The sequence below is a fragment of the Medicago truncatula genome, chromosome 8, assembly GCF_003473485.1.
Source record: "Medicago truncatula cultivar Jemalong A17 chromosome 8, MtrunA17r5.0-ANR, whole genome shotgun sequence".
In the NCBI taxonomy this organism is placed as follows: domain Eukaryota; kingdom Viridiplantae; phylum Streptophyta; class Magnoliopsida; order Fabales; family Fabaceae; genus Medicago; species Medicago truncatula.
In genome coordinates this window covers 37,334,616-37,475,405 of record NC_053049.1, presented here as the reverse complement: position 1 = coordinate 37,475,405, position 140,790 = coordinate 37,334,616, and the positions used below count along the sequence as shown (strand labels likewise).

The 140,790-nt window shown below is 32.2% G+C and overlaps 19 protein-coding genes, 1 long non-coding RNA gene and 1 pseudogene across 27 annotated transcripts; 16 read left to right on the top strand and 5 right to left on the bottom strand.

Moving 5' to 3' along the window:
* Positions 1-1,080: 1,080 nt before the first annotated feature.
* On the bottom strand, positions 1,081-8,112 carry LOC120577755 (purple acid phosphatase 8). Its single transcript, XM_039829685.1, has 8 exons — positions 7,674-8,112; positions 6,671-6,827; positions 6,456-6,563; positions 6,036-6,163; positions 5,577-5,705; positions 5,310-5,340; positions 2,404-2,440; positions 1,081-2,313 (listed from the first exon to the last, which is right to left on the bottom strand). Exons 1-8 carry the CDS (start codon positions 7,881-7,883, stop codon positions 2,103-2,105), a joined length of 1,011 nt encoding a protein of 336 aa, XP_039685619.1. The 5' UTR covers positions 7,884-8,112; the 3' UTR covers positions 1,081-2,102.
* A 1,426-nt stretch (positions 8,113-9,538) lies between these two features.
* On the bottom strand, positions 9,539-15,472 carry LOC120577317 (purple acid phosphatase 3). Of its 3 annotated transcripts, none has more exons than XM_039828484.1 (7): positions 15,117-15,472; positions 11,519-11,675; positions 11,159-11,266; positions 10,707-10,834; positions 10,232-10,360; positions 10,057-10,124; positions 9,539-9,966 (listed from the first exon to the last, which is right to left on the bottom strand). In XM_039828484.1, the coding sequence occupies exons 1-7, from the start codon at positions 15,324-15,326 to the stop codon at positions 9,753-9,755; spliced, it is 1,014 nt and encodes a 337-aa protein (XP_039684418.1). In that variant the 5' UTR covers positions 15,327-15,472; the 3' UTR covers positions 9,539-9,752. The 3 variants fall into 3 exon arrangements, with proteins under 3 accessions (XP_039684418.1, XP_039684419.1, XP_039684420.1); XM_039828485.1 differs by lacking the exon at positions 15,117-15,472 and adding an exon at positions 12,279-14,163; XM_039828486.1 differs by lacking the exon at positions 10,057-10,124 and having other exon boundaries at positions 9,869-10,007.
* Positions 15,473-16,306: 834 nt separating this feature from the next.
* Positions 16,307-18,929, bottom strand: LOC120577316 (heterodimeric geranylgeranyl pyrophosphate synthase small subunit, chloroplastic). 3 transcript variants are annotated; one of them, XM_039828482.1, is made up of 3 exons: positions 18,796-18,929; positions 17,942-18,311; positions 16,307-17,435 (listed from the first exon to the last, which is right to left on the bottom strand). In XM_039828482.1, the coding sequence occupies exons 2-3, from the start codon at positions 18,302-18,304 to the stop codon at positions 16,770-16,772; spliced, it is 1,029 nt and encodes a 342-aa protein (XP_039684416.1). In that variant the 5' UTR covers positions 18,305-18,311; positions 18,796-18,929; the 3' UTR covers positions 16,307-16,769. The 3 variants fall into 3 exon arrangements, with proteins under 3 accessions (XP_039684416.1, XP_039684415.1, XP_039684417.1); XM_039828481.1 differs by having other exon boundaries at positions 18,731-18,918; XM_039828483.1 differs by lacking the exon at positions 18,796-18,929 and adding an exon at positions 18,654-18,793.
* Positions 18,930-20,937: 2,008 nt separating this feature from the next.
* LOC120577290 (purple acid phosphatase 8) lies at positions 20,938-25,675 on the top strand. The gene is made up of 7 exons (XM_039828408.1): positions 20,938-21,259; positions 23,519-23,675; positions 24,295-24,402; positions 24,495-24,622; positions 24,771-24,899; positions 25,011-25,078; positions 25,245-25,675. The coding sequence occupies exons 1-7, from the start codon at positions 21,083-21,085 to the stop codon at positions 25,456-25,458; spliced, it is 981 nt and encodes a 326-aa protein (XP_039684342.1). The 5' UTR covers positions 20,938-21,082; the 3' UTR covers positions 25,459-25,675.
* A 2,667-nt stretch (positions 25,676-28,342) lies between these two features.
* On the top strand, positions 28,343-32,002 carry LOC120577318 (type IV inositol polyphosphate 5-phosphatase 9). The gene is made up of 7 exons (XM_039828490.1): positions 28,343-28,799; positions 28,897-29,004; positions 29,114-29,393; positions 30,072-30,256; positions 30,797-30,905; positions 30,997-31,151; positions 31,537-32,002. Exons 1-7 carry the CDS (start codon positions 28,618-28,620, stop codon positions 31,778-31,780), a joined length of 1,263 nt encoding a protein of 420 aa, XP_039684424.1. The 5' UTR covers positions 28,343-28,617; the 3' UTR covers positions 31,781-32,002.
* A 2,014-nt stretch (positions 32,003-34,016) lies between these two features.
* Positions 34,017-35,062, top strand: LOC120577319 (polcalcin Cyn d 7). The gene has a single exon (XM_039828491.1). The coding sequence runs from the start codon at positions 34,587-34,589 to the stop codon at positions 34,827-34,829; it is 243 nt and encodes an 80-aa protein (XP_039684425.1). The 5' UTR covers positions 34,017-34,586; the 3' UTR covers positions 34,830-35,062.
* Positions 35,063-37,119: 2,057 nt separating this feature from the next.
* On the top strand, positions 37,120-39,000 carry LOC120577571 (putative pentatricopeptide repeat-containing protein At5g52630). The gene has a single exon (XM_039829167.1). The coding sequence runs from the start codon at positions 37,120-37,122 to the stop codon at positions 38,998-39,000; it is 1,881 nt and encodes a 626-aa protein (XP_039685101.1).
* Positions 39,001-39,103: 103 nt separating this feature from the next.
* Positions 39,104-42,924, top strand: LOC120577600 (uncharacterized). The gene is made up of 3 exons (XR_005643559.1): positions 39,104-41,531; positions 41,747-42,560; positions 42,657-42,924. It is a non-coding gene; the product is annotated as an uncharacterized lncRNA (long non-coding RNA).
* Positions 42,925-55,258: 12,334 nt separating this feature from the next.
* On the top strand, positions 55,259-57,484 carry LOC120577598 (codeine O-demethylase). The gene is made up of 4 exons (XM_039829210.1): positions 55,259-55,545; positions 55,799-56,043; positions 56,226-56,550; positions 57,042-57,484. The coding sequence occupies exons 1-4, from the start codon at positions 55,291-55,293 to the stop codon at positions 57,282-57,284; spliced, it is 1,068 nt and encodes a 355-aa protein (XP_039685144.1). The 5' UTR covers positions 55,259-55,290; the 3' UTR covers positions 57,285-57,484.
* A 5,017-nt stretch (positions 57,485-62,501) lies between these two features.
* Positions 62,502-65,104, top strand: LOC120577599 (protein SRG1). Its single transcript, XM_039829211.1, has 4 exons — positions 62,502-62,685; positions 62,975-63,222; positions 63,981-64,305; positions 64,614-65,104. The coding sequence occupies exons 1-4, from the start codon at positions 62,644-62,646 to the stop codon at positions 64,878-64,880; spliced, it is 882 nt and encodes a 293-aa protein (XP_039685145.1). The 5' UTR covers positions 62,502-62,643; the 3' UTR covers positions 64,881-65,104.
* A 4,821-nt stretch (positions 65,105-69,925) lies between these two features.
* LOC120577597 (probable 2-oxoglutarate/Fe(II)-dependent dioxygenase) lies at positions 69,926-72,661 on the top strand. The gene is made up of 4 exons (XM_039829209.1): positions 69,926-70,254; positions 70,347-70,594; positions 71,473-71,797; positions 72,234-72,661. Exons 1-4 carry the CDS (start codon positions 69,997-69,999, stop codon positions 72,498-72,500), a joined length of 1,098 nt encoding a protein of 365 aa, XP_039685143.1. The 5' UTR covers positions 69,926-69,996; the 3' UTR covers positions 72,501-72,661.
* Positions 72,662-73,816: 1,155 nt separating this feature from the next.
* LOC120577650 (probable 2-oxoglutarate/Fe(II)-dependent dioxygenase) lies at positions 73,817-74,910 on the top strand. The gene is made up of 2 exons (XM_039829402.1): positions 73,817-74,125; positions 74,408-74,910. The coding sequence occupies exons 1-2, from the start codon at positions 73,868-73,870 to the stop codon at positions 74,660-74,662; spliced, it is 513 nt and encodes a 170-aa protein (XP_039685336.1). The 5' UTR covers positions 73,817-73,867; the 3' UTR covers positions 74,663-74,910.
* Positions 74,911-81,252: 6,342 nt separating this feature from the next.
* Positions 81,253-84,327, top strand: LOC120577649 (probable 2-oxoglutarate/Fe(II)-dependent dioxygenase). Its single transcript, XM_039829401.1, has 3 exons — positions 81,253-81,569; positions 81,662-81,909; positions 83,906-84,327. Exons 1-3 carry the CDS (start codon positions 81,312-81,314, stop codon positions 83,934-83,936), a joined length of 537 nt encoding a protein of 178 aa, XP_039685335.1. The 5' UTR covers positions 81,253-81,311; the 3' UTR covers positions 83,937-84,327.
* Positions 84,328-85,882: 1,555 nt separating this feature from the next.
* LOC120577648 (probable 2-oxoglutarate/Fe(II)-dependent dioxygenase) lies at positions 85,883-91,307 on the top strand. Its single transcript, XM_039829399.1, has 4 exons — positions 85,883-86,197; positions 86,464-86,711; positions 90,233-90,557; positions 90,844-91,307. Exons 1-4 carry the CDS (start codon positions 85,955-85,957, stop codon positions 91,141-91,143), a joined length of 1,116 nt encoding a protein of 371 aa, XP_039685333.1. The 5' UTR covers positions 85,883-85,954; the 3' UTR covers positions 91,144-91,307.
* Positions 91,308-91,452: 145 nt separating this feature from the next.
* Positions 91,453-94,388, top strand: LOC120577651 (protein SRG1-like; annotated as a pseudogene).
* Positions 94,389-97,911: 3,523 nt separating this feature from the next.
* On the top strand, positions 97,912-100,459 carry LOC120577628 (protein SRG1). The gene is made up of 4 exons (XM_039829341.1): positions 97,912-98,311; positions 98,455-98,702; positions 99,365-99,689; positions 100,004-100,459. Exons 1-4 carry the CDS (start codon positions 98,075-98,077, stop codon positions 100,259-100,261), a joined length of 1,068 nt encoding a protein of 355 aa, XP_039685275.1. The 5' UTR covers positions 97,912-98,074; the 3' UTR covers positions 100,262-100,459.
* Positions 100,460-102,224: 1,765 nt separating this feature from the next.
* LOC120577605 (IAA-alanine resistance protein 1) lies at positions 102,225-109,053 on the top strand. Its single transcript, XM_039829224.1, has 11 exons — positions 102,225-102,689; positions 103,493-103,576; positions 103,686-103,735; positions 103,989-104,040; positions 104,871-104,987; positions 105,459-105,733; positions 106,105-106,257; positions 106,338-106,445; positions 107,558-107,659; positions 108,379-108,423; positions 108,500-109,053. The coding sequence occupies exons 1-11, from the start codon at positions 102,371-102,373 to the stop codon at positions 108,653-108,655; spliced, it is 1,461 nt and encodes a 486-aa protein (XP_039685158.1). The 5' UTR covers positions 102,225-102,370; the 3' UTR covers positions 108,656-109,053.
* A 900-nt stretch (positions 109,054-109,953) lies between these two features.
* LOC120577327 (uncharacterized) lies at positions 109,954-111,802 on the bottom strand. 2 transcript variants are annotated; one of them, XM_039828503.1, is made up of 3 exons: positions 111,592-111,802; positions 111,197-111,397; positions 109,954-110,448 (listed from the first exon to the last, which is right to left on the bottom strand). In XM_039828503.1, exons 1-3 carry the CDS (start codon positions 111,622-111,624, stop codon positions 110,188-110,190), a joined length of 495 nt encoding a protein of 164 aa, XP_039684437.1. In that variant the 5' UTR covers positions 111,625-111,802; the 3' UTR covers positions 109,954-110,187. The 2 variants fall into 2 exon arrangements, with proteins under 2 accessions (XP_039684437.1, XP_039684438.1); XM_039828504.1 differs by having other exon boundaries at positions 111,197-111,388; positions 111,592-111,801.
* Positions 111,803-115,996: 4,194 nt separating this feature from the next.
* LOC120577669 (putative clathrin assembly protein At1g25240) lies at positions 115,997-117,700 on the top strand. Its single transcript, XM_039829432.1, has one exon. It carries the CDS (start codon positions 116,327-116,329, stop codon positions 117,530-117,532), a length of 1,206 nt encoding a protein of 401 aa, XP_039685366.1. The 5' UTR covers positions 115,997-116,326; the 3' UTR covers positions 117,533-117,700.
* A 1,542-nt stretch (positions 117,701-119,242) lies between these two features.
* Positions 119,243-121,192, bottom strand: LOC120577634 (protein BASIC PENTACYSTEINE2). 2 transcript variants are annotated; one of them, XM_039829358.1, is made up of 2 exons: positions 121,035-121,192; positions 119,243-120,380 (listed from the first exon to the last, which is right to left on the bottom strand). In XM_039829358.1, the coding sequence occupies exon 2, from the start codon at positions 120,373-120,375 to the stop codon at positions 119,533-119,535; it is 843 nt and encodes a 280-aa protein (XP_039685292.1). In that variant the 5' UTR covers positions 120,376-120,380; positions 121,035-121,192; the 3' UTR covers positions 119,243-119,532. The 2 variants fall into 2 exon arrangements, with proteins under 2 accessions (XP_039685292.1, XP_039685293.1); XM_039829359.1 differs by lacking the exon at positions 121,035-121,192 and adding an exon at positions 120,717-120,977.
* Positions 121,193-136,846: 15,654 nt separating this feature from the next.
* On the top strand, positions 136,847-140,153 carry LOC120577731 (zinc finger protein SHOOT GRAVITROPISM 5). Of its 2 annotated transcripts, XM_039829579.1 has the most exons (4): positions 137,022-137,142; positions 137,260-137,310; positions 137,389-137,791; positions 139,052-140,153. In XM_039829579.1, the coding sequence occupies exons 3-4, from the start codon at positions 137,496-137,498 to the stop codon at positions 139,803-139,805; spliced, it is 1,050 nt and encodes a 349-aa protein (XP_039685513.1). In that variant the 5' UTR covers positions 137,022-137,142; positions 137,260-137,310; positions 137,389-137,495; the 3' UTR covers positions 139,806-140,153. The 2 variants fall into 2 exon arrangements, with proteins under 2 accessions (XP_039685512.1, XP_039685513.1); XM_039829578.1 differs by having other exon boundaries at positions 136,847-137,310.
* The last annotated feature ends 637 nt before the right edge of the window (positions 140,154-140,790 follow it).

Genomic DNA, 140,790 nt, shown 5'->3' with positions numbered 1-140,790 from the left:
AAGAGGATATAAGCTAATTTGTGTGATTAAAATTTTGTTTAACGTTCACAAATTCTCAACCAGCAATAGACGCGTCTGGGTTATTACCTTACTAGCAACGTCGTTGCCCCAAATGCAAAGATAAACATTCACAAATTTTAACTCACATGATGTAATGTCAAAATTATTAGACCGAACAATATGAATGAGAATTAAATTTGACGGTGTTTATATATAACTTTAAATGATTATTTATCATTTTATTAGTGTAAACAAAAAATTGTTCTAAATAAAAAAATATATTTCAACTGTCTCAACCAAAAGTCAAAACAAAACAAAAATTGCTATTCTTTCTTTCTTTCTGCCACAAGAAAAAGAAAAGAATTACGTACACGATTGGTTAGCGATTAGCGTAGAAGCTTTTGACAAGATTCTTTCATGCCAACTGTACAACCCAAATCCTACGTAAATTTAGTGGTTAAAATTAAAAGTTAAAACAACATTTTATCATATATAATTTTTTGAACCAGTAGACTTTAATTTTCTCTCTTTAGATTCACTCTTTCGTTTATTTTATTGGGATGATTTTAGACAAAATTTTTATCTTTATTTTAATCTAAATAAGTGATTTTTGCATAGATTTTGATATTTTTTTCTTTGTGATTTCGTCCTCCGGATGCGGCGATGTGTTATTTCTTATTTTATTACGGTGTTCGTTTGATTCTATTGAAAGATTGACTATTCAATCAATGAGTTGTGCGTCAACATTACAGATTTGGAGACATGAGTAATCCAGTCACTTTGAATTTTACGATTGTATTGTTATTAACTTGGATGTTTGAGTTTGTTCGCAAATTTATCATTTACGTTTTTAACAATGAGCAATGTTGAGATACATTTTGTCAATTTGAATAATTGAATGTCATTTTGTTTCTGTATTTTCTTCACGCAAGGTGGGTTCTCCCTCCCAACCGAATTTTTTCCATAAGTATGACCCAAAAATCAAACTTTCTCACCACATGCTTAATAGACTCAAGTCCTTTACCACTTAGATCTAGTGGACATATATCCTTGGGATTAAAATATGGTTAGCCCCAAAATAAAATAAAATATATTATAATCAACCTTCAACTCTAACCAAAAAAATAAAAAATCAACCTTCAACATATTAACATCATAATTATCGAATGTGTCTCTTCTTTCGAAATGGAAGTGACTTTCAAGAAATAATGGAAAAGCCACTTGGAAAAATGTGTTGGAAGCATAGTATGGGAGAGATTGTGTGATCTTGATAGGAGGAGAATTATTGGTTTTTTGATTTTGCAAAGGAAATAACGGGAAATGGTGAATCAAACATGGGGTTTTGGCACGATGTCTGGATTTTGAATATAGTTACAAAAGTCTTGTTTTGTTAGTGACATGAGGTTTTGGGAGTATGGAAAATGGCATTGGAATTTACTTTGGTGGCGGAATTTCTTTGAATGAGAATACAGATAGCGAGACAAATTGATGGGGGACATCGGTGGAAGTATTGTTAGTCATAACGAGGATAGATGGAATCGGGTGCCTGAAAAGTCCGGCCTTTTTTCGATTAAGTCTCTTTATTTGCATTGTTTCTAATGCAGTAGGATTACCAGACAATATTGATGAAGACGAGGACACGACTGCTTGATCCTTCTATCTTACGGATAATCGAGTTAATCCCTCAAATACAATAAGGAAGATGGTGGCCTGAATCACACAGACTATAACAGTAGAATTTTTTTTTGAAAACTGCTACTTTGGATTATGGCAGGGCATGATACTATGCAAGACCTGCAGAATTTTCACTTTATTTCAAGCACTTGGGTGCCGTGTGCAAGTCTCAAGAAGCCCAAGGCTTTGGCAAATGATCTAAGGGAGAAAACAATTGTTTGATGAGAAATAGTTTTAATTCAAAACGAATAGATTAATTTCCCTTGAATTGAATGGCAAGGGAAATCTATAATGACTATAACAACAAGTGCAAGACTGCACCATTTGTGCACACAAATTTATAGTTCCTTTTTGGGACTAATGAAACATTTGTGGGAACATATCCTCCACAAAATTAAAATTATGTGCATAATTTTAGCTTATTGTATCTATGTTGCTGCTTTAAGTTCTTTCGATATGCTCCATCTATGCAAAACCTTGCCCAAAACGTCATAGAATACAACATCTACATTCATTTCTGTGATCTGCACAGACATGAATCCTTGTCTGTCATGGTAAAACTTCACTTCCGGGTTCCATGACTTGATATCGCCTCGCCATGCCTTCGATCCACCTCCACTTGTGAAAAAATGAATTCCACTACAATGTTTAAGCAAACGAAGGAAGCTTCAATTTTAGAGGTGTGGCGATGTTGATGTTAACCATTTACAAGTAATAAAACATGCTTACCTCTCGTTGTCAATTATGTGCTGCAAACAATGGTCATGTCTGTGCTCGCGATTTTCGGATATCAAACCATTAATTGATTTGAATCGTCAATCTTTGAACTCTCGATTTTTATTCTTGGGAAGGGAAAAAATGAGTAAAAACCCTTATCGAGACTTTGGATTCGGGGGTTGGTTTCGAATAGGGAAGGTGTTAAGCACCCTAAACGACTTCGGTACTCCGAAGGAACCGCTTACCTAGATTATCTTGTGCTAAATTCATTTGCTTACTTGAAAAATTATTACCTAAAAATCTAAGTGAAAGAATGGAGGGAGAAGAAGTATGTTTTTGGTTATTTTTATTTGATTTGGAAGGACGAGTCCTCTGCCTACGTACCCTTTTTGAGAAAGGGATCAAAACCGACGTAGTTCCACTCAAGAATTTCTTTGGTGGGTTAGGTTGATTTTAAGATTTTTTCGAAAATGGGTTTTAAGAAGAGAAAGAGGCCTCAAGGCATGAGATAAAGAAAACAAGTGAGGTTGATTGATTTTAAATTTTGAAAATGATTGAAGTTGAATTAAAATTGATTGAGAATTTGATTAAGAAAATAAAGGAAAAAAGTTATTAAGAAAAAGATTTTTGAAGTTTTGCATATTTGACTTTTTGAGAAAATGATTTTTCTAAACTAACGGTGAAAACTAACGTAACGTCGTAAAAACTAACGGAAAGCGGTAAATAAAATGTGGTAGTGTCGGTGCATGTGTCGGTGCTTGTGTTACCTACATTATTACATCAATTCCTAAATACAACCCTAAGGCCTTTATGCCAAAATAAAATGCAAGAAATAAAATTACATCAATTCCCTATTTATACATACTAAGTCAATGACAAAATAAAATGATGAGAAAATTAAATATGCATGCTATGATTTAAGACAAAAATTAAATGGTTAGTAATCACAAGGAATATTATGATGAATGAGACATAAGAAATAATAAGCAAGAATTAAGATAATAAAAAAATTTAAGATCATCATATAAGAAATAATAAAAAAACAAATTAAAAGGAAAAAAAAAAAAAGGATGAATTTTTAACAATGATAGAAAATTAAAAATAGTGAGAAAAACATTTTTTGGAATTTTTTTCTAAACATAAAAATGTCAAAAGAATAAAAAACAGCATTTAAAAAGTAAAAACAATAACAAATAAAAATAATAAACAAATGGCTCAGCAGGATTAATTCTGGACCATTGGATTAAATCAATGGTCCAGATTCATTCACTGGATTCATCACAGCCATTGGATCAAAGATCCAACGGTCACAAAAACAACATAGAAACAAAGGGATTATACTGAAAACACAGTGACCGTCAGATCAACGATCTGATGGTCCAAACAGAAACCACACCATACTCATGCAGAAAGAAAATCCACTTGATCCAAAATCAAGATACACAGGAGCCCTCAGATCAAGGAATGATCCAGATCCAAGGGCTGTAACGCAATGGAGCACTGAATTGCAGTATGCGCATGTGCACAAGATCAAACCAAAAAAGAAGCACTATAAAAAGGTTTTAACAAAAAAAAAACAACACAAATCACACAAATCCTCTCTCTAAAAAAAAACTAGAGAGAGAAGCTCCCCCTTCTCTCTACAAAGCTCGCCGGAGAAGAAGGTGGGGGAGGGGCGGCCGGAGCTGCTCCGGCGTGGTGGCCGGCCGGAGCGCCGCCGCGCCGGAGTTTTTTTTTTTGCTTTTTTTTCGAAAATTTTTACACCAAAAGATTCTCCTCCTTCTTCTCCATGCAAATCCGGTATTAGTTTTAAAAAGGGTAGAGAGATTTGAGCTAGATCTACAAATGAATATGTGAAAATTTTTACCTCTTTTTCCGGTCTCCGTCTCTCCTTCCGGTCCGGTTTTGCCTTTTGTTCCGATCTGGTCCGTTTCCCCCTTGTTCCGGTTCGGCCTCCTTCTCTCCTTTCCGGTTCGGCCTCCTTCTCTCCTTTCCGGTTCGCCTCTTTTCTCCGGTCCGGTCCGGTTCCGTTTGGTTGGGATGATGATGATTTGTGGTTGTATGAATGGTTTGAGGTTGTTGTTTAAGTTTTGTGTTGCTGGATTTTGATGAATATATGAATGTTCTTCATGTGTTCATGTTATTTCTTTGTAATTTTTAGTGTTTGATCTGAAAAAGGGTTGGAAAAGTAGAAAATGAGTGTTTGTGAATTGCTGCTGATTTTCTGACGTGAACAGTGACTTCTGGCCCATTTCCCAATGATTGACAGTGTTTTTATAGTGACAAACTAGGGTTGGCTCTGGTACAAACAAATGACCAAAATGCCCCTGCAGCTGAGACTTGGAGAAAAAGATTTGACAAAAAAAGATAAATAAATAAATAAAAAAAACAAAATGAGTAAAATAAGTAAAAAAAATAAATAATAAAAAAAGAAAAGAAAAGGGAAAGAAGAAAGTCACGTGAGTGACTTTTGTTTTTTTCTTTTTTTTTCTAAAAAAATAAAAATAAAAAAATAATAATAATAATAAACAAACTAGCCTAAAAAAGAAAATAAAAAAAAAGTCCCTTCGAAATCTGACATGAGGTACTTCAAAGTATCCTCTCTGCCGAAATTTTGTTTGAAATGATTAATAAAAAAACGCCTTTTAAAATGCGATCAGGCCTTCTCTTTTTTTTGACGTGATCGTTACGACTAAAAGACTATATAACAAAAATGCGTCATAAAAATGAAAGTGAGACGGTTTTAATTGTTGTGAAATGCAAACGTTGATTTAAATGTAAAAATAAAAACTTTTTGAATGACTAAAGACAAGAAACCCGAATTTTAAATGGTAAAAAAAACGAGTAAAAAGGGAACGTGAACCATTTTAAAATACGGACAAGAGATTTTAAACGGTCCAAAATTGGGGTATGACAATGTCCATTGATGTATGCATCAATATTGTTTGACTGGAAAGATAGTGTAGAAAGTGGTTAAAAATTGTAAAATTTCCATGCATTGACTTCAAGAATAATAAGAGTGACATGTTTGCTATGGTTTGGTACCTTTGATGTTAACTACCATGTATGCGACACTAAGCCATGTGTCCTCGGAATCATTTTCCATGTGAAGTAAAAAACATGAGGAATATTGAATTTTGTCTAAAGCATCAATATGAGAATGACAATGTGGCTGATTCATTTACCTTTAAGATGGGAAGAAGCTGCTGCTCAAGCTCCTGTGTATTACCATGATGCCCAACACTTTTGATGGTATGATGACCCACCACTATCTTCCATTTTGCCTTGGATTTCACCAAAGCTAAATCAACATTCTACAAAAATTCCAGAATGTCAGATAGAATCAACAATCTCTCTAGTTAAAAAGTTCTGGTTTGTTGTGAAATGAAATATGTGTAGATGCTAATTTAGAGTGTTCACTATACAGAAGCTAAAATGTTAGATATTGAAAAAATGCCAGAAGTTTGAATTTGCATATCTTATTTGCATTTGAATGATTTGTTCAATTCTGTGACACATTATTTATTCTCTACCTTGGCAACTTCGTGACACATTTGATAGCTTTTACAAAATCACAGTTACTCACAATTCGACGAATTCACTGTGATGTCAAATATACGTTGAATTTGTTTGTTAAACCTAACCTTCAAGAGTTCTGCACGATAAGATTCACGAGGAAGGACACCATTCCAATCATAGGTGTGCTCTTTTGGATCTGTAAAATACTTTTCTATAAAAGGAGTTGTGTCCACAAAGAAAAATTCTACAATTCCTGTACAAAAAGGAAGAAAGCACACAAGATGATATAACTTTTAATTTAATAATTTGTTATTTTTTTTTTAAATGTTTGTTATTTATTTGTAACAAATTGCTGCAACATCAATTATATTAATTCATACATAGTATGATTTCCAAGAAATATAAACGTGTGTTTGAATCAGCTTATTTTGTATCCAGATTTTTTGGAATCAAATTATATTAAAAGGACCTTAAAAACAAACATTTTTTTAGGAAATGTTCAAAACTCTACATGCATTAAATATTTTTTTTAAAAGGATCAATACCTCCATCAAGAATAAAAGATCTCAAGCAGACCCATCTGCTATCTTTTTGTCTTAGAATTGAGCTTAGTTGTGCATCAACATCACCTCTGTAGTCATGGTTTCCCAAAACTGGTAAAAAAAATGAAAATAAATATTTTTATTGGGAAATTAATTTAAAGCAACTATTAATAAATATCAATTGTTTTTATAGAACAATGAATCTTTTATCAACTTACCACTATACCAAATCTTTTGCAGGCTCGGGGCAGTGTAGATATTGACAAATGACTCATAGAATGTAGGATCATCAACTCCTTCTAGACCATCTTTGTAAAAATTGTCACCAGTTGAGATCACAAAATCTATATTTAGATTATCTCCTACAATTCCCATCTAAAAATCAAACAAAAATCACAAACAACTAGGAAATTACAATACCGCAATAAAGATATTAAATAATATGAAATTATAAGTTTTGTACTCATGTGATGGTTATACACTTAATCCATCGTCTACAGCTTACAATCGGTTTGTAAAATAATCTTATACAAGGAAACAATCCTCTTTCTTTCTGATGCATCTCTCTTTTGTTTTTTTTTTGGTGTACGAGATTTGAACTTCAGATCTTATATATATTATGCATTATCCCTACTACCTGAGCTAAGCTCACAAGGACTCTTATAAATCTCTCTAATCACAGGGCAAGATGGGTAAAGTGTAAAGTGAGAAAATGAAGGGTTGTGATTGTAATAAACTTAAGATTTGTTATGATGTAACTATAATATTTATCTTTAATTTGTTAATTAACAGTTAATAATGCTCACTTTCCATTTTAAAATGACTTAGTTACTTTAGAGGTGCCAAATCCCTAACCATTTTATATATGTATAGACAAATATAATGTGAAAACAAATAGAATTATGGTTTGTGCATACATTGAACTATATTATCTATGAGTACTACAAATAGGGTTTGATAATTTTCTAATGACAACAAATAGAATATGAACCAAATTGCTCGGTTCTAGTGGTAAGGAGCCCCTTCTAAGGACGTACCCGGGGAATACCGGATTCGATTCCTACGGGGAACAACGCTTGACCAGTGTGGATGTCTCCACGTACAAGTCGGATTAGTCGTTAACCTTTGTTGGATCGGAAACCGGTGCGAAAGCCAAAAAAAAAAAAATAGAATATGAAAAATACATAATTAAAAAGGATGGAGTTTGGGGTAAATAATTACCTGATGGGCCACCAAAGATTGATTGTAGTTTCCCTTTCTTCCCCAATCTCCAACAACCAAAAAGTTAAGAGATTGTTGTTGTGGTTTAAGATGGTGTTCAAACCTTGGAAGCTTCTCAGCAATGGAAGAATGATTCGACAATAAGCGTAATAGAACACTAGCAGGGAAGATAACAGGAGATAGCATGCGTTGTTTTAAGCACCAAGCCATGGCTTTCAGAACCAGAAAGTTCTCACACACTACTCATTTCTGATTTCAACATTTCTTGTACCTAATTTATGAGAAATTAAAGAAAACGAAGTGAACAAATAAAAATTGAGCTTTCTCATTAGATTTTCCTCTTCAAAAAATAGATTGGTGAAATCAGAAATGAGTAGCGTACTTTGTTATGGGAGTAACAGAATGCATAGGTAGAAAATTGAAAGAGAAAAATGAGGAGCATACCGTACACGAATTCTTGAACGTGTTACATGTCACAATTATTATGTTTTTTTTTTTTTTCATTCACCCCAAAATTTCAATTTTCTTACTAATACAATTTTTTACTGCATTTTATGAGGCAATGTGGGAATTTACAGTTTTTTACATCCCTTTATCTACAACTATAATTTTTTTTTTAAAGAAGAATCTACAATAATAATTAATAATAGATTACCACCAAAATCCCTTAATTGCCCTCACTTAATGTTTATATGTTATTATATATATATATTTTTATAAGTATGTGTTCGAAATTCATTAAAAAAAAGTAGACTTAAAATAGAGAGGGTGTTAGTTGCATATAGACACACCTCAGGAGAGATCGTTATAATTTTCTCATATCATTATCCATTTTTGTTGTATTCAGTGTTCTTATTTTATGATCTACATTTGTTTTCATGACATGAGACTAAGTTGCATTGCATGTAGCTTATGTGATTGTTATTACTCTCTCCGTCCCTTACTATAATTATATAAACACTTCATAAATCTCATTTTGCTTCCAAATACCAAACAGACATATTCAGAGAAACAGTTGAGATATTGCTGCAATCATTCTTAACCGATCATCTAATGGTCAATGTAGGTACTATTTTAAGCAGATACAACTTGCTAAAAGATAAAACTCAAAACAGTTACATGCATGAGCAACACAACATTGTATGCAGCTATTGTTATTATTCTATTAAATAAAAAATGAAAAAGAAAATGATTTCCAAAGATAAAAAAGCTCATCCCTCATGGTACACTTTGATAGATAAATGTAAAATTTTAGCAGGTTAGCAACATAATAAGACGCGACAATGATAGACCGATCTCTCTTTTGAGCGTCTTAACAACAAAAAAAAAATAAAGAAAAATACTGCATAATCAGCATGAAATGGAAAGAAGATTCCCATTTCAAGTGTGCAGGCAGCCAGGTGACTGCTCACAAAGAGTTTACAGGCAGAGATAGACATAGCCAGGTGATCGTTTGGCACCTTCGGCAAAGGAAGAATACCTCATAGCTTCATATATCTATTGAGGGAATTGAACTGGAATAGCTTTATCTATCTTCGGATTTAACTGCACCAATAGGGAAATCGATATGTCTTCAAATCAAAGTGAACAATCTTTGATCGGATGGAAATCGAGGAAGGATAAGGAACAGCCGTGGAGCAGCAAATTGGAAGGGTAAGAATAGGAGGCTTCCGGTTACAGTCAATGTTTAAAGAGGGCATGGTCGCAATTGTAAAAGGAGCCATGATTAATTATATAAGTAAAAATAGAAATAAAAAAGGACAAACAATCTCAAATTGCAGGGCAAATCAGTTTTAACCAATCTCTTATGTATAATTGCAGCTGAGCCACACACAACGGTAAGCTCAGTAGGTAACACCCAAAAGGAAAAACAAAGTATAGTTGGTCATTTCAGACTAGGAAACAACAGGATATTATTTGTAACTTCAATATTCATTCAGACCAAAGATATGCATTTCATCAAAAAATTAGTAAGCTTATTAGTACGAAAGAATAGTTCTTTTTGGGACGACAGAAATATTTGTGGTAATATAACCTGAAGAAAATAAACAGTATACGCATATTTTGAGCTTATTCCAACTATGCAGCTTCTTTAAGTTTCTTTGACATGCTCCACGTATGCAAAACTTTGCCAAAAACATCGTAGAATACAATACTAGCATTGGTTTTTGATATCTGCATAGACACGAATCCTTGCCCATCATGATACAATTTCAATTCTTTCGGATCCCATGGCTTGATGTCACCCCCCCATGCCTTTGATCCGCCTCCACTTGTGAAAAAATGAATTCCACTACAATGTGTACGCCAACAGCGGAAGCATGAATTTCACAGCTGTGATGAAGTTGATGTTAACTATTTACAAGTAATAAAACATGCTTACCTCTCTTTGTCAATTATGTGTTCCAAGCAATGGTCATGTCCATTGATGTATGCATCAACATTGTTTGACTACACAAATAGTGCAGAAATTGGTTACAAATTGTAATAGGCACAAGGAACACATAACTTCATCTAATGTATCAAGGTGAGAATGACAATAGGGTTGATTCATTTACCTTTAAGATGGGAAGAAGCTGCTCCTCAAGCTCTTGGGTATTACCATGAGGCCCAGCAGATTTGATAGGATGATGAGCAACCACTATCTTCCATTTTGCCGTGGATTGCACCAAAGCTGAATCAACTTCCTACAATAATTCCAAATGTCAGAGATAGTCGACAATTCCTCTCCTTAAGTACTAATGTGCATGAATTGAAATATGTATTGATACTAATTTAGAGTCTTTAATATCAAAAAACCAAAAAAGGTCGGTGGTAAGAGCTTAGCATTGTAACCTCAAGGTACTAAGTTCAAATCCCCCTAGGAGACGGTTGTAAAATGACCTATTACTTGATTAGTAAAAAAATTTAGAGTCTTCAATATCCAGAACATAAAAAAGTTCTTATTTAAAAAATGTCACAAGTTTCTAAATGATGTGATAATTTTCAATTGTGAAATTATTCTTTAAAAAAATTGTATGAAAAATGACTAACCTTCAAGAGTTCTGCACGGTAAGATTCAAGAGGAAGCACACCTTTCCAATCATAGGTGTGCTTTCCTGGATCCGTAAAGTACTCTTCTACGAATGGAGTTGTGTCCACAAAGAAAAATTCCACATTATCTGTACCAAAAAAATAGAAGAATACTCACAAGATTATATATAAAATTAAGTTTCTTTTATAAAAGATGATATAAGTTTTAGTTTAATCTATAAATTCTTTTGTTATTTAATTGTATAAAAAAAAAAAATGTTTCAACATCAACTATATTAATTCATACATATTATGATTTCCAAAAAATATAAATTTGTGTTTGATTCAACTTGTTTTGTATCCAGATAGCTTTGAAACCAAATTTTGTTTAGAAGACCTTAGAAATAAACAAGTTTTTCTGTAGGAAATATTCAAAACCCAACTTGCATTAAATTTGTTAAAAGGATTAATACCTGTATCAAGAATAAAAGATCTCAAGCAGACCCATCTGTTATCTTTTTGTCTTAGAATTGGGCTTAATTGTGCTTCAACATCACCTCTGTAGTCATGGTTTCCCAAAACTGGCACAGTAAAATGAAAAATGAAAATAAATATTTTCATTGGCAAGTTAATTTATAAAATAGAAACACCTGCGGCTAAAGTTTTAAAGCAACTATTTAAAAAAAAAAGGAATAAAGCATTAGTATCATTGATTGTTTGTAAACGAAGGAGGTTAGAGCTAGCAGAAAGAGTTAGACATGTCTCAAATAAAATTACTTCAACCGGAGGGAATGTATGAAGAGAAAAAACACAATGAAACTTTTTCAACTTACCATTGTACCATATTTGTTGCAGACTTGGGGCAGTGTAGATGTCAACAAATGACTCGTAGAATGCTGGATCATCAACTCCTTTTAGGCCATCATCGTAAAAATTGTCACCAGTTGAAACCACAAATTCTATATTCAGATTCTTTCCTACAATTCCCATCTGAAAATCAAACAAAAATGAGGAGGGAGTTACTACTTGGTACTAATAAAAACTAAAAAGGATAACAAAAATCACATAAACAGCTTGAAAATTTTAATATTGTAATGAAGATACCAAGTAATCTAAATTATAGACTTGATTTTTAAATTGAGTATGGCCTTTTGAAAGCCTGATATGACTTGTTAGTCAGTTTAAAAGCATATTTCATATGAATGTATTTTTTTTAATCGGCAAATATATTATAAAACACTCAGTTCAGCTCACAAGAAACGGTCTGAAGCAAGAAAGACATATACAACCACTGCTTAGCAGGAACAACCAAACTAACAAAGAAATACCACTAATCACCAACTTAAATACACCAAAGTAAGAAAGCACAAAACAGAAGACTACCAAAAGAAGCCTAAACACACCATAACCAGACCTGGAAAGGACAAAAACATCAAATAAAAAAAACAGTAAAATACACTGCAACACAAAAATAAACATCACTAAACCAGCCCCAAAAGAATCTGCAGCAAACAATAAACAATCCCCTACTAGACACCAACCAAACCAATAAAACTGCCATCCAAACCAGCTACATGAGCTCAAGCTACCCACCTGCTAAATCAAGGCAGAGCTACCAGGAACCGAATACAATCAACAAAATTAAAATCTTGTCAAACAATTACAAGGATCCCAACACCACTCGTAATACAAACAATACAACAGTTTTCAGCAACCCAACCCCCCCCATCTCCATGAAAACACTTTAATATCATCCACCACCTCTTTTGGTTCCTTCTTCCCATTTTCAAAAATTACCCAATTACGTTCCTAGCCTTCCAAATAGCCCAAATGATTGTATGCCAAATCATCCAAAAACCCTTCAAAATTTTCTTATAACTCGCAGCCCCACTTAGATAGTCGAACAAAATAAATAAATTCGGGGGAATAACCAAAACCAAACCAAGCCACTGGAACACTTCATACCGCACTTGCGAGGCAAAATTACAAAACAAAAAGAGGTGAATTAGCGTTTCCAGAAACAGTCTATTATGAAGGAATAACCCCACGCTGAGCTAAATCACTTCTCGTGGGAATCCTATTATGAAGGAGCTTTCAAGAGAAAGCAATAGTCTTTGTCGGTGCTGAACTTTTTCAAACATGACGAAACACACAACTATTCAACACATCAAGGTTTACCTCATTCATAAACACCTTAGCAATCACAGAATAAGCAGATTTATCTGTAAAAGAGTCACCATCATCAGGACCCCAAACCCACTTGTCCTCCTCCAAAGACAGAAAAGACTTAGACAATAGAGCTACTAGGTGAACTAGTAAATCTACTCAAACAACCTCCTCCGTCAATTGAAAACCCATCTCCAAACTCCACCTTCCATAACCCCCATATCCCTCACCTTAGCATATTTTTGCTCTGAAATACCAACAAGCCACGCAAAGCTCTCACAAAGAGGGCCGTTGCTGATCCACCGGTCTAACCAAAAACACGTCTGACCAATTGTTGCCATCTGGAACATCTAGAGCCGAAATATCTTTCCACCGTCTAGACAAAAATACGGAGATGAGTCGGTTCCCCAATCCACCCTATTCAAAATCTGATCCCCATACTTCACAATTAAGCCACCCTTCCAAAGCGAACCTCGTTTTGAAGGATCCTCCATCTCCACTTAGGCAGAAGGCTTAAATTAACCGCTCTCACATCTCTCACCCCTTGCCCCCCATTTCTTTTAGATTGACACACCACCTCCCACTTTACCAAATTTATTTTCTTACCGCCTCTGACACCTCCTTATAAAAACTCCCTCTGAATCCGCATCATCTTCTTCCAAACATGAACCAACATCAAAAAAGACATGTAGAAAATAGAAATTACGTTCAGAACTGAGTTGAAAAGAACTATCCGACCACCGAGACTAATGCGCTTGTACCCCCAAGTCTCCGCCGGAGTTGTTCTAACATAGGCTTCCACGTGGTGGGAATCCTAGAATATGCACAAACAGGGAGATCAAGGTACTTAAAGGGAACTGCTCCTTCCATACAATTAAGAAAAGTACAAGCCATCTGCAAGAACAAAGGTGATACATTGACTCCAACTAAACAACTTTTTCAGTAATTGACCTTCAACTCAAAAACCATATCAGAACCTCTCAGAATTACCTTCAAAGTCCACAGGTTATCACTAGAAGCCTTGTCGGCTCAAAGCGTATTATCTGCATATTGCAGATGCGAACCCCCCCAATCCATTGAGTCTTACGCCTTTTCAAAATTGACTTTAAAGACCATACATTCTCGACTTATTTTCTTCACCAAATTATCACCTCATTTACCACCATCACCCCATCCACCTAGTTCCTACCTCTTACAAATGTCGATTGGGTACTAGCCACAAACGGATTCACAACTCGAGTTAGTCTCGCCGCCAACACCATTGAAATAAGTAATCTGATCTATGTTTGAATAGACTAATAAACCAATGAAATTAAGCTCTTTTTTGATATTTAACATGATATTTTAGAGAATTTGACTATATATGATATCATACTTCAATTCGAATTACATTTAAATATGTGAAAAATTAATGTGGAATACGTTTAAATTACTGAAAAAAAGTTAAAAAGCTTATAATTTAATCCTAACAACAAAATTTGATATAATAATATTAATAAAAAAAATATTATTCATAATTACTTAAGTAAGTCGGCTTAATAGGTCTAAAATATTTTTTTATAGCTCGTAGTCTGATCTTTTTAGCTAAACATACATCTAAAAATTATTTTTCATAAGTATTTAAATAGGAATAAGTCTAAAAGGTTTTTTTTATAACTCCTGGTCTTTTTAGCTAAATGAAATTCTAAAAAAGTGATAGCCTTATCTATTTAAAAACGTTTGACCTCACATCTGTCTGGAGTAGGCTAGGTCGTAGACTCCCTTCTAAGTCGGTCTGGCTTATTCTATTAATACCCTAGCTGTATGCTGCAGTCTCTAAGGATACATATGCCTTATGCTAAACCAAAATTAATATGCCTCATGCTAAATTTACAATTTGAATTGAAATGAAAATAAGTGCTTTCAAATTTTCTCTAATATACAACCCTTCTATTTGAACACTCATTCAACATTTCATTTTCTCTTTATCTATCTCTATCTCTATCTCTATCTCTCATGGTGTTGAATAGGTGTATTCTTGTATGGTGTATGCAAATAATTTTCTATTTCATCCACAAATTCGACCACAGTACATTAGCGACAAGCCAACATTATTATGTTCGACAAAAAGATAAAGTGGAGTTGATGATAAGGTTAGTTGGCCATGTGGCACACATGTGGGTGAGGTTTAGAAAGAACAATGTGCATGAAGGGACCGTAATTTCAATGGAAAATTACACAAGTAGTAATAAATTACTCAAATTGAAGTTTGTGGTAAATAATTACCTGATGGGCCACCAAAGATTGATTGTAGTTTCCCTTTCTTCCCCAATCTCCAACAACCAAAAAGTTAAGAGATTGTTGTTGTGGTTTTAGATGGTGTTCAAACCTTGGAAGCTTCTCAGCAATGGAAGAATGATTCGACAATAAGCATAACAAGACACTAACGGCGATGATAACAGAAGATAACATGTGTTGGTTTAAACACCAAGCCATGGCTTTCAGCGCTTGAAAGTTCTTTCTCACGGTTTTTGTAACTTTTTTGAGTTTTTCTTTTTGCAATGGCTCCTCGCTAATTGAAATTCGAATTATTATTTTTTATCTCAATCACTGGTTTATATACAGGGAAAGTTTAACATATACTTTCTTCATCCCTAAGTATAAGCAACTAAAAATTTGTTTCTAAATATAAGTCGTTTTTAAATTACTAAAATATTTATTGTTTCTTTTTTGAATAAACCTCTAATTAATATCACTTAAACACTTTAAATTGGAAAAATTAAAATTTATTACACATATACCGAAGACATTTTAGGCGTATTCATTCATAAAATAAACACATTAATTACACTATTAATTTTATTAATTTTTTCTTAAGTGAAAAAAGAATTGTGTTTGTATTAACAGACAGAGGGAGTAGTATTTATTTCCTGATTTAGTTCATTATCTAGTTCATATATTGTTTTTTTTTTTTTTTTTATATTGACGAAATGACAATCAAAACTCACACATAAGGGATGAAAATGGTGTTCGAACCTCAACCACGATATCTGACCTTACAATTTCGACAATTTTTCCTATTGAGTTAGAACATGTGAATCAACTTATATATTGTTTAATTCCAACATTTTTTTTTAATTAATTTAAGTTGTCTATATTTAAAATAATGTATTAATTATCAAAACTTGAGAATTAACTCTTCAAAACAGATTTATGTAGTGAGAAATGTCTTTCATTTATAAACTTATTTTTAGTCGTACCTCATTAACATCTATCACAGATCCGAATAAAATAATTATATCGAAATATGTATCTACCATCCAATTATTTATTATCATATTACTTTTATATTTAATATTTAAAATAATTTAAACTTAGAATTAGTTTTACCTACATAGTAGAAGTGCATGATGTTCTGTATAGTTTTGAGACAAAAACTCATCCGATCAAAATATTAAAATACTTGCGGTTCAAAATTAGTCTTTTTAAAAGACAGATAAAAACTTAAAAAAAAGGAGAAAAAAAAAAAGCAGCAATAGCTTACTCTTTTTATAAGACAGATAAAAACTTATCTTCTCGTAAAGACTAGAGCATAGGACGAGTCCTCTTTGGTATCCATTACTGTCCCACCTCTAAATACTGTTTGAATCGGACCGCTTTAGATTGATTCACAGTCTAAAACAGTTCAGACCTTACTCTCTTAATTAACCCCAATTATATTTTTTATAGCTCTAAATTTCTAAAATGCAATAATCGTTTCATAAGGACTCAAATAAGTGCATGTTTGTATTTGCGCAGAAATTGTCATAATCAGAGTGGGACGCCGCGATTTTGACAAAAACTACACTTTGAAGCATCAACAAAATCACGACGCCACCATGATTTCGCCAAACTCACTGCTCGACCAAGAACTATAAGTGGTTGACTTTCAAGAACCCATCATCTACTGGCCTCGTCAACATTGAAACTTCTATCAATAGCATAATTCACAAAACTGTAGAGGGGCAACACTTGATCTCCATACTTCTCAAATCCATCCAATTCCTCCAAAGCCTTTGCTCTAAGTTCTTCAGCTACCTCTGCTGCTTTTTCAACCCCATAAACCTCTACATAACTCTTCCCGCTGTTTTCCCTGTCTTTATCTCCCTCAGGTTTCAGTCTCTCTTCCAAAATATCATCTACAATAGCATACAATACTCCAACAGCTCTACCATACCTCCTCAGTCTCTCTATCTCATCATCTTCGGCACCGGCCAACAACCCTCCACACACTGCAGAACACTCCGCCATTTCACCAAACTTTTTATCTTGTATCAATCCAACTGCATTTGGGCCCCCTTTAAGGTCCAAGAACTGCCCTGCAGCCATTCCAGTGGAACCCACACAGCGGGCTATCTCAGCAATGACACGAAGTACACGGGGCTCAGGTACAAGGTCAGAGGGAGTATGTGAAACAATGTGTTGAAATCCAAGGGGAAAGAGTGCATCACCCGCCAGAATTGCCATGTCAACACCATAGATGGTGTGGTTTGAGGGCTGGCCACGGCGTGACAAGGAGTCATCCATGCAGGGAAGATCATCATGTATCAATGAAGCGGCATGAACCTGCTTGCAACTAAAATATAAGTTCCAAAATCCATACAGTTTATCATCATCATTATTTATTTATCTGAAGTGTATATAATTATATAAACACTTAATAAATCTCACTTTGTGTCCAATAAGAAATACAAAACAGAAATATTCAGAGAAACCGTTAAGGTATTGCTATAATCATTCTTAACAGACCATCTAAAGGTCAATGCATGTACTATTTTAAGCAGATACAACTAGCTAAAAATGGAATGCAAAACTGTTACTTATATGAGCAACACAGTATTACTGCAACTAAACATGCAGTTGGAAAGAGAAAGTAAGTCCAAAGAAAAATAAAGCTCATCCTCTCACTGCAGTTAGAAACAAATTTATTTGATAGATAAAAGTACAACTCTAGTAGGTCAACAACATAACTGATAGACCAATCTCTGGCGAGTGTCTTAGCATAAAAAACAAACTAAAAACGTAATACAATAGAATGAATATGAAGTGGCAGATTATAGAAAGAAGATTACCATTTCAAGGGCACATGCAGTGGGGAAGGCAGCAAGGCGACTGCCCCCGAAGAGTTCGCAAGCAGATATACACATAACAGGGGGGGATCGCTTAGCACCTTTAGCAAGGGCAGAATACCTCATAGCTTCATATATCTGTTGAGGGAACTGAACTTCAATGGCTTCATCAAGCTTCTGATTGATCTGCGTCATTAGAGAAGTCCAATATGTCTTCAAATCAAAGTGAACAGCTTTTGATCGGATGGAAACCGAAGAAGGAGAAGGAGCAGCCATGGAGCAGCGAATTGGAAGGATACGATTCGGAGACTTTTGGAAACGCCCGATGTTTAAAGAGGGCATTGTCGCAATTGTAAAAGGAGCCATTCTAACTCTATAAGAAGGGAAAAAAAAAAAGTTATCAAATGCATTCAGATTGCATAGTAAATCATTTAAACAATATCTAATGCAATCCCTACTAATAATTGATCATTTCAAAGTAGTAAATCACATAATGCAATTTGTAACTTCAGTATTCATTCAAATTAAAGACATGCATTTCATCAAACAATTAGTGGGCATGAAAAAACAAATCATATCTAACAAAAGGGATTTGGTGTTTCTAAATTCAGACACAAACAAACACCAATTCACTAAGAACTGCAACATTTCAGCAACATAGAATCATGTTAAAGAGAAACCATTTTCAACTAGATTCAAATAATTAAACACCCACCACCCCAAAATTGGAAATTGCACAAATTAGTGATGAGAATTAAATGGGGAAAACAATGATTGAATTATATAAAACACCGTGAGAAGAAAATACAATGAAGTAGAGAGAAAGAGAGAGTTGAGTTGAATGAGAGATTGATTACCGATATGAAAATGGAGTTGTGGTGATAAGGTGGCAGTGTGAAATGGCGTGACTGTACTGGGTTTGGCATTGGTGCTTTTCGTTTTCTAGGTGATAACAACGGATAAAGTTAAAATTATATTTTAGATACGTAGATCCTTTACTCAAGCAAACATTTACTTTCCATATAGTGGGGCTACTTTTTATGCTATTTTTGTTGAAGGGAAGATGTTCAACTCTATTAAATTCATAGTTAAATATGTTTTTTATTCCTATAAAAATATAAATTTTTCGTTTTAATCTCTCTAAAATTTTTCTTCTATTTTTAATCGCTATAAGATTTTCAGTCACCATTTTTTATCTTTATTTTTAAGTCAAATCATGTGTAGCATTTGCATTTTTCAATAAAATTGTGCATAATATTGTAAAAATTTATCCAAAAATAATTAGTATTTTTTAACAAAACAATTCCATCTAATTTTTTTGGGAAATGTTATTGTAGTATTATAAACTTTTATGGAAAATTTTATTCAAAAATATGAATTTTACATATGAGTTTACTTGTAAAGAAGGACCAAATATGAAAATGGAAAGCTTCTAGAGGACTAAAAGTTGAAGAAATTTTTTAGATGGACTAAAACGAAAAGATGATATTTTTTTCCAGAGATAAAATACATATTTATCCCTAAATTCAAATACAAATTCAATGTCATTTTAAAAACTGAATCGGCAAAAAAATTACAATATCAAGTTTTTTTTTTTTTGGTCAGGAAAAAAAAGTCATAATTTGATTAATTTTTTTTTAATAATATAAAATGATTAAATATCTAAAAGTAATGTGATAAGATAAGAGTGATAGAAATAGTCATTTCTCCATATCAACAACGTTGAAGATCTAATAATTTGATTATATATGTAACATATTGAAGTTGATTTGTTTGAACCGAACAAACATTGTACAAGACAAAAATTAAACAGTCGCACCAAAATGACGAATAAAACAACACCACATCGAGACAACAAAATTATGAAAAACACAAGAAAAATCAAGATCTATTTGAAAACCACTTATTTAAATTGAAAGATGGAGGAAGATGAAGAGTGTCGACTCCAGGTAAAAAACTAACTCAAAATCACCACTAATAACAAAAAATAAAAGTGAGAACTTACAAAGATAAATTAGAACCGACTATGTTTGAGACATCAATTACTTTATATGCTACTAACCCTTGTTTCTCGAGCAAAAATCATAATAATTTGGAGTTCGTAAAGTAGAGTTTGATTATTTTTTAACATTAAAAATAGAGTTTGATTAAGAATTATTTTTATTTGAATTAGGATTATCTCGATATGTTTTTGATTGAATCTCATTAACCAATCAAATTTAATCACATTTTATATAGGGTAATGCTCGTAAACACCCAACCAAAAATTAAAAGGTGCGGGTTATCGTCTAATATTCATAACGAACAATTTGTCATGAGGAGAAGCTAATATGTTTTAGTTGGAACGTGTATTCTGCAGAGCAACAATAAGCTTTCGTCAGAATTATTTCGCATGATATAACGCAGGGTTATTTCACCTTTGAAATTTGAGATCCGTGAATAATATTTTGTTGCTCCAAAATTAAGTGTTTGTGGAATCCGAATTAAAGGGGTATGTTAATTAGTTTTAATTCAGATTTAGTAGTTCCGTGAGCTTAACTCAGTTAGTAAAGACAATATTAATATATGTAAGGTTCGGGTTCGAATCTCAAACACCGTCGAAAAAATTCAGATTTAGTAGAGTTGATCAATTAATTTGGGTTAGTTAAGTGTATGATTTGTATTCATATATCATAACCATCAATAATACAAAGTTTATTCCAAGTGTTCTCTCAATGAGTGGTTATGCAAGTGTTGCGTCATCATCAATTAAAGTTGCAACAATAATATAGTAAGATGTGGATTTTGAAAGATGATTTCATATTATAATATTATTTGTTGAAGGATACTTCTTCATATTCAAATATAATAATCATGCATGATATACATTTTTATAATAATTAAATCTACCCTGAATTGACTATTTATTTATACAACATCAAAATTAAACTGTTCTTATGGACCCCATGCATCGAGTAATTTCTCTTTTCCAGTTGTACAAATGTGGATAATGGATGATTGGCCCTATCGACACTCCATGTTGATTGTTTGAATCCTACACAATCATCTTAATTCCACTTCAAGTAACATATATAAAAGGCCATTAGAGTGTCTTATCAAAATCACCCCAAAGTCCCAAACCTTTCTTCTGACTCCGAAATCACCATGTCCCTTCTAGTTCTAGTTGTATTCATAGCGACCATAACCCAATGTTTGGTTTATTCCTCTGCAGAGCTTCAGTCGTTTGAACATGCACCTAAACCAGATGGGTCTCTAAGCTTCTTGGTGATTGGAGATTGGGGAAGAAGAGGTGGTTACAACCAATCTCAAGTTGCATTGCAGGTAATGTATATGGATTAACTTGGTGAGCTTAATGTAGTGTGTGTGAGTTAAAAAATAATATTTTTCCTAAAAAAACAACTTATTTAACTATTAATTTAAAGAGTGGGTGTATCGGTACACTCAAATATATTGGATGTACACTCAAATATATTGGATGTACCATAGAATTTGATATATATATATAGGGTTTTGCTAGAAGACATCTTTTATGAAGGTGTCTTTTAACAAGTTATTCTATGAGCATTTGCTAAAAGACACCAACTAATTTTTATGAAAGTGTCTTTTAGCAAAGTTATAACTAAAAAGTAAAAATCACACCGAGATGTAAGTTGTTAAAAGACACCTTCATAGGTGGCTTCTAGCAAAACCCATATATATATATATATATATATATATATATATATATATATATATATATATATATATATATATATATATATATAGGATCTCCAAACTTCACAAAAAATTATTAAAGCAAATATAACGAAGTTTCCCTTAACATGTTTTTCCTTGTTATTCAAAGTGGGTGCTTAATTAATTTTAGTACAACTTATTTATTTTGATTCTTAAAAAAAAGGCTGATCACGAACAAATTTTGTCCACAAATTTATAATAATATTCAAAAGCAACAAAAATATATACCAAAATTTCCCATAATCATAATTTTGTTTATCAGGTGCACTAAAAAAATGAATTGTAATTTTTTTATGAATAAAAATGTTTTAACACTAAGCACAAACTTCCTCCAATCCAGTGCCTCACAAAAATGTGATAATTAGATCCTATAAATAATTATATATTTCAACAATTTTTATTAATTTTTCAAAAAATATATTAAGTAGGGTGCACAAAAAAGAAAGAGTGTTCTTCTATAAACACTCATCTCTATAAACACACAAAGTTTAACTATGTAAAGAAGGTGAATATTTAGTTCGGTTCTAAATAGACCAATAATCCACATTTTGTATGCTTTAAAATAAAGTTGTTTGGATGATAAAAGGTAATAGAATAAAAAATTGCATATAAGTTACAAGCAAAAGATAAACAATTAAAGGTGCTGTAGTGTATATCTCTATAATGCTGTTTGTCAAAAAAAAAAAATCTCTATAATGCTGTCTTTAAGTGGTTCAGTTCTTATTTGGACCGAAACATCTAAGGTCATCATCATGAATAATTATTTTACTGTGAATTGAAAAGGCATGAGTTATGAAGCTATATAAATTATTCTGCTTAAACTTATCTAGAAGATATTGTTTCCGTAAATACAACTCAAATTCAAATAATAAAAATATTGTGGGACATTTAATATGATGTAGGTTTTGTTTTGAAAGAATGCATAGTAAGGATGTAGGTTGAATATGCAATTCTTCACTTATAAATATTGATTCCGTGGACGAGACTATTTGATAGGAGTCTATGGCTTGACGTATTTAAAGTTTGATTCGATTTGATAAGAGTCTATGACTTGACGTACTTAAAGTTTGACTTAACCTGAATCATTTAGTAAAATGACTAGATTTAGACTTTTTAAAATGATTTGTTTATTTTTTGTAATTTTTTTTTGGTTATTTAAATAGATCAGGGTCAAACTCTTTAAAAATCTGACAAAAATAGTTACAATAAGAAATTGTTTACAATTTGTTATTTAGTGGAACATACTAACCACCTAAACTTAATTATTTGTTCATGTGATCAAATATTCTTGATATTCTAAATTTGATTATACATAATACATCTGCTTGATAAAGTATTATACACTTAGTTCCATTGCAACAAAACAAAATTACTATGCATAAATTTGTTTAACAAGCAAAATATATTAACAAAAACAAATTTAAAGGGTATCCCAATAGAAGTACATAAGATAGTACAATTTTAAAAAGTTATTATAATATATTTTTTTATTTTTTTTGATCAAGTAACTTAAGCGTTAGAATTCTTCAAAAAATCAATGTGATGTTTGGAGTTCGAACCCCGACCTCTGCGTATATTATACAATGTCTTATCAATTGAGTTAAGTTCATAAACATGTATTTTTCTTCCATATGACCATCCTATTGTAACTCATTTTTATATGTGTTGTATTCGTTGTATTTTTACATTTTGTGCGTTAAGAACACAAAATCCACTCTTTTTTGTCGCATTGGGGTATATCACTGATGAGGAATCTGAAGCCCATCTCTAGAAATAATGTTTTGAGTTTTCCATGTGTTCTATTCTTGTCTTGACTCTAATTAATTCATCTTGTTTTACTACTAGATGGGTTATATTGGAGAACAATTGGACATCGATTTTGTGATTTCCACAGGCGACAATTTTTATGACAATGGCTTGAAAGGCATAGATGATACATCCTTTCACCATTCATTCACCAAAATCTACACTGCTCCAAGCTTGCAGAAGCAATGGTACAATGGTAAGACTTTAAATTCATAACTAAAATTTCCATCTCTTGCATAAAACAAAGCATGTCCCACTTATAAAAACATTTTTAATTCTTATCTTATTAAATGTGAAACTTCTATCACTCTCAGTCTCTCACACATACTCACTCATCTAAGACAGAACATCTAGAGTGTGATTCGAGTGATCCGATGATGAGATTTGATAACATATAGATTTTAAATAAACTCATACTATTTATAATTTGAATTGAGTTTAACACAACCTAACAAAATAGGGTTGTAAGGTGAAAAATATCCATACTAATAAAACATTTACCAACGATCTCATCTCATCAAATGTGAGACTAATAACATGACAAGACACCTTGGTGTCTAAAATTTAGAAGAATTGATCTACATAATAAAAAAAAAAACCTTAATTTCAATTATTGGAGCCACTTTTTTATAAATCAAATGAAAAAAAAATTAAAAGCAGACAAAGATACACTTAAGCAGAAGTTTTGCTAAGCATAGCATATGACACTTCAACAGATGGATTTGATTAATTTTACATGTTTTAAAAAAAAAAAACACTATTGAAGATGTAATTATAACATAGTTGGTGTCTACACAACCTTATTGGTTCTGCAGTTTTAGGAAACCATGACTATAGAGGCAACGTTGAGGCACAGCTGAGCCCTGTTCTTACAAATCTTGACAATAGATGGTTTTGCTCAAGATCCTATGTGGTCAATACAGGTGAAAAGAATTTTTATTTTTTCCCTCATATTAATTTTGATCTATGTATACATGACATGCAATTGCTAATGAAATCATATTTTGTGTTTCAGAATTTGTAGAGTTTTTCTTTGTAGATACTACGCCGTTTGTGGACAAATATTTTACAGAACCTGAGGACCATGTTTATGATTGGAGAGGCACATGGCCTAGAAAACAATACATTTCCAACCTCCTCAAGGTTCAAACCAATTATCACTGATCTCATATGAATAATAATATAAAACTATTAGAAAAATCATATTAAAAAACAGACCATATATATATGTTAGGCTTTATGTTTTTATGTTATTAATTTACTATTTATATATTATGGGCATCTTCAATAGGATTTGGATTTGGCTTTAAAACAATCAAATGCAAAGTGGAAGATTGTGGTAGGTCACCATACAATTAGAAGTGCTGGTCATCACGGTGATACTGAAGAGCTTGTAAACCAACTCCTCCCAATTCTTGAGGTAATTAAGATGCATTCTCATATTACATTTACAAAAAGAGAGATCCCAAAAAAAAATTCCTATATTTATTATGCTTTGCATTCTGATATTAATTTTATGATTGAATTTCAGGCAAACGACGTTGATCTTTTCATGAATGGACACGATCACTGCCTACAACACATAAGCAGTCTTAACAGGTTCGTTGATACTCAAGTGATATGCATATGATAACAAAAACAAATTAATCACACAATATTAAATGTATGTAGCTGGTAATTAATTCATTGAAGTCTAGCAGAATTTGAATAATGAACATTGAGATTAACCCTAATTAAATCTATGTTATATTATGTTTCATTTCAGTCCAATTCAATTTTTGACTAGTGGTGGAGGGTCAAAGGCATGGGGAGGTGATGTGAGCTGGTTGAATCAAGAAGAGATGAAATTCTATTACGATGGTCAAGGATTCATGTCTGTGCATGTTATTCAAACTGAACTGAATATAGCATTCTATGATGTCTTTGGCAATGTTTTACACAAATGGAACACCTCTAAGCAGCTTCATTCAACCTTGTGAACTAGCACCAAAACAAAGCAGGGGCATAAAAACAAGAATGAACAATTATTGTAAATTGCCTTTAATTGGATCATTTGGTTTGGTTTTGATTTGATACTTTGCAATATTAATTTATTAAAATGATGCAAGTATTTGTATGCTAGTCGTTTAACTTATTAATTGAAATAAAGAACATTATTAATAATCGGAATGTTGAAAAGGAGTTCATTGGACCACAGCATGAGTCTCCAAAGTGTTACACCTGTTCTGTTATGTTCTTTTTAACGAATCTATCAAAAGGTTGAAATGCATTCACCGTTGAAAGTGCATTTTGCAGAAATGCAACATAACTCATGTGTATAGTATTATAATTAAGTGCCAGTGTATGTGATTTGACCAATATGTTGGAAGTATAGAAATCATATTTGATTCAACAACACATTGATTGGTTTACCTAGTACAATTAGTACTATCAAATGCTCTATAACATGCTTAGCTTCTCAATCTAAAGGACATATATTTTCATCAATTTTTAGAGCTGAAGTTTTTTTTTTTTTTTATATGTTAAATGTCACCCCTTTGCTCTAATCATCAAATAATCAATTGGATTAAACATCATTCTCCTTGAATTAAATACAACAGTGGCTGGTTGCACTTCGCATGGCTCTCCTGACTCGTTCGTTTGCCTGTGAAAGTTTATATGGAGATTATATTGGTAATTACGAGGTTTTGCTCATAATTTGAGTTTTTTTTTTATTGCTTAAGCTAACTTACTGCAACCATGCTTGCTATTGAAATTGTTCGCCATAGAGGTTGGATCTCCCTAGACTTGGGCGTGATTCTATCATGGTTGTCAAAGACTTTAACAGCATCTCTCCATTGTCTCTTGGCAACTATAAATAAATGGATGAATTGTTTGTCCATTATTAGAGGTTTTAGATTCATAATTTCCCATATCTACATTGAGGGTAGTACTTGACCTGACTGGTTGCAAATGTTTGCTTTAAATATGATTTTATGCACAATAGGTTTAATCTTCATCAAAGATTGCTTTAAATATGTTTTGGGATTGTTTTTATTTAGTTTGCTTGATGTAGTCTATTATTAGGGTACTGCAAATGAAAGATTAATAACTCATATGGCTTAAACTAGCTAGTAGTATGGATATAGAATATGCTTTCCTATTTAAGAGAACAATACTTCTTTTGGTGATAACTTATTTTTTTTAATAAAAAGTATGTAGTATATAAACAAAGGAATAGGAAAGTGTAGTGTAGTTTCTTTCTTTCTTTTTATTTATTTGATGCAAAGTGTAATTTCTTAAATATATGAAACAAATTAAGTAATATATATCAAAGACTACCACTTCTAGTATACACGAAAGGACAATTGCTTCTCTGTAGTCCATTTTCCAGGTATTGCAATTGCACCATATTTCAAGCACAAACAATTTAATCTTATCGTCCCATCATTCTGGATTGCGCCTTAAATAAATTATCTCAGGAAAAAGTCATTCTTCAAAAGTTGTTTTTAATAACAGAGCCAGTTTTTTAAAAAATAAAAAATACTAAGACAGAGCCAGTGGTGGCAGTATTATAAATACAAAATCCAAAAAGAGTGGAAGTCCAGCCAGAGAGACGCCGGCACAAAATTGAGATTGGTTCTTACTTGTATTATTTATTTTAAAGGTGTCCTGTATATAACAATGCATGTCCCTATCAACTACGGTACCTTGTATTATTTATATTACCATTATTTTTGTATTGGCAATATATTACATTATTTTTCTAATTAAAAACTTTTAAGTCGAGTAAAAACAAAGTTGAATTCAATGAAAGAGGTTAGACTCACACAATATAGTGAATCATTGTTTGAATCTCGACTAGAAGAGATAATCACAGTATTTAAGATAATTGGACTATGAGAAAACTCTAATGCACATATCTACTTATCATCAACAAAGTTCTCATATTGTATGTAGATTCCTCAGATCTTTGCTAGGTTTGAGTTGAGATCAACTTACATTAACGGTTTTATGTTGACATAAATCGTAGATCAAAAACTAAAAGCGTAGATCATTTTGTCAAAAGAAAAAAAAAAGCGTAGGTGAAAGAATAAGTTAAAATTTAAAACTGTACGGATAAATGGCGCCAGGTAGATAATATTAAAAACAAACATTGTGACCTAGAAATAGTATCTAACTATGCATCCATTGTGTCTGCATATTATTGGTGTTCGTTTTTATTTTTAATAATTCAATTCTAAGTTCACACTTTGATATTTAGTCTTTTGTCAAGTTTATTTATCATGTACTCGTCTTCATTATTTGGATGAAGGGACATAATTCAAAAACATAACTAAAACTTATGAAAAATTTATAGAATGACTCTAAATTGACTCCTAGGCAATGTTAAAACATTATATGACTGATTATCATCAATATCAATATTATTTGTGAAAGTGATTGCTTGGAAGTCATTGAATTTGATTGACCGTCTTTAGTGGATCTCTCCTTCCAACTGTATTTTTTCATCCGCAATGCTAAAGTCTGAGATATTGATTTAGAATCAAAGTCCATTTTACTCTGAACAATATTACTTTTGTCATAGTGCAACCTATCGAATTTCAACAAATAAAAGAAAATGAGCTAAGTTGTAGTAGTGAGTTTCTTTTTTTGTTGTTGTTGTTAATCTCATCTTTTAGATAATACTCACATATGTCAATTATATCACTTTTCCTATATTTAATCCAAAAATATATATCACTTTCCAATATACTTGCCTAGCTATAGTTTGTCATGGACCACACTATATAGCTAGCTTAACTCCCACTTGCATCCATGCATCTTCAACGATATAAATTAATATGTGATATATCCTTTAATTATCAACTAAACAAACAGAAAAATTCAAATCAGCAAGAAAAGTGTAGACCCATGTTGTGTTATTGATCAAACTCTCTTCCACTAGCTAGGACAAAAGTTCATATATTGAAATATAATTAATGTGCATCATCTTTTACGTCACATGAAAAGCCTTCCTCTCCTCTTCAAGTCTCTCTCTTCCCTGTAATGATCTCTTCCATTTCTTCTATATAATCCTTTCTGTTGCAAAGCATGCAGAAGTGAGCACTAATTCTAGTCTCTCACCTTAACTTTTATCGACATCAATTATTATATATATGCCATTTCTGTATAACATGTGGCCTACATTAGTGGCTAATAAGATACTCAAGAAGCGACTAGGAAGCACCAACTTCATAGCAGATTATCCTAGTTATGATGAACCTTTGTTGAATTTTGCAGACATTGATCATAGTTCTGAAACAGTTCCTAATCATCCTAAGGACAAACACAAATACAAGTAAATATCCTCTGATCACTAGTACTTGGATGTTTTGTTTCTATTTTTTTTTCCTCTTAACATTTCTAATACTGTTTTTGCTTATTTTCATGTAAAGGATTTTTGTTAGTACATGGAACATAGGTGGGATTGCACCGGATGAAGATTTAAGTGTAGATGATTTGTTGGAGGCAAAAAACAACTCCTGTGACATCTATGTACTTGGGTAATGTACCACTAATCCATGTTTTGTATAGGTACCATAGAAAAAACATGTTTAGAATTGGACCTTTTTTAAGACAAATTATTTATTGTCCTGTTTAATTACAATTCAGGTTTCAAGAAATAGTGCCTCTAAAAGCTTCAAATGTATTGGGATCAGAAAACAATGAGATTTCCAATAAATGGAATTCCATAATCAGAAAAGCTTTGAATAAGGATCATAGAGACAACGTTCATAGTGAATCCACACATGATGATTTCCAATGTATAATTAGCAAACAAATGGTTGGAATATTCATATCTGTATGGACAAGGAGAGATATTCGTCCATTCATTCAACATCCAAGTGTGTCATGCATAGGTTGTGGCATAATGAGATGTTTAGGAAACAAGGTGAGACCTATAAAGCTATAAGCCTATAACTATAACCAACTCCATATGAAATTAATATTATTAATTAATTATGCACCTGAACTTTCATAAGAACTATTCCCTCCGGTCTCAAATGTAAACAACTTTTCACTTTTTAGATTCATCTAATAAATGATGTATGTGGTGATGGACCACATACATCATTTATTAGATGAATCTAAAAAGTGAAAAGTTGCTTACATTTGAGACCGGAGGGAGTATTATTTTGCACCATAACCTCATCACATATGTCATATATCACTGTCAACATTCAATTTGGATTGCCCGTAGGAACAATCCCACACATTCACATAGTTACCACATTAGTAGTTGTTGCATTGATGTCAGACGATCCAGATTTCAATACATATTTTGATATTTCTTTTATTTAAAATATAAAGCTTGAAATTTGGATCATCACGACCATTGATGTGTTTACTGCATGGGTGCGTGAGATTATTGACTTACAATCCAAATCCGTCAACATCGACCTTTTAAAAGAAGCCAATAGTCTAATATCTTGCCTCTAATTGGTTATCTAAAAATCTTATTTGTACACCAATTAATTTGCAGGGTTCTGCAGCCAATAGTCTGAAGACTAAAATCATGCATCTCATTGGTTAACTAAAAATCTTATTTTCTACACCAATTAATTTGCAGGGTTCTGTATCAGTGAGATTTCAATTACATGAAGCAAGCTTCTGCTTTGTGTGTAGCCATCTAGCTTCAGGGGGCAAAGAAGGGGATGAAAAGTGTAGGAATTCAAATGTTGCTGAAATTTTTTCTAGGACTAGCTTTCCTAGAGGTCCTTTGTTTGAATTGCCAAGAAATATTCTAGACCATGAGTAAGTAACAATAGTTTGAAACCGTCCAATTTGATTTCTAATACAACTAGTAATTCAATAATAATTATGTTCCTTTCACAATAAATCATGAAAACAAGGTCCAAATATTTTTTTGGCTGAAATAATTAATTTTTCTTGTAAACAAAGAACCGTCACTAATGATCAATATTCTCCAACTTTGGTCCCCATAGAAAAAATGCTCCAAAATATTAATATGTTAGTCTTTTCAAAAGTTTGAAAAGTTGTCATTAAACAAAGTGTCATGTCTGTTTTCTGGTAGTATAAAATATAGTGGGCCGGTGAGTAAACAGAAAGTTACCAAAGAAAAACGTTGTAAATATATTTTTGCACTTACATTGCATGCACTTATAAAAATATATCCAATGTTACAGTTAACCACATAATCTCTCTAGCTCTCTCAACTTGTACTTAATTATATATATATATATATATATATATATATATATATATATATATATATATATATTCTTGTAGTATTATATTTTAGCCAAATAATTAATCACATAATGTTTTGTGCAGTCATGTAATATTGCTTGGAGATTTAAATTATAGGATTTCTCTTCCAGAGGAAACGACACGCTTACTTGTAGAGAAAAAAGAGTGGGATTCCTTATTAGAAAATGATCAGGTTTGTTGAAAAAGTCATCAACAATTCCCTTAAAAAAATTTCTCTTTAAACAAACTTATCTCTAATTTAATTGCATCCAATGGGAATGAAGCTAATGATGGAGCTAATGAATGGCAACAATTTAAGAGGATGGCATGAAGGACCAATCAAATTTGCACCTACCTACAAATATTGTCCAAATTCGGATATATATTATGGTTGCTGTTGTCCTGGAAAAAAGATAGAAAAGAGGCGAGCACCAGCTTGGTAAGAAATTAACAATACTATAAAATTCATTATTATATATGTTCACATGTACCATGAGAGACCAACACAAACATACACGACATTAATACTAATACGTCGACGTTGATAATAGTTTAAGAAAATGATATTTTTGTAAGTAATTGTATGAATCAGTGTCATGTCAGAGTACTCCGATACATATAGGATACCGAACAACAACCATCCAACACGTATCTGATGTGAAGTGTAAGAGCTACATAAAAAATATAGAATTTTGTCCTGAAATCTGGTTGGCCACTTTATACTACACATTTTTAACATGGTTAAAAAAATTTCTATTTGAGAAGTAACATTTAAAATTGTATATTTATTTAATTTAATTTTTGTTTGTTAATCTTAATTTTAGGTGTGATAGAATAGTATGGTATGGAAAAGATTTGAAGCAACTTGAGTACACAAGGAGTGAATCAAAACTATCAGATCATAGGCCTGTTAAGGCAATTTTTACTGCAGAAGTAAGGGTTTCATCTGAGGTCAAAACCTTACAGAATTTGTCTCTATCAGAAAGATTTGAGCAAATTAAAACTCCTTTTGAAGTTTCTACCACAGATGAACTTGTATGTAGAAAACAATCAAGTTTCCGGTTGTAAATTAACCATCAGTGTGATTGTGGACATAAATTAATGTGTATAAACAAGAAAATAGAATTAGAATTTGAGTGGAAAGAAAGTGGGAAAGTTGTTGTAGGGGACATAAAGTTTTTGTTGCTGAGGAGTATACAGTAAATTTGGTTGTCGTTGAATTGGATTGTATTCTTGTTATAATGTGAAAAATGATGCACAATGAAACGCAATACTCGATTAAATAACATACATGATATTTGTACAACTATTTTAAAACAATTTTTAAAACAGATATCATTCATTGAAGAATGTTTGAGAATTTTGAATGTCTTAATATTAGAGTCGTAAATAATCTCATGTATCTTGAAGCTTAAAATTAAATTAGCATCTAGTGCCCACTCCAAATAACTAATCAAATTTTTCTTGTCGAATATGCAACATGAGAATCAAATAGGGGACTTAAACTTATTTATTAATCATGGTATTAGAAAAAGTAAAACTACTCTCCAAAAAGACTGAAATATAATTTATAAGCCAATTATTGAGCTAGTTGGAAGGACATTAATTATTTTTTTAAGGGTGTTAGAAGGACATTAATTTGGTTTGAACCGGCATAAGGTATGTATTGTTATCCTCTTTCCTTTTCTCTTTTTGATGGGATTTTTTTTTTTGGTAAATCAAATGTATTTCTTCACGTAGTGGCGGAGTTAGGATTATTATAAAGCCTGCACAAAATAAATTTGCAACATATTTCTAGGGGTTTATATAAGAAATTGCAAGCAAATAATAAAAAAAATCTAAAGAAATTGTCCAATTTATAGGGGTTTATATAAGAAATTCAGAGGAATTTACATAAAAAATTGCAAAAGTTTTTTGGGTCAGAGTCCGGACAACTGCCTAGACTCGTCGAACCTTGAAACCGCCCATGTCTTCACGTGCAACCGTAAAGACTAATTTTTTAAGGTATTAAAATTTATTTAAGAGGTTAACATCTTTCATCAAATACTTTTTTTCTTACGAATGTATTGTTATATTTGTTGTATAGGAAGAGGGAATGTTACAAAATATAATTTTGGAACTAGTAATGAAATGTTTACTAAAATGGGATAAGCCTAGAGAGTTAATTATTGTAGGATGAGATAAAGTGTGGTGAAACTTTCAATATTATTGAAATTACATCTTAAAAGACTTGAATATAATTGTTTCTATAGGTGTCTTTTTATAGATACTTGAAAATTAAGATTGTTCCTAGAAGTATATTAATGCTTCTCTAAGATTGTTTCCATAATAGTTGTTATTAGACTATTTGAATTTTCTCTAATATATATGGTGATTTATAATATTCTAAAACTCGCATTAATTTCAAGAGGGAACTTACATCACCATATCCGTGCATGAAACTTGCACAGTTAGCTTTTTGTTTTCAAGGATGAACAGACCTATTGTTAAATATATATGTATAGATGATATTATTTTTTATGAATGCAACTTGAGAGAAGGAAATAAGCTAATGTGTGTTTTTCTGGCTAGTGGTATATGACTTGTGGCGTGTACTCCTCGAGGGAAAAATAAAATAAAAATTTCTTAATTAGAATTGTGTGATCTAACTCTCTATCTAATAGGGACCCTGAATCCTGTGATCCAATTCATCATCAATTGCAACTTGCTCATCTTATTGGAATTCCACAGTTTTTTCCTATATGATGGAGCAATTTGAATTTATGGTTCCCCTTCATGTTCAACTAAACATGAAGTTGTTCATGAGTAGTTAGCTTGGCCGTAAAAGTTTAATTGTGTAATTTCAAAGGACACCACAAGAGATAGAGTTTCAAATATGATTCAACACGAATGATCATTAGTTTCCCTTTAGTTAATAATAAATTAAAACTCATTTGAGTTGGTCTGGTGGTATTAACTTGGGATTTGAGAGTGTGCTTCTCCTCAAAGTCTTAGATTCGGTGCCAATTTGAGTGGGCTAATTTAACTTCATCAAGAAAAAGTTAATAATAAATTAAAAATGAAATTCTAATTTGTAATTTCAAACTATTTTTGGCCAAAAATTGAAATTCTAACTTAATTGCATCAGTAATTTTGTTCAAAGGTTGGTGAAGGACTAGTCCACAAAAATTAGGATCTCTACATTTCTAAAAATAAATGGAGGATTTAATTTAGAGAGATTAAAAAAAAGTTATACTATCGAGTGCGTCTCGCTATATAATTTTTTTTTCTTTCAAACTTCTTGCGTCTTTCTCTATTTAAATAGAAAGAATGAACATGATCTATAGAGGAATTTTTTTTTTTTTTTGAGGGGAAGATCTAAATAGAGGATCTTAACCCAACTTGCCCACTTTCTTTCTACTATGGGCTCCATTTAGTGTGTATGAGTTAATTTACTATTTGAGGGATCCGATTTAGTTATTTTAATATTGGTATATTTGATTATAGTTATTGTAAGTTATTAGGACTCTTGCCCATAAAAAAATGCCCATCCTTAATTTTTTTTTTCTTTTTAAAATATTTCCATTCTCATAAAAAGTGGCAGCCAGTCCACACATATCGGATGATAATTGGCTGTAGAAAATTTGAGACAAGAAATTAACGCAAGCATAGAAACTTCTGCTAATAATATCAAATTGACTAAATTTTATGTTACATTTTTACATGCACTAAAATTCCATAGGTGATCCGATGATTAAGCACACCCTTGTTTTCCACTTTTTAAACAGCTCACTCAAGTTCAATATTCATTGCATCTTTAACAATTCACATCCTATTCCTCTCAATATCATACATTCATCACAAAAGTTAGTTAAAGTTACGTAATTTTAATAACATGGCTGACAGAGCTGAGGTTGAACGTGTTTTCAAGCGCTTTGATGTGAACGGCGACGGCAAGATCTCATTGACAGAGTTTGCTGATGCTCTCAAAGTGTTGGGATTAACTTCCCAGGAAGAAGTTCAGCGTAGAATGTCCGAGATTGATAAAGATGGTGATGGCTTTATTACACTTGAAGAGTTGGTTGAGTTTCAAAGTACACATCCTAACTTGATGGTCGATATCATGAAGAAACTCTAAGCAAATTTCACTCTTATTATATTATTATCATTATTATAAATAAACCATCCTTGTTAAATTTCTTGTTAATCATGGTTTGTGATTAACTTCGGAATTGTTAAGGAGTATTTTTGTACGGGGCTTCCTTTGGTTGTTGTATAGGATCTGCCTCTTCCATCATTGGACAATAGATGACACTTGTTTGTCCATATGGTTACTGGCAAATAATATGTACAACTCCTATTTAATTTTTTATAGACAACTATTATTATGTTAGCATATTTGTGGTTTTTAGTTAGTTTTCAAGTTTATAATTATATTCTAAACATCTTGTCAAAAAACAGTTTAAATTCTAGACATCATGCTGAGTACTCATAATCATAAATTAATAATTTGGTCAGAAAAACCAAAAATTAATAATTAGATGATTAAAAGAAAGTTTACCGTAATTTTTATATATTGTTAAAAGTTTTACATTGAATGATATAAAACTTGAAGATATGTTTTTTTTTTTTTTTTTTTTTACTTTTTTCTTTCTTTTCACAAGACTTATCCTTCTTGGTACATTTTTTTGTTACCAGATACTTCTATACTTCTATATTTCCTTTTTTTTTTAGGTTTTATATCTCTTCTTTCATGTTGCAATGGTTTTCTGGTTTTGTACAAAACAATGAATCTTCTTATCCTGTATTCAAAATTCTCCCAACTCAAAAGGTATTTTGTCCCAGTTAACCATTCAAGCCCATAATATGACCAAGAAAAATAATTAACGATACCATAATATGACCTAGAAAAATAATTAATGATACCTTCAGCTAAACAATATTGGATGAAAATTACTTGATAGGTCAATTCGTATGCTCAAAGATCCCTTGAATTTTTCAAATTCTTTCATCAAAAGTTACAATATGATCTTATCGAAACTTAACTTTCGTTTGCTGTATATGAGAAATTACATTCCCATACATCTCGTATATATTTCTAAGTGCCACCTTTTGTACTACAATTCTTCTTCCACACTAAACCTTTCTCATACCTCAAAAGCTCAAAACTTTTTTATTACAAAATTTGAGTCTCAAATCACAATTCTTTCATCAATAAAGATATTCTACACTTATTTGGCATCATTTGTTTTAAATTTGATGAAAATGATGAACGTTGTCGGAGAAAATAAAGAACGTGATGTTTTATTAGATATTTTGACTTTTAATAAAAAATGTTTGAACAATATAAATGGTTAATTGGAGATTGTCATCTTTAACATCAAAAGGGTCCATCAAACTGGGGCGGATCTCCTTGGAGATCCGCAAGTGCCACTACACCTCCAGCATTTATATAAATATCATATTAGGCAGGTGTTACAACGATTGTACAGTCTCTCAATCTCAACAATTAAACAAAAAAGAAGGTCCAAGTGAGATTTGAACCTCCATGTTACAATCAAACAATTGTATCACCACACCAATTTACAATATTGTATATTTTTTAAACCTTTTTAATATATAATCTACAAATATTTGGCACCCCGTAGAAATAAACACAAGATCCGCCACTGCCACCAAACCCTTTTTACTAGAGTTAAATGGAAAAAGATAACAATGTTCACATTTGATAGTTTGAAGGATTAACAAACTAAAAGATTTCCTTCTCTCTTTTCTCATTCTCAAACTCTAGTCGTCACACTTTTCTTCTTCTTGGTCTACAGAAGAAGGGTGGGTCAATTTTACTCAGACTCACCTCCAATATATATATCTCAAATAAATAATAAATGATTTTCACATATATTCAGTTTAATTTCTTTCGTTTGTTTTGTGATTTCATCGTCTGAGCACAACTTTGTTAGTTTTGATTTATTGTTTTTAAGCATTATGTTATTTATTTTATGTCTTATGAGATGTTTATTTGACCCAGATTGAAAGATTGACTTTGGTAAACTACAAGTCCATTCTATGAGCCTGACGTCATCAATGTTACAGATCGGACGCATGAGTGTTTTAAAGACTTCAAATATAGACATATTTGTATCATATGTACACTACAATTTTTAGTGATTTTCAATTTGTATTGTATGAATAAATATCATACAAAAAAGTGTTTGGTTCCACATTTAGGGTTTAAGGTTTATGGTTGAGGGTTTAGGGAGTTGATTCTGCCAAGCTATAAACCCTAACTTTTGGTGGACGTGCTCTGCATCTGTTTCGTGCTTATCGTACCGACAAGCTTAAAGCTGCTGCTTCTTCTTCTTCTTCTGATTTCAACTTCATCTCTCACTCTCAAAATTTTCAAAATAAACAGCTAACACCCGTTAGCAATGCTGAAGAACCAAACTCAAAATTTCATCTCGCGTATTTACACTCGACCTAGCTACTTCTTATATACTACACCACCATGGAAACGAATCAATCATTATTCATCTCCTTCAACTCATTGGTTAAGCCATTGGAAACCAATCATCGTTCCCCCTGATAACCAAGAACCAACACATTCGTCTTCCAAATTCAAAAACAACAAGAAAATTTCCGATCCTCGAGCAACACACGCACGCGTTATAAAATCTCTCACCACAGACATCGCATTATTCAACAATCTCTTAACACAATACTTCAACTCAAAACTCCCTCGCTACGCTCTCTCATTATTCATCCAAATTCCTTCTCCTAACGTAGTTACATGGACATCACTTATCACTGCACATTGCTACACTATTCACTCCCTCCATCATTTTCTCTCTATGCTTCGTAATTCCATTCTTCCTGTTCATCGCACTGTCGCCATGCTTTTCACCACCTGCGGCTCTCTCCAAACCCTCTCCTTTGGTCTCTCCCTTCATTCTCTCTCCCTTAAACTCTCACTCTGTAACCATCCTTTTACTGTTTCATCTCTTGTTAGTTTTTACTCTAAATGTAAACTTCCTAATGATGCATTCAAGGTGTTTGATGAATCTCCCGACAGAGATAATGTTTCTTATTCCGCTATAGTCAATGCTTTTGCTCATAATTTTTGTTTTTCGGATGCTCTTTTGATGTTCGGTAAGATGAGATGCGATGGTTTTGATTCTACTGTTCATAGTGTTTCTGGGTCACTACGGGCTGCTGCGAAGCTTGCTGCGTTGGAGCAGTGTAGGATTATTCATGCACATGCTGTTGTTATTGGGATGGATTCTAATGTCGTGGTTAGTACTGCTCTTGTTGATGGGTATGGTAAAACGGGTGTTGTTGACGATGCAAGACGGGTTTTTGAGGATAATTTGGATTGGATGAATCTTGTGGGTTGGAATGCTATGATGGCTGGTTATGCACAACAAGGGGATTTTCAGTCTGTTTTAAAATTGTTTGATTCTATGGAAGGTCGTGGATTTGTGCCTGATGAGTATAGTTTTTTGGCGATTCTGACATCATTGTATAATGCTGGGATGTTTATGCATATTGATGTGTGGATGAATAGGATGAAAGTGAATTATGGTTTGAAACCGACTCTTGAGCATTATACATGTTTGGTGAGTGGAATGGCCCGTGATGGAAAATTGGAGAGTGCAGAGAGGATAGCTTTGACGATGCCTTTTCAGCCAGATGCAGCGGTTTGGCGAGCTTTGCTATCTGCTTGTGCGTACCATGGTGCGGTTGATAAAGCTCAGGTTATGGCTAGGAGGGTATTGGAACTAGAACCTAATGATGATTCTGCTTTTGTTATTGTTGCTAATATGTTATCAGCTGCTGGAAGGTGGAATGATGTTGCGGAGTTGAGGAAGATGATGAAAGATAAGAAGGTGAAGAAGAAAGGAGGGAGGAGTTGGATTGAAGTGCAGGGGAAAGTTCATGTTTTTATGGCAGGGGATTGGAGGCATGAGAGGTCAGTCGATATTTATCAGAAGTTGGCAGAGCTGATGGAGGATATTGAGAAGTTAGGATACGTTCCTATTTGGGACGAGTCGTTGCACAATGTTGGGGAAGAAAAGAGAAAGGAAGCTCTTTGGTATCATAGTGAGAAGTTGGCAGTTGCATTTGGATTGTTGTGTGGATCTGTACCACCGGGTAAGCCATTAAGGGTTGTCAAGAATTTGAGGATATGTAAAGATTGTCACGAGGTTTTTAAGTATATGACTAGAGTTTTAGAAAGGGAAATTATTGTGAGGGACGCCAACAGATACCATAGATTTCTGAATGGTGTTTGTACTTGTAGAGACATATGGTAATAGCAAATTCTATTGACAGTAAACATGATCTTTGAGGCTCTTTTCCCATACAAATGATGCTGGAGAAACAGCACTATTTTTACCTCATAACTGTAAGTCTTATTGGTGTTGCATTTTCTAGCATATACTCTCTGTTTAGTTTGCCCTTTGACCATTTTTTTAGTTAAAAACAAATTTAAGAGCCTGTTAAAGTTTTTAGTTAAAAAATCACTTTTTTTTAAACAAAATAATCATTTACAAGTTGTCATCTGCACATAATTTTAAAAAGATGAGAATCTGAAGGACTTTTTTTAACTGTTTCAAAAGAGAAGGTGTTTTGTGTATTCTCTATAAAATCATTTTGATAACTTATTAACGAAGTGATTTTTATTACAGTGAACGAAAACAAAATAACTTCTGTTTTTAGAAAAAGGCTAAATTGCATGTTTGATCCCATACGCTTTTTTTTTTATGTATCAAGTTGGTCCACTACGTTTAAAAAATTTCTTGTTAGTCCCTTATGTTACCAACGTTGCAATAAGTTAGTCCTTTTAATCAAATTACGTTTAAAACATCCATGTGGCTAACCGAGATGCACACATGGATAACTTTGGAGGGTGCCATGTGGACGTTTTAGTTAACTCAAAATTTGACCTAAAGGACGACTTATGCTGACATCAGTAACATAAGCCATAAGGGACCAACTTAAAACTTTTTAAACATAGGGGACCAACTTGAAACCAAAAAAAATGTAAGGAACCAAATATGCAATTTTGCCTTGAAAATACTTCTAAGAATTAATCTCTAATGGTCTGTTTGTTGTGGATTATAAAAAAGTGATTTTGATACTCAATCATTTAGAAATTAATTTTTAGATAATTAAAAAAAAAAACAGAAGTTGTTTTGTGTTTGTCAGCTGATATATATTTGTCAAGTGTATAAAACATTATGTAATTAATAAAAAGTTCGTATCGGGATTGTAATTAATTTAGATCAAAGCAAAATTGTTCTACTTAGGCATTAACTGATAAGTTGATGTTGAATTTGGATTCAAATTGAGAAATAAGATCGCGATTGATTGATTATGATTAAAACGACTAGAACTTCAAATTCCCTCCTTTTCATTATGGAGAATGTATAAGTAAGTTTTCATAAAACAATAGTGTAATTATTACTTGTTCAAACGTAACAACTTATATTTCGAAGACAAAATTTCTGTTTATGGATTTCTTAACCAATGCCCTGGGGCCGGGGGCACTGGCTGTTCAATTCTCTATCTGTAGCAATTGAGTTTCTTCTGAAAATAATTAGCAAAAGATTAACTCCAATTCTTTGGTTCATAATCTCATTTGTCTAACAGTGAGGCCTAATTCCTTATGTGAACTAATGTTATCTAAAGCATGAGCGGACAGTAATTTTTCTGAACACATACTAGAAATTCTATATTCTTTTAGAAATTATCTAACATGAACAATACTCCTAGTTCCGGTTCATGCTACCTATTTTCCAAGCAAAGTGTTCCTAAATTCGATTCAGAATTGATCAAATAATGAAAAGCAATAAACACAAGAATGATTGAATAAACATAAAAACTTCGATTGAGTAGATAATACTAAGAATCAAACATTCAAATGAATCCATGGTGGTTGATCTATGTCCTAATTAAAAGTAAATTATTTACTCATATTCAGAAGATTCATAACAATAAGAGTATAGAAATTATACATGAACGAAAGAATTGAATCCTCTAAGAGTTGATTCTTCAGTTTTTCTCATCCACATTGACCTAGTTATATTTCTTATTTCACCGAAAGTGAGAACTCTTAAAAATTCTGAAGTTTTCCTTTAAATAGGTATCAAAAACATGTGCCAGCGCATTGCGCAGAGGTCTTGCACTTTGCCCCCTGCAGAACAATCGTAAATATTAAATGTTTTGAGCCGTTAGTCTTGTAGTTATTAGTTAGTAACTTCTGTTATTATACTTTATAATTATGTTGTGTTTCCTTTTCTGCTATTCAATTCCTTAGCAGCCTACTTTACCAATTATAAAAGCCAATTGGCTTTGTATTTCCTGCTCTATTATTCAATTCCTTATCATCTTATTATACTTGTTATAGAAGGCAGTTGATATGAATATAAAAGCCCGATAGTCATTTCTATCTTTAACACGGTGTATCGGAGAGCATTTCTATCTTTAAAAGCTAACTCATCCTAACAATTAACACATTTTTATTGCTTTGTCTTGCTATCTCTTTCTGGGTTTATAATAGCATTATTTATATTTTCTCGAGTTAAAATGTTAATTGCAGCTTTGACAACTTCTAATTTGAAGATACAAAAAATTGTTTAGTTTTCATCTTCTTTGAATATGGTCTCATCCATTTTCTTAGTGAGTATATTTCTCATTTCCAGTTTTATTACATATTTGCTCCCCTCCGCTTTGATTGCATGGCTGTGTTTTCACTCAACTCTTAACTATTCTGTTAAATGCAAATTTGGCAATTCGACTGGTGAATAACCACATGTCACTGTAGCAAACAACTTGCAGTAAGGTAAATAATGATGAAATATTTATTATTGTATATATAGTTTGATTGTGAAATTTGTACAATTGCACGATATCAAATATTGATCACAGCAATTCATATCTAATATTAGTTATCAACTAAAACAATAAATCCATCCTATTTCTTGCATTTGTTTTTGTTGTTTTTCTATTTTCTTTTTAAAATAACGCCATATTTCTTTCTTCCTTTCTTGTTTTCAGTTTCATCACTTGAAATACTGTATTATGCATGCATCAAATAAGGAAGAATATTGGGGAGAGTGCAGTGGGTAAAGATTGCATGTTGTTGTTGGTTCCAAACAGGAATTACTTAGAATTTTGCAGGTGCAAAGGTTGATAAGACTGCCAAAGTGAAATCATGCCTTCATCTGTCTGTTAGCTTACATTATGTGGAGATTTCAACGCTTGCCTCATAAGTGGCAGCAGGAAGGGAAATCCTTCTCTCATCTACGATACAATTATTCTTTCTTAAGAGACTTCATCTTCGCCTCTATTCCCAAGATCAATAAAAGCACTCTCATCCAATTCGACTGCCAGTACTCCATCTTTTATTAAACCATTACCACTTTGGCACCACAACATAGAAACTTCAGAATGAGAAGAATAAACCAACTTGGCCCTAATCTTATTATAGATTGCTGTAATCAAAATTTGGTCATCATTTTCTACAATCAAGTTTGAAATACCACAATCCAGAGCAAAAAGAAAAATTCCACCCCAAATGCCCATACTTTCTGCAACCCTAGCATTTTCTTGTTGCAGTGGCTATGACAGATTCTTCATAATCTCTTATAATGAAACCAAAATCCTGTGGAAGCATTCATTCGAGATCGCTGCACCTGTGCTGTGCTTTGAAATTGACAGAGGACGGAGCTTCTAGCACGAAGGAGAAGATGAGTTATTGAGTTTACATTAGAAGAGCTGCTTGAAAGAAAATTTGAATAAGAAGAAAAGCTACAATCATGGTAGAATTACTGAAGAACCTGAATAGCCTGCTTCATAGTCTTCTCAACTGGTAGGACAATGTTTTCAAAGGTGCTTTTATTTCTGGCAAGCCATAAACCCATAACTCGTATGTAATAGTAGCTGAAACTTTTGTCTTCAATTTCAGAGAGTCTAAGCTGTAAAGGGGATGATAACCAAATTTGTTCGATTGAAATGCAATTTCTGAATGTGTGTTTGATGGAGTCCATTACAAACTTACATATGGAACAAAGGAGCGAATAGGGAATGCCGCTTCATCGAAGGTTGATCTTAACTGAAATTGTCTTAATTTTTTTCCAAAGAAGCATTTTCTGTTTTAGGGGTGTTCAATTTCTAAAGATACTTCTAGAGATCATATTTGGAAGTGCTACTTCGGATTGTTATCCTCAATTTTTCCCCCAATTTCAAATCATATGGTACCCCGATTCGACTAATTAGATGTAGGGCCATGCTAACCGGTGCCTCCGGGGCACCTGTTAAGGTAACAAAAAAAAAAGGTTTAAGTTAAAAATACCACTTTTTAGACTTTTGAGAAGGTGATTGTACAAGTTCCAATGCCAGATTACTATATTAGCTTCCTTAACCAGTGGCCCGAGGGCACCGGTTAACATTTCCCTTAAAGGTATTAGCAATTGGGATATGCAGAATTTGGTCAAGTTCAAAGGGAAAGAAAACAGATTGGATAATATCAGAATTCCAACAATGGGAGGTGTTCTAAGTCAGCTCGTTAACAATACAAATGTCCATGTCCTTACACTTAGAGGTCCCTATTCTTAAACAATTTTGATTAGGCAGTGTTCTAAATCAGCTCATTAACAGTACAAATATCCTTACACTTGGGGTCCCTATTCTTAAACCGTTTTGACTAGCGGCCAATTTTCCTCTGGAATCTTGATGTCATTTCCATTTCCAATACTCCAAGAGGGTGCCTTTTTTCATAACCTATTCCGGACCGGGCCAAGGCCCAATTGTCTCGGCCATGAGTCCACTATTGCAGCAAACGCCCAATAAGGTGTTCACCGGTGAAGACCAGTGAAGAGCGGCGTCGCACCGGATTCTATGTTTAGGACACCTCTAAGCCGTCCATTTGACTTAATGATCGCCATCCATTTGATCCAATGATCCCTTAGTCATCGCACCATAAGGGAAAATTTGACATATCCACGTCAAGGGTCTATAAATACGGTGTGGCGCACTTAAAGTAGATACATTCTCCCATTGCAAGGAATCACCTCAAAGCACATTGAAACCTCATTGACTTGAGTGTTGGAGTGTAGAATAGTTGGCTTGGAGAATAGAATAGTTGGAAAAATTATTTGGCCTTTAGACATTTAGATTGCAAAGAGTCTCGACGAGGATTATTATTATTGTGCGCTTGGCACGATAGAGATCTTGGCCTGCTTTGTAGAGGGACGATCGGCTTATAACACTTGAACTCTATGTGAAGTTAGGAGGCGTCACTCTTGGTAAATGGGAGGACGTTTGTGGCTCAAGGTTACCAATAATCCTCGCAACTTGCTTAGATATAAGAGCCTCGTTAAAGGCTTTAAAACTTCAAAACCCCATTCCTCAATCTTTTTTGCAGTCACAGAGTATCACAATCAAACGTTGATATCATATTACAATTCTTGATAGAACTCATAGATCAGAGAAAAATATAGAGAAACGTATTGATTAAAATGAGATGGTTTTTTTTTTTTGGTTACAATGAGAGGGTTGTTACACCAAGATAGTACATTAAAACTTATATTGAAAATTAGACCAGCTGACATCTAATTGATCTAACTAACTTGCAACTAGCTTTTATATCTTTAATAATGAATCTCAAATTTTGATCTGACAAGCAAAAACAAGCTCATTTTCAACGTTAGTTTAAGATTTTAGGACTCTCACAGGAATATTGACATCCAAAAGTTTTTTTCTTTATTTTTCTTAATATAGTTTAGCTTATAAAGATGTAGTTGCTACAAGAGATGACTTACTAAACAAACAAACATACCCTAAAATGTTCATATTTATTTCTCCATCCGTGTCTCAGTCGAAAATATATGCATACAAAAAGCTTCTCGATTTTCATTTTTTCTATAAAGGAAAGAAAGAGCATGTGGGAAAACGTGGCAAGATTCTCTCAACTATTTTTCGTCATTTGGAACAAGCCTTTATTTTAGAGTTTAGACGAAAGAATAAAAATCAAAGTAAAAAATGACGTTAATAGTCAATGAACATCCCTATAGAGAGAATAATAATCTTTTAAAAAAATTAGTACACGTCAAAATTTGACTAGAACTCAACTACTTTTTTGTAGGGGACTAGAACTCAATTTATATAGTGTTAATGGAAGAAAAAAATCAATACATGCATCCAATTGTAACAATTGATACCCAATGGTAAAAATGACAGACGGCTGAACAAAACTAGTAGAAATTGTTTTTTCCACTTAAGAATTTGCTATGAAACATCTGAAAATTACATATTTATCGTCAACGACAATTAATTGCCGTTCGCTCAAAAAGAAAATTAAATACCAAACGGTAGTTAGCTGTCGTTGGAGGTTAATGCATAATTTTCAGGTGTTTTATAACAATTTATGAAGTGGGAAAAACAATTTTCAAACTAGTAACCTAATTTCATAATGCAAGAGCTAGCAAAACATGTCACCCACCCAATTGGGTTAATAGTGTTTTACCTCTGTAATATATATCATTTCCGGTCTATCCCTGTATTTATTTTTTTATTTTTAAATTTTATCCTTGTAAAATAAATATTCTTTGGTTTTGAGCCTTTTATTGAATTAACCATCTTAAAATGCATATCATTTTTACACAAATATTAAAAATGTCACGGTGCATTCATTTTACACCAATTGTTTATATTTTATTTTTTTTGAAGAAGCTAAAATGAGATATATTAATCAGAGACTTAGTCTCTCAAGCTCGCTTGAGAAGAGTTAAGAAAAGTATGTGTCACATGAAGTTATCAAAAAGAAAATTAAGTGTTATAGCCACAAAGTTGCACACTAAGAAACACACACACGCACACAAAAAAGACTAGAACTAATTATGAACTCCCAAACAAAAAAAAAGGATTAAGCCACCACATGTGGTAAGTAAAAGTAAAATTATGATGATTTGCCTTCAGCCACAAGAAGGATTGTAGCTTAATTTATCTACATGCTAATTAATGGAAAGTCCCTTTTGTTAGAAAACTCTAGCATTCATGTCACACCGGGTAATCCAAACAAAAGAAAACCAGATCAAATATAACCGATTTAAAATGGGTATATTTTGAACTCGATTTCGCACTAGATTAAATGTACGTGCGTGAAATATATTTTTTTTCCTTGAGAGATGAAATGATCTTATTTGTAAAAAAGAAAAGAAGAAATATATAGTGTTAAAGAGAAAAAAAAAAATGTACATGAAAAGATGATAATTTTTATGTTACTGCCGTAAAAAAGTAAAATTTTTCAATTCTACAATGATACAAATTTTGTTCTCCTAAAAAATCATATAAAGCACATCCATGGATGTTATATTCTTTCTGATAACTAAACGACTTACTATAAAATACTGATTATACCATTGATATAAAATAAAGAAGGATAAAACATAAATGCATTTGTTTATTTTAGATTTTAACTTAAACTAATTTTGTTTTTCTGTAGTTATAACAAACTTAAAATAGATTAAAGATTTTTAAAAAATATGCTAGTTGCAAATAATTTAAATCAAGAACAACACAGAAAACATCAAAGAGAATAAATATAAATTTGTGGCCTCATAATAGGTGACTGCCGGAGGTGCTCCTTTACAATTTTCAACAAATAAATAAAGCACTTACTATATTTATAGGAAAGACACTACGTAACAAATAAACTAAGATATTGTAGCTACAAGAGATGACTTTTACTAAACAAACGAATTAAGGAATCTCTACATATCAAAGAAAATGTACAATGATTGATAGCATTTCAAAAAAAAAAAAAAAAAAAAGTCCACCGACTCATACACAAATTTGCTGTTACATTCAACTCTTAAGTAATGTGTTTGTTATCATTCATCTAAAAAAGATGTATCTTTGAAAACAAACTTTATAATAGTCAAGTATATTCTTTCAAAAAAATAAAGAATAGTGAAGTATATTTTCAAATGATAAAATGATTATAAACGAAAGACTTCTTTAAAATTCCCTAAAAAAAAAAAGAAGAAGACTTCTTTAAAAAATTGGAGAAAGATAAATTATTATTACTAATAGAGTAACATTTATCTAAGCAAATGATTGAGTTAAAATGATTAATAGTTCATCAAACAATAAATAATTTGGAAGAGGTTATTTGAGCTCCATTCTCTTATAAATTAGAAAGTTCACACAAAATTCTACACTTATCATATAATCGTACAAATAAAATTTGCAAGGCTTGCTACATCACGAACATGTTCAGTAACGTTTCTTTAACATCGATTATACTCTCTCTAGAATGAAATATAAGAAAGAAAGAAAAAAAGTTGAAAAATGGATGTATGTAGATTAAAATTTTAACCACATACATTGATGTTTCTTCCATTAAAATATAAAAGTGCAATACTATAGTGCACGACATTATGCATGCACGACAAACTATCAACACATGTAGCAGCCATTGAACCAAAACCACACGGAAGAGAGAGAAATAAAAGTGCTACAATCCAAGGGTCACGATTCATTCGTTGCATGTCGTGCTTGGTTGGTCTCGTGCCAATAAGCATTTTCCAATTAAAAAAAGAAAAATGCTAAATGACACGATAACATTTTTCATGCTAAACACACGAATGTGGTATCTTATACTGGTCGACCCTATCAAACATGCTTTCATCTTTATATCATCTACTTTTCAATTTGCAATCGGTTTTGAGACCTGCTATTAATTCTCTTCCATAATAATTAGATTGTTTGATCATCATATATACCTACTTTTTTTTCCCATTAACACAACAGTGTCATGCTTCCTTACCATACCTACCTCTCTCATCCTCTCACCTTTTTTGTATTTCATTGATCTTTCTATCTCTCCTGCTTAGATGAAACAATTTTTCTATATGATAATTCTAGTATTTCATTATTTATAAGCCGTGGCAGTGGGATGCAACATGACAATGGCAGTGTCAAGGATGACAACAAATATGGAGGTGATATTCGGTGGTACTAGAAATTAGAATCATTAGTTGTGGCGGTTGTTTTTCTTTTTTTTTTTTGAACAAGCGGTTGTGAAGCCTTTTAATATTAAAATAAAATAATTGAAACAAGTCCAAAAATTGATTATATGTCTTGTTTGACATGTTTTTTTTGTTATTTGTCTATTGTTTGACACGGTTTTCACCCGTCTAAAAACAATTTTTTTGTAGTGCACGTAGTATGCTATAACACATTATTGGGTGTATATAACATAGTTTTACACAAACAATATATACAAATTCATTGAATATAACACAATATATACATTAATTTCTTACTTGTAAAACTTCTATATGTAAAAAAGTATTGTTTGTAATATGAAAAAATGAATAGTCAGTAAAATAAATTCTAAGAACTAAAATGAAAAAACGCCCTCTATAATTGATTTGACAAAAGAAACAATACAAAATTTCATGTTAGATCTCTCTCTCGATGCCTGCATTTTGCCAACAGCTGACCGTCCAGCACCATAGCCAGGCATCGCCGGCTCTATATCTCCATTTAGTGGATGCATTGCAGACCACTCACTTCATGGCAGCCATGCCAGCACAAATTTTTGACTTTATTAGAGCCACATGGTCAACATCAAATCCTCGTTAAGGATTATTTAATCCAATAAAAAGTCAAATTTATTAGGAGTTTCATTTGTTGGATAAGTGAAAAGATGTTGTTACCGGGTGAAGATATTTGTACAACTTCTACGGACAAAATAATGATTTAATAGAATATATAATAGTAATATATTCCCTCCTCTCAAAAAAAAAAAAATAGTAATATATTTCCGTGAAATTAGTTCAATTGGCAGTGATATTGCATATTATATATTGAGATCGTTGTTCGAACCCCAGATATTCTACTTCTGCACAATTAAATTGTGTGAGCTCTAGCCACTAGTATACACAACATATAAGTTAGTCAATTAAAATGCTTATAAGTGCAATTGATTGATAAGCTCAATCAACATTTATATGTTGAGGTCTAAATCCCAAATTCTTAACTTTTTTACTATTATAGGGTGAATCTAAGCACTATGTTATTTGAAAAAAAAATGTCTTGCCAAATTTAGAATAAGTCAAATTGATTGATTTATCATTCTATATTCATATCATTGACAATTCAATCTTATGATTCAAATGATTGAAGAATATGACCAAAATTATATGAACACAAATTGATAGATTGGAAATAAGAAGAAAAATGGAAAAAATCAGAAACGGAGGGTTACTTTTTTTTTTTTTTTTTTTTTTTTTTTAAAAAAAAGATAGATTTTTATGATACTAAACAAACAAAAATAGTTTCAATTTTTTTAAAAAAGTCTTTGAAAAAAAATTATATATTCTTTTAACCCAAAATCTCTATTTTTTTAAGCTGAAACAAACGCATGAAATACTTATATTGTGAACTCTATTATGCTATTATGACTAAACTATGTTGTACTAATATTTTGACCGTTGATAACAAAAATAAAAAATTGATCGAGCTCCGTTGTGATAATCAGATTAAACGTTCTTGTGATATTTTGACTGAACTCTATTATGATACTCTGATTAGTTGTGATATTTTGAATGAACTTCTAATTGAAAGGTGTTACATGAATTATGTAAAATCATCCATACGTGAATGTCATACTTCGAATACTGCGACGAGATCATTTGTTGTGAAACCTTTTGATGTCATATATGAGTGAAGTGTTAATTAGTTTGATCCCTAGGGAGCCAAGTATCATACATTCTAGGGTTCACATCGACGGAAAATCCTAAAACTTAGAGGGGATCGAGGAAAGGAAAATGTTGCTTGCATGAACCTATCATCCAGATTTATCCCATAAAGCTTACTCTTAAAGAGGAATACGCAATTCGGATACTAATTCAAAATCTCTCATTAAAATGGTATCACTAGTAAACTAAAGAATATGGAAATCATCTCGTCCGTAACCTCTTTATTCCACTATTTGAGTTTGTCTATGATGGGTTATTTAATTTGAAAAATATATTTCTCATTTTTGTTTTTTAATTTTCATCTAGAAGCTATATTAAAAATACATCTCATTAATTTCTTCTAAGTTTATTTATACGATTCATTATTTTCAAACATTTCTTCTATAGCACAACATATATAATGTGATTTTCACCGATTATCATGTAAACCTTTTAATAAAGCAATAGAGTTTGTTTTGACTCAATAAAGGAAGTAGGTTAAAAAGTATATTTCATCAAGCAATTTACCTTAATTTTTCACGTGCGTGTTTTTGCTTGAGTTTGAAGGCAACGTTTTTCTTTTGATAATAACCAATGATAACGAAGGCAGCATTTTTTTTTTGGGTATTATATGAAGGCAACATTTGAACCAAAGATGAACCAAATTTAACAATTTAAATAATCCAGTCAACGAACTGCTAGAAGGAGATATGTGTATGTAATTAAGATTGAAAATGTATTTTTAATATTTAATAAACAATTAAGTCAACGAACTGCTAGAAGGAGATATGTGTATATAGTTAAGATTAAAAATGAAGTTTTAGCCCTCTATTTTGAATATCAAGTTTCAATGCTCATCTTACTTTTAGGTCTTTTTTAAGATAACATGGATGTTTAGTGGGCATACAAGTCATGTCATGTCATTAATGAAAAATTGAGTTCGGCTCAAACATTAGTGGGTCTTGCGGTTCTATGGGTCAGTCCGACCCGTATTTCAATACTATTTTAAAAATAAAATTGAAATGTACATCAAATATTCAAAGTTATTATTCTTTCTTTACTCACACAACAAAAAAGAAAAATGACAAACTCAAAATATTTGCCAAATAAAAGGTCCTTTTAATCAGCAACCATATAAAATATTTATCATGTAAACATGCATAAAAGTAACATTCATACAAATATCTACCGCATAAACATCCATGCAAAATAAGTATTTGTTACAAATTATAACTTACAAAGTGCAACCTTGAAAATAATTACCGGCTTACCAGTTTAAAATAGATAACACAATATACAAACCTCTTGGCCTAACTTTTTTGAACATCTAGTTATGCATACAATTGTTTCTCTTTTAATTAGGTTTACATATTTAAATATAATTTTAAAAGTTTTTATTAATGCAAATTTTCAAAAATATGAAAATATTGATACTGCATCGGTGCAAAGCTTGATGAACTGGCCTTGTCTGACACAATTTCTATAAGGGATAAATGAGTTGGGGTTAAAAGTGTAACACCCTATTTTATTATTTATTTATTTTATTGAGTTTAGATGTCTTTTTATAATTTATTCGATTTATTTTGATGAGTGATATTTTGTTATGTTATATGTTGGTATTTATTAATATAATATATATGTTATTTAGTGTAGAAATATATATGTTATTTGGTGTAGAAATATATATGTTATTTGGTGTAAAAATATATATGTTATCTGGTGTAGAAATATATTATTTATTTGGTGTATAAGTATATATGCTATAGAAATATATTTGTTATAGAGATATATTTGTTATTTGTTATAGAAATATTTTATATTATGTATATATATATATTAGAATAGAATATTGAGACTTGGAGGACAGATTTGGAAATAAGAGAAAATAAGTAGGTTAAAGATTTATATAAAATGGGAGAGTTAGAATTAGAAAATAAGGATTACGTGAAACCTGTTTTTGGAGAAAATGGGAGAAAGTGAGAAGTCAGAGAAGAGAAGAATCTTGTGAGAAGATGAGCAATCTTGTAGAGTCCGATCAATCTAAGGTAAGAGTGGGACTAACTTTCTATAATTCTAAGTTGTTTAATTCTGAAATTGAGTTTAGCATGTTGTAGGTTGTAGTTATGAGAATTTGGGAATTAGGTTTTGAAGTTGTAATTGGTTGTTAATAGAGTAGAAAATCCGTTGAATTTATGTAGAATTGATGTTCAGATCATGGGTTATTCTTAGTGCATTGTTTTATATGGTTTTGAGTGCCTTAACATGTATAGAAATGGTTAGACAAGTTTTTGGATCAAATTTGGGCATAGGGAAGTTAAAATTGGAATTTTGGGGTGAAAAGTGGGTTTTTCCCGAGTTGCTCTCTGACATCACGTTCTGTTTCATGTTCTTGCGTCTTTTTCACACGTTTCTGTTTTGAATTGGCCTTTGGTGTAAACATGAAAGTTGTAGATAATTGTGTTAGCTTTCTCTTGGCTTTGGTTTGACTTGAAAATGATTATTGGTTTCTGAGTTATGATGAAAATACACCAAGGAGGTCTTTGTGAAATTTTATGAAAATTCCGCATAACTATTTCTAGGTCAACCCAAAACTTATGGATTGTCTCCAAACTTCAAAGTTTGTATACTATGAGTTCAATTAAGGTGTTTAAGAGTATTTAACCTATGTTATATGATGTTGTTCATGATTGATGAATTATTATATGAATGTATACGTTAATGAATATGATGTCATATGATGTTGTTCATGATTGATGAATTATTATATGTTGATGAATATGATGTTACATGATGTTGTTCATAATTGATGAATTATGATATTATGATGTGAAGTCGTTGTTGTTGTTGTTGTCGTTGTCGTTGTTGTCGTCAATGTCGCTAAGTTGTAAGTTGTTGTTCTAAGTTGTTGAAGTTGTCTAAGTTGTCGAAGCTGTCTAAATTGTTGAAGTTGTTGGTTGCTGAGTTCATGCATACTCATTAAAGTTGAGGGCTTGATGCTCTGGAATGTATAATCATTCATTTAAAGTTGGGGGCTTGATGCCCTGTGAGCCTTATTCGCTCTTAAAGTTGGGGGCTTGATGCCCTGATTGGTACCACATGCATATTGCATTTATTGAGTCGTTGTTGTTGCATTGTCGTTGTTGTTAAGTTGTTATTTATCAATGAGTTGTTAATGAAGAACTATGTAAAGTATTAATGTTATTAATTGTTGTTGTTGATGTTGTTCATTATTGATGAATTATTATATGAATGTATATGTTGAAGAATATGATGTTATATGAAGTTGAATTCTTATATGAATGTACCTGTTGATAATTATAATGTTATATGATGTTGTTAATGATGATTTGAAGTTAATTGATGATGTATAGTTGGAATTATGTGAAGCATTAACATTGTTTAATTGATTGTTGTTTATGTTGATAAGTTCTCTTACTTAAATTATTGTTTATTGTTTTCCATGTGTTGCGTATTTATTATGAAATTATGTTGAAGATTTGTCTAGACTGGATTTTAAATAAGTTGTTTAAGTTGAGGCCGTAGTGCCATTTTGTTAAATAATGAAATGTTTTTCCGCTGCGATGTAATTGGAATTATTGATGAAAGATGTTTAAATAAATAGTAATTATATTCTATTTATCTTTTAAAGTAGTGTGACATCCTGTTTAAGTTGATTACTCTGATTATTATGTAAAAAATTTCAAGTTGGGAAACGGGGAGTTACAAAAAGACCCGATTGTTTTTTGACTTTATTTTTTACGGCCCAATCCATAAAAATGTAGACTATTACTTTTCCCACCATGTTGCCTCCTCGCGCGCCTTGCAAAATTTACTAAAATGATTGTTAGTTATTTCCGGAAACATAAATCCGGACCAGATGTTATGTAATTTTCCGTGTCTTTCTTTGATGTCAAGGGTCTCTGTTGACCGTTATATGAACATCACACAAGCTGCAATGCATTGCAATTGCAAGGTTCCTATGAACGGTCAACAATGACCATGACACCATCGACACCCCTAAAAAACTAAAAAGCATTTGAATAAAATATAAGAAAAGAGGTGAAGTGAAGAATGAAGGTATTTGTTGAACATGGAAGCCTATTTATAGCCTAAAATAAGTCCTAGGTCATTAATACAGTCAATGAAAACATATTAGTGGTTGTAACCGTCTAAACCCACAATAATGGCTCTGAATCTTTCCGGAGTTTACATTCCGGAATGTCATTAGCCCTACAGGAGTGCCAACTTTTCTCTTGTTCACCACCATTATCGCATTAATTTGGAAAACAGGTGTGGATTCCGGATTTTATATTCTGGAATGCATCAGTCATGGCCGGTGATCTGCATCACAAGTTTTTGTGGATGGTCAAGTAAAAAAAACGTGGTAAAACGCGTTTTTTGACTGCATTTATGGCCTCCAAACCGTTTTTGACCCACCCCTCCCTATAAATAGCCTTCCAAACCCCACCATCCTCTCCCACCCTATCATCCTCTTCTTCCTTCTACAACCATGGTTTTCCATCGTTGGCCTTTCATGATAAGGGTCTCGTTGAAAACTTTCAGGGTTTGTATGAATGGTCAATGAGGATGGAACCGCGCTGCAACGAAGTGCGGTTCATTTGAGGGTCATGTGGGTCAGTGTGGTTCTTAGCTTGGCATGTCTGGGCGTAAGTTTGACCACCCCCATCTCCCTCATGGACATTGTTTTCTTCTTCCCCCCTCCTCCGATTTTCCTCCAATAGGCAAACTACTGGTATGTCTCATCACATACCAGTGGTTAGGCTCTTAGGAGATTAGAATTAGGCTCATAGGAGATTAGAAATAGATTTAGGATCTTATGTAATAAGCTTAAAAAGCTTGAAAATTATTGTAATGTATTGTTAATATATTAATAAAATGAGTTATTTTTATGTTTGTGTCTTTTTATTTCTGTTTTTTATTTTACGAATTTTGAAGATTAAAATTGCAAAAGTTCTGGTAAAACATTATTCCGGATTTTCAAATTCGGAAACATCTGCAAAATTCTAACGATGCAATCTGAAAAACGAAATCCGGACCAGGTATAAAATTAGAAGAAAAAAAAAATAGAGCGTGCGAGAAAAAGCATAGGATAGAAAAAATAATAGTAAAAAATGTATGGACTTATGGGATGGCCCACAAACCCGGCCCAAAATAATAATAATTTTTTTGTCAACACTTCTATCTGTTTCAAAATAATAATAATTTTACAATATAAAAAAATATTTAAAAATAAGCGTTATTTTGTTTTTTAATGTGACATTAATTAATTATTATTTTCAGTTTATACGCCTAATTTTTTTTTGAAAGGTTATACGCCTAAATTATTATTTTCACTACTTTCAATTCATTATATTCTAATTATTTGCACATCCAATTAATTATTCTAATTAATTATTATTTTCAATTAATTATTTTGAAAGGTTATACGCCTAATTTTTTCTTCCTATGCAAACCAAACAGTTTTTTTTTTTTTTTTTTTCATGTAATCTAGCGGTTAGAGAAATTCACTTTCGAGATGAATAAGTGAAATGTATGGGATTTTCACTCCAAACTTTATTATGGCTATAAATGCATCATGGTTGCAAGGATGTATAAATTGTTTGTGTATGCATGTACATTTGAAAGCTCATTAATTCACTATGGCAAATCAATTGCCATCATGGCCTGGCATTGTTTAATTAGTCATAGTCAATAATAACAACATTAATTTCATGTTTTTAAAGCGGGAAGAACGGGTCCAAACAGAATGTTATATTATATTTTTCATGCTACATATATAAATACCAACCCTATGTAATCGTTCATTTGCATATATAACAAACCAAAATCAACATGGCATCATCTCAGGTGGCTAACATCTTTGAGAGCACTCATTCAATTCTTGGTGTTATGGATGAAGTGATTAATAAACCCAAAATGGGAATACCAGAAATGTTTCTTCGCCCAGATAAAGAACCCTCAATTCCAAGAAATGAAACCAATCCATTGCAAACAATTCCCATTTTTGACTTTCAAACCTTGATATGTGGTGGCAACACTGAACTTGACAAGCTATTCTCAGCATGCAAAGATTGGGGTTTCTTCCAGGTTTATAAATTAGAGTTCAAATCGTGTTCATCTAGCATGTAAAAAAGTTTCACGCGCATCGAATCACATCTCAAAAAATAGATATTTGAATATATATCTTAGAAATTGGTGTAACATAGTGACACAATGATTGAATACATGTGTAATTTTTTTTTTCTTCAAAGAACGTGCGTACAAATTAAGTTATTATTGTTTTTGCATTTTTTTGGATGGTGTACAAAATCATTACTGAAATTGATGAAATTATATGCAGGTGGTGAATCACGGTATTAGTTCTGAATTGCTTGAGAAGCTGAAATTTGAGATTCCAAATTTTTTCAAGCTTCCTATTGAAGAGAAAACAAAATACAAAATAAGAGAAGGAGATTTTCAAGGTTATGGATCTGTCATTAGATGTGAAGGTCAAAAACTTGATTGGGGTGACAGATTCTTCATGATCACAAATCCTATTGCAAGAAGAAAGCCACATCTTTTTCCTCAACTCCCATCATCACTAAGGTATTTATCATAATTTCATCCCTAATTAATCCTTCTTTAATCTATCTAAAATGTTAATATAATTTTAGATAATAAAAAAAAAAATTGTTCCATATGACATTTTTATTCAACTTTGTGATTTAAACCTAATTAGATACTATATATTATATGTATAAATCTCATTTTTGTATGCATATATGAAGGGATACCTTGGAGTCATATATCTTAGAATTGAAGAAACTTGGCATGACACTTTTTGAATTATTGGGAAAAGCCATAAAAATGGATATGAAGGAAGTAGAAAATATGTTTGATGATGGCAATCAATCAATAAGGATGACATACTATCCACCATGTCCGCAACCGGAGCTTGTCGATGGCATCAACCCTCACTCCGACGGCTCCGGCATAACCATCCTTAATCAGCTTAATGGAGTTGAAGGATTAGAGATTAAAAAAGATGGAGTTTGGATTCCTGTGACCTTTCTTCCAGATGCTTTTGTAGTTAATATTGGAGACATTATGGAGGTTTGTCATTATTATTATTATTATTATTTTTTTATCATTTTCTTAGTTTTTTTTATTCTTCTTATTTTGACAATGAAATAAAGCACGTGGTGTATTGAACCAGGTCCTACTATACATATTCTATAAATTAATTTGATTCTTCGAATCAATTTATCAATATAAAAGTATATTTTCAATGAGTCGTGGGTGTTGTAATCATACATTATTGTATCACAAAGATAATGCTAAATCCACATGTGTCATGATGTATTAATGGCATTATTTGTAGTGCCATTCAATATGCTCATATATAGTACATTTTTTTATTAAAAACAGATTTTATTTGTCTACTACTACCCATGCCTCCTCTTCCATTTAATAATTCTCTTCTTAGGGTTTCATTAAAAAATGGATAGTCTTACATATGAACTAAAAAAATTCTACTGCAAATTAAAACATGTCAAATAGTGTTTTTCATATATCTTTAACTCATGTTTTGGGTGATTTTACAGATTCTAAGCAACGGGGTGTACTCTAGCATAGAGCATAGGGTTTCAGTAAACAAAGAAAAGGAGAGAGTTTCTATTGCTATGTTCTTCAACACCAAATTTGAAGCAGAGATTGGACCAGCAAAGAGTTTGATAAGTTCTGAAAATCCACCTTTGTTCAAAAGCATGTTGATGGAAGAATACTCCAAATACTTTTTTTCACGAAATCTAAATGGGAAGACAAACTTGGAGAGAATGAGGATTTAAAGTTTTTGATAAAAACGTGCCAAAAAAAGTTTTAATGTATTAAGACTAAAAGATATTTTTGTGTCAGGAATTGTTCAATAGTTTATCAATCAGAAATTCTCTAAAGGACCTTTCAAGTTATATATATCAAGTACCATTAGATGCTTAGTGTTGTGAACAAATAACTTGTATAACTAATATAATTTGATCTTGTATATCAACTATACCAATAATATAAAAGAAAATCCAAAATTAACTAATAATAACTGTTTGGTCTAAGTTTCGTAATTTGAAGATTGTTACTAATTGAGCGCAGTTTGCTTTATTTTTTGATGTAGATATTCATGTATCCTCCAATTTTTATCTCTTTCTTTTCTTATACTCTTTGTCACTTTTTTCTCTTATCAAAGTGTCCTTTAAGTTATTTTATGCACAAACTAAATGAATTAAAACAATTTATTTTTTTAATGAAATTAATTATTTTTTCTTAATTATAATACTTTTAATAGTTTTTTTATTGAAAGATATAATACTTTCAACAGTTAATTACAAATCAAATATTCTTTAATTATGATAAACAATTAAGAATATTATTGATAAATTTTTTGTAAAAATGACAATTAAAAAATTAAGAGGAATGAGATTTCTTTAATTTCTATTTCCCATGCCTGTAATTCATGACCGACAAATCCACAGCCAGGTTGTTGATTTCATCGGAGGGGAAGACAGCACAACCCTTTGACTTTATTAAATTTAGGCACTTTGTCAACATCACGAAAGAGAAGACTAATGAATCTATTTGAGGAAAGTCCAAGGGTTAAGTTTTTGTATTGGTTTCTTCCCGTTCTATAAGACATACTATTTATATACTCTCAATTCCAAAATATAAGTAACTTTAAAGATAACCTCTAAAAAAAAAGTCATTTTAATATAAGACACGGAAACTTATTAAACATTCTATAAGTCACTCTAATATAAAAAACTTAGTAAACGTTGTCATGTAACTACAATTTAGTTGGTAGCTAGAAGGGTTTATCTACAACCATCTGAGTTTGAACTTAAAATTTTCTATTTTACCACATTTAAGATGTATGACTCTGTTATTAGGCTAATCGACAAAAGAACGAAAGAAAAAAAAAAACTTGGTAAATATATACCAATTGGATTGAGTCTAGTGGAAGGAGCTAGACTCACAATGCGTCGAATCAAAACTCGCATGAAAAACCTATGGAAAGCAAAAAAAAAAAAAAAACCTAATAAATTTTGTACAATAAAAAAATGTATGAGCTGCGTTATAAAATTAACCTTCGTTGATACTTTTTTTTTTTGAATCAGCAAAAATTAACCTTCGTTGATACTTGATAGTACAAGAGTTGAAAACAAATAAGAGTATAATAAATAATAAATAGCATTAAATAAATTAATGTTTTATTAGTATTGTAAAATAATATATATGAAAGTGATCATATTACACCGCTCAACAACGTTTCAAAGAATATAAATTTTACAAAATCAATTTTTTTGATTGAAAGTTGATATCATATAAATCATCCATGTAAATTGCACACAAATATGAAACAATTTTATATGTTAAAATCGAGACCCATTAAAATTAAAGTCGTTTGCCCTACTAGTAAACACCGTTAAATATTAATAGGGTAAAATGGAGTTTATAGGGATGAAGAAGATGAACATATACGTAAACCTATCTAGGATGAGCTAAACACAATGTTCCTGTCACATAGTGTAAATAACGCACACATATTTTTGTAAGAAAATGTGTTTAAAAGGTTAAAGATGTAGATATTTACATACTTTTTTTTGAGATAGATATTTACATACTAAAAAAACTAAATATGTTATAAGAATAAAATAAAAAGATTAAGTTGGGACAAACAAATCACTTAAAAGAACTCAAAATATTAACCATGGTTCTAGTTAATAAAGGCTTACATTTGACAATATGATGAATCATATCCAAAGACGATGTAAGAATATTTTACACGTCATACATCTTAAGAATATTTTACACGTCATATCAATTTTTGACAAACAAACTTAATTAAACTTTTAAGATATACTCATTTATTAGTTGCTATTTTTATCTTGTACTAAAAACTAACTAAGGCTTACAAAAATTATGATGTATGTTTTCTATCTTTGAGGTGGAATATATCTTAAGAGTTGTTACATGTAAAATTCGAATTATATTTATACTATTATATTTTGTAAGACGTGTCTTTTTCACAAAAGTCATGATGTATGTTTTCTATCTTTATATTTTGTGTGTTTAATATTCGGTGGTGGTTGTAGTTTTTTTTTTTTTTTAGGGGGAAGGTGGTTGTAGTTGAAAAATAAAATCGAATTTGCCTATATAAACAAGCTTGTATATGAACATACATTTTCAGAAAGACTTGAAGCCATAATAATAGTATATAATTGAGCAAAAAAAGTATTATAATTAACATATTTAACAAGGGGCTTAAAAAACCTATTACTATTAAAAATTAAAACAAAAGATTAACAAGATAACACTATTATTTAATATTAACCAAAAGATTAACCAAAAAAAAGACACACACATATATGTATGTATGTAGACCTTGAATGGGTAAAAAGTGGTAATATATACTACTACGCCAAATGGATCATGGAGTGTTTTAAATTTAATGTTTGTACTAAACTAATCTTTAGTTTTAAATTAATCTTTTCTTTCTTAAAAAAAATAAAATTAATCTTTTGTATCAGCAAAAGTTGATAAGTTAGTCTTTTAAAAAATTTAATAAATTGTTCCTTTTTTTATATCCAAGTTCAGTTGACAGAGGACAAACATTGTTATATGTAGGGACCGGGGTTCGAACCAGGGCCGTTCCTAGCATTTTACGGGCCTTAGGTGTAGTATAGGAAAAGGGTCCCTTACATAAACTTTAATTTTGACTAAACTTTTTTAGCTCATTGTTGGCATTTTATTAGCTCTTCATTTCATTTTTTTTCTTTCTTTTCACTAATAGATAAATGTTTTTAAGGCAACATTTTAAAATAAATCAAATACTCGATAGAAACCAAAACAAAACAAAAAAAATATATTAAAAGTTAATAAATGTAGCACATGCAAAGTAGATTAAAATTTTAGCACCTGTAAAATAGAGACTAAAATTTTAGCACTTAATAATAATAACACAAAAAAATAATTTTGACACTATTTTTATTAATATAATTTTTTTTATCCTCTAAAGAAAATATTAAAATTGATTTCTCAAGTAGGTTTATTTTCAACTAAAATATTGTTTGTTTTGTTATGAAGATTATCACAATTTCTTAGTTAATAAATATCACCGATATTTTTATAATTAGTGAAACCCATAATTAGGAACAAATTCAAAGGGCTCAAAAAAATATCAACAATTTCTTGAATAAAAAATTTCTTGGGACATTATTAGAAGAAGAAAAAAATTATTATATAGAAGGTGTATATAGAAATCTATGTTTATTATTGGTGTATTATGCAAATCACGACAAAAGGCCCAAAAAATAAATAGTTCGGCCCATTTCCTTTTAATTGACAGATCAGTGGTCACTGTTTGGGCCTCTTGATGAAATTTACTAAATATACCTCCAATAAACCAAATCTTGTTATATGCATCCCACCTTTAAAATTAATTTTTCCATGTGCCCTAGGCCGTCGCACCCCCGGCCCATGCCTAGGGCCGGCCCTGGTTCGAACCCCGGACCCACCTATTCACTTTGAAAAAGGTGAATTCTAGCCACTAGACTACTTGACAAAAAAAACAAAAAAATAAAACTCAGATGACCATTTAACATTACGTTTAAAAAATGTTTATGACATCAAACATGATTATTTACATACATTTTTTTCTTATTATTTTTCATCAACTACATTATAAATCAAGTAATAACGATTGCCGTTCTTGTCAAAAAATAAATAAAATCAAGTTATGATTGATTTTATTTCAAACTAAAACTTAATAATGCACATGTGAACTATAATGTTGAGAACTGTGAATTTAAACCTACCAATTTATAAAACAACGTTCACATAAACACTTTGAACCGTCCTCATGAGCATCGCTCAGTTAGTTTGTACAATACATAATATATGCAAGGTCCGAGGTTCGAACTCCGACCACCACAAAAATAAACACTTTGAACCGAGATTGATGCAAAGAGAGTAAACAACATAAATGATCAATTTAAAATGAAATAAACTCAAATGATTATTCCGATACAAACTTAAATTTAAAGGATGCAAGATGCATTTAATCTATATGTTATGTCCCTTGTCCTGCCGAAGAAACATTATATTATATGATAAAACTGAAATATCAAAATGTTGATTGTGAAAATAAACATGAATAAATAATTAACACAAGTGATGTACAGAACTTTATGCAAAGATATGGAACCAATTACTCTTGACGTGCCCTCTGTTCAGGAATTAGCAAAGGAGGCATTTGACCATAGTTCCAGATTGCTATGTTCGTTCACATCATGACCGTCCAATATTATCTTCTTCACCTCAACTTCATTCATTGACAGGGAGTTATCAAAACTAAACTCAATCATAATTCATAATAATTAGGGATAATTACATGTCCCCTTCATTGACAGGGAGTTAACCTGCCGTTTACAAGAAAAAAGAAACTACCATTTTAACCAAACACTAAAACCCCTCATGTCTTTTCAAAGAAACAAAACTAAGAATCTCTGACAGTTTCTGTACAATAAGTATTCATACTTTAAATTTTCTGTTTTTTCTGTGATGTCCAGCCCAAACCTCGAATTTCCTTTACGACACATCCAAACTTTGCATCCGCTTTTCAAAGTTTTTTCATTTGGGACCTACTTTTAAGTAGAAAATGGAATATGCTTCACCATGATTCTTGCTACTCTGCATACTGATAGGTGTTAATGCGTTAAGCTATATCTTTAGGGTTAATTAAGTTTTTGTCCCTATAAATATCTGCAGTTTTGTTTTTAGTCCCTATAAAAATAAATTACATTTTTTAGTCTCTACAAAATTTTCCGTTAGTGTTTTTAGTCCCTATAAAATTTTCCGTCAGCATTTTTAGTCCCTTTAAAAATTTCCATCAACATTTTTGGTCCTTAAAATGCTTAAGGAAAATGTTACAGGGACTAAAAAGTGTGATTTTATTTTGTAGGGATTAAAAAAAAAACTGTGAATATTTACGGGAACTAAAAACTTAATTATCGAAGTAATTCAGGGAAATACTAAAATTTCTTGATAAAAAGAAGGAAATGGCAAATTCAATGGGAGTTGCTTCAACAATATCGTGTAGCTTTCTACACACCTCTCTTATTTCAAGATTATATTGTTTGATTGAAATGATGCAGTCTCACAATGAGTGGATTAAAGTGGATTGACGGGGTTAACCAAAAAGGGGTATGTTTGTATATTTGATTATAACTTAAGAGAGTTTAATGTATGTTTTAAAACTAGAGGGGGTGTTTGTGTCATATTGATAGACCTCAGGGGAGGTGAGTGTAATTTTCTCTAATAATTCATTTATATATACGGTAAAGATTTTTTACACTAGTATCAATCTTCGTCTTCACATCTGACTTGGTTGTGATTTGTTTGCGATGTAGATTTTACGCTAAAATGTATCTAAATTAAATTATTATGTCATTTAATGCACTCAAGTTTTGACTCTAGTGGGAAACAATTACAGTTGATAAATCATGGAGTGGGAGAATCATTGCTGGAAAATGTGAAGAAAGGTGCTGAAGAATTCTTCAATCTCCCAATGGAAGAAAAGAAGAAGTTTAAGCAAAGAGATGGAAATGTTGAGGGATACGGTCAGGCTTTTGTAGTCTCTAAGGAACAGAAACTAGATTGGCCAGATATGTTTTTTCTGTTCACTTGGCCATCCCATAAAAGGAAACCTCACTTGTTTCCCAATATCCCCTTACCCTTCAGGTTCTCTCTTCCTCTCTATCTCTCATTCCCTACCCTAATTTCCTCATTTCTTTTGTTTTGGCTAATAACAGTTGCTGAACAAGTATAAGTATAATTTAATTTCAAATAAACATTGTGATGATTATGCTTATAATTTTATACAAGTGATTAATTTTTATGCGATATAGGTGTAAGAAGTTTTACACTTTCTACATATCACAACTAATCATATGTGTGACTTTAAATATGGTTATGAACTTATGATAAAAGTCATACCTTTCTAACGATTTGATTTGATGATTATTACGATTGATTAACGGTGTAAAAGCATAATATGGACGGTTATAATGTCAATGTTTTGTCAATGAGCTAACACCCCTTGAACTAAATTATTTTTAGAATATTAATACATTTACTAAAATTGTCATGTATTGTACTACCATTGAGTACAATATCGATAATTAAGGTTTGGTATCTGTTTAGGTCATGCTTTGAAAATAATCTTAAAGTGGGTATTTATAGCCCTTCTTGAGCTTGTATTTCCGTGACTTAGGCTCTAAGTAACTTAGAGTCTAATTCACGCCTATTTGATGTAGCGTGTTTTTAGTGCTTCTAAAAGCCTTTTAATTAAGACGGTGTAAAGATAAGGGTGGCCCCCGGGGCTTTTTGGCTTTCACGAAGGAATACTAGGCCCTTAATCTAATATGTATTTAATTATTTGTCCCTTTTTTACTATATTTTATTTTTTAAATTTGAATAGTTGCAACATGTGAATGCAGAGATGATTTAGAGGCATATTCTGGAGAATTGAAAAATCTTGCTATCCAAATACTTGACCTAATGGCCAAAGCTCTAGCAGTGGACACCATGGAAATTAGAGAGCTTTTTGGTGAAGGGGTTCAATCAATGAGGATAAATTACTATCCACCATGTCCACAACCAGAACTTGTGATGGGAATCAATCCCCACTCTGATGGATCTGGCCTCACTATCCTTCTACAAGCTAATGAAGTGGAAGGTCTTCAAATTAAAAAAGATGAATTGTGGATTCCTGTTAAACCTCTCCCTAATGCTTTCATCATTAATGTTGGAGACATGTTGGAGGTAATCATTAATATATTGGTTCTTTTAAGGTTAACAATAAGCCAACTAATATTACCATAGTTTTTGATTTCGTACAAACGTTGTTTTGTCCTTATTTTGTCACCAATTTCCATTAGTTTTTAAATACCAAATAATATATATTATTGGATTGGACCTTTTGATAATTAGCTAGATTAATAGTAGTAACCTTGTTATTTTGCTTCACATTATTCTAAAATGGATAATATATGTGTCCCAAAGGAAGACTAATGAGTTGCAACTTGCAAGGATTTTCTAATTTTTTTAATCACATTCAATTGATTTGGTAGATTACGACAAATGGAATTTATCAAAGTGTTCAACACCGAGCAACTGTAAATTCAAAGAAGGAGAGGCTTTCTATTGCAACATTTTACTTCCCTAATATGGAGGGAAATTTAGGTCCAGCACCAAGTCTTGTTAATCCAAATAATCCTACGGTGTTCGAAAGAATTAGTGTCTTAGAATATCGCAAAGGATATCTTTCACGTGAACTCAACGGGAAATCATACCTAGATAGCTTGAGGATCAAGAAAGAAAACGGGAAAAGTTCTTAGACCTTTAACTTGAAACTCCATTTTAATTTGTGAAAACTTAACTGTGTTTAAGAGTGGTTTGTCTCAAGTGGACAACACTAGTTCATCTTAATCAAATGTATATTATCTTGATTGAATGTTCATCTCTCTCAAAAAAAACTCTCCCTCTCCCTCACACAGAAACACACGTGCAAATCAATTTAATGTAGTGTCGTACGTTAGCAACACACTTTTATTGATATAAATTCATACGAGTCTTAGTAAATTTAATTTAAATTTCAATTAATAGAAGAGTCTTTATTAAAAATATTGGATGTAAGAAAGTGTGTTGTTGACATAATATTTTTTGAAAAATGCTATTTCTCTAGAAAAATAGCATCAAGAATTTTTCAAGACACAATTGGCAGGTTTTAATTGCATGATTTATTTGTCCGCTTTTTATTTTTCAGCCACACCTCCTTGAATTGTACCAAATAGTGTATTGTGATTGGCTGCTGTTTATTCTTGAAGAATTCTTGATGCTATTTTTCTAGAAATATAGCATTACTCATATTTTTTTAAGAAAAATTCTATTTATAGCGAATTCCATCCTGATATGTTCCACTCGGTCATTTATTATTGACTTCCATTTTTATTTTATTTTTGTCAAGTAGCCTAGTGGCTAGAGCTCACACAATTTGATTGTGGAGTGTCCGGGGTTCAAACCCCGACTCCTGCATATAATATGCAATATCCCTACCAACTGAGTTAAGCTCACGGGGATTGACTTCCATCTTTATCACTAACTTTAAGTGAATTATGCTCCACATTGATTTTTCATTGGTTAATTTTTTATTTGCAAGGCTTTCTTGATATTTTTTCCGTTGTCTAGCTGATTTTCTAATTGTGTAAAAATTGGGCAAGAAGTTATATAGGTAGGGTTAAACGATTATCATTTTTTGTTGGATGTGAGTACAAAATATCCAATATGAACCAAATCAAAGAGAGAAAATTTACCCTACACTTATGCTTTCACTTCTACAAACTATTAAAAATCTCAATATTACCCATTTCAACTATTCTAAATTCAGCATGAGTTCACTCCCTACATGACATTTCAAGAAAAACTTGATATAGATTTTATGGAAATCAAATTGGAAAACTTATATCAAGATACCCAATGCATACATTTGTTGTTGAACTTATACATTTTTGCCAGCAGTTAAATATCGTTGCCTTAGAGGGTAATAGGCTACGTTTTGCATGTTGCCTTATAAAAACTTGTTTCCTATACATATTTTAGCCCATGATTTGAAAAGTGTTGCCTATTCCTTAACATATCAAAAACTTAAGTTTTTCGAAACGAGAAACCAAACAGAATAACTTAATATAACTTTTTCAGACAACATGCTGGAATTAATATATTTTTGGCTTTAATATGTGTTTCATCCCTGTAATTAGGTGTCATTTAAAACTTGGTCCCTGTAATTGATAATCTTGACAAATTGTCCCTGCAAACGTTAATCATTTAAAATTCCGTCCTTCATCACAGTTAATCACTGCCACGTGACAATCTAGCGTGAGTTAACTCACGTATGTGTTAATTTCTGCGTGAGTTTAAGTCACGCATGTGTAAAAATTAAGTCAAGTATTTTTTACACTTGTGTTAGTTCACTAACGCAGAGACATTTTGGACATGGCTGCAGGGCGCGAGTGTTTTGTGCTAGGTGAAGAGCATAATTCAACAAAATATAGGGGTAAAAGTATTTTTTTTTGGGCCTTTTCTTGGACAGATACAAGGTTTGGATCCATGCCTTCATTGGGCTGTGGAGCATAGGGCCGGGATAATGTTTTAGTTGATTTTTATGAGTTTTTTGCTATTATTTTTTCCACACTATATTTTTTTTTACACACCCTATTTTTTTTTCAAAAATGTTCTTTTGATTTTCGGATTTTACAATCATTCTCGAAAAACAGTTTGAATTTTATCATCCTAAAACTATTTATATATAAACAACGATCAGAATCTCTCCAATATCAGTAGTTACAAATTTTGTTTTTAAAAACATCCAAAGAACAAAGTAAAAATTAGGCTTAATAGATCATTTGATCCCTTAATTAATTTCAAATTTTCATTTTGGTCCCATAAGTAATAAAACTCATGTTTTGGTCCCTCAAGTTTGCCTTTGTTGGTCAAATAAATCCTTGACGGTTAAGTTTAACTTTAAATGTCTATGGTAGACCAACCTTAAGAGTGGTCCACCGCAGACTTAATTAATTTTTTAAATTTTAACCGTTTGATCTTTTTAAAGAAACACTACCATTAGATTATGAAGGACTACTTTATCTTACCGTGATCCGACAACAACTACAATTGGATTAAAAAAAGGCTACCATTAGATTATATTTCCCTTTCTTCATCTTCTTCCTTCCTCTTCTTCATATATTCAACATCATCTTCATCTTCATTTTTTTTCCAGAATAAATTCTTTTTGTTTATTTAATTTGTCCCACCATAACCAGAATAATCATCATCATCATCTTCTTGCTTTGAAATGTCTTCACTGTGATTCCTACAACACAAAATTCTGCTACTACAACAACTACAACCTAAACCACACCCATCTCCAAAGTTACAAACTTTCATCAACTCACACTCCAAAAAATCCAAAACCAAGTGCCAAAAATCATTAAACATAACAACTACTTAAGTATTTTTGCATTCGGAACATAAACTTTTGAGAACAAAATCAAAAATTTTCCAACACCCATAATTCAAAATTAATTTTTTTATAACAAAAACCAATCAATCACAAAAAATAAATAGTTGCTTTTGAATTAAAAGAACAACAGATGTGTGTAACCTTCCAATTCCAGATCTCTTTCGCATAGATCTTCTTCTTTCTTATCGAATTTTCTATTAATCTCAACATCGTTGACCACACTCGAGGTTTATCCAAATACCCATTTCATAAAGTTCCATTTTTTTTATCTGGGTCGTTTTTTTTTTATTCACGCACCCTAGGATGTTGGGTACTGCTGTGAACTTTCATGCGATTGTGGTGAGGATCAGTTTTATAATCCACTTCAAACTCGCAGGACGTTACATACAGCGGAGAATGATAATTCGTAGAGCTCACAACGATGTTATGTCGAGTCCGTCGTCGGTGAGAGAGAAATCGGTGGATTTGGAATCAATTACGCCTTTCATTCCTGATTAAATTTCTCCAGAAAACGAAATTGTGTAGGCGAAGAAATTGGGTATGCGAATAGAAAGGAGATCTGGAGAGAGTAGTGGTGGCTGCCTTGGTTGAAGGCAGTGTTCAAGTTTTCAAGCGTGTGTGTGAGAATTGATGATTAATTGAATTTTTGATGATTTGATTTTTTGGTTTTTTTTTTCTGGGTATAATTGATGAAGATTGGATGAGGATGATGAAGAATAGGAAGGAAGAAGACGAAGAAAGGGTAGAAAAATGAGCTATTGTTGGTTTACTGTAAGATACAATGGACGTTCACGATCCAACGGTCCTCTTTCTTAAAAAAAGATCAAACGGTTAAAATTGAAAAAAATTAATAAGGTGTATGGTGAGCCAATCTTAAAGTTGGTTCACCATAGACATTTGGGGTTAAACTTAACCGTCAGGGATTTATTTGACCAACGGAGGCAAACTTGAGGGACCAAAACACGAGTTTTATTACTTATGGGACCAAAATGAAAACTTGAAATTAATTAAGGGATCAAATGACCTATTAAGCCTAAAAATTATTACATCTATCAAATAAAATAAATACAAAAATATTAGGAAAAATTTTATAAAAATCAAATAAAGCTAATAAAATAATTTGAGTCCTAAATATGAATTTAAAAAAAAAATAGATCTAAACGATGAAATTTTAGATATTGAAGGGTGAAATCCTATAAAAAGTTTCTTGTAAGGGAATCTTGTTTCTTTTTTTTTATCCTTCTGATTTTCTCAGCAAGTTTTAGAACAATCCGATCAAGAAGGTCGAAAACTAGATTCTCGACTAAGCTGTAATGCTAGTCAAAATAAAATAGTTTTACCAACTGGGCTTTTGATAAAGCTGGTTAGAACTTCTGATCGATATAGTTGTGAGAGTTCAAATTAGAATTTTCATGATGGTTATATGTAATCTCTATCATAAACACCCCTTCGTTAATTTTAGATTAAAGTCTTGTTGTTTGATGCTTTTTGTTTACACAAATAAATGTTTAATCATTGCAATTGCGGGAGTCTAAACAAATTAATTGGTAGAATCACCAATAGAGTTTTCTTTTTATGGTACGTAAAAAATCACAAATAGAAAGGACCCTTGAAGTAAAAGTCACAAGAAAGGGAGATTATAATTATGAGGCTTTGAAAATTCTAGGTGGTTCTCAAATTTTGAGAAGAGATTTAGATCTATGAACATGAAGTATGTATTCAAATGAATATGATACAAGAAGAGTATGAATGTATGTATATATTTGTTTCTTATCAACTCCCTTCTCCCAAATTATAGGCAAAATATGGTAAAAGAAAATTGATGTTTTTTGGTTTAAAATTTAAACAAAATACATCAATTTTATATTAATTCATTTTTAATTTGTTTATAATTTAGAACAGAGAGATTATCAAATATCAAATAAAGATATTATTGATAGAGAAGATGATACAAACAAGTCATCCTTATCATTGGTTTAAAATTTAAACAAAATACACCATTTTATATTAATTTATTTTTAATTTGCTTATAATTTAGGACATAGAGATTATCAAATATCAAATAAAGATATCATTGATAGAGAAGATAATACGAACAAGTCATCATTATCATCCAACAGAGCTAGTCTAGTCCTATGATATATATGTGAGATATAGATAAAATTAAAACAAAAACTAAAAAAATACTTTTAAGTAAAACAGCCGACTATTGCTTCAAAAAGAAAAAAAGTAAAACAGCCGACTGTGTCAAATTAAAATATTAGTAATAGTTATTTTATTAACATACCAATTTTGTCAAAAAAAGTTATTACATATACCACTGAATAAGTCGTGGACCGCGTCGGAGGATCCTGAACTTATATATATAACCCTTTTTTCAACATATTTAGTGTAACATTGTCCACTTTTAGTATAGTGCATGTCCAATTGAAGTAATGGATCATGCATCTTTGATTGTGTCCTCTGAATCTCTGATTGTGCCTTCTGTTCAGGAAATAGTAAAGGAGCCATTGACAAGAGTTCCAGAGCGTTATGTTCGTCCACATCATGACCGTCCAATAATATCTACAACAACACCTTTGCTTGAGCTTCCTGTTATTGACTTTAGCAAATTGTTTTCCCAAGATCTCACTATAAAAGGACTAGAACTGGATAAACTACACTCTGCCTGCAAAGAATGGGGTTTTTTCCAGGTTTGTCATATAGTTGCATATTAAAGTATAGTACACTTTTAATTTTGATTGATTGATATACACATAATATCATCCATTATTTTTATTTATAGCTGATTAATCATGGAGTGAGCACTTCATTGGTGGAAAATGTGAAGATGGGTGCTAAGGAATTCTACAATCTTCCAATTGAAGAGAAAAAGAAATTTAGTCAGAAAGAAGGAGATGTGGAAGGATATGGTCAGGCCTTTGTAATGTCCGAGGAACAGAAATTGGATTGGGCAGATATGTTTTTTATGATTACTTTGCCATCACATATGAGGAAACCTCATTTATTTCCTAAACTCCCCTTACCATTCAGGTTCTATTACTTATCTTAATTTTTCATTTGCATGTTTTCGTCCATGACAATTTTGAATTTTTTTATTAATATGTAATCAGAGAAGGAAATAATTCATCTCTAGAGTTTTTAGATTTGGTTATCTTATACTTCATCTGTCCTCAAATATTATATTAACTTATTTTTGCTTAAATTTTATGACAGAGAGAGTACATTCTAAGACGGTAATTTATAGGTATATTGCATTGATTGTATCGTATATTCTAGGACACTGATTTCTAAGCATATTGCATCAATTGTATCATGAATCATACATAATCCAAAACGTTGTGTAGATAGCCACAACCAACTAAACAGAGTATTGTTAATGTTTTCAAACACCGGATCTAGCACAAATAGTTGGTGCGTAATGTGTAGGTGATGTATACTTCAAAACATCAACTTTCATTCTTAACCATTAAAAATAATAATTAGTTTCAAATTAAAAATTAAGATAAAGGACCATTTAGTAATATTGTCAAAAATTTATGTCATATTTCTTGCATGTATTGACAGAATGTATTCAATTCATATCATATGCCTCATATGAGACGTGTTAATTAACTATAACTGATTATAACACAAAAGGACTTTGACAAAGTGACAAAACAGAACACACAACAACAAATGATAGTGACCCATAAACCACATATTGTCATGGTAACATCACCCCAATTAATAAAACTGACCGGCTAACTGAATTAAAAAAATGAAGTACATGTTGTAAGGACTAATTAAGGAATATGTCTGAATACAATGCATTATTTTTTTTCTATTCAATACACTGCAATTGTCTTTTACAATCCAAAATATATTTATTTTCAATTTTATTTATTTTTTGTGTGGGTGGAATGATAAAGAGATGATTTAGAGACCTATTCTGCAGAGCTGAAAAAACTGGCCATCCAAATCATTGACTTCATGGCAAATGCCCTAAAAGTAGACGCCAAAGAAATTAGAGAGTTATTTGGTGAAGGAACTCAATCAACTAGGATAAATTATTATCCACCATGTCCTCAACCAGAGCTTGTTATAGGACTCAATTCTCATTCAGATGGTGGTGGCCTCACCATACTTCTCCAAGGCAATGAAATGGATGGTCTTCAAATTAAAAAAGATGGATTTTGGATTCCTGTTAAACCCCTACCTAATGCTTTCATCATCAATCTTGGAGACATGTTGGAGGTAATAATAATCATGTTTTCGTTTTGTCTGGATTCGAAAATCATATTTTCTCGTACAATTCATCTTTAATTAAAGTTCATTAGTTATTTTAGTACAATCATTTGTTTCGTTATTTCACAACTAACAAACCATATCAATTTGTTTTGTTTAGCAAACTAGATCAATTTTAAAAGACAATATTTAGGTGCAATGGTGTACGTTGTTTTTAAGGTTCTCTAATTATAATTATAATTATAATTTAATATATCGGTCGTGTATTTAATAATACAAAGAAAATAATTTTAAATAAAACCTTACAAAACCTTGATGTGTGGGCTACAAAGATTTTTAATTAATTGTTACAAAAGTTTGCTTTGTCTAATTTATTGCATTGTCTTACTCTTTATATTTATATTTTTTATGTTTATATAACATTGTCAACTTAATTATTTGGCAGATTATAACAAACGGAATATACCCAAGCATTGAGCATCGAGCAACAGTGAACTTAAAAAAAGAAAGACTTTCTATAGCTACATTTTACAGTCCTAGTAGTGCAGTAATTCTACGCCCATCACCAACCCTTGTTACTCCAAAAACACCAGCACTATTCAAACCAATTGGTGTAACTGATTTCTACAAAGGATACCTTGGAAAAGAACTCCGTGGAAAATCATTTCTTGATAGTTTGAGGATCCAAAATGAAGATGAGAAACACACTTAGGTGTTGAATGATCAACGATGGAAATTATACTGGATTATTACTATATAGGCTCATAAGCATTCAGTATAAAATAATTTGTATGAGCTTATAATTATAAATAAATAAAATGTAATTGTGCATCCTTGTTTTAATTCAACCAATGAGTTAAGTAATTTGTCATAGGTTTCAATGGCACACGTATTTGTTAACAAGTATGTCAAATAGGATTTTATTTGATACAACAAATATGACTTTTCTTATTTCAAAAAAACAAATATGACTTTTCTAACAAGCAAAATGTCAAAAGCTTTTCCTCTTAACTTTCAACCATAGCATAACATGTTGACATGACATTTTTTCCTAATTAAGCCTTAATTTTCATTTTTTTTTTCTTTTCCCTAATCTGAAACGTACAATTACATGTACATTGATTTTTTTATTTTTTTATTTTGGTTAAGAACGTACGCTGATTTAAATTTTAGAAAATTTTAACCAATATCCCTAAAATACTAATTAAGAATGTTAAAAGTAATTTCCTAATAAAGAAGAGTTTTTTTATCAACAATAAATTCAAAACACCAACAAAAAAATACTAATGGAAGAATATAGTCTTCAGACAAAACACTTTTCCATAAAAATAAATAAATAAAATACAAACCGGTACTACACTAAAAGATTAGACAAATATTTGCCACCATTAGTTAAAATTAATATTTTTGATATTGTCAGCATAAAATTATGAATGACATTGTAACGAGCAAATATAAGCACATAAAATTCACAACAGACATATAGCAAACATTTTAATATATTTTCACATATAAAATAAAATTAATATTTGTTTTTGTTTTTGAAGCAAATTTAAATTAATTATATGCTTCAATCAGAAGATTCTTTAAAGACAAAATTGCCTAGTGTGCACTTATGTGACAAACCCTTTAATATTGGTGGTAAACCCGTTATTGAATTTGAAGGACGGCACCACAACAAATGGACAAATTGGTCCAGAAGGGGATCCAGTAATATTAAAAAAAAAAAAATTGATAAGATAAAATAAAATAAAAACTTATCGGGTCTTGATAAAAACTTCATACGTGTCAATGAAAGTTTCACTTGATAAGAAATTGACTCATTTCAAAATCGTAGGTTAAACTCTTGTTGTTAGCGTGAAAATCTCTTTAGTTGATGATAACTCATAAGTAATCTGTTCTCTTAAAAAAAAAAAAACTCATAAATAATTTATTTAAGATGTTGGTAGGACCAAATGTTTAATTAAGCCTATATATAACTCCTTTCTAGACACATTGAGTGTAACATTTTCCACTTCAAGTATCGTTTAACAATCAAATTAACACATATTTGTGTGTATTGTATGCCCAATTGAAGTTATGGAACATGCATCTCTGATGCTGCCCTCTTTATCTCTGATAGTGCCTTCTGTTCAGGAAATAGTAAAGGAGCCACTGACAAGAGTTCCAGAGCGTTATATTCGTCCACATCATGACCGTCCAATAATATCTACAACAACACCTTTGCTTGAGCTTCCTGTTATTGACCTCAGCAAATTATTGTCCCAAGATCTTAATCTAAAGGAACCTGAACTGGATAAATTACACTCTGCCTGCAAAGAATGGGGCTTTTTTAAGGTTAGTTGCCTATAAATGTATGCACCATTTTTTATACGTTTTATAAAGTCTAGCGACGAAACTCACACATAAATGTTGATAATATAGGAATTGGGAATTCAAATCCACACCTCACCAGTCAGTATATCATATATGTCTTTTACTTACAAGTTACAACACACCTTTAATTCTGTAGAAATATACATATTATTATCCATTACTTTTACTAATTATGAAGCAAATGATTTACCAATATATATATAATGATGGTTTGACTCATATATGGGCAATAATTAATTACAGTTGATCAATCATGGAGTGAGCACTTCATTGATGGAAAATGTGAAAATGGGGGTTAAGGAATTCTATAATCTTCCAATTGAAGAGAAAAGGAAGTTTAGTCAGAAAGAAGGAGATGTGGAAGGGTATGGTCAGGCATTTGTAATGTCTGAGGAACAGAAACTAGACTGGGCTGATATGCTTTTTATGGTTACTTTGCCATCACATATGAGGAAACCCCATTTATTCCCTAAACTCCCTTTACCATTCAGGTTCTAGCCTTCTAGGTTTCTACTCCATATGTCTTAATTATTTATTTTGCATGTTTTCATCCATGAAAATTTTGACAATAGTTTTATGAATCTGCAATCAAAGAAGGAAAGAATTTTAATTTGAATCATTTTAAGTTCATGATCCCTAAAGTAGGGGGGGATGAAGTCGTAGGGTGATAAAGTCACAAAACAAGATTAATGAGTTCCTTCGAACTATTTTTCTTAATGATATATGTTTGAGGATTTTTAGGAATAATGTGTTTTCAGCGGCGAAGCTCGCAAAAATTTTATGCAGAGGTCAACTATAAAGAAGAATTTTTTTTTTGAAAACAAACATATTAAATTTAAGGATAAAATATATTTTTAGTCCCATAAATTATAATTTTTTAGGTTTAGTCTTAAAAAAATTATTCAATTTTTGTCTTAGTTTTTTAAAATTTTACAAAAAAAAAGTGTTTTTAGTCTTGAATTTAATCTCTAACAAAAAAATTAAGGACTAAAATTAACAAATCTTAAAAACTTAACATAAAATTCGCTATTTTAAAACATTGGGCAAAATGCATTTGAAGAACCCAATTTCATCAATAATTGTCTGTTTAATAATAGATTAATAATGACTTTTTAAATGTAAATAAATATGTTATTTGCAAGAAACTCATTGTCTGTTTAATTTGTCTACGACTATTGTCTTGATAATTTTTGTTGTTGAAAAAGGTTTCTTTATTGTTGTTATTGAGACCGAAAATATCAAACCAATACAAATAAATCTATCAATCTTGTAGTAGTTTTTTACTTTATTATTTATGCTAATTTTTGCAACTAAACTTATTTGGGGTAGCTCAATGTTTATTATTTGGGGTAGCCGGATATAAATATATACCGATTAATTCAAGAATAATACTTTTTTTGGGGTAGCCAAGGCTACCCCTCCCGTATGAAGGGCTACGCCCCTATGTGTTTTTAAAATCAATGATATTGTTATTAAAACATTACATAATAATTTTTTAAAAAAAGTTAAATTAGTCTACCTAAATTGATTATGGAAAGAATCGAACCTGAAACTTTGAAAAGAAACACATTCTCAGGTTCCAAACCAATACCACCAAACCAAATGGAGCATTACATAATAATTATCATGTCAATTTGTTCAACATTTTAAAAATACTAAAAGATTACATGTTAACCCATGGTCCATACTCCATAGACTTGGTCCTCTTTAGATATTCTAAGACACCGATTTCTAGGGTTGCATTAGTATCATATATTCTTTTCTTTTCTTTTTTACAATAATTGTATTGTATACTCTAAGATTTTGGTATAATAATGGTAGAAAGATAGGTTCTTTAAGTTTAAATGTCTTTTCTTCTTTAGACTAAAACATTATTCACTCATCTTAAAATATTAAATGACCACTTGATAATTGTATCGTATATTCTAAGACATTAATTTCTTGGCATATAGCATCATGAATCGAAATCCAAAAATTAAAGGTTTAATAGATAGTTCTCCGTAATTCAATGGTCTATTTTTTTAAGGGATTAAAATTAACAAAATTGGACCAAATTGAATAAAAGAAATAAGTTAAGGGATGTGTTTGAGAAAGTTAAGACTTATGAGACCAAATTAAATAAAAGAAATAAGTTAAGGGACTGACAGATCAATTAAGTCAAAATTAAATTAGCTATATTGTTAATGTTTTCAAACACCGGGTCTTGCGCAAATTATAGTTATTAACTTCAAATTAGAAATTAAGATAGACAGGTAGTTTTGCCAAAAATTTATATCATCCCTTCAAAAAAAAATTAAGTCATATTTCCAAATGCATTGACTTTGCTCTGTAAATATACAAATTTAAGCACATTATATTAGACGTGTTATTGTTAATTAACGAGATTGCCCGCAACAAAATAGCATAATGAGACAATTTTAAATATTTATAGATCTCAACCATTGATATAAGATCGGACGATCTAAATTACACTTATCAAGTAGTTACAACATAAATCCATTTCCAAAACCACATATTGCCAAGTGATGTCACCCAAAACTATAAATTGACCGGATACCTGAATTAAACCGAAAAAGATATTAAAAGAAAGGTCAAATACATCATCGGATCCTTTAAATTTCATGTTTGTTTCAGATAGATTTTAAGTTTTTAAGATTTTAGATAGGTCTAAGTTTGTTTCGGATAAGTCTTTAAGTTTCTAAGGTTTCAGATAGGTATTTTAAGTTTCGAGTTTGTTTCAGATAGGTTTTTTCTATCAACCTCTGTTAAGCCCAAGATAATAAAAACCAGACCGGACGGTCCAACCGGTTGAACCGGGAACCGGACCTATCTCCGGTCCGGTTGAACCCATAACTTCATGGTATGGCTCATATGTTTAAGGCTTAATTGCACTTTCCCCCCTATAGTTTGCCAATTGTGCGATTTTGCACCCCATAGTTTAAAACGAGCGATTTTGCCCCCTATAATTTTCCCCCTTTCTGATTTTCTGGTTCCCATGACATTTAGTGCTGATGTGTCTGTTATTTATAAATTAATGTGTGCCACGTGTGTAATTCTATTTTTTTAAAAATAAAAAAAATGGTATTTTTCATATTTTAAGAGAAGGAAATCAAAATGGTCCCCATGGTATTTTGCATCAAGATGCAATTTTTTTATTTTTAAACTTGCTTGATGGAGAACATTGAGTCAGCATTGAGGCTGCTCATTTTATTTCAGACTTTGGTTTATATATGTCGTAGGCCTGATGTGGTTAGTTAAGTGCTAATTGTGGTTACACAGTTACTAATTTGAATTATTCGGAAGAAAAAAAATTACTAATTTGAAGACCATTTTAATATATCCAACTTTTTAAATATGACTCGAAGTTTTGATTTATTGAATTGTTGAATAGAACACATAAAGTATCAGAAAAACCCTTTAAGACTTTTTCTCAAAGTAAATGTAAATATTATGAAGTATGACCGAATAATTCCTAACCCAAAATTACACGGTCATGCTTCATAAAATTATGTAAATAAGGTAATCAACTTTCATATTTTCTTCTATTCGAAAAAAGTAACCCAAAAAATTGTACTAGTTGATTAAAACTCCATGGACCTATTCACCGGTAAATTCAAAGTTTGGTGAAAATATAAAATGAATCGATGATTCTAACTTCAGTCCTTATACCACTCTTGAATCAAGCCAACAAATTGGTTTTGATTGATTTACATAAATTGATAATTTTCTTCACTTCATGAAGAACACAAATCATCATTCGGGCTTGCTCATTTTACGCCTAAGTCTTATTTTAAAATGCATGTAGTTCAATGTTAATTTGCAGCTTGACACAAAATGACCATTCACCTTCACGGTGTGTTAATTTGGACCAATTGTTAGGATCCTACAAATCCTAACATTCAAAGATTAGTGAAAGTGAATTATTAGCTTGTGAGTTGATTGATTTCAAAGAATTTGGTAGACAGATAAGCTATTCTCCCCTCAACTATAGCATTCTCTAGTTCACAACTTTCAATTATGTCTAGTCTCCGTGCATAGTAAGTAACTTATGAGTGATTTCCAAAATAATGGAATCATCTTCAACTTATTGGAAGACCCATGGCCGACTACATGATGCAAAACACAAGGAAAACAACTAGAACACAAAGCTGGACGCTTGGAAAAGCAACTAGAGCGTTGGCTCTATTTGTATTGGCTTGTATGTTGTAGTTTCTCTCATGGGTTTGAGTGTATCCATCAATGATATTTTTGTTGTTTCAACGAGTGTGATTTATTTGATTAAGTATGTCATAAAATCTATGTCTTAATGGTGACTTGATTTTATTTGTTGGATATGTCTTTAGTGATACGATGAGAAGATTCGTAGAAACAATCAATATGTTTTCCATGTTCCCATCGCGTTTTTTCGAGAATGGTGATACACAAATACCAGAGATCTGGTGCCCTTTCCTACTCTTTTACGGGAGATGTGGTGAATACGAGCGAGTCATTCTAAGTGGCAATGGAGTAGGAAAAGAATACCATCATTCAAGATGTTCATCGGATGTTGTAGTCATGTTGTTTAGCAAGTTTGAATTTGCCCAATTCAAGGGTAAGATAATTGTTGCAGTTGAAAGGTACATTCCGGAATGTAATGTGATAACATATATAGTTGAATATGCATAATACATTTTGTTTTGAATGGAATAATAATTATCTTATTTATTCACTTTTCGAATTTATTTATTCATTACGAAATTTTAATTAGTTGAATTCACGTTACATTTAATTAGTTTTTATTCGAATTCGCAATTCAAAAGAATAACAAAGTTCGGAAGAAATTTTGAAAATTAACCTATCTATTTTACTTATAAAAAGAAAGGATTATATCCTTTCTTTTTCAACCTTTAAATATTGAAGTTTCAATTCTCATTTTATGAATCTCATATCGACGATTGAATTAGCTTTGTCGATAAAGTTGTACAACCATAAAACTTTTTGGTCGGTCATCCCGAAGTTGGAATAACTAAATTATAACAATTTATCTTGTCAATTCAGTTAACTTTGCTTTTACCTTAAGTTTAACTTTCTGTATTGAATGTTTAGGACAAACAAATAACATGTGATTATTTGGATTTCAGGAATTTCAAATTTATTTGAATTTTGTTTACTCAAGTGTCATGCTTTGATTGGCAAGCTTAAACTTGCTTCACGGAGAACATTGAGTCAGCATTGAGGCTGCTCATTTTATTTTAGATTTTGGTTTATATATGTCGTAGGTCTGATGTGGTTAGTTAAGTGCTAATTGTGGTTACACAATTACTAATTTGAATTATTCGAGAGAAAAAATTACTAATTTGAAGACCGTTTTAATATATCCAACTTTTTAAATATGACTCGAAGTTTTGATTTAATGAATTGTTGAATGGAACACATAAAGAACGCAAATGGGTTTTGATCGATTTTACATAAATTGATAATTTTCTTCACTTCATGAAGAACGCAAAACATCATTCGGGCTTGCTCATTTTAGGCCTAAGTCTGATTTTAAAATGCATGTTGTTCAATGTTAATTTGCGGCTTGATACAAACTGACCATTCACCTTCACGGTGTGTTAATCTGGACCAATTGTAAAGATCCTATAAATCCTAACATTCAAAGATTATAATTGTGTTTAGTTTATGGAAAAAATACACTCACCTTCTTTGAGGTCTTTTTAAATGATAAACGCCACACCTCTTCTCATTTCTTTCACTAATTTAATGCAAGATGACATTCCTTCTCATTCAAGTGTTGTGCAATCTTTATACTAACAATTTAGAGTTTTTAGAAATAGCCTATTCCAAAATCCTCTCCTCTAATGATGTTCACATCATCATAATCCTACTTGGCATTTGTTCTAAAAATTTCTCCTAATTTTTTAATACAAGCTTAATAATAATAATAATAATTATTATTAAAAACTGTTTTTTATTAATCACTAAATTGTACATAAAATACATAGTTGGTTACAATCAAATAATTATAGGGGAATAAAATGAAACATCAAAGTGTAATGCATAATTATTATTTTTAGAGAATCATGTTTATAACATTCATTATATTAGATATATCCTAAATACATAACGACATTCATAAGAAATATCCTAAATACATGGCCGATGTAATCCATAATTATATAAGGTATAAATCAGTGGCGGAGTCAGACAAAAACATGTGAGGTGGCCGCTATCAAAATAAACTAAAATATATATATCATATTGTATACAATACCTTAATTGCAATAAACATAAAGTCGATTATTACAAATTTAAACTATATAATACATAAAGTCGATCATTAAAAAAATTAAACTACAAATTTATATTCGATTATTACAAATATCTATTAGGAAAGCTTGAAATGAAAAATTTGGAGGTTATCAACATTGGATTTAGTAAAATTACTTTGCATTCAGGCAGTTCGAAAATTGCCCCAGTTAATTTTTGAATATTTGGGAGGGTTCTTATCGTTTGTCAATTCTGATTTTCTTTCTTTTAACTTGTAAACTACCTACATCATCTTGAGCAAGCACAGTCAAGACATCAGTGTCCTTGTGATGTCCAAGAGTCAGATGAGTGTAGGGACAAGGTGGATAATGGTTGAGTCTTATGTTGTTGGTGTTATGTATAAAGAAGTCACGAACCCTATTTGATACTAAACCTAAACTAACTGCAATAAGTTCCATAAATTTATATGCTAGTTTCTCCACTTCTGCATATTCTTGGCATGCTTCCCCGTTAGAATTAGAAAAAGTGGGGATGGCATGGTTGTAAAATTCATTTTAACCAAGGGTATTTTGGTAATTTCCATAAATTAATGGGGTGGCCATGGCCATCCCCTGTTCTCACGTGGCTCGGCCACTGGTACAAATCACACCCACATTGTTGGTACACCCTCGGTAAATATTGGTAACCCATCATGGCAAACCAATCGATCAAATTGAAAAGAAAGAAAGAAAAAAAAACTATCAAGTAATAAACAGCCGAATGTGTCAGTTTAAAATGTTAATATTACATACCATTGACTAAGACGTGGGAGATCCTGTACTTATATATATAACCCCTTTCTCAACATATTTAGTGTAACATTGTCCACTTTTAGTATAGTGCATGTCCAATTGAAGTAATGGATCATGCATCTTTGATTGTGTCCTCTGAATCTCTGATTGTGCCTTCTGTTCAGGAAATAGTAAAGGAGCCATTGACAAGAGTTCCAGAGCGTTATGTTCGTCCACATCATGACCGTCCAATAATATCTACAACAACACCTTTGCTTGAGCTTCCTGTTATTGACTTTAGCAAATTGTTTTCCCAAGATCTCACTATAAAAGGACTAGAACTGGATAAACTACACTCTGCCTGCAAAGAATGGGGTTTTTTCCAGGTTTGTCATATAGTTGCATATTAAAGTATAGTACACTTTTAATTTTGATTGATTGATATACACATAATATCATCCATTATTTTTATTTATAGCTGATTAATCATGGAGTGAGCACTTCATTGGTGGAAAATGTGAAGATGGGTGCTAAGGAATTCTACAATCTTCCAATTGAAGAGAAAAAGAAATTTAGTCAGAAAGAAGGAGATGTGGAAGGATATGGTCAGGCCTTTGTAATGTCCGAGGAACAGAAATTGGATTGGGCAGATATGTTTTTTATGATTACTTTGCCATCACATATGAGGAAACCTCATTTATTTCCTAAACTCCCCTTACCATTCAGGTTCTCATTCTCTAATTGTTATTTTGCATGTTTTCATCTATTATAATTTTGAAAATATTTTGATTAATCTGCAATCAAATAAGGATAGAAGTTTCGATTCGTATTCATTTTGCGAGATATTGATGCAATCACCTTTTATATAAAGTAGAAGATATTGAATCGATGTGACTAGATAATATAAATTAGAAAAATACAAGTAAATGTTCTAAAGACATTTGTTAAAAGTCTCAAAAATATTATTTTCAATACAAAAATCAGTCTTTTAGATTCTTTAGCAATACCCTACTTGTTAACATAACCCTATACATTAAAGGGTTTGAAAATTGAAAAAGAATCATTTATTTTGGAACAACTTTTTTTATACAGCTAAATAAGTTATTTTCAAACCGAAAGGATAATAGAAAATTCAACACTCACAAACATTATACAAAAATTAATATACACATTAATTTCATTATCAATTTTTTTTCAAAGAAATTTGTTATTTAAACAACTATTTTGCGGAAACGGAGGTACATAAAACTGTGTAGGTATTGACATGAGAATCAAAAATGCAAAAAAAAAAAAAAAAACTAATAAATAAAGCAAAACAAAGGACCTGCCGTATTTGTATATTTTAAGACATTAATTTCTAGGCATATTGAATTAACTGTATCGTATATCCTAAGACACTGGCTTATTGCATCAATTGTATCACGAATCTTTAGCAAAAAACAAATTTTTTTTTTTTTTTTTATCAAGAATCGTAGTCTAAAAAGCTATGTAGAATGTAGATAGCCAAAAACAACAACTTAACAATTTTATTAGATTAGCAAATATCACAAATGTATTAAATAACTAGGGATTGTTGCGTACTGTGATGTGACTATTGTAAACTTCGGATTATTGAGATCGGTTCTTACTAAACAAAAATAAGATTAAGACAAATGATAAACTTCATTCAGCAATTATTTATGTTTCCGGCATGTATTGACTTTGCTATATAGTACAAATTTAAGCCCTCGTATCATATCATGAGACGTGTTAATTAACTATAACTGGTTATAACACAAAAGAGACATTGACAAAGTGACAAAACAGAACAAACAACAAATGAAAGTGACCCCCCAAAACCACATTATGCAACGGTGATGTCACCCCACACATAAACTGACCGCAAAAGTTATGGTGTATAAGCCATTTCCTTATGCACCGTGCATAAACACGTCACAACCATCAGATTTCTTTTATTTTGAACAAAAATGGTTTTGGCTCACTTTGGGGGTGTAGGAAGCAATTATATTAGGATTTATGCACAGTGCATAAGGATTTCATTATGCACCATAACCACTCCCTAAACTGACCGGTTAGTTGAATTAAACTCAAAAAGATATTAAAAAACCGTTGTACTTGTTCTAAGGACTAATTAAAGAGTACCCTAAGTCTTTTTTTTTGGTAAGGAAGGGTACCCTAAGTCTGAATACATTGCTACAATTGTATTTTACAACCCAAATAATATATATTTTCATTTTTTAATACAAAGACCATTTAGAGACCTATTCTGCAGAGCTTAAAAATCATTGATTTTATGGTAAATGCCCTAAAAGTGGACCCCACAGATATTAGAGAGTTATTTGGTGAATCAGCTCAATCAATGAGGATTAATTATTATCCACCATGTCCCCAGCCAGAGCTTGTGACAGGGTTTAATTCTCATTCAGATGGTGGTGGCCTCACCATACTTCTCCAAGGCAATAATGAAATGGATTCCTGTTAAACCCCTTCCTAATGCTTTCATTATCAACCTTGGAGACATGTTGGAGGTAATTATTAATTATTGATTTTTTCACAAATAACTACAAAATTAAATCACATAGTATGTTATATATAATCAACCTTGGCTACAAGGACTTTTTAATTTAATTAATTGTTACAAACCTTGTTTTGTCCTTATAACAACATCATATTTATCATATTTTTGTAAGTTTATAACATTGTCAACTTAATTATTTTGCAGTTATAACAAACGGAATTTATCCAAGCATTGATCATCGAGCAAAAGTGAACTTAAAAAAGGAAAGACTTTCTATAGCAACATTTTACAGCCCTGGTATGGAAGTAATGTTACGCCCAGCGCCAACCCTTGTTACTCCAAAAACACCAGCACTATTCAAACCAATTGGTGTAACTGATTTCTGCATAGGATACCTTAGCAAAGAACTCCGTGGAAAATCATTTCTTGATAGTTTGAGGATCCAAAATGAAGATGAGAAACATGTACACTTGGGTATTGAATGATCAACGATGGAAATTATACTGGAGTATTATATAAGCTCGAAAAGCATGTATGTACTTTTTGAGGGAAAGCATCCATGTACTTCAAACTTCTATATGATTGTAAAAATAAACAATAAAAGCTTTGTATTAAATAGACACTATTATGAAGTTATATATTTTTTTTGTCAAAGGTAATTTCGTCATTATGCTATTTGAGTGAATTCTTATTTATTACTCTAATTTTTTTTTCTTCTTAAGATATCAACTTTATAATTAATTTAAAGATTATTTTCTTTTAAACATTTGTGACATCAAGTTTTGAGATTAAATATATTTCAACCTGTGCTATTTAGTCGAATCTGGTTTACCCTTTAACACATCTTTTATTTGGGTACAATCACATGTCACATAGGTCTAAAAGAAATGACTTAAACATCAAAGTTGGAATCTTAAAAGAAGTGAGAAAAATATTTTTAATCACAAAAGTTGAAATCTTGAAAGAAAACTTATGTTAATTGTACACAAATAAAAAACTTAAGTGTAGAAGACTTGCATTGGGTGATTAGAGAACCATCGAATCCTTGGTCCAATATTTGTCAACATAAAGCTAATGGGGCATGGGTCTTATATCAATTAGATATGTTAACTCGGCCTTCATGATGAAGACCGGATGGAATCTTTCTTCAAAGAGTAATGATTTGTGGGTTTAAGTTCTTCGCTCTGAGCATATGTGTGGCAAAGATCTTATTGCAAAAGTGGAAGCTAAGGCCAACTCATTGAATCTTTGGCGAATGATTGTTAAAAATTGGGATAATGTTCGGAATAACTTTGTTTGGCGTGTGGGTAATTGTTTGATTATTAGGGTTTCGGACGACAACTGAATTTTAAATGTGGATCATTTGAGAAATCATTGCGTCCAACCCCTCACTGATGTTGATAGTTATGTTCGCGTCAAAGACATCACATTGATGCCAAGTTTTTGGAATTTCTCCCTCTTAACATCCAAGTTACCTCCTTTTTCCCTCAAGTTTGCTTAAGGTTACCTAATTTTGCATACTAGGAACCCTCCTTCGGATGTAGTCTCGTTTGGAAATGGAGAGGGCCAAAGATGAATCATACTTTTCTCGGGAGTGTCACTTCTAAATCCTTGTTGACATATGATTATGAGAGAGATAGGAGTGGTATGATCCAAGCCAATGTTTGTCCTATTTGCAATGTCTCTTTTTCATGCTATTTGTGTCCAGGTGATATGCTCTTTTACATGTTATGTTCCAGGTGATATTCATTGGTGTCCTCCCTTGTGCACTAATTCATTCAATGTGAATCTTGCATATCAAAGGGTTTTGACCATATCATGTTAAATGGGCTTAGATGTCATCACAAAAATTAGCTCAAAGGATAAGGATACTCAAGCATATTTACACACTCAATAACTCGAAAATCTGAGCAATGTAAACCAAATAACAAACTACAATCAACTTCAAAACCAACTTTCAACCGATATTACTTGCAAGGTGCTAGCTAGTAGCTATATATGTAGCACACCACCAACCAAGAATTATCCACCAACCAATTGCTTCAGTGAAGTCATTATTTTCTAATTCGTTAAACGAACGAAAGCGACTAATGAACAAACTATTTGTCAAAAAAATCATAACAAAGACTAGTCTATAGTTAACAAATTAATTACCCAATAAATAAATGTATATGTTCCTTCTAACCAATTAGACCAAAAAGAAAATATTCATTTCATATGAAATTGTGCTCTCTGAATTGAATTAAATTGATAATGGAATTGACATATTCTCCAGTGCCCTTTGTCCAAGAATTAGCAAAAGAGGCATTGACCAAAGTTCCAGATCGTTATGTTCGTCCACATCATGACCGTCCAATATTATCTTCAACTACTACTAGTACTCCTTTACCTCAACTTCCTGTTATTGACCTTAGCAAATTGTTATCATCCCATGATCTCAATGAACCTGAGCTGAAGAAACTACACTATGCTTGTAAAGAGTGGGGTTTCTTTCAGGTATTGCTTAATTCTCATTGTTATTCATCTGCATATCTGAACTATCGATATTTGAAATCATGTTTATGGGTTTGTTAGATACATGACATTAATTAATGTTGCATGGAGTATACACTTTTAGAGTAAAAAGTTTTTATACCGTCGGTCAATTATATCCATCAGATTATTAAAAACATTTGACTTTTACCGTAACGACTATTAAATTTACACACATGTAAAACTTTTTACACTTTTTAATTTCATGTGGGTAACCATTACATGTACAGCTGATTAATCATGGAGTGAGCGAATCATTAATGGAAAATGTGAAGAAAGGTGCTGAAGAATTTTTCAATCTTCCAATGGAAGAAAAGAAGAAGTTTGGGCAAACAGAAGGGGATGTGGAAGGATATGGTCAGGCCTTTGTAGTATCTGAGGAACAGAAACTAGATTGGGCAGATATGTTTTTCTTGTTCACTTTGCCACCCCACAAAAGGAAACCTCACTTGTTTTCCAACATACCCCTACCATTCAGGTTCGCCCTTCTTTCTATTTTTAATTCTTTATAAGTTAAAAGTTCATAATGATATGCCACTCCAAACTTCCAAGCTACAAAACATTCTAATCTAAAATGGTTGTGTGAGAGTTAACTTAAAATCAGGATCTGCAGGAATCGTGGCACGATGGTGTGCTGGCAGCGAAAAACAGAAACATATTTTTGAGTGCAGATTTGTTGCAAATTTTAAGCGATACTTTTACTATAAATATAGACCTTGTATCAGAGCAAACTTTGAGATAGAGGGGGCTGAAACAAGGGTTTAGAAAGGCAACAACAAAACTAGGGTTTGTATAGAGTTTGTCTCTTTGGAACAAACACTAGGGTTTGTGGGTTGATTCACCTTGGGAAACACTATTAGGATTGAGTCTCTTGGTTACAGGAAGAGGCTGGGACTTTGGGTAGAATTAGGCGGGAGACTTATTCTTGTAACCCATTGATTTCTCTTTTGTAACGTTACTCATCATATAGTGGATCGGAGGGTTGCTCTCTCCCCTAGACTAGGTCAATTTGGACCGATCTGGGTCAACAAATTCTTTTGTGTTCTTCTCGCCGTTGTTTTCTACTTTTGGCTTGTATTTAATTGTTCCATACACTTTGTTTTGGTTGCTTGATTATTCCTTGCTCCACACATCAAATTGTTATTGGTGTGATATTTTCATCGAACTCACAACAATTGGCGCCCACCATGGGGCAAGGGTCAAAGGATAATCAAGTACCATGGGTTCAAAGTGGGATATTGAGAAGTTTACCGGAGATAACGATTTTGGGTTATGGAAGGTAAAGATGGAAGCGGTGTTAATACAGCAAAAGTGTGAGAGAAGCTTTGAAAGGTGAAGGTTCGTTACCGGTCACCATGTCACGAGCGGAGAAGACCGAGATGGTGGACAAGGCCAGGAGTGCCATTGTCTTGTGCCTCGGGGATAACGAACCGCGACATTGATGTGGGCAAAGTTGGAATCTTTGTATATGACAAATTCTTTGGCTCATCGGCAATTCCTAAAGCAACAACTCTACTCATTCAGGATGGTGGAGTCAAAGGCCATCATGGAGCAACTTACGGAATTCAACAAAATCTTTGATGACTTGGAGAATATTGAGGTGCAACTTGAGGATGAGGATAAAGCTATACTCTTGTTGTGTGCTCTACCGAAATCTTTTGAATCGTTCAAAGATACCATGCTCTATGGGAAAGAAGGCACTATTACCTTGGGAGAAGTTCAAGCGGCTTTGAGAACCAAGGAGTTGACAAAGTCTAATGACTTGAGAGTTCATGAACACGGTGAAGGCCTAAGTGTCTCAAGAGGGAATGGTGGAGGTAGAGGTAACTGGAGAAAGAGTGGAAACAAGTCAAGGTTTGAATGCTTTAACTGTCACAAGATGGGTCACTTCAAGAAGGATTGTCCGGAGATTAATGGTAACTCCGCACAAATTGTCTCTGAGGGTTATGAGGATGCAGGTGCTCTGATGGTGTGGTGTTGTTTGGAGGATGAAGAAGGTGATGTGTCTCACCTTGGGGATTGATGCCTAGTGGAGCGGTGTTCGTCTGGAGAGACGTTAAACACTCAACATCAGCCTGGAGAGGCGGTGGTAAGAATACTCATGATCTACCTGTTGAGGTGAAGTTTCAAGGTTGAAAACATAGTGGGATGTACGCATTTGCTAGTTGAGGTAGAGTACGCTCAGCGTGAGGTGGAGTTGAACACACCGGTAATGGTACGACTATGAAGGACCTTGGGTGCTATGCTCTATGGTGAGCAAGGGATTTCTTCATGAGGTTGAAGAATGTATAGCACGGCTTGCGGGATTACTCTAAAAGAAGGCCAAAGGTGATTGGATGCAAGGTGATCTTCAAGGAAGCGGAAGATGTTATGCGTTGAAGATATTATGGTGAATGCTTGTGGGACTACCTAAAACTCATAGTGTAGTTGGACTGCAAGGACTCTTCGAGAAGGCGGAAGACATTCCGATGGCTGAAGGGGTTGAGGTGTATACTCGTGGATTACTCTAAAAGCCAAGGGTGATTGGGTACAAGTAGATCTTCAAGGAAGCGGGAGATGTCTCGTATTGAAGAGGTTATGGTATAGTCTTGTAGAACTACCTGAAATTCCTAGCGTAGTTGGACTACAAGGACCTTCGAGAAGGCGGAAGACATTCCGAGGGCTGAAGGGGTTAGGAGGTGTAAACTTGTGGAGCTACTTGGAGTAGTGGGAAGCAAGGGAAAGAGTAGCAAGGAGGTTGATGATTGACATAATCACTGATTTGAAGTCAAGGTGGAGAATTGTGAGAGTTAACTTAAAATCAGGATCTGCAGGAATCGTGGCACGATGGCTAGGCAACGTGGGACGATTGGAGGTTTCAAGTTTGAGGCAAAGCACTGGAAAAATCGTGGCACGATGGGATCGCATCGTGGCACGATGGTGTGCTGGCAGCGAAAAACATAAACATATTTTTGAGTGCAGATTTGTTCCAAATTTTAAGCGATACTTTTACTATAAATATAGACCTTGTATCATAGCAAACTTTGAGATAGAGGGGGCTGAAACAAGGGTTTAGAAAGGCAACAACAAAACTATGGTTTGTATAGAGTTTGTCTCTTTCGAACAAACACTAGGGTTTGTGGGTTGATTCACCTTGGGAAACACTATTAGGATTGAGTCTCTTGGTTACGGGAAGAGGCTGGGACTTTGGGTAGAATTAGGCGGGAGAATTATTCTTGTAACCCATTGATTTCTCTTTTGTAACGTTACTCATCATATAGTGGATCGGAGAGCTGCTCTCTCCCCCAGACTAGGTCAATTTGGACCGAACTGGGTCAACAAATTCTTTTGTGTTCTTTTCTTCTTTGTGTTCTTCTCGCCGTTGTTTTCTACTTTTGGCTTGTATTTAATTGTTCCATACACTTTGTTTTGGTTGCTTGATTATTCCTTACTCCACACATCAAGTTGTTATTGGTGTGATATTTTCATCGAATTCACAACAGGTTGTTACATTTTAACCCTTGTTTGATTTGTTAAAATAACGAAAGAAGTCCATGAGATGTTAGCTCAATGATAATAGTTTAACTTTGTAACCTCAAGATACGGAGTTCAAATCCCACAGGGGACAGTTGTAAAATGATTACCGTTATTAAATAATAAAAGAATGAAAGAAGATATGAGATTGTATAGAAGTTTGAAGATGTTGAAATTGAGTTTGTTGGGTTTGGGATCATAGTTTACTAATAAGATTCAACTGGGGTGCGGGGGCCGAAGCCTCCGCGTGATGGTTAAGGGATTATCTTGTAAGTTGGACGGTAGTATTTAAATATAAGCTGTAATCTGCAAACCTATGCGTGAATAATCGAAAGGTGCTGCCGCCATCATGCAGTCAGAGGTGTGTTCTTTGTTTATATTTTTTGCATCAGTTGACTTTTGAACTATGGTTGTTAACTTGTTATAATGAAGTGTTACAAATATATCAATTGTTCCACTGGATGACATGATATCATTTGGTTGCAGAGTTGATTTAGAGAATTATTGTGAAAAAATGAGAACCCTTGCAATCCAGATCATGGACCTTATGGCACATTCTCTTGCTGTAGATCCCATGGAGATAAGAGAGTTTTTTGGTCAAGCAACTCAATCAACAAGGATGAATTATTATCCACCGTGTCCCCAACCAGAGTTTGTTATAGGACTCAATTCTCATTCTGATGGTGGTGGCCTCACCATCCTTCTCCAAGGCAATGAAATGGATGGTCTTCAAATTAAAAAAGATGGATTGTGGATTCCTGTTAAACCCCTCCCTAATGCTTTCATTATCAACCTTGGAGACATGTTGGAGGTAAATATCAAATTTTAGTTCTTAATTTTGACAAATATTTCAATAGATCATAACATGTTATAATGGAGAATATATGACCGCAATAAAAACTTTTTTTTTTTTGAAGAAGCTAAATTAGCCCACCCAAATTGACACTAGAGGGAATCGAACCTGAGATCTTGAGGAGGAGCACACTCCCAAGTCCCAAGCCTATACCACTAGGGCAACCCAAATGGGTTGACCGCAATAAAAACTTGAATCACAAGGACTGTGCTTTGACTGTGGCTTATATTACTATGTTTTGTAGATGATGACAAATGGAATATTTCGAAGCATCGAACACCGAGCAACAGTTAACTCAGAGAAGGAGAGGTTTTCCATAGCCTCATTCTACAGCCCTGCTTTTAATACAATTCTTAGTCCAGCACCAAGCCTTGTAACTCCAAATACACCTGCAGTGTTTAAGAGAATTAGTGCAGGAGAATACTTCAAAGGATACCTTGCACAAGAACTCTGTGGGAAATCATTCCTTGATAGCATAAGGATTCAGGCTGAAAACGATCAAAGCCCTCGGAACTTTACAATTGACGAAAACATAAAAGTTTAACTTATGGCATTAGGCATGTCACATTGAAAACTATATTGTATTTGTACTTTCTTTTTGTGCTTGTTTTGTACACAATAAGTCGGGGCTTTATCTATCTGCTGTATTTGACATTTTAAGACTGTTTCTTAGGTGCTATTTTACATTTTAAGTGTAACTTTTTTTTACGGTTTGTTAGAAGTCACACTTGGTAGATGCGACTTTCAATCAAATATATACATATGAAAATTACACATGAGTGAAAGACAAACAGGTAAAACACTGAGCCGCTAAGCCTTTTTGGATAGCAAAATCAATCATCGTAAACACAACATTCATGGACCTAGGAGAAATTACATTTCTATGCATGACCCTTTGAACTCTTGTAAATGGTCAACAATCTCTGATGCTAGGAAACTAAAAGTGTCAAAACGCAAATTGTTTAAAAGCATGTTGATTGTAAGAACATGTTTCTCGTGTTTGGCCACTTTACTTTACAAACTAGTGTCGATTTTTTAAAATTATTATTTTGATAAACAAGGTTTTTTAAAAGTAGCATATTGGAATGGGAAATATATGACCCACCTACCATACCAAATAAAGAGGAACCTGTTAATCATTAGTGTGCTGTAACCTTATCAACAAACAAATGATTGGTTTGTTAAATTTTCATTCCTTCCGCTATTAATTATTGTGAAAACTTTAGTACAATTTAGTGTTGCACTTGTATAACGTAGTATGGAAGTAAGATCTATTTTGGTGCCCTCTGTTCAAGAGCTAGCAAAGGAATCATTGACCAATGTTCCAGAGCGATATGTTCTTTCAGATCAAGACATTGTAGTACTATCTAACCCTACCTCTTCTTTACCTCAAGTTCCTGTCATTGATCTTGCCAAATTGCTGTCTCAAGATCTTAATCTCAAGGGACATGAGCTTGAGAAGCTACACTCTGCCTGCAAAGAATGGGGTTTCTTTCAGGTTTGATTCAATATTTGTATACTGTTAACTCATTGTAGTATTTCTTTTTTTTGGGTAAACCATAACATCCTCCGCAGACAACTGCGGAGACTAATCCCTCAATGTAACTGAGGAGATTCATTTATGAGGCTGACCTCTCCCAATATATGATTTTCCATACACAATGGCAGCAGCCAGAGAATGAACTCTGGACCAAATGATAGTAGTATTTTATTTGCTAAGAAAATAAATGTGCATAGTGCATACTACATATATTTTGACGCAGATGATATTTTTTTTAACTATGCTTTTGACTAATTTCCACAATAATAAAATCATTTAAGCTGGTTAATCATGGAGTAAGTACTTCCTTAGTGAAAAATATGAAGAGAGGAGCTAAAACTTTGTTTGAACTTTCAATGGAAGAAAAGAAGAAGCTATGGCAGAGAGAAGGAGACTTGGAGGGATTTGGTCAGGCCTTCATTTTATCTGAAGAATAGAAACTGGAATGGGCAGATGCTTTTTTCTTGAAAACACTACCGTCTCACTCAAGGAATCCCCATATATTCAACCAAATCCCCCAAACACTTAGGTTCTCTATCTCTCTTTTCTTTCTTTTTGATTTATTTGATGCTTTTTTCTGTTGTTGTTTTTGTTCATTACTTGCCATCTTAAAAGATATGACAATTTGATAGGAAATTTTGTGAAAGTTCAAGTATGGATAGGGATTTTATTTATTATATTTTTGTCATCTTTATAGTTAGAGATCATGGTAACAAAAAATTCTGACATTAAAAGTCAGCTAATATTTTTCTTATAATAAAAGTTTAAATTAAGGAAGACACGCCTCATGCAAGATTAGAGAGAATAAGTCGGCAAAGATTTACATATACTCAAATCCAAGTAACAACTAGTGTGAGCGGAAGTTTCAGCCATATGACAAAACACCTTTCTAAAAAATTAGTCGGTTAGTTTTTTAGAATACCATTTCATGATACATAAAGACAATTTTGTTTTGTTAAAAAAACAATTTTGCCTCCTCAACATTCAGACAATTTTCCATTTGGTTTTCACAAAATTTACCATTATTTATTGATCATTACCTGAGTAAGTCACATTATCAGCCTTATTCAAATTCCGAGAAAATCTAGAGATATATTCCACAGAGTTGGAAAAACTCGCCATCAAAATACTCGAACTTATGGCAAATGCTCTTGCAATAAATCCCAAGGAAATAACTGAGGTATTTAACATAGGAATTCAAGCCATAAGGGTGAATTACTATCCTCCATGCCCCCAACCAGAACGAGTCATTGGCCTAAAATCTCATTCTGATATTAATGGCCTCACCATCCTTCTTCAAATCAGCGATATAGAAGGTTTTCAGATAAAAAAGGATGGACAGTGGATTCCTGTTAAACCCATGCCTAATGCTTTCATCATCAATATTGGTGACATGTGAGAGGTATGCGACAAATCATTCACAACCTTTTGTGTCGTTGTGTGTTTGATTCTATGTTGACAAAAATTGATTTTGATTGAAACTTATGTTTGTTTTGACCGTGAAATTATACTTATTGTGCATCTACATTTAAGCAACAATTTGTAGCTTCTCTATATTGACTGTGAAATTGCTTTGGAACTCAAGAAAGAATAGATGCACGCGAAAGAAAACATTAGTAGTTAGTTTTATAGATTAATATTTTACTCTTTTGTCCTCAATTGAACCCATGACCTTCAACTCCTTTTCCCTTAGCTCAAACCAGGTGAGCTGCCCAACCCTCGATTTGCTTTAGTCATTTGAATTGCACTTATATAAGACTAGTTTAGTCCTGTCAAAAAAAAAAAACTAGTTTAGTTGCTATAGTGATCGATATTGAGTATTGACAACCATTGAAATAAATTAACTGAAATGGTTCAATTTTCAGATTATAACGAATGGAATTTACCAGAGCATTGAGCATCCAGCAACAGTTAATTCACCAGAGTAGGAAAGGATATCCCTAGCTACAATTTATGGCCCTAACATGCAAGCAATGTTAGCTCCAGCACCAAGTCTTGTTACTCAAGAAAGACCAGCACAAGTGTTGTAGATCACTTCAATGGCTACTTTTCACAAGAGCTCCGTGGAAAATCATATCTGAATGAAATGAAAATCACAAAGGGTGGAGAATGATATAACAACTCTTACTAGAACAATTAATAGGGAATGGAGATGGAAAGTGAATAATTAAGTGTACATTGTAATAATAAATGCCTCTGCTTGTCTTAACAGCACCAAGAAAAGTAATTTAATATGATCATAGACTTCATTCCTTGTGGTTCAAGTAAACTTTACTCACGTACATTTAACTGCGGCTTAATTGATCATTTGATCCCTTAACTTAATTCTTTTTTTCGAATTGGTCCCTTAAATATTAAACGTTTCAAAATAGTCCTCTATCTTTGTTTTAGTTATCAATTTGGTCATATTTTATCAATTTTAAACTCATTAAAAAGAAGACCGTTAGATAAAGGAGGTCCATCAAATCTAACGGTGTATCACCAACACATAATTTATATTGAATTATTCCGCTTCTTCCTCATCTTCATCTTCTTCATATAATCATCATCAACATTCTTGAATCAGAAACCCAAGAAAATCAAACCAAGCAACTAACAAACACAAAATCAAACCCAATCATCAAACTTCAACACAAAAAATCAAACTCAATCATCTCACCTCAACACAAAATATCGTGACCTGGGTTCTTCTCCTCAAATCAATCCCACTATCACCCCTTCTCACATCAAATCAATTCACCCTTTCTTTCTCAATAAAACTCTTTTCAATTTAAGAATCGGTTTTCGACGAACAACAGATTGAGAAACCTTGTTTTCTTCTGATTCTTCCGTCGAATCTTGCTAAAGATAGAAACGGAACCTTGGTTTTCGACAAAGCAATTCAAAACCAGTACGAATTCTTGGTCCAGAGAATGGGAGGTCCTCCTCTGTATTCTAAGAGAAGAGGTCAATATTTTTTTTATTCATATTTTCATTGATTAAGCCTTCATACTTCACCAGATAGCATTATAACTATTTTAAACTTTATTGATTATTTCTTTAAGAAAAATAATTCTAATTAGCAATTACTATTTTACTGATTATTTTGTACTCAATAAGTAAACAATAAATTTGATGTGAGAAGGGGTGACAGTGGGTTTGATTTGAGGAGAAGAACCGAGGTCACCATTTTTTGTGTTGAGGTGAGATGATTGAGTTTGATTTTTTGTGTTAGAAGAAGATGAAGATGATGAAGAAGAGGAAGAAAACAATATAAATTATGTGTCGGTGATACACTCTTAGATGCGATGGACCTCATTTATCCAACGGTCTTATTTTTAAGGATTTTAAAATTGATAAAATAGGACCAAATTGATGACTAAAACAAAGATATAGGACCATTTTGAAACGTTTAATAATTACGGGACCAATTCAAAAAAAAAGAATTAAGTTAAAGGACCGAATGATCAATTAAGCCTTTATCTGCAATGCTGAATAGCTATATAGGAAAGTTGCTAATCCCTAAAGAAACTATATTTTTTCTCTTCAACCAACACAAGGGACAAGAATGACCATGGAGCTTCATTCCTTGAGGGCCAAATGAATAAAATCAGAACAAAAAGATCAAACTTGGTGGAGACAAATATGCTAAAGGTGCAAACTCGAGACTTGACGGAAAGAAAGGCCATATTCATGTGTGAAAGTGAAAGATTGAGTTTCGAAGAGTTTTTTTATATTTATTTATTTTTACAAATTGAGTTTCAAGATGTATACGAAAGAATTGCAAGGAGATGAGAGGAGGGTGAAAACAATGGATATTTTTTTGCTAACATGTTATCGATAATAATCTCCCTTCCAATCGAATTTTTTAATACACAAGAGTAAGAATCAAAGTCTTGATCACTTCTTGCAAAATACCGTATTTCAATTGATACTTATACTTAGGTGTCACCTCTTCCCCTTCTCTCTTCTCTTTAGTGAGCCGTCACTAAAACTCTAGTTTCTTCTCCTTCATCCATTAAAGAGGGGTGATTTAGGGTCAATTTTTGACCCAAAATCACCCCTCTAACTTGTTTTCCTTTTCCCTTTTATTGAAATAAGTGATTTTCACATCTATTTTGTTTTTTATTTTGTGATTTCGTCGTCTTCGTGCGACGTTGTTTGTTTTTCTTGTTTCTCTCAGGTATTTGATCAGTTCAGATTGTCAGATCAGCTTCGATCCAGTGCAGATCCAATCAATGATTTTGGTGTCATCCACGTTGCAGATCCGGATACATGGTTATTCCGGATATTTAAATATAGTCATATGTGTAGGCAATTGTACTTTGTCGTTTTATGCTATTAACATGGATGATGTGAGCATATTCACATATTCATCCTTTTTGTTTTTAGCGAATTTGCATTATATCGACGTACTCTATCAATTTGAATGAATGAATATCTTTTATTTTGTCAAAAAAAAAAAAAAAGTCTTGATCACTTATTTAGGAGATCCTGTCTTTTACTATTTAAATCAATCTATTATTGGTAAACAATTGATATTTAATGCTAATTTACATTTTTTTTAAAATGATTTTCATAACTAAAACGGTTTAGCCGTATAGTTATTTTATTTACATAAATGATAATAGCTATTTGATTTTAAAAAAAAAAAAAAAAATACTTATTTGATTGATTTGTACCAAAAAAAAAAAAAAAAAAACTTATTTGATTGATTTTGTATTTTTGAAAAAATTTATATGTCTAGTGTTTATAGGCAAACACTAGTCTTAGAGGCTAAATTGACATGACCTATAATTTTTAGTCTTACCTGACTAATTACCTAGGTGGTGCGGAATTCTCCGTTATTGCGGTATGTGATGCCCCATGTTTGACTTGTTCTTTCCTCTTTTGCGGTATTTTTGATTTCCTTTATATGTGTGTGTAGTTTCCTTATAAGGTACTTCTTTGCTCATACTTACTTCAGTTAGTGACACTTAAAACATGAATTTCTCCCAAAATATTTATAAATTTTTATAATTTTAGCTTAAAAATTCATATTTAATTCATGTTTATTAAAAAATATATATAATTATTTTTCGAGAGATTCTTATAAAAATTCTGAACATTCATGTAAAAGCACATTAAAAAATTTGAAAGATACACATGATCTAATTTAAAACGAGAGACCAACAATGTAGATTAAAAATTTTAGAGAGACCAAAGAGAAAATTTAGAATATATATATATATATATATATATATATATATATATATATATATAAAAGGATAAAAACATATTTAACCCTCTAATAAAACACAGTAAAAAGTAAGTGAATAGACCAACACATCGTGATATTAACCCTATACTAAGAGCAATAACAATAGAGAATTTCATATCGTTGATCTATTCGCTTATTTTTAAATTAACAATATAGAATCTCTTCCTTCAAAAAAAATAGAATCTCAAATGTATGTTTAAGTGGATCTCACGTGAACATGTCACTCATTTATAATTTTTTAATATTAATACCTAATAATCATCAATCCATCCAACCTAATATGTCACAAAAAATTTCTTAAATATCACTCATTTTTAATATTAATACCTAATATTATATCATCAACCCAAAAAAAACCTATATTAATAATTCTATATATTAATAAACCACATGAATGGATTCTCTCAACCGGAATTATCTCTATTTTTCTCAATTGTTACCTTACACCATTAAACATGAGAGAGAAAAAGAAGATAATGAATGTATAATTAAGATGTAACAATTGAAAAATAAGATAATTCCAAGTGTATAACTTACCTACCACAGAATAGTATGTTTGTTTTTTATTTTGTTCATCTCATCCGTGTTGTGACCTTATCTACAAAAGATCTGTTAGTTCCACTATCAATTATATTGTGAAAAACTTTAGTATATAATTTAGGTTGCACCTGTATTTATTTCAGATGAATAAGTAGTATGGACATAACATCTATTCTGGTTCCCTCTGTCCAAGAGTTAGCAAAAGAACAGTTGACCAAAGTTCCAGAACGATATGTTCTTCCAGATCATGAAACTGTTGTATTATCTAACACTACCTCTTCACCCCAAGTTCCTGTCATTGACCTTGCCGAATTGTTGTCCCAAGATATTAATCTCAAGAGACATGAGTTAGAGAAGCTACACTATGCTTGCAAAGAATGGGGTTTCTTTCAGGTTTGATTTCATATTTTTGTATACTATTATGTAATACTTAATTAATGGTGAGATGTAAATAAATGTGCATACTACATATTTAATGATGTTTTTTCAACTATGTTTTTACTACTGGTTATGTTTAATAATAAAAATGATTGTAGCTGGTTAATCATGGAATAAGTACTTCCTTGGTGGAAGATATGAAAAAAGGAGCTAAAACTTTGTTTGAACTTTCAATGGAAGAAAAGAAGAATCTATGGCAGATAGAAGGAGAGATGGAGGGATTTGGTCAGTCCTTCGTTTTATCTGAGGAACAGAAACTAGAATGGGCAGATACTTTTTTCTTGAGCACTCTACCTCCTCACTTAAGGAAACCCTATCTATTCAACCAAATCCCCCAATCATTCAGGTTCTCTATCTCTCTTCTTTCTTTTATGATTTGGATGCTTTTCACTTTTATTTTGTCTTTCTTTTTTGCTTTTGTACATTTCCATCTTAATGATATGATCAATTTGATATTAATTTTAAGAAAATTCAAGTATTGATACTTTGGTCATCTTTATAGTTGAGAGGTATAGTTAAAGCTCGTTGTATACAGAAATTTGTGTGACATCAAAGATCAGTCAATTATTTTGTTTATAAACTTAAATTTAAATTAGGAAGACACACTTCATGCGAGACCAGAGAGACCACTCAACAAAGATTTACAATGAAATTTACATGTAGCCCATCAACGGTGAAATTCCAGACACGAATCTAAGTCATAACTAGCCAGAAGGTGCAACCATCTTATCCCAACTCTCAACTCCTTTTTCATGAAATAGTCAATTATTATTTGTTAGAATACCATTGCATGATATATATAGTTTAGACATTGTAACCTCATTTGGTTCATACAGGGGACCTCAATAGAAAAAAGTTTTGGTGATTGTGTTTATTAAAGAAAACCATTTTGCCTCCTTAAGTTTCAGACAATTTTCCAATTGTTTTTCAGTTTTCACATAATATAATTTAACATGTTGATTGATGACTATTTATGTTAGTGACATTATCATCCTTATTCAAATGCAGAGAAAATTTAGAGGTGTATTCTGTAGAGTTGGAAAAACTTGCCATCAAAGTCATCGAACTTATGGCAAATGCTCTTGCAATAAATCCCAAGGAAATGACAGAGTTGTTCAACATAGGAACTCAAATGGTAAGGGTGAATTATTATCCTCCATGCCCCCAACCCGAGCGAGTCATTGGCCTAAAATCTCATTCTGATGCTGGTGGCCTAACCATCCTTCTTCAAACCAGTGATATAGATGGCCTTCAAATAAGAAAGGATGGACAGTGGATTCCTGTCAAACCCCTGCCTAACGCTTTCATCGTTAATATCGGAGACATGTTGGAGGTATGTCACTAAAATCATTCACAACATGTTGGTTTCATGTATAAATATATAAAAAAATTCTTTTAGCCCTTGTTGTTTTGTTTTAACTTTTAATCCTCGTAAAATTTGCTCGTATTTAAATCGGTCTTTGTAATATGTGCGTATTTAAAGTTGAGGGATCAAAATTAAATATTCTACATATTACACGAATCATTCCAACATATTAAAAATATTATAAGGACTGATATAAAACAACAAGTATCAAAAGCAAAAATTTGAATATTTGCATTGACAATCGTAACAGTAAAATTGAACTAAACTGGTTTAATTTGCAGATTATAACAAATGGAATTTACCCAAGCATTGAGCATCGAGCAACAGTTAATTCGGAGAAGGAGAGGATTTCGGTAGCTGCTTTTTATGGCCCTAACATGCAAGCAATGTTAGCTCCGGCACCAAGTCTTGTTACTCAAGAAAGACCAGCACAGTTTAGAAGAATCAGTGTTGTAGATCACTTCAATGGCTACTTTTCACAAGAGCTCCGTGGAAAATCATATTTAAATGAAATGAAGATCACAAAGAGTGAAGAATAATAACAACTCTTTTGCTAAACAGTCAAGGAATTGGTTGGAAAGTGAATAATTAAGCATACTGGTAATAATAAATTATTCTACTTAAACTTAATTAACAGTAGTATTGTATAGACTGGATTGATGATGAGCAAAGTGTGCATGTCACAACTTTTATATATAAATAAAAAATAAATGAAACTTTCTCATTCTTTCTTTTTATTCAGTTGGGTTCCAAGAAACCTCTCTGTTTGGTTTCTTTTGAGTAGGAATCGTATTCGTTCATAAGTGGATAGACGTTTTAGCGTAGTCTAGCAAGAGCTGAAACTGTAAATGTAATGAGCAGAGTGGAGCAAGTATTTAAACAAAGCTTTATAATGTGTAATTCTAATTTGTTGTATAAAATGAAATAACCAAAGTCACTTTGTTATTCTATTGCTGGAGATGTAGAAGCAATTGATCCAACTTTGTGATCAATCAATGTGTTCTTGTGGATTTATCTTCTTACTTCACAATCAGATTTTCTATTCTAACATCTTATGGCGTTATTAATCTTAAAAAAAACACAAGAGGAGTAAGAAACAACAAACATAGGAGGAATAATTCCCAATTCGACTCTACATTCTACAACTTATTTCTATCATCATCAATTCAATTGTTAAATTTGAAAGACTAAATTGACATTTTAAAAATTGAGGACTAAATCATGAATTTAAAAATAGTCATAGTATAAAACCGTAAATGAGTCAAAATAAGAGGACTAGATTTATATAAAAGCTAAATCATTTAAAAGAGGAAAATAGAGCTTGGAAAAACTTAAAAATACGCACGTGGAGGTTTGCGTAGAGGTGAGAATATGTTGGGTCAGACTAGGTTTTGCACGACTTAAGATAGACTTGCCAAAAAAAAAAAATTAAGGTCTAAATATGGCATGTAGTCAATCATAGACTTATTTTTTTTATCTGAGTCTGACCTTTTGAAAGTCATAAATGAGTTGTTAGTTTGTTCAAAAGTTTATATTTCACATGAACGTATTTAAATAAGTAATCTAATTCATGTTTAAGTAGATTGGAAAACTAATAGACCAGTGTGATTAAACTTTCTTTAGATATTTGCCATGACATTTTAAATGATTTGTTCATATATGATATCATTTTCAATTTTAGTTTATAATAATTCATTTGAATATACAAAAAATTAATGTAGACTAATAAATCTAAATTACTTAAAAATTTAACAAATTTATAATTTAAACTAAAATATACAATTTAAAATAATAATAATAATAGTAGTAACAATAATAATAATAATAATAATAATAATAATAATAATAATAATAATAAATATTATTTATATTTACTTAAATATATCTATATATCTATGTAGACCTATCACAAAAAAAAAAAACTATGTAGAACTAAAAGCTTTTTTGGATGGAATGTTTGTCTAATCTTTTTAGATAAATATGCCTATAAAAATGTTTTAGTCTTTCATATTTAACAAAAAAGTTTGGTTTATACTCTATTTTCATCCTTTATTTACGGCGAACCAATTTAAGAGATGTCTCAACCGATTTTAAAAAGGTCGAATGACAATGGTTGTTTGGTGGGTGTCTAAGGGTAATCACTAGCTGCTAATCGTAGAATGTAAATGTAAATTTTTGTTAATATCGTTTTAAAGTACATGTAAGTTGAGGTGAAGTTTTTTTTATTTTATTATTATCATAATATTAGTATGAAGTTTCTAGTATGCATAACAACAACTAATCTCATTAAAAACCTCTTTAAGGATATATAAGATGGATTCTCTCCTCCTTTCAACAAAGATACTTTCATGCGGTGAAGCTGGTGCAGCCGCTCAGCAGACTAACAAGCCACCTAGTGGAACCTCAATAAATGAAAATGAAAGAAAAAAATATTTTTTTTGGTTGACCGATAAGAAAGGAAAGAAGCAACAAAAATAAAAAATAAAGATATTTAATTTAATTGAATAATAAAAATGTTACTGATATGGTAGAAAAAAATGGATGTGATAACCTTCGGCATAATAATCGCCGTTATCGTATTGTTCTTAGTAATAGTCTGCTACATCACCATTGAAGGCACTTGCAAGTCACACTCTTGATTCAGTCCAATGGCATTGAGTAGTAGTAGTAGAAAAAAGAGAGATGAATTCTTCTTTTTCATGTCTTTGTTGTTATTTTGCTCCTTTTTGGATCTGGCAAAATCCCATCAAGGTCACTCTCATTCTATACCAAACATCCATCATCATCACTGTGGTGGTGGAGAACACGATCATGATCATCATCATCATCATGACCATGTTCATCAACAGTCCAAGCTACTTCCAGAGGAATTAGCGGAAGATGAAGATATGAAACTATATGGGTTTGGTTTACCCCATCACGACCATCATCACTTTACTGCCTCTGCTGAACAACTATCGGGTTTAGGTATTTTCTTTATTTTTGCTTCTTCACTGCAAATTATGTTTATTTCGACCATTTCGGTTGCTCAAATGCAACTATTCGTAAAATGGGTATTGGGTTTATCAAATTTAGGAATTTAGGCAAAATGGGTCACAATGCTTTTCAATTCAGGATGTAAATAAGTAAAAATTGCTCAGTTTTTAATCATTATGGACGTGAAGTTATCAAGTCCTGTTTTTAGTGTAATATTCACTTGAATGTGCATAATTGGGCTTACGAATTGTGTTTCTAATCAAATACAGAATTAAGGGGTCATTTCCTGTATTGAGGATTAAAGGATGGGAATTGAAATATCACAACTTGGGATATGGGGTACTACCACTTGCTTGCCTATAATTAGCTTCTGTATTTCTGGGATGCAGAAGATTCTGTTTTGTGTGACTGAGTCCTTTTTAGTAGATCATGTTACAAGAGTCACAAATAGAGTAATTTCATTTGAGACATATACCACTTCTTCGAGTCTTTGCCTAAGTTGATGCAGATATCAGCCAACTATAATCGTCTGCCTTTAAGTAGACATATTATTATACAAATCTAGTATCAGGAATAAAAAAGTTCCACGCAGGAGTACATATGTAATCTAATACCATTTTATATGCAGGTTAAGATTAGGTTTCAAATGTCATTGAAAAGAAATTTCTAACAGAATGCTAAGTTCTCTTGTGTTTTTGCATAAAATAATAGCATAAGATGTGTTCTGATAAATGCTATTCTTGCTTGCTGGAAGTTTGAATTCAAGGTTTGATTGTTTCATATTTGACATTTAGGTCTTTGGTTGAATGCGTTGGGATGTTCATTTCTAGTGAGCATGGCTTCCTTGATTTGCCTGATTATCCTGCCTGTAATTTTTGGTGAGCATTTTGTATCTCATTTCATACAATGCAAATGTTCATTTCTCAATGTGAAATGCCTACCTACAGTACAAAATTTTGATTAATCTGGGTTATTCGCCTGTTTCAGTTCAAGGGAAACCATCAAAGGCTGTTGTTGATTCATTGGCTTTATTTGGGGTCAGCTTTCTTCAAGCTCCTTTCTTTAGTTTCACTATCTTACTCTCTTTCGATTGCTCTTCTTTCACCGATATACACATTATACAATTTGAATACTTTGTACTTTATGTTTGTAAGTTATGATTTCCGGCATGCTGGTAATATAGAAAACTTATAATTACTTTCGGTCAGTAACTTAGTTAAATATCCGCTTTGTGTCTTTTGTTTCTGGTTTACTTTTTTGCTACATTCTCATTTACCATATCTTTTTCAGGCTGGAGCTATGTTGGGGGATGCTTTTCTTCACCAACTACCACATGCTTTTGGTATGATATGCATTACAACTTGTCTTCACCTGGTGCCTTTGTTGATTAATTTTATTTCAATGGAAAGATGATGAAATATTTTAATATGCTAATTTCACTGGTTAAGTGTACTTCTATAGAGCCATGCTGCATAGAAATCCAATTCCCAGCAAGCCCACACACACAGACTTCTTTCATGATCAGTATATCTCTCAATTACGTTTAGATGTTGGTGCAAGATATGCGTGTATGCAGTTAAATTTTTATAATTGTTAGCTTTCTGTCATTTGATGTCATCAGGGAAAATTATGTCTCTCTCTCTCTCTGTGTCCTTTTTCCTCTAACATGATGTGTGTGTACCTATGTTACTTTTCTTGTATTTGTGTTAACCTTGGAGTATTAACAGTTGTGCCAGTTTGATCGCTAATGTTATGAGACGGGACTGAAAGTTTGGTACTGGTTATATTTTTCTCTTTTCTATGATTTCCTGACCTTTTTTCAGTATCTTTACTTTTGAAGGAAGCTGAGTGACAGGAATAGTTTTGAACCACATTCTTTGTTTTTCTTTGATTTTTTCCATCAATTAAGATAGGAGAATTTGCAATAATTGATTCTTTTGGTATGTTTTACTTGTAATAGGAAGATGTTTCTTCAGAAGCTAGCTGATTATGCATTATTGTGCGTTCAGTTGATTCTCTCGTTTTCTGTCTATTTTTTTCTCCTTTTATTTTATGGATTGCAACTTATCCTTTCCATAGTTTTACTGTCCCCTTTTTTGTCAAATAGTATTCCTTTTTTCTTCAGAATATTGTTGTCTCATCTAACATACATATGATTCTCTTTAACTGTAGGTGGTGGTGAACATTCCCATTCTCATGGTGACCATGCAGACCATGACCATGATGATAATTCTGGACATGGACATTCACATTCTTTAGCTGATCTTTCTACAGGAATGTCTGTCCTAGGTTTGTAGTGATATACTTGATGTTTCTCACCAAACATGTCGATTATTCACCTTGTATACATATATTTGAATTATTGGCTTCCTTTTCTTCCACTAATTAATTGCATGGAATAAGTTTTTATTTTTAATTTTTTTTTTTTTTTCATTTAGCTAATTAATAATTTTAGCATCGGAGAAAGGAAGTATTTTGTACTTCTCTTGCGGTTATGATTGATCTCTTTCATTATTATTATGTATATCATTTTCAATTTCATTCCATCTCTAGATCAGTGTATTGATTGAAGATGGAGGAAAGCCAAAAATCCGCCATGGCAACCACCATCCTTCATAAATTGGGAATGGCGCCATCATGGCGGATATTTGACAACACTGCTCTAGATTTCCCTTGTCGGTTTTTTATATTTTGAAATTGGTATTATTTTGATGGGGTCTTAGACCCTCTCATTCTTACTATGTATTCTGGTTCTTGCAGCTGGAATTGTACTCTTTCTTCTTGTGGAGAAGCTAGTGAGGTATGTTGAAGAAAACTCAGGAGGAGCTAACTCGTGGGGGCATGGACACCACCACCATAACCACAATAGCAAGAAAAAATTGAAAGATGATAACAATTCTGATGTCAACAATCAGTCACAGTCCAGTGATACAAAAAAAAAGAGTTTGGTAGATGAGGGGAAAGAAGACAATCAAGTATCACATGACACATTGGAGGGAGATAAGCCAGCTAAATCTAAATCCTCGCTTAGAAAGGTAAAAGGAGGACGTCACTACAGTTTTGGAACACTATTGGTTAGACTTGAATAATTATTGATGTCACGCCTGCACTAGGACTTTTAATAGCAGCCATTGTTGTAATTTCTGATGTTTGGTTGCACTGACAGTTATTTAAGACAAATAGGATAAGCAAAACTTGAATAGCCATAATAGGTTTGTTACACTAGTTATATAATGCTGTATTAGACATATGTAATTGCTTCATCATATTTGTAGTACATTACAGAGGCGAAATTTGAACAGCCTATTTTCTTCATGTGATTTAGCCTCATTTAGGTTGAAAGGTAATTTGGAAAGCGATGAGAAAAATGTAACTGACATATGATGTATGAATTCTTGTGTTGCAGAGAAGTGGAAGCAATGCAACCAAAGGTGGTAGTCAGAATGATAATGCTGAAGATAGCTCCACTGATAATGTCAAATCTTCAGATGTTATAGAACCAGTTAGACCAGCAAGTAGTCTTGTGTTTGGCTATCTCAATCTTTTCTCTGATGGAGTTGTAAGTTGTATTGACCTTTTGTTGGTTGAATTGAAGGAAAGCTTTCCATTATTCATGCAAACTGTGTTTTAATATTGCAGCATAATTTCACTGATGGAATTGCATTAGGAAGTGCATTCATTCTTTATGGATCTGTTGGTGGCTGGTCTAGAACTCTGTTTTTGTTGGCACATGAAATTCCTCAAGAGGTTAAAATTCATCCTTATCTTATAACATGCTCAGTATGATGCCAATATCCGTAACATTTTACCTCAGCATCCCATTTAATTAGGCATAACATAGATTGTAGCGGACAACTTACAAAAGGTAAAATCTGTCTGTTTAATTTACCAACATGCAGCAAATATGTATCTTTGTTATGCGTCATTTTTCTTGTTGATCATATTTACTGCTTGATTTTTCACTATGGAAGAAAAGTTGACTTGCGTATATTTTATGTAAACTTGCAAATAGCATAACTATATTTATTCCACTAGTTTTTGGCGGCCAATACATGTATCATCTATGTGCAATACTCCCATATTTTTAGTTACTAAGATTCTCGTCGGAATATAAAGAAATGTTTTATAAAATGTATTTAGGCTATAATTCTGGGTTTAAAATAAGATAAAATCATAATTACTTTTTAATCCTTTAAATGCGTTGAAAGACAACCTGCTTCCTGCATAAAAGATCAATCGTTATACTGATTAAGCTTTGTGATTAAGTGAGTAAAAAAAACCTTTATGCTTAAGGAGTGATAAGGTGGGTTAGGGTGAAAGAACATAAGGTTTGGAGAAATAAGGGGCTGTGGGTTAACAACTTAATTACTAACATTTGTCATTAAAATAAAGAGTTTAATACTTACTTTTGCAACTAGATCAATCTAGCAATTTATTTTTAAAAAAAGAATGACCTATCTAGCATTAGATGCCAGGTATTTAGTATCTTGCTTTCATGACCGAGGTTTTAAATCTCGGTTATAGTCGCTATCGTATCTCGATTCAGCTGATGCAACAACTATTAGTCTGCTTGTGATATGTCTCTATTCAGGAAAGTATAAATCAATATTAGGTTATATGATCTTTTGATAGGGGAAGCAAAACTGCTGCAAGTGATCACTTTTTCTCCATTTCGTACTTTATTATTTGTCAATTTATAATGCTTTGAATGTAGTGAACTGGTACTTTTTTTTTCTTTCTAACTTTTCTGTATTGAATGAATTTTTCGTCATCGTCTATATTGCATTGATATCATCTGTTTCAGATATTTTTTGGTTCCCCACCAGGAGTTTTATGCTTTTTGTTTCTTCTGCATACAGGTTGGTGATTTTGGTATTTTGATAAGATCTGGTTTCAGTATACCAAAAGCCTTGTTCTTCAACTTTTTATCTGCACTCGTGGCACTTGCAGGCACTGCATTGGTGAGTATTATCTTCATTCAATAGGGAGATGTTTAATCGATTCACAAACAGCATATATGCACACAACATTTAACCGAAATTAAATGTGCATATATTATTGATGATAATGTGTTCACAAATTTTGTAGTTAGGACTTAAGTCACCTTATGAATCATATTGTGAATGAGCATTGGAGCAACGAAATGGTAATTCAGCTACATGTTTCAAAAAAAAGAGAATTCAAAATGTTTTCTTGTTAAAATTAAGGCTAAAATATGTTTTTAGTCCCTGCAAATATGCCTCGTTTTGGTTTTAGTCCCTGTAAAAAAAAAAAAAAAATTTTTGGTCCCTGCAAAATTTTTTGTTTTTGAAAATAGTCTCTGACCCTACTTTTGTGATGATTTGCATACATGGCACATTATAACTTAACCAATTTTGTAGTTTTTGGTCCCTGCAAAACGAGGCATATTTGCAGGGACAAACCATATTTTTGCCTAAAATTAAATGATATTCGTAAATTCCTGTACAATATCGAAGCTATGATTTCTAAACTTTTATGATACTATAAAACTTAAAAAGTTGTTTTACCCGAGGGAGTTTGCGGGTTGAGTTATTGGGCAGTTGTAAGTCTCGCATATATAATCATTTGCATGCCCTCTCCCTTTTACTTGATTTGATGTTATTCATTATTAGTATGTCCAAACATAGAATGATTTATAAATTTCATCTTTTTGGTATAGGCTCTGCTCTGGGGGAAAGATCCTGGACAGTCATCCTTGATTGAGGTGAGGAATGCTCCATGATGTATCCGTTGGTTGAGTTGTAAGCAGAATTCGGCACTGACTATCTCTTATTTTACAGGGATTTACTGCAGGTGGATTTATATACATCGCCATTGCAGGAGTGCTTGCAGAAATTAATAACAATGGGAAGACGACACTGAGAAGTACAGTCGTTCAAATAATCTCACTGACAATGGGAATGGCTGTTGCACTTGGCATTTCCCTTATAGAATGAATAAAATGTTCTTTCTTAGGACTTACAGATATCGATTCTTGATGTGCCAATTATTACACTTAATGTAAGCAACTAATTATCTACAAAAAAATCATTATATATTTTCTGCATGCTATGTTGTGAACGCAGAAAAGCTTATAGGGACGGTGAACTGGGAGAAAAGGATAGGTCAATACAGAATGGTCAGGCTTAACCTTGCAATGATTCCTTAACCATTAACACAGCAAACTGTGTATAGTAGATGTCTCCACAAACCGTTTGTATTCGTCGGATTATGTAGCAACATTTTTGTCCCTTTTGAGCTGTATAGCAGTCAGGATGCTTTCCTCTTTCTTATGCACTTGGTGAGATGAAAAACACAGATTGTGTTTTGATGGATATTGCACATGTTTTCCTTATTTGTCATTGTCCTTTTCTTTTTGTTTTCATTCATCTTTTGGACAAAAGACATAAATCTCACTCCAAGCATTTTGAAGGGATGCAGGTTTTAATTTTGAGTAGGGCTGGAAATGAGTCGAACCGAACCTGCTTAAGCTCGGCTCGACTCGATAAGAAATGGTTCGGCTCAAAACTCGGCTCGAGTTCGACACGAACTATTTTTTCAACTCAAGTTCGGCTCGTTTAAAGTTCACGAACAATTCGGTTCGGCTCGTTAGGTTGCTCAACTCGTCCAGATAAAAGTTCCCACAAGCATGCATATAATAGACATAAATTATATAAAGTTAAAGGTTGCATAAATACGAAGAAAAATATTTGATACAAGTAACAGAGACAAAAAATCCAACAAAATTTAATTAGCTGTGAACAAAATTCATAATATTCTTTTACTTTTAAACTCCAACTGCTCTTCCCTTCAAGACAAAATTGTATTCGGCCACATTTACCACATTTGAATTAAAAAAAATTAAAAACTAACTCAAATTGATTTATATATATAATCGATAATTGAGCCATCTAATGAGTCGAACTATATGTAGCTCAAGTTCAGCTCATTTAATTAACGAACTTAATTTTCAGCTCAAGTCCAGCTTGTTAGGTTCATGAACCAAGTTCAACGGATTAAATATCGAGTCGAATGTCGAACTATAAACAAGTTGGTTCAATTCATTGCCAGTCCTAATTTTGAGATTCCATGCCTAGCATTTTAGGAAGTATAATTAGAATTGTCCACATAGGTATAGGTAGTTCGGTTGGTGAGTTAAGGAACGCAGAATGAATTTTAAGGTCTTGGGTTCAAACCTTAAAATCTAACATAACCACAAACCTACAAACATTTGTCTATCTAAAAAGACAAGTAATTAGAATTGTGTAATCTGCTCGGTTTAAAACACTTTAATGTATAATAATGTCTTGATGAATAATAGAAAACATGAAAGATACATTCTTTTGACAACGACATATGATGAAAACTTGGGATTCTTCATGAACCAATGCTTCCGGTCTTGCTCTATTTTAAGTTATGTAAGCTAGCTTGTGATCAAAATGAGTTCCTCCTTGCATGGAATGTTGTTGTAATGGGATTTAGTTCTTTGTTAAGACTCAAACTTGTCCAACTGCTGAAGCACTTGGAAAATAGTGATATTCTGGGATTGTAGAGGAGGGAGATGTGGCATTCTCATCAATGGAGTCATCACAATGTCTCCTGATGATCCATGAGTGAGGGTGTGATGCCGCTTTCGTACTCCTCGAGCTGGGGCATCTGTGTCCATGCCAGCTGTTCTTTGTCCAGACCCAGACATCTCACCCCTCTTCCTTATGCTTTCTGTGTTCCTCTTTTCGTGCATCCTTTCATCCTGTAAAAGTCATGTTTGTCAGATATTCATTCTTCCCTGAACTTCAGAATGAACTGCAAAATGCATCGAAATGTTTTCATCTTTACTTAAGAATCCAAACAAGTTTTAGTGAAATCAAGCATGACGATAAAATGGCATCAGTAGTTTCCAGAAAGACCAGTAAATTGTTGCCAAACGTTTGTCAATAATTGTTTGACATTTAACAACTGCTACCAAGGAAATCAAATACTTTGTGACTTATACAAAAACTTATTTGCTTTGTTTCAAACCAAACCATCAATATAGTTGTAGAATTAATTTTGATTAAGGAATTCTGTTCGTTCAGAGCTAGAAAGAGAAGCTGCAAAGGGTGTACCCCTAGTCCAAAACGTCTAATGAATATTTGGATAGATGTATCACAGGCTGAAAAAATATTTTCATTGTGAGTGTACTGTGTATTATACAGAATTCATAGACACCATTTAAAAGCTGATTCTAGTCCTTTTAGTTTTATTATTTATTATTATGTTGTAGGTAAAGTATACCGCCTGAAATTTTCTAACTTGGTCCCTTAGCCTAGTGTCTAGTGACACATTATTATATGAACACGACTAGAAGGAAAATCTAATGTAGAAATATATCATGTGCAATAAAGCATAAAGCAAACATAAAGAACAATGCTGCATTGTTTAATATTCTTTACCATGCAAAGCATGCTTTGCCATCTTAAGATAAGTAGATAACAAAAGAATGAATAACACATGCTTACACTAATGACTGAAGATTCAGGCATTGGACATTTCACCGGACGATCTTCATCCGGTGGCTCCATAGGATGTTCAACTGGGAAGAAATCTGTGTTGTTATCAACCCTCTGATGATGATGATGATGATACACTTCCATGATGATACTGTTCTGTGTAGTTACACTAGTCTCTTCTATTAATGTAAACTCCCTCTCCTTTTCTTCCTAAAATATACAAAATTAGTTGCTACAAAACTATAGAATGAATCCAAAAGCTGCTGCTATATATGTTTTGGACAGAAGAAGAAAAGATAAAGAAACAGAAACAGAAAAAATTCTACTCCATCAATAAATTCTCCAATTACCCTTTTGATCAATGGACAAGAAAAACAGTCATAGAGTTAGTTAAGAGGACTTACAGAGTGATCCTCGCATGAAAATCCCATTAGCATATATAACTATAAACTCATGCCAGAATGAAGCTGAGAAAAATGCTGGTTTGTCTGTCTATGTAAGATTTATGTCTCTTTAGGAAAGAGAAAGAGGAGAAGATATGAAAAGAGAGTAAGCATAAAAAGGAGTAAGAGAGAATGGGAGAGAGAGAGAGAGGAAAGAAGTAATGTGGGATCAGGCTGCACGGTTGAAGAGGAAGATAGATAGATTCCTATTGGGATTTTGGTACTGCTTTTGAAATTTTAACCTTTTGCTTTTTCTTCTGTTTGTTGTTTTGTTTTTTTATATGGGACCTTGTCTCTTGGCGAATCAGAAGCATGTCTTTTTTTTTTTTTTTCCTTCTTTTTAACAATGGTAGCAGTGTAGTGCAGTATGGTTGAAAATCTTACCATCCTCTTTCTCTTTCTCTTTCTCTCTCTCTCTCTCCCCACACACACACACTTTCTGCTTTTCTTGGATTTTGCAAGAGAAAGAAACAGGCAAAGGATTTTGTGTTTGCTGCTAAGTTACTTACTAGTAGAATATTACAGCATATAGTATAGTATAATATTAAAGAGGAAAATCAAAGAAAGCATAGAAAATGAGGTGAGGGGAAAGAGAAAGCAAGAACCGAAAGCAAAACATGTTATCTTGTCATTGGCCATGGCTTTGTCTTTCAATTCACACTTTTCAAGTTGCCGTTCGTTTATTACGATGCATATTCCTAAAGTAAAGGCAATGGTGTGGTACGTAGGACTATTGATTCTTGTCAAAAAAATAGTTGTAGTAGTAGTTTCCATATCAATGTTAGGTACATTATTTTATACGTACAATACATGCACATTGACAACACTTTTCCATAAGTGAATATGGTATAAATAGGTTCTTCAATCTTTCATTTAATGGTTAAGTCTTCTAGTGGCTAAAATATAAGCGTGAATAAGTTGGGAGTCGCAGATTCGAACTCGCACCCTACAAACGGATGTCCAACAACTAATTTATGTTCATGGTTGTTCAATCATTTTATTATGTACTTCTAGTATATAATGTTGTGAGTGTTAGATTTGTATATCTTAATCTTGGAGATCATTAAAAAGAGAGACTATAGAGAGGGACAGAATTAAAGCATAGTATTTTGTCTAGTGTAAATCTTGGACTTCTTTCTATTATCAAGTGTGTTATTTAGACAAAAAAAAAAAATGTATTCGACACAGTACAAAACACATTTCAATAGGATTTTGTGTGCATTGGAGAATGGGCATAGGCCAAGGGGAACATATAAAGAACAAAGAAATCATAAGGAATAAGAGCCTAGTAGAATGTTGGTATAGAGAGTGTGAGTAAGAGTATCGTTTTTTCACTTAAAATGTGACGTCTAGTCTACTTGTTTTATTGATCAAAGTTCAACCTGATATTTCTCCAGACCCCTCATAAGTCATGGGCCAATAACGAACAAACATTAATTTTTTGTCCAAAAACATACATCCAAACAGCAGAAAGTTGTGTTTGCCGAATGTATACAACCGAAGTGACATTAGGGTCGGAAAAGTTTCTCCCTATAACGACCCTTAGCCACTGAGGCCATAATAAGGACAACCTTGTCCGGATTATATGTTCATCAATCACATATCACATGGCATGCATAGAGCTTCATAACCCAAATCGAGAAAACCTCTTGAAAGACCAATAGTTTTGAGCTTCACTCCAAGAGGGACCATCTCATAAATGTAAAGCTACATGCTATTGAGAAGTTCCTTGTTGCCAAAGGGACCACAAATAAATATACATCACTTAATTCCTAGCCCAAACAGAAGCATACAAAATCCGTTGATTGTTTTCCTACTTGGCTTTTGAATAGAGGCAAAAGGTCAGATCGAGGATGTTGTTTTTATGTTTTTAGTACTGTTTAAGGTTTGATTAGTTTGCTTTCCCTATTTACATCAGGATTTATGATACATAAACACCCTTAGGTGGCAATACATTTCTTGACACCCACACAAAAATCTGACATGTGGCCATATGGACCCCGCACAAGTACATTTTCTCTTTCTTCTTCTCTTCTCTCTTCCTAATACATGGGGTGTACAAGGATGTATGCAATTAAAGGTGTCTATGTAACATTTTCCTTACATCAGTAACATGTCGTGCTTTATATTGAATCATGAGATACTCCATATTCTTGTCCTTAGGCAAGTATTATTTGGGCCTCGTTCGATCTTTATTTGATGCAGCTATCGTATGGCTTATTTTACACACACACAAAAATCTATCTCATTTGATTTAAAAAGATACTCTCTGATCACATTTATAAGCAAAAAATAATTTTTTAGATTTATTGAATATATAATATATCTGGTCTTTATATAGATTAGATTAGATGCATAAATCATAGATTAGATTTTTTGAGTAAGATTGTAGAGTTAAATAAGTTTGTAGTCTTTTTTTTTTTGTGGCGACCGGAGTTTGAACTCCGGACCTTGCATATATTATGCATTGTCCTTACCTGAGTTAAGCTCACGGGAACAATAAGTTTGTAGTCTATATAAATTTATCGAATTTCGTTTTTAATCCCTCTAAAAAATTTCTTCAAACAATGGTGTTGCAAATATTTTCTATCAACATTTTTTTACTTAAAAAATTTCTTTAAACAATGGTGTTACTTAAAAACGAGGATAAAATCCCGTGAGCTTAGCTCAGTTGGTAGGAATATTGCATTTTATATGCAGGAGTCGGTGTTCGAACTCCGGACACTCCACTTTTCCACAATTAAAATTGTGTGAGTTCTAGCCACTAGGCTATTTGACAAAAAAAAAAAACGAGGATAAAAAATTATGATAGAAAATATGTGAATGACCATTGCTGAAATAAACTTTTAAGAGTGATTAAAAATAAAATTTGATATATTTATATGAACCAAAAATTTATTTAACCCTAAATTTTATTATGAACTATATTAGTTAGAGAATAATGTTGATGCACTATAAGTGTAAAAACATTTTATACATTAATCACAAACTATCGTCTATACATGACTTTTAAGTTATATATGGTGAAAATCAAATTTTTTAATAATTAAACTGTTATGATAAATTGGTAGTAAAAAAAAATATCCATTAAATTATGCAAAAGCAAATGTTTAAACAAAATGTTTTTTAATGAGTCTTCAAATGTGGACCTCATAAAAGGTGATCTAGAGTTAGATTTTTACCATTTTTAGTAAAATGGTGCATTTTGTCACACACACAAAAAGATAGGAGGTGGGTGAGGCCGTGACGGAATGTGGTGTTTTACTAAAAATGTGTGTTTTTTTAGGTTAGAGACCCTTTTTAAACACCGTGATATAATTATGAAATATCTACCGCTATAAACGCTATAAATGATATCATACAAATACTTATTTATGTTAAAAGTTGATTAAAGGATATGAAAATGTGTATAATTTAAATTTCTCTTAGACTGTGTTTGGATGGAGTAATATTTTGAGGGAATGCAATGTTTTGAGGGAATTCAACTACTTTGAGGTGAATTCTCAAAGTAGTTGAATTCCCTCAAAAACATTACATTCCCTCAAAAAAATTCCTCATCCAAACACTAGGGGAATGTTTTGAGGGAATGTAATGTTTTGAGAGAATTCAACTACTCTAAGATGAATTCTATTGTTTGAATTCACCTCAAAATAGTTGAATTCCCTCAAAACATTACATTCCCTCAAAAAAATTCCCCCATCCAAACACACTCTTAGGGTTTAAAGTGCAATTTACTCTTTATATTGATCACCATATTATCATGCATTCAATAAAGCAAACTCGCTATTAATGCAATAACTAACAAATGCATGTAGAGTAGTCTCTGTTGTGGAAATTTGGATGGTAAAATAATCAAGAAAGATAGATAATTATAAGAGAGATATAGAGAAAATGAAATGACATGATTCAAATAATTTGGATGATCATACAGTCATAGAACAAACATAACTTGCATAAAAATAGGGTAAAAAATCAAACTTAGATTCTCTCCTTTTTCGTCCTTCCAAAATATATGTCTCTCTTCTTTCTCTTGATCTTCTTTCCTTATTTTCTCTCTCTCTGGATCTTCTCTAAAATTTAGAGAGAGTGAATGAAAAGATAGATTCCATATCCAAAAAATTATATTCTATTGAGGTTAGGCAGAGTCACTTCTAGATAATCTAAACTTATACCATTTCCAAACAGATCATAGCATGTTCACATGACAACTCATCCACTTATAAGGATATTAAAATAAAGCGTGTTTTTGGCAACATATGGTTAAAATAATAATAACGACATTGACATATATGCCACCACATGAACACAAGCCAAAAATACATAACCATCACACACACAAAAACTAACAATAACAACGTGCAATATACAACACAATATTATTGGAAGAATCGAACAAGAAATTAAGACTTTCTGTTGTGTTGTGTTGTTATTTTCCAATCTCAATCATATTACACACTGTCCCTAACCAAAACAATTCAACAATATAGAAAAACCGAACCCCTAAAAAAAAATACAAAAACTGAAAAACAAAATCACAAAAAACAAAGGAGAAAAATAAGAAGGTTCAAGTTATTGAATCATTGGTGAAAAAGGGTAGGTGAAAGGTGAAATTAATCACCTTGACCCTCCTAACCCTTTTGTTTATCAAAGTGTTGTTAGGAACAAAAAAAAAAACAAAGAAAAGAAAGAAATTGATATGAGGGTTTTGAAAAAAGCAACAGGAGTTATCAAAGACAAGAACAGCATTTGGGTAGCAAAGTTCTCAAGAAAGGGTTCATGGCGCAATGCTGATCTTGAAACCATTGTAATCAAAGCAACAAGCCACGATGAAAACCGTATCGATTGTAAGAACGTTCAGAGGGTTTTCAAATGGTTAAAAGTATCTCCTCTTTATTTGAAACCTATTGTTTGGGCTCTATCTATGAGAATGCAAAAAACTAAGAGTTGGGTTGTGGCCATTAAAGGTTTAATGCTCATTCATGGCATTTTCTGCATTGGTATCCCTTCGGTACAAAAAATGGGTAGGTTACCATTTGATTTATCAAACTTCAATGATGCGCATTTGAATCCTTCAAAAGCTTGGGGTGTTAATGCTTTTGTACGTTCTTATTTTGCTTATTTGGATCAAAAGTCGGCTTTTGTTTCCTCCGAGCTTAAGAATTTGGCGAAGAACAATAACAAGGATGTGGAAGTTGAAGAGACGTTGATGGAAGAGCTTGAGAAGTTGCAAAAGTTGCAAATAATGATTGACATGCTTTTACAAATCAAACCAAGGCATATGAACAACAATATGAATGTTGCTCTTATTCTGGAAGCAATGGATTGCATCATTGTTGAGGTTTTTGATGTTTATAGTAAGTTTTGTGACAGGATTGCAGGGGTTTTGTTGAGAATATACGATGTTGGTGGAAAAATGGAAGCTTGTGTTGGGTTAAAGGTTTTGAAAAAAGCAATTGTTCAAGGGGAAAAATTGGCTTATTATATTGAGGTTTGTAGAGATATCGGTGTCCTTAACGCTTCTCAATGTCCTGAGATTGAAAGAATCTCTGAAGAAGATATTCAAGATCTTGAGAGGATAATTAGTGGTGCTTATTCAGCTAAGAAAAGCTTGGAGGGTGCTAATGATGGTGTTGAAAATGAGAATCAAGACAAGTCCATTGTTGTAAGAGATTGCTTGCAGCTCAAGGAATCAAAAAATGGTTTGACAACAGTGATTACTCACCAATGGGAGGTATTTTATGATGACATATTGGTTGATGATGTTAAAGGAAATAGTGTCATCAATGGAGAAAAGGGTAACATTTTCATAACAACCAACCCCTTTGAGGAATCATATAGCATGGTACCTTATTGTCATGTTCAAGTTAATCACCAAGTTCTTCCTGACCTAATTAGTTTATAGAAGAATTAACTTGTTATCCTCCAACTCAACTTATGTGTTAGGAAAATGTATTGTATCTGAAATTTGTGTTAGGAAGATGTATTTTTATGTGAGATTATGTTGTTACCCTTGATGTTGTATGATATTAGATACTGAAATTACAGAGAATTTCTTGCTATTGATGTTAGCGTTTTTGAAGTTGAAAATGTCAAAGATTTAATACCATTTTAATTCTGTGAAATTAGAACCAATTAATAATGTTTGATAGCATGTCTATACCAAAACAAACACCTACTTTTTTCTTTTTGAAACAAAAGTAATACTTACTCTTTGAGCAATGATATTTGTACATCCATTTAATGACAACAACTTTATTTTTCTCTCTTTTGATTGGTAAAAAATAATGGAAAGAAAAAAAATGAAGAGAGATGATAATAACATCATATGAGTATGAGAGAAAAAGTTGTTACAAAGTTGTAGCAAAATGGTTATACAAATATCATTTCTATTGATCTTTATAAGATTCTTTTTTATGACAGCATTGAAACAAACAAACATCAATACATCTAGTTTATTGTTCCTAGTTCCTTATCAACTGGAGTATCAAATTTCTCAAATATTGGTGAATTGTTCCTTTCTTTTCTTTGTTGTTCACGTAAAATGTAATAATAATGAAGTAAACTTTTTTTTTTCTTTTTAACAATAATATAATTTTTTTCATTCTTTTACTCAGTAGTTTTTACAAAATGGTGAAATTGAATTGTTGATATGAAACTCTTTTCTTACTATGTTGTCGAGCTTTCAATAGAAGTTTGGGATTTACTAATATCAATTAAAGTAACCCATTTCATTACCATACTTATAAGGCACGAACACCTCTAGTTTTAGGAATGTCCAAACATGTGTTAGATACCTAAACTGAAATATATTTTATTTCTTCGACTTCAATACTTCCTTTTGGTGTGAAGGGCACCTTACTCATGACAAATAGTAAGAAAAACTATGAAGGCCAGATGATGCCAACCCTTTGCGTCACAAGTACTAATTGAAAACATTACAACAGCGAGAAAATGGCATTGTAGTTATAGGATAAATTATCGCTAAGATCTAAACATGTAGTCTCCGTTTCTTCAACTCATGGTGGTAATCAAACAATTTACAATGAAAGAGATTACCCTTCAATTGTTAAAGGGTTCTGCTTTTCAGTATAAAAAGTGTAGCTTAAGCAGAGTTTCTGTTAATTATCGCCACAATGCTCTAAACTCGGACACAGCCTAGAAATAGATATTACAAAGACAGTAAAATGATAGTAAATCATAAAGAAACAAAAAAATAAGTGACTAGATAGCTCAAGGAGATATTCAAGATCTTGAGTACAAAGGATACAATGGTTGGCATTGAGGTCCCAATCCTATGAATCCTTGGTTTGGATCTCCTAGGTATAACATGGAATGAGATTGTATAACCATTTACAAGGATAGACACTTATCCCCGTTGTATAACCTCAAAGGAATTATGAGGTTAAACCATGTTCTGCTAGAGCTCCAACTAAAAAATCAATAAAACAGCTAGTGAAGCAGATTTCAACTAGCTTCCACTTACAACATTGTATCAACCATACACAACTATAGAAAAAGGGTTAAATCAAATAAACAAAGTTAGCGCATAATTGACGAACCATTAAGACAACTAAATGATGAAAAGATGATTCATCAATTAATGTCAAACACATTTGAAACAACAATCGCGTCAATGCTTTTAAATAAATGTGAATGGGTATTATCCGATAATAGTCTATCTATTGATAAATCATCTAAATAAATGTTTTAACTCCATAAAACACAGACTGTCGCCATTGTCAAATAAGCTGGAGAGAAAAAATAACTAGAATATCCAAAACTTAGGCAGACGCAGCACAACAGAAAATTCATGGATGTCTATAATTCAACATCTGTATGATAAACCACACAGGTGAGTATACAGGTAAAACAGACTCACTCTTGAACCCGGCAGCATCTATTCTATCTGATAGTGACAAACTTGTTGGTGCCATGTCTAGCCCAATGAGTCTTCAGATCAATAGAATTAGCAAAATTATAACCTTCAGCAGCAAGTTTTTCCAGGACCTTCTTAAAAGCCCCTTGGCTCATTTTCCTCCCAGCTATCCTTGCGCCACGCCTTTTTATGCTCATCGGCAAAGGATAAATTGACACATTTGTGGTACAGCAAGCTGATTGCCAGCCTCCAACGCCCCAGCGATAACACTGCTGAGGATTCCCAGTGCAAGAACACACTGGAACTGGTAGACCAGAAATGTCCATTTCAATTCCATTGATTTCAAGTGCCAAAGTCTTCTTTGGTGGTTTCACACCTTGAGCTGAAACACTGCTATCATCCTTCGGCTTCCTGGGCTTTTTGGCTTTTGGAGTGGTAACAACACCCTTAGACTTCCTTTTCTTCGACTTGCCACCTTCCTTCTTAACACTCAATTCTTCAGCATTCTCCACATTCTCGTTTCTTGATGCATCAGGCTGCGGTATAACCGGCAAGGAGAGTGCTTGTGATGCTTCTGGAATAACAGCATAGTTTGGATTTGTCAGCTGCATATTGATAAACCTATGTCTCGGGGTCATCCAGTTATCCCTCACATAGTTAAACGGAGTAGCAGACTCCGAAACAGCACAGCCTCGTGGCTGAAAGGGCAAGGGCCCATTTGCACTTCCTATCATAGCTGGATCACGACCAGGAAAAAATGGTTTTGTTTCACGATCATTCATGGCAGGCATGAGGTTCAGACCGAGATTCCCCCCCTTGAAGGGTTCATAGTAACCCCAATTGGGCATATTCAGCACATCATCATCCATGACAACTACAAAACAACAACAAACGATCCTATAAAATTTCATTTAACAAAAAAAAAAACCTTTTTTTTTTTTCTTAATTCAATGTCAGCAAATTACTCTAAAAGCAATAAAGTTCATCAATTTGAACAAAAGCAAATAAATAAACATAACAGAATACCCAAAGTACCAATATAACAAAGTAAATTTACTAAATCATAGATCAATTGAACACATAAACCGTACAATCAGATTGAAAAATGATAAAAATCATAAAACAAAGCACAAATTAAATAAAAATCGAAAATGGGTTATGATAATTAAAGTCAAATTCATAGATCAAGCTGAAATGAATCTAAAAATACCATTTTTAAGCAAAAAGGTTGAAACTTTATGAATTGAATCACCACAAAGTTGAAACCCCTAGATCTGAATGTTGTTACAGTTCCCACATTTTGAATTTGGTCCATGGTACGTAGATCCGAAATTTGAATTTAGGGTTTGAAAAAATGAGAATAGATCTAGGTTGAGATGGTGAATAGAGACAAATTTACAGAACAAAAAATATTTATAAGGAGGTTCAAAAGGAGAAAAAAGGACCCATGTATTCAAATTTTAAAGGAGGGAGAGAGAGAGAGACACAGAGAGAGAAAAAGATTGGAGAGAGGAGAGAGAAAACTTACTTGGTGGGTGCAAACGGTCTTTAGGTTTTGCCCTTCTGGAGAGAGAAGATTGAAATTGAAATCTGAATGAAAGAGAAAGATAGATATGAGAGAGGAGAGAGAATTATGTTATGTGTATGAATGGGAGAGAGAAACGATGCTAAGACATATTTTTGGGCATAAAATATTTGCCTCCTTATTTTAATTCATTGTTTTATTTAAAATTAAAAAATATAGCTAAGTCAAAGGAATACATATCTATATTTTTATGAGGTGCTGCAATCACGCATACAAATTTGTATCGGACAAATATGATTTTTTGTGTTTGAATGTGTAACGAATGGATACAGTAATCATTTCATTTATAATATCAGTCTATATAAATACTCCCTTCGGTTCTTATTATAAGAAACAATTGACTTTTTTTATTCAATGTGTAAGTGATGTATCTAATCTATATTTTCAATAAGATACATTAATTATTCTATGAACCTAAAAAGTCAACTTTTTCTTATATTAAGGATCGGAGAGAGTATTTATTTATCGTCAGATCAGTCTCAATCAAAAAAGTGTTAGTAATATCAATATTGAAAGACTATTTGAAATAGTTTCAAGGGAATTGGTTAAGTATCCAAAACAAACAAGTTTTCATGAAAAAGTTGTATCTTATATTTTTAAGACAAATATTCTATTTGTAGAATCATTAACCATTGTTTTAAGGGTATTGGTTACCAAGACCCTTTGACTAACAAAATGTGTTTGATTATTTTGAATTATTGATACGTTAAACAAACATTGTGACCACTCATTACACACTCAGTGACGAGAATAACTATTTATATCCACGAATCAAGCCATATAGTGTTGTTCGTGATATGGTGTTTATAAGTTGGGGCAATTCTCGCCTCACAATACGGTTTTGTGGGGTTGTGTTAGACCCAGCCACGATTTTCTAAGAAATGGCATGCATCATTTTGGTAGGTCATCATTTGAGTATGGTCATTCACATCATTTAGGTTCGTCTAAGACACCTATCAGTGGGGAAGGTTCATATTTTTTACTATGATTGATGATTATTCTATGAGGGTATGAGTTCATATTTTAAAATATAAAGGTGATACCTTTGAAAAATTCAAAGAATGGCATACCATCATTGAACATCAATTGGAAACTAAATTAAAAGCTTTAAGAATTGACAATGGTCTCGAGTTTGATTCAAAGTAGTTTAATGAGTTTTCAAGGTTAAAGAAAATTAAGCGACATAGAAACGTACTAAGAACACTACAACAAAATGTGTTTAGATGAATGCATGAATAAGACACTTTAGGAAGTTGGGTTACCTAAGAGTTTATGAGGTGAAGTTATGACTACTGCAACATACTTGATCAACAAATGTTCGTCAACATGAATAAACTTCAAGACACATATGAAGGTTTAAAGTGGATATGGTGGACTAATTAACATTGAAGGTTTGCATATCTTTGGCATATGTGCATATCAAGCAAGACAATCGTAATACTAGGGTTTTGAAATGTGCTCACAAGTTCTGGAAGATGAAACCTAGGAGAAGATCAAGAGTCGTGATAAGCAAAGACGTTACTTTAGAGGAGACTTGCATAGGGATGAAGTGCAGAGACATGGAAACTGTAAACTCTAAAACATAGACAAAAATAACTCATTTTGAGGTGGATCCTTCGATTGATTAAACAATAGAAGATGAGGAGGATGAGACTTCATCATCAAGTCCAGGTGGAATACAACCAACAATAGATTCTTATTATCGGTTGGTTAAAGATAGGGAGATCATAGCCATTGTTGCAGCTATAAGATGCAGTTATGTCGACTTGGTTTGTTATGCTTTAAATGTCGTTGAAGGGTTGCAAGACTCAGAATCAAAGACCTTTAGGGATGCAATTGAAAGGAATGAAAGCAAGAAGTGGTTGAAGGTGGTGAATGAAGAAATTCATTAGAGAATAACACAAAATAGAAACTTGCAAGACTGCGTAAAAATCAAATGATGGTTAGATGCAAGTGGATCTTTAAGAAAAAGTAAGGTAGTTTGAGAATTGAGGGTTCAATGTACAAAGCAAGGCTTGTAGAAAAATGTTTCAATCAAGTTTAGGGGATTAACTACAATGAGATCTTCTCAATAGTGGTGAAGCATTGTTTCATGTAATGGTACTTATGGTTATCGTGAATCAATACAATCTTGAGTTAGAATAATGTATGTGAAGACGACGATTAAAAGAAATTGGAAAAATTGGGTGACTAAAGTCATGTTTTTTATAATAAAAAAATATTAAAAAATATATTCATATTTGGTCTTTTGTTTTTATTTTCAATTTATACCGGATCTTTCACTTTGAAAAAATCTGGTAGTTTTGTGAAAAAATCTTTCACTTATATTGACTTTAAATGGTAGACAAAAATCGTCACTAAAAGTTCATTTTTTTAGTATCTATACCAAATTTTTTGTTTTTGGATAAATCCTATAGTTTCATATTCAATTTTGTTATACTTTTGGGCTTAATTGCTTCATTGGTCCATTAATTAATTTATGAGATTCATTTTGGTCCCATGACTCTTAAAACGTCGATATTGGTCCCTTAACTTTACCTATGTCAATCAATTTAGTCATATTCAGTTAATTTTTGCTCCAAATGTTTAAGGTGAACTAACCTTAAAAGTGCTCCACCATACACAAGTCTATTTTATCTTACGGTGGTCTAGCAACAATTGCTCAAACATTAAAATCCATAAACCCATAAAAACAAAAAAAAAATATAAATTAAACATCCAAACTCTTTAATCAAACCTCTAAATCCCTACACCACCATCATCTTTGTTGATTCTTCCTTCTTAAAGACCATATACTCAGACCATCGTCACTTCCATCAAGAACAACAAACACACGTCCAAAAAAAAAAAAAGAATTCATACTCCTTTCATCAAACTAGTTTTTTATTTTAAACAAAAGAGAGAATAGAATAAAAAAAACAGAAGAATTATCATCTCTCTCTCTCTCTCACACACACACACACTCTTTCGGCTTTGTATATAGAATTGGATTTATTGGGATTTATGGATTTTGGGAGAAGAAGAGGTGAATATTGAAAAATGAGTTTGATTTTTTTTTTCTCCTTCTAGGTTTGAATGTGTATGAAGATGGATAAATGTGATGAAGATGAAGAAGAAATACAAGGAAGAAGATGAAGAAAAGGAAAGAGAAATCATGTGTTGGCGGTTCACTATTCGATTCAATGGTTTTGCATGATCCAATACTCTACTGTGGACCACCTACAATGTTGGTCCACCTTAGACATTTTACGTTAAAATTAACAAAGTGAAACCAAATTGACTGATGAAAACATATTTGAAGGACCAAAATGGAACTTTTAATAATTAGGGAACGAAAACAAAACTCAAAAATTATTTAGGAGATCCAATGTGCAATTAAACCTTGCTTTTTAAATCTTTTCTTTATGTAATTTAGGTATTTTTATGAAGATTGTTGATATTGTTGATTGAACAATTAAAATGGTTCCCTGATTGTGAAAAATGGTCTAGTGATGGATTTTCTCATGTTGAATGTGGTTGTTATGTGTATTAATTTTGGGCGTTATAAGAATTTGGTAAATTGCTCTTCTTTTTTTATTTTGAGAAAGAGATAAGTAAAATTTTGATTCCTAGGTTCTTGAAGATGAAAAAAAAAAAAAAAAGGCTTGTTTTTTGTTGTGTTTTAGGTTTTAGATGAAGGTTTGTATGAAAATGATGAAGATCAAAAAGAAGAGGAGGAAGAAAAAGAAGAAGAAAGGAAAAAAGTAATAATTGGTGGTGATTCACATTAAGATACAATAAATTTGTATGATCCAACGGTCATCATTTTTAGAAAATCGAAATGTTAAAATTAAATAAATTAATAAGGTTAACGGTGGACGACTACGATAGTTGTTCACCTTACACATTTTGCATTACAATTAACAGAATGTGACCAATTTGACAAACAAAGCTAAAATTAAGGGACTAAAATGAAATTTTTATTAATTAGAGGTTCAAAATAAAACTCAACAATTATTCAAGAGGCTAAAAATCAACTTCTTTTAAATATTTAAACATTATTTTTTGAAAACAAAGCTTCTCGTACTAGGGCCCTGTTTGGATTGGCTTATGTGGGCTTATCTACTCCCATAAGTCTTTTTAAAGGTGTTTGGGTAAATAAATAAAAATAGTTTCATAAGCTGCTTATGCCATATTTTAATAAGCTTAAATTTTCAGCTTACCCTCCGGCTTAACAAGGAGCTTATGAATTTATGTAAACCTCCTTCGATTCTCTCTAGATCCACTTTTTCAAAACATATATTTTAATTATAATGTTAGTTATCTTTGGCCGTGCATAAATAACAAAATTGCTATATACTTATTTTACTAATTTAAAACACGTAACTAAGATTTTTTTTTTAAGGAAGATTTTTATTATTTTTTTGTTACGTAACAAAATAAAACTGAATATAAATATTTTTTCTTATATGAATATTTTTTTGTTACGTAACTATATACTTATCTAATGTTAATTTTGTCTTATATGAGTATTGATATTTTTTTTAAGGACGAATATTGATTATACTATATATAATTATAATTAATATATTATAATATTGTTTTTACATCTTGATTAATTTTATCAAAAAAAATCTTGATAATTGTGGTTCGATTCTTTGATTTTTTTATTAAATTAAAAATATTTAAAATTTCGATAATTACTTATGTAATGTCACATCCAAACACTTCAATTTATATATAAGTACTTTTTAGTGTACATATCCAAACATAAATAACTTATCAAGTATAAGAGCTTATGATGTAAGCTCTAATGTTATAAGTCCTAATGCTATAAGCATCTATATAAGCTGTTTATCCAAACGGGGCCTAGATCCTTTATTTTTAAAAAGATCGTGTAAATTTTGGGGTATGTAGTTTTAATAAAATTGTTTTTAATTTGTTAAATGAATGTTACTTATGGAAGTTCATATTTTCCGGGGGTAGGAGTGAAATAGGGGGAAGTATGGAGTAAAATTTTCTATTTCTAAAAGAAAATGGGTTATACTTTATTGCTTTATTGGACTTGTACCCATACTGGCTAGAGAATTTATTATCCCACCCTCTAATTGTCTTACGTGCTACTCCCTCCGTTCTAATTTATAAACAAAAAACACTAATTGACAATTATTAAGAAAATTAACACTTAATGATTTGAGGTATAATTTATTGTGTTCTCCTTGAAATAAGTTTCATGGAAAGATGTAAAAATAATTCTCATTGGTTAAAAATCATGGAGAAAATAAAAAGGTGAACAAATTGAATGCAATTTGCATTTAATTTTACATTGGAAAAGATGATTTGTTTGAAAAAACATAATAATGACATAAAAGTTGGTCTTTTTTGCTTATATTTTAAGACAAAGAATATGAGTTTTTTTTGCTTATATTTTAAGACGGAGGAAGTATATTCGAACAATAAAAAAAAATTTGATGTGTTTTAACGTGTTTTGAAGGGTGTTTCATCCTTTTTAAATTATATAATTTAAAACGTGTAGGATGCATGAGAAATCGATAGGATTTAAAAAGAAACAGTTTAAAAAAACTAATTTAGTCCCTATTTTGGTCTCTTAATTAAGAAACAGTTTGGAAAACGTATTTCCTTGAAGGGTTGTGTTGTGTCCTCTTCAGTTAATTCAACTTTTTTGGACAAAACAAAAAATCCATAATGCATAGCCTCATGATCATGGTTTGGAAATTGAGAAACAACCCATCATACAGAGAAATTAGTGCAAGTCACCCACTCCATATATGATAGCTTTGGACCTCGTTGATTCAATGAACGAATAACAAATTACGATAGCTTTTATAAATATACAACGATTCGATCATAAGAAGTACCATTATTGTTGAGTAATTAGGCTAATTTGTTTTTCACTGATTTTATATGGAAAAGGTTATGGCTCTGTTTGACCAAATAATTGATAAGTTAACTTATACTCCCTCCGTTTTTAAATATAGACAAAATTAACTTTTTAGGTTCATTCATTTAATGATGTATGTAGTCCATATTATGAACCACGTACATCATTAAATGAATGAACCTAAAAAGTAAATTTTGCTTATATTTAAAAACGGAGTGAGTACCTATGAAGACCAGATACATATGCTGGTACGATCGATACAGGTACGTGGATACACGATTTTTTCAAAATTTAGGATACGATACGGATAAGATACGTTAACAAAAAATTTATACTAAAACTTATAAGTATGTAAAATACTTGAAGAAAATAAACATTAATTAAAAGAACTCAACACAAATTTTATCTAATATTGATTAACTGAATCACCTCTCTCTCGTTACCTTTTATCCACAAGAAGTATAATTTTAAGTGGTTCATCCATAAACAATTCTAGTTATGCATGTCTATAATTGAATCATATGCATCTCTATTGAATGTTTACAACATTGTCTCACTTTTTTACTCCTAATCTTTTTGTAGGATACGTATATGTGAATAATCTTATAAGTATCTTGGTGTATCTGCATGTATCGTATAAGTATCCGTTAAAATAATTTTTTTAAATTTAGATAATTAACTTCGATACTTCGTGGGTGCATATCCACATGTATCTCCACGAATATCCGTGGAGTATCGATATCCGATACGGTTACGTCTCCGTTTTGGAGTATCTGGGCTTCATAGACTTATACATATAGCTAGTAAGCCGGTTTAAAGTTAATAGCATATAAGTTAATTGATTAAATTTATTGTGTCGGATAAAATTAACTGTTGAATTAGTTTATAAACATCAAATGATATAATTTTTATAAAATTAAAATCAAGGCCTTAGTTTTTAGTGAGTGAAACTCCACATTCTCTCTAAATTTTTTATGTCCTTCATTCATCGAGGATGGTGGTCTTAAGTCATTTTTTGACCTAGAATCACCTGTATGCATCTTTTTCCCCTTTCTTTCAATCTAAATAAGTGATTTTCACATATATCAAGTTTTTCCTTTTGTGTTTTTTGTGATTTCGTCGTCTTGTCCTTCATTCGTTTGTTTTCTATTGAAAGATCGACTTCAGACAGTCTCATATTCAATCAATGATTTGGACGTCGACGTTGCAGATATGAAAACATGAGTATTTCGGTGACTTAAAATTTATCATGTTATTTGTAGAAGTTTGTTTGTAGATTCGCTCTTTACATTATTAGTGATGTTGAACATGTTATTTTATCTAATTAACTCTATCAATTTAAATGAATGAATATCGTTTTGTTTTTTAAAAAGAAAACATAAAATAATATAAAAAAATATATTTAATTAATATCAATTTTTTTCAATTAATACTACAAGAGTAAAATTGAGGTATAAAATGACAAGTTAAAGCTTTAAGTTATAAACTATTTGAATTAGCTTATAAAAAACAAAAGTATAGAAGCAATTATGAGTCCTAACTCTTCCAAACTTCTGTGTAATAGTGGTGTGTTTTTTCCATCTTAAACGCAGTTTCAAACATGCCATTCATTCTAAATATAAAAAAATGCAATAAGTACAAATATCTTGATACAATTGAGTTGTTGCATTTTCTACTAAAGTATAGAAGCAATTATGAGTCCTAAACTTGCATACACATAATTTACAATAAACACAACTTGTTCAAAAACCAAGAGGGTATAACTAAACTAAGAATAAAAATCTAAGGTTTAAATATGTATTTCATCCTTGCAATTAGGGGTCGTTTAAAAATTGGTATCTGTATTCGCTAATCCTTGCAAAATAGCCTTGCAAATTAATCATTTAAAATTTCGTCATTTGACCAACTTAATCACTGCCACGTCACTAATTTGATGACGTGGCAATCACTACCAACATGAAATTCCAATTTTACCCTTAAGAAGAGGACAAAATATTGAAGAAAGAATTGGAAATCCAGGGGTAAAATTGAAATTTCATGTATAGGGATGGCAATGGGTAGGGTACTACAGTGCCCGTCCCCATACCCGCATTTATAAAAAATATCCGTACCCGTGCCCGTACCCTCGTGGGCAACAACTTTAGTCCCCTTCCCCATACCCTATGGGTACCTCAGTGTCCATACCCGCACCCATTACCCGCACTTTAACTATGAAAAAAAAAAACATCACAAATGAAATAAAACTACGATCCCAATTTTTTAAAATTAACTCATAAAATAATTTGAATCGTGGTATTTAGTCAAATAGAAAACATCCAAAATATCCCTAAAAAATTATACACGATATGATGGAGTTGTTATTGTATTAAGCAGTTGTTTGGTTTAAGTTTAGGTTTAGGCTGAAATAGATAAATAAATAAATAAATTATACATAAAAAATAAATAAATAATTTATGATATTATATAAATATGTATATGTAGGGTTGCGGGTCTGGGCAGTATAATACCCTTACCTGTGCCCATACCCATTTAATTTTGTGGGTATTACCCGTACCCATGCCCAGACCCATAATAGCGGGGTTTTACCCTACCCATTGTGGATATTTTTTGCGGGTACCCATTAGGTCTGAGTCCAATTGCCATCCCTATGTATGGCAGTGATTGCCACGTCATCAAATTAGTGACATGGCTGTGAATAAGTGGGGAGAGGGACGAAATTTTAAATGATTAAACAATGCAAGGGTAATTTGCTAGGATTAGCGATTACAGGGACCAATTTTTAAACGACCCCTAATTGCAAGGATGAAATACATATTTAAGCCAAAATCTAACAACCATGCAGTCATGCTCTTATGAGCACAAACAAACACGGGCAATATGGGAATGAGAATCCACATTTTTTTTTCTTTCAAATTCAATTGCAGTCTTACAGATCATTTTTTGTTTCATTTTTGGGCATAATATGAGGATCCATTATCTTTGGTCTTAAGAATGTTCAAGCTTTTTGTTGTTGTTAGTTCACTTTAGACAGGGGCGTCCCTGAGGGGGTGCAAACAGCTCAAACGAGCTGGGCCTCATTTTTTTTTTATATCCAGTATAATGGTGGTTTCTTTTTAGGCCCCCTTAATATCTCTTAGGCCCCCTAAGATTATTTCATTCCCTCACAAGGATGGGCCTCTTTTAGGATTATTAGAATTAGTTCCTCTTGATTTTGGTGTTAGGTGGGGGTTCCTCATGTATACGGTAGTCATTTTCACCTCTGGGTGTACCGCATATATACGGCACCTTGTATTTATCTTTTAAAAAATATAAATAGAACATTGCTCTTTTAAAAAAAATTATGTTTTGATTTTATCACTGGCCTTTTTTCATTTCCAGAGCCGAGCCTCCGAATTCTCAGGGACGGCCCTGAGTCTTTAGACAATACTCACAAACCGTTATTGACATATATAATTCAATGTTCATATTGATTAAGTTAAGCTCATGGAGATATGCAAACATAGATTTTAAATTAATGAAGCAACCATATACATCAAATTGGTATGGTAAGAGTGATAAATAGATTGAGTCGTGCTTATGAAAATTCAAAACCAACTAACTAAACGTGTAGTGCCTGTTTGATTCATCCGTAAAAAAATTGATTTTGAATAACTTAATATTGTAAAATATTTTATTTAAAAGTGAGTTGAATATAAAATTATTTATGTTTGAATACATTTACGTAAAAATAAGATGGAAAGTAAATTTCATTGTGATAAACTATATTTAAACTCAAATTCTAACTTCTAAGTTATATTCAATTTTAGAGCAAAATCAATTATACTACATTTCAAAATCAATTTTACACATTTAAAATCAATTTTGACTAATGTAAATATGGAACCAAACATAGGTAAATAAACGTCACTCATTAACTTTTTACGAGCATTTTAGGAGTTAGGATTTGTAACACAAAGTAAATCAATCCAATCCCATGTTGCTAGCTAATACGCACGCAATAACGGAATGGGTTGAAAAATGTGACCCTGCATGAGTGAATGATTCTAAATTGGGCAATACTCAATGAATGGAATTATGGAAATATTAATGAGAAGCTTACTCCAATGTGCCATATCACAACTAATAACTCTATACACAGTTTCTGGGTCCTACTCTCTTACCGTCTCTAGTGCTATGTAAATAAAATAGTTGATATATATAGTATTCCCTAATTTCAAGTAATGCAAGCAAGAGAATAATCTTGATTAGATTCCTTTGCTAAAATATAAATATTGGGTCCCAGTACCTTGTGATGGAACCTCCTTGTGACAGTAATCTTGGTCTGCCTTTTGGAAATTTGTACAATATTCTAAGGACATTGTTCTATTCTATCATGACTTATTTCAACTATAGCATGATGAACAATTCAAATCAAATTCAGTCATTATTATTATAGCAGCATACATGTCTTATTGGATATGCTTGTCTTTTAACTGAGTAAAATCGAATATTTAACTGTTTAAGTGTGTCATCGAGGAAACATTAGGCATGACTCTGAGTTGGCTTATGTGGGTGGGATGCATTGATCGGTATAGTTGCAATGATAGCATAATAGCACAAGGAAGAAGAGACACGTGAAGGAGTTAATTAATTACCAAAAAGATGACACAAGAATTAGAACAAAGAAATGCAATTGTTGACAAAATATTAAAGCAATATTGCTCGCATTGTTATTTTATTTTTATATCTAATTATTCAAAGATGAATTTAAATTTTAAATAAAATCTGTTTTACGGTATATATGTCGGTATCCAACAAAAAATTCACGGTACAAAAATAATTTACCAAAAAAGAGGGACTAATGAGATCAATCATAACATATTCTAGGACCAATTAGAACAAGCTTTTATGGATAATTAAACACTTCTATTTTAGCATTAACTACTCAAATCTTAGGCTTCACCCAAAAAGAAGGTGGTAAATCACTAGTTGAAGTCTGAGATAGATTAAGGGGCTATTGCAAATGTGTCCTTACAATGGACTTAAGAGGTGGTCAATTATCCACATCTTCTGTAATAGACTAACTTAATTATTCTACCAAAGGTCTGTCTAATTAGAATCTACAGAAAGAGGTTATTGATGTATAAGAGGCTAGAAGAAGCCTTAAATTGATTATGAATGAGGCTATGGACCATCACTAATAGGAAACTATAAGGCCACGAGCAAACCAAAATTTTACCTCATACCCCAACAATTTGATGCTAACCCAATCTCACCCTTAATTTTTTTTTTCTTCTACGAAATATCAATTTTGTCCCTGAATTTCTCTCACGTCCATCAAAATGGTCCCTTTGTCCAAAAGGTCCGTTAGTGATGCTGTGTTGGCTCCCTGCATGTTGTGTTGTCCTGTACACATGTCAAAAAGGAAGCCACGTGTACAGGGACTAAATTGATGGAAACGCAAAAAATTAAGTTTTCACTTTTCAAATGCAATTTTTTCTGCTTTTCCAGTTTTACCCCTATTTTGTCCTGGCCGATTTTATTTTTTTTTTCGTTTTTTGTTTTGATGATTTTGTTTTTAGTTTTAATGATTTCGTTTTCATTTTTAATGATTTTGTTTTCAAGTTTTCAGTTTTTTTTTTGTTGTTGTTTAGATTAGTCTTATTAAGGTTTTCAGTTTAAAAAATAGAAAGATGATTTTTGTTCTGGTTGGTTACTATATTTGGTAATGGTGGAAATGCAGAAAATGTTGATGCTTGTAATGGTGGAAATGTTGTAAATGTTGATGCTGCAAATGGTGGAAATGTTGCAAAGATCAAGTTGTGTTTTCTGCATTTTGTATTTTGTTCTCCAAAGCTTGCCTTTCAAGGACCAAATTGATAGTTAGTTATATAATTCAAAGACTGATTTGATGTTTTTTTAACATAATCTAAGGATCGATTTGATGGATAAACATAAAATTTAAGGACTAATTTGATGTAAATATTTTGACAAAAAGGTTACATGAAGATTCATCTTCAACCTCTTTTCATTATAACATTACACACGTCTACTACAATTCAGAAGCATCTTCACAAACTCAAACAAGCAAACCATGACTATCAAAAACTCAATCAACCTAAGCTCAATTCCTAAAGTATCAACTTTGTTCATCAACCTCACACTCACAACAACTTAATTCTCACTTTCCTTTGACTTGAACATGAATATCGATTTTCTAAACATTTTTTGCCCATACACCCACCCCCATCATTTCAGATTCAATTACAATAGTTTTGATTGAAGGAAATTAGGGAATTTTTTGATTTCGGATTGAATAAAATTTTTAGGGTTTGAGGTTATTTCAATTGGGGAAGAACTTACCACTAATTATTGGAAGAATTTTTGAGAATTTTGAAGTGTGGATTAAAGATTGTAAAATTAGGGTTTCAATTTTATACATTTGGGGAAGAAATAGCCATTGGGGAAGAGAAACGTTGGGAAAGATGACATTCTTACATTTCTGCAAATCAGCCAAATTAGTCCTTGAAAATGTTGGTTACAATCAGCCATATTAGTCCCTGCATGTGTGGCGTTTGACATGGCAGTCCATGTGAGATGTTAACGGCCACGTTAGCTCCGTCAACAACCCAGTTAATTGGAAGGACGAAATTGATTGACATTTTACAAATTCAGGGACGAAATTGATATTTTGCAAAATTTGGGGACGATTTTGGCTGATGCTTGCAAATTCAGGGACGAAGTTGATGATTCACTCTTAAAAAAAATGGAACGTATTTTGCGCACCAGCAATCTCAGTATTTGAAAATGGCAAACGCGAAGAGAAAAAATATAGAAAAATGTTCTTCTCCAATAAAAAAACACTCCCTTCCAACTGAATGGACGAAAGTACCCCTACGTGACTTAAGTCACGCTAAGTACTTTTAGCGCGAGTTAACTCACGCTACTTTGGCCAGTGAATTTACTTACCTGACGCTCCTTTCTGCACCACATAAAACATGTTTTTTTTCGACAGTTTGGACAGTGGTCAGATGGTAAAACTTATTTTTTACGCGTTTTTTGACTCACCTTAATGGTTAGATACAACCTAGGCATCCACCCACCTATAAATACTCTTCCAACCTTCACCATTTCCCACACCATTAGTCGATTCTTGAGACCTTTTAACGTGACATCAATGTATCGAACCTTGAACAACTAAAAATTTCCATTGTTGAAGCGTATGCAAACACCGAACAAATCAACCATTGTTTCAAATCTACACCATAAAAAATTAAACAATCAATGAAAAACTCATTCAAAAATTTCATCAAACACTTGGAGTGCAAATTATACATAAACCCTACAACTCATAACTACAACATAAACATGCAAACATCTAAACAATTAAGCAATATAAGTCATTTACATGTAACATTGAATCATTTCTTGCCAAAAAAATCAAAATTTAAACAAACCCTAAAACTAAAAAAATTCTAATTTAAGAGGAAAAATCTAACATATAAACATAAAAAGGTTAATGATGTTTGATTATAAAAACTTGTTGTTGGATTGTGGTTTGATTTGAACTTGAGGAAATTTTGGATTTAGGCGATTTGAGAGAGATTTTAGATGTGAAAGAAGAAATGAGGAAATGAGATTTTAGAGGTTAATGGAGTCTCCGTGAGCTTAGCTCACTTGATAAGGGATAATGCATAATATATTCAGGGGTCGTGGTTTAAACCCGGACAGTCCACTTATTCATATTATATTTAAGGTGAATTTCTTTAGCCGCCAAGCTACTTGACTAAAAAAATGTTAGTGAAAGTTGATTTGGTTATTAAAAAGTGTACCTATACTTGACAAGAACGGTCGTTTAATTTTCGGTTTCATCGTAATGGATTTTGTTGATTGGCAATGATTGTAAATATTAATTTTTGTGTTTGTTAATAGATGTTAGTCATTCAATATTCAGTTCACGGCCAAAATTTTATAACACTAGATTTTTTTTTTAGGGATAACAATAGATTTTTCTTGAAAATTTTCTATATATAAATGTGAATTACTCGAGCTGCGGCAAGTGCTGTTCCAGCTGCTGTCCAGCCGCGGTGGCAGCCTTCCGAGCATGGCCGTATGAAATGCAACGTTGATGCGGCGTTCTTCAGTCAACGCAACAAAACAGGCGTAGGCATTTGCATCCGTGATGAAGATGGAGTCTTTGTTTTGGCTAGAACAGTCACCTTTATTGGTGTATATCCGGTTGACATAGGTGAAACTTTAGGCCTTTACCATGCGCTTCAATGGGCGAGTGATATGCACTTAGATAATATTGATTTTGAAGTCGACTCCAAAACCACAAAAGATGCTCTTTACTCGGGTCGGGAAGACATAACTGAATTTGGCAACATCATCACGGCTTCCCGGTCTTTGCTCTCGTCCAAGTTTACCAACTCTCGAGTGGAGTTTGTTCGGCGACAAGCTAATGTGGTGGCCCACACTCTCGCAAGGAAAGCCACATTTCTCGCTAGTCCCACTATTTATTTTCGTATACCCAATTGTATTGAAACTTTGATTATGCTATAAGCACTTTTTCTCTAAAAAAAGAAAATGTGAATTACTGACTTGATTAATTAATTAAGTTACACCTTCTAGTTGATGGATATGGCTATGCATGTGATGCATTCATCCTGTACGTACGTCCTCGTTTTCCATTCTTGTTATTAATCATATATGCAATATGTAGAACTTCCACAGAAAATTTCTGGTCAAAAAACCTCTTTACAGTCTATATATATTCTCGAGGCCTCCTCAACCCGTTTGGTATGGGAGTGAATTTTCGTTGTACCTTATCCACATTATTTACACAACTGTAGTCATGTTACCCTCTTTTAAGCAAACAGCTGAGACATTGTCACTAGTTTTTTTGAACAAGACTTTGTCTCTAGTTACCATGTGATAGTCTGTGTTTGATTAGTACAAGCATTAATGGAAGGATGGATATATAGACACATATATCTTGGCCGGCAAATATACCATACCACTCCCTCATGCAAATTAACATTAATCAATGATGACTTACTATATGTTATATTGTTTGTTTTATGTCTTTTTTTCTTGTTTATTGTCAATTTCTGTCTAAAATTCTGTTTGGTGTGGCGTTCATTCTGTGAAACCAAATTTTGATTATTGGACAATTTGTACTTGAGGATGATGAACCCTAACTTTGTTTTTAGCAAAAAATAATTATGAGCCCTAACTTTGTTTTTAGCAAAAAAAAAAAAAGATGAACCCTAACTTGGAGTTTAAAAAAAAGAAAGATATTTTGATTGAGTCTTGTTGGTCATTCCACGTAATTATTGTGCTTACACATCAACATGTAACAAACATTTCAACGACTTTCAAAAGAAATCTAACACTTCACACATAAGTGTGTATCTGGAGGAAAATGAGAAGAAAAATAATAATAATAATAATAATAACAGCACGAACATTTTAAAATTTAAAGGAACAACTAAGAACTAAGAAAGAAGATCAATAATAATTTTTTTCTTTTTAAAACGGCCAAGTTATATCATTAACCGTGCAAAATCAAACACAAGATAGACTAGACGTGCAACTAATTCATTAAATAGGACATAAGATTACGGAAGAATTTTTTTTTCCAATATTTAACATGTGTAAGTACAATTTTATTTTTTTGAAAGAATGTGTAATCACAACTTTTGTCACATGCATTTTGGTCATCTGAATAAGATAATTTATATTTAAAGTTTGATTTATAAATCTTCAAAAGTTAATATCCATTTTACGTCTGATTTTAATCGAACGACCATGATGCATGCAGTTGTACAGTACATCTAATCCAAATCCATAGAGAAAGAGACAGATTTTCATAAACAATCAAGACTTGGTTTCAACCTTACCTGCTCAAGGTGAGGGGTCAATGAAACAACAAGAAAGCAAAGCAAAGAAAAGCTCGTGGCAAAGGAAAAAAGTTATATAGCTAGTTAAGAAAAAGCCTTAAAAAAAGCTGATTTCATAAAGCAATACTACCTTTTTCTCTCTCTTCATTCCTTTCCTCCTTCTGTTTTTTTTTTTTTTTTTTTTTTTGCCATTATCACCTATCATCTTTCTTTCAACGAATAAAGCTGAAATCCCACTCACTATTACAAACTTCACCACCACCAGCTGTACTGTACCTTACTGCAACAGGTTCTCTGAATTTATTGGTTTTTCTTAGCTTATTATAGCTCTCTCAAACCACTCCACCCATGTTAGATAACACAGTTAATTCCTCTTCTGATGCCACTACTGCTTTTGCATTATCAGAAAATGGGGGTGCTAATAACAAAAGAAAAAGAAGACCAGCAGGCACACCAGGTAACATATCTTACAAATAAACATCACTTCTTTTTAACTTATTATTTTTTTCAACCTTTTTTTTGTGGGTGTGTTTAGATCCAGATGCTGAAGTTGTGTCTCTATCACCAAAGACTTTGTTAGAATCAGACAGATATGTTTGTGAGATCTGTAACCAAGGGTTTCAAAGAGACCAGAATCTTCAAATGCATAGAAGAAGACACAAAGTACCATGGAAATTGTTGAAAAGAGAAACAACACAAGGATTAAAAAAGAGAGTATTTGTTTGTCCAGAACCAAGTTGTTTGCATCATGATCCATGTCATGCACTAGGTGACCTTGTTGGAATCAAGAAACATTTTAGAAGAAAACATAGTAATCATAAACAATGGGTTTGTGACAAATGCAACAAAGGTTATGCTGTTCAATCTGATTATAAAGCACATATCAAAACATGTGGTACCAGAGGACATTCGTGTGATTGTGGTCGTGTGTTTTCCAGGTTTGTGTTCTGCTTTCTTTTCCATCTTTCACTTTCTCATATTGTTCTTCATTCCAAGTTTTTCCATCTTTATTGTAGTAGTATCTTTTTTCTTTTTCTCTCTCTCTCTCTCTTTCTTTTTCGGTGTGTGTGTGTGTGTGTGAGTGTGTGAGTGTGTGTGTGGTTCATCATTCATCATATTCAGGTCACTGCTGAAACAATTGACTGTGTTTGTTAACGGAAACCAAATTAATATTAGTATTTTACTACTTCAATTATACTATATTATATTATTTGATTATTCTTCTGCAGCTAGCTTCCTAGGAAGTCAAACCCTAAAATTTTATATTGAGAGTGAAACAAAAATTCTTTTAAATCTCAGATACCGTTTTTGCAATTAAATTCTCATCTTCTTAGGTTATCATATTATTCTTCATATAATAAAATAGTACTATTTTGGAAAGTTTAAATACATAAGCTGAAAGTTATAGCATTATGTTTTGAAATTTTGAATATATGATATGATATGATTATGAATACAGCCCACCCACCACCCCCTCATCATTATGCAGGCTTTGCAAATTGCCTGTAAGAGCCAGTATCATTAAGTAGCTACTAGCTAGCTAATATTATAAGTTTATGGACTGTATTATTACCTATCTACATTTTTTGTCAATAAACCAAACAAGGTACTAAAATGAATCATATGTAAGAGAGAAGACTTAATTTGTACTAGTGGAGACCTTATTTGATCATTCTGTCTTATTTAATTGATTTAATTAATTAATTACTTTTCCTATGAGTCATGACCCAGATCTTTGATTAATTAATTTTTTTTATAAACATATCTTTGTTTGACCATGTTATTTTTTAAGATGAAATAGCTACAACAGCCATTAACATATATATATATATATATCACAATCTAGTTATATAGTCTAGTTTAATATATATTGGTCTTGATTGGATAAACAGTTTGTTTAATTATGTGATTATATAACATAGATGCTTATGCATAATTTTTTTTTCTATAATAAAATTTAATAAAAGTCAAATTATTTTCACACAAGATATATGCTTATACTATTTTCAAAACTATCATCATGATGAACTTCATGAACACACTAAAAACAGTTTATAGACATGTTATAAGTTATTTTTACAACCTCTCTCAATTGGTTCACAAATTCTTAGGTTTGTAGTAGGTAAACTCATAAATAAATCCAAACAGACCTATAATATATGGTTATTGACTTAAAATTACATTTGTCCTTTGATTAGGGTGGAGAGTTTTATAGAACATCAAGACGCATGCACAATCCGAGGGAAACACCAACCAGAGTTCCAAGCAACAACAATGCAGCCTGCATGTTCTTCTAGAACTGCTTCAAGCACAAGTCCATCTAGTGAGGCAAATTTTAGTATATCTGCCCCATTACAAGGATTACCAGTGCTTCCAAAACCACCTGATAAACCATTATCAGCACCTACCTTATTAACTAATTCAGATATACATAACAAGCCTTCCACTTCTCATCACCACCATAACTTAGAACTTCAACTCTTACCTTCCTCTATAAACCCTCAAGTGGAAAAATCAAATTCAAACGATCAAAGCTACGAAACACACTTGAAACTTTCGATAGGAAATAATGAGTCAGAGAAACAAAGGAATGATGTATCCACATTGGAACTAGCAAGGTTAAAAGAGTTTACTAGTGAGGAGCTAAAGTTGGCAATGGCAGAAAAGGCTTATGCAGAAGAAGCTAGAAAAGAAGCTAAACGTCAAATTGAGATAGCTGAAGTTGAGTTTGAGAATGCAAAAAGGATAAGGAAACAAGCACAAGATGAACTTGGAAAAGCTGAAGCTTTGAGAAAACAAGCTATTAAGAAGATAAGTAACACTGTTATGGAAGTAACATGCCAAGCTTGTAAGCAACAATTTCAATCTTCAACTTCTGGTGTTCCATCAGAAGAAACATCCATTGTTATGGGTTACATGTCCTCAGCCACCACAGAAGGGGAAGCAGAATGACACAAACATATGCCTCAAGAGAAATTAAAGATGATACATTGCTGGAAAAGTTAATTTACAATAAGTCATATGGTTCTTTCTTTCCCTATTCTTTTTTTTTCTTTTCTTTTGTTTGACTAGCTGAAATTGTATTACTTGAAGAAGAAAAAGTTCATATTCTTTATTAATATGGTTGTCGAGATGCAGTGTTTAGGACTTTAGAGGTTTGATCAGTCTCTGACAGCTATTGAACAAGGTTTGCTTTAAATGTTTTGTAACTTTTTTCATTGGTTTATTGACATATTCATTGTTCATTTGTTACTATATTAAAAAGATCAAAATAATATGCGAGGTTAGCTTTACCTTTAAGCCTAATATTATTGCTAATCTCGAGTCTTCGAAATTTTAAACGTTGCAATGTCATTGATAAGTTTCGAGAACAAAATGTCATAGAGAGACCTCAAAATTCTTTATATTATTGCTACAATTGCAATTGCAAATTGAAAATAATCTTGGGAGGGTTCTTTATATTGTTTCTCCAAAATTAATTATATAATTCTGTGTCTTCTAACTTGAATAGGAATTTAGATTCTAATTGAGGATTTGACTAAGAAAACAAGTGGGAGGATATCTACAACAAAACGACAAATCTGTTTGCGGGGACGAATATATGTGGAAATATCCGGTATGGATTATTGGATTATACGGTTTATACATTAGAGGCAATGCATGCATGTGGTGAGGAAGAAAAGAGAATCGTTTGTTGTTGTTTTCAGAAAAAATTGAGACAATATTATTAATGTTGTTGGACTAAAGTATGATTTCTTGTTATGTCTTTTTGCTAGCTAGAGCATATGGACCCTTTATAATATATATTAAATGAATGACACATGTGACATTCATCTGGGTGTGAATAATGGCAGTGGTTTGGTTGGGGACCATTTTATTTTTCTATACAATATAAGAACAGAAGAGGGGGCTATATATATACCCCCCCTTTTGATTA

Coding starts and splice junctions, on each gene's coding strand:
- LOC120577755 (XM_039829685.1), bottom strand. CDS start 7,883: ATGGCTTGGTGCTTAAAACAACGCATGCTATCTCCTGTTATCTTCCCT. Junction 6,828..7,673: donor AATCTTTGGTGGCCCATCAG/GTAATTATTTAC, acceptor TTTGATTTTTAG/ATGGGAATTGTAGGAGATAA. Junction 6,164..6,455: donor ATCTTTTATTCTTGATGGAG/GTATTGATCCTT, acceptor CTTTTTGTACAG/GAATTGTAGAATTTTTCTTT.
- LOC120577317 (XM_039828484.1), bottom strand. CDS start 15,326: ATGGCTTGGTGTTTAAACCAACACATGTTATCTTCTGTTATCATCGCC. Junction 11,676..15,116: donor AATCTTTGGTGGCCCATCAG/GTAATTATTTAC, acceptor TTTGATTTTCAG/ATGGGAATTGTAGGAAAGAA. Junction 10,835..11,158: donor ATCTTTTATTCTTGATACAG/GTATTAATCCTT, acceptor TTTTTGGTACAG/ATAATGTGGAATTTTTCTTT.
- LOC120577316 (XM_039828481.1), bottom strand. CDS start 18,864: ATGCCAAACCCAGTACAGTCACGCCATTTCACACTGCCACCTTATCAC. Junction 18,312..18,730: donor CATTGTATTTTCTTCTCACG/GTGTTTTATATA, acceptor CCCTTCTTATAG/AGTTAGAATGGCTCCTTTTA. Junction 17,436..17,941: donor CTGCATGTGCCCTTGAAATG/GTAATCTTCTTT, acceptor AGTTGCAAGCAG/GTTCATGCCGCTTCATTGAT.
- LOC120577290 (XM_039828408.1), top strand. CDS start 21,083: ATGTCCCTTCTAGTTCTAGTTGTATTCATAGCGACCATAACCCAATGT. Junction 21,260..23,518: donor AATCTCAAGTTGCATTGCAG/GTAATGTATATG, acceptor TTTTACTACTAG/ATGGGTTATATTGGAGAACA. Junction 24,403..24,494: donor ATCCTATGTGGTCAATACAG/GTGAAAAGAATT, acceptor TTTGTGTTTCAG/AATTTGTAGAGTTTTTCTTT.
- LOC120577318 (XM_039828490.1), top strand. CDS start 28,618: ATGCCATTTCTGTATAACATGTGGCCTACATTAGTGGCTAATAAGATA. Junction 29,005..29,113: donor TGTGACATCTATGTACTTGG/GTAATGTACCAC, acceptor ATTACAATTCAG/GTTTCAAGAAATAGTGCCTC. Junction 30,906..30,996: donor CCTTATTAGAAAATGATCAG/GTTTGTTGAAAA, acceptor ATGGGAATGAAG/CTAATGATGGAGCTAATGAA.
- LOC120577319 (XM_039828491.1), top strand. CDS start 34,587: ATGGCTGACAGAGCTGAGGTTGAACGTGTTTTCAAGCGCTTTGATGTG.
- LOC120577571 (XM_039829167.1), top strand. CDS start 37,120: ATGCTGAAGAACCAAACTCAAAATTTCATCTCGCGTATTTACACTCGA.
- LOC120577598 (XM_039829210.1), top strand. CDS start 55,291: ATGGCATCATCTCAGGTGGCTAACATCTTTGAGAGCACTCATTCAATT. Junction 55,546..55,798: donor AAGATTGGGGTTTCTTCCAG/GTTTATAAATTA, acceptor AATTATATGCAG/GTGGTGAATCACGGTATTAG. Junction 56,044..56,225: donor CAACTCCCATCATCACTAAG/GTATTTATCATA, acceptor GCATATATGAAG/GGATACCTTGGAGTCATATA.
- LOC120577599 (XM_039829211.1), top strand. CDS start 62,644: ATGAGTGGATTAAAGTGGATTGACGGGGTTAACCAAAAAGGG. Junction 63,223..63,980: donor AATATCCCCTTACCCTTCAG/GTTCTCTCTTCC, acceptor ATGTGAATGCAG/AGATGATTTAGAGGCATATT. Junction 64,306..64,613: donor ATGTTGGAGACATGTTGGAG/GTAATCATTAAT, acceptor TTGATTTGGTAG/ATTACGACAAATGGAATTTA.
- LOC120577597 (XM_039829209.1), top strand. CDS start 69,997: ATGGATCATGCATCTTTGATTGTGTCCTCTGAATCTCTGATTGTGCCT. Junction 70,255..70,346: donor AAGAATGGGGTTTTTTCCAG/GTTTGTCATATA, acceptor TTTTATTTATAG/CTGATTAATCATGGAGTGAG. Junction 70,595..71,472: donor AAACTCCCCTTACCATTCAG/GTTCTATTACTT, acceptor GGAATGATAAAG/AGATGATTTAGAGACCTATT.
- LOC120577650 (XM_039829402.1), top strand. CDS start 73,868: ATGGAACATGCATCTCTGATGCTGCCCTCTTTATCTCTGATAGTGCCT. Junction 74,126..74,407: donor AAGAATGGGGCTTTTTTAAG/GTTAGTTGCCTA, acceptor AATTAATTACAG/TTGATCAATCATGGAGTGAG.
- LOC120577649 (XM_039829401.1), top strand. CDS start 81,312: ATGGATCATGCATCTTTGATTGTGTCCTCTGAATCTCTGATTGTGCCT. Junction 81,570..81,661: donor AAGAATGGGGTTTTTTCCAG/GTTTGTCATATA, acceptor TTTTATTTATAG/CTGATTAATCATGGAGTGAG. Junction 81,910..83,905: donor AAACTCCCCTTACCATTCAG/GTTCTCATTCTC, acceptor ATTATTTTGCAG/TTATAACAAACGGAATTTAT.
- LOC120577648 (XM_039829399.1), top strand. CDS start 85,955: ATGGAATTGACATATTCTCCAGTGCCCTTTGTCCAAGAATTAGCAAAA. Junction 86,198..86,463: donor AAGAGTGGGGTTTCTTTCAG/GTATTGCTTAAT, acceptor TTACATGTACAG/CTGATTAATCATGGAGTGAG. Junction 90,558..90,843: donor ACCTTGGAGACATGTTGGAG/GTAAATATCAAA, acceptor TATGTTTTGTAG/ATGATGACAAATGGAATATT.
- LOC120577628 (XM_039829341.1), top strand. CDS start 98,075: ATGGACATAACATCTATTCTGGTTCCCTCTGTCCAAGAGTTAGCAAAA. Junction 98,312..98,454: donor AAGAATGGGGTTTCTTTCAG/GTTTGATTTCAT, acceptor AAATGATTGTAG/CTGGTTAATCATGGAATAAG. Junction 98,703..99,364: donor CAAATCCCCCAATCATTCAG/GTTCTCTATCTC, acceptor ATTCAAATGCAG/AGAAAATTTAGAGGTGTATT.
- LOC120577605 (XM_039829224.1), top strand. CDS start 102,371: ATGGCATTGAGTAGTAGTAGTAGAAAAAAGAGAGATGAATTCTTCTTT. Junction 102,690..103,492: donor TGAACAACTATCGGGTTTAG/GTATTTTCTTTA, acceptor TTTGACATTTAG/GTCTTTGGTTGAATGCGTTG. Junction 105,734..106,104: donor CTAAATCCTCGCTTAGAAAG/GTAAAAGGAGGA, acceptor CTTGTGTTGCAG/AGAAGTGGAAGCAATGCAAC.
- LOC120577327 (XM_039828503.1), bottom strand. CDS start 111,624: ATGCTAATGGGATTTTCATGCGAGGATCACTCT. Junction 111,398..111,591: donor TTTCATGCGAGGATCACTCT/GTAAGTCCTCTT, acceptor TGTATATTTTAG/GAAGAAAAGGAGAGGGAGTT. Junction 110,449..111,196: donor CTGAATCTTCAGTCATTAGT/GTAAGCATGTGT, acceptor TGACTTTTACAG/GATGAAAGGATGCACGAAAA.
- LOC120577669 (XM_039829432.1), top strand. CDS start 116,327: ATGAGGGTTTTGAAAAAAGCAACAGGAGTTATCAAAGACAAGAACAGC.
- LOC120577634 (XM_039829358.1), bottom strand. CDS start 120,375: ATGGATGATGATGTGCTGAATATGCCCAATTGGGGTTACTATGAACCC.
- LOC120577731 (XM_039829578.1), top strand. CDS start 137,202: ATGTTAGATAACACAGTTAATTCCTCTTCTGATGCCACTACTGCTTTT. Junction 137,311..137,388: donor AAGACCAGCAGGCACACCAG/GTAACATATCTT, acceptor GGGTGTGTTTAG/ATCCAGATGCTGAAGTTGTG. Junction 137,792..139,051: donor TGTGGTCGTGTGTTTTCCAG/GTTTGTGTTCTG, acceptor TCCTTTGATTAG/GGTGGAGAGTTTTATAGAAC.